The sequence below is a fragment of the Misgurnus anguillicaudatus genome, chromosome 8 (genome assembly GCF_027580225.2).
Source record: "Misgurnus anguillicaudatus chromosome 8, ASM2758022v2, whole genome shotgun sequence".
In the NCBI taxonomy this organism is placed as follows: Eukaryota; Metazoa; Chordata; class Actinopteri; order Cypriniformes; family Cobitidae; genus Misgurnus; species Misgurnus anguillicaudatus.
The window spans coordinates 7,077,247-7,221,425 of record NC_073344.2 but is presented as its reverse complement, the minus strand read 5'-3'; the positions used below and the strand labels follow the sequence as shown (position 1 = coordinate 7,221,425).

Here is a 144,179-nt window from a genome sequence, read left to right as displayed (position 1 = left end):
AATAAAATAAATTATGAAGGGAGAGTAATTGATTCATTTATGAAGAGAGTGCGCCTCAAAACATTAATATCCTGCTAAATGTCACTGTCTTGCCAGCGGGGCGCCTACGTTTACTTCAGTGTTTTCCATGTGAATTCTTATCCAATCATGACAAACTATATATCATTGGAAAGCTCTAAGAGTGTAGTTTTCATATATCCTCACCATTTTGGGAGAATATGACGTAGTAAGACTCAGTTTCTAAAATGTCACGGGCAAACATGTAGGCCCAATTTGATTTTACATATTTATAACACTAAACCCCTACTCTAAACCTAAAAAATCTTGATAAACTATATATCACTGGAAAGCTCTCAGAATGTAGTTTTCATATTTCAAGGTCATCTGATGATAGAAATAATGTAGTGACAGTTTTTAGTTACATGACCCCATCACCCATAGGAATCCATATTAACTTTATATATTCATAAGTCTAATATCATATTATAAATCTTCAAAAATGTTGACAAACTATATATCATTGGAAAGCTCCAAGACTGTAGTTTTCATATTTCAAAACATTTTAGCAGTAATAATAATGCAGTGACAGTTATTTATTAATTTGCAGCAAGAGTATACAGCAACCCGTTGACACCTAGTGGCCTTTGTTGGTAAAACGACAAAAAAAGTCACACAAACCTCATTTTTTGTGATTTTACCTTGAAAATTGAATCACAACAACTTGAGACTTATGGCTTCATTTTTGCATTATTTCTTTTTTGAAATCTTTACATTTTTATAGTTTTATTTATAAAATTAATATGTTATGGAATTATTTTTATTTATTAAAAGAAATTTAAACTGCTATAACATTTTTTCTGTTTAATATTTTCATATCCAGACACTTCACTGGAAAAACCTTAAATTGTCTTCTTTAAAACAAGACCAAGATTAGGCTTCTAGACAAAAAATGCCAGAGTTATATTAATTTAAATGTGCACATCAAATTTCCCCCACACACTTAAAAGGGGTGGGTGACAGCGTAGGGGTTAAATTAAAAAATTAAAATCAATAATCACAATTAAGTTGTGTTCTTATTTTTAGATAATCTAGTGTGACAAGTGAACATTCTCTATTCAACAGTCTACAACTCGGTAATGAAATAAGATATGAAAATGGAATGAATACAACATATACATACCACTGTGATGTATAATGCTCAATAAATGTTAGACAGTGTGAAAAGTGTGAAAACTTACCCCGCTCTCTCCTACTGTACATATACCAACATACAAGTATACATATCTGTACTTAAAGGCGGAGTCCACGATGTTTGAAAGGCAATGTTGATATTTGAAATCACCCAGACAAACACGCCCCTACCCCAATAGAATCTGGACCTTCTGTTGATTGACCCGCCCCACACATACGCAACCCGACCTTTGATTTGATTTGATTGGCTATAAGTGTGTTTTGGCAGTCGGCCTGTCTCCTTTTCCAACGCGTTTTTCAAACATCGTGGACTCCGCTTTTAAATGGTACATATTATTAGTGTTGGGGAAAGTTACTTTTAAAAGTAATGCATTACAATATTAAGTTACTCCCCAAAAAAGTAACTAATTACGTAAAAGTAATAATTATGTTTCTTTAAGTTACTTTTGCATTACTTTTACTTACTTGGCTGAGGCTTAAATCTTTTTCAGGCCTTGCAGATGTTTTTTATGATCACAAAAATGTCAAGCTCTAGCATGCCATCTCCGTAACTTAAACTCCCGCTCAGGTGCACAGAGTGCGTAATTCTACGTTAATATGTTCAGTTTAATTCAGTACATTATTTTATTTTTAAATGTAATTAATTAAACTGAAAAGTAACTCGCATTACTTTTTGTAAAAAAGTAACTCAAATATTTATGTGTTCATTTACTCGTAACTTCAGAAAAGTAATATTTTTACATAATGCACGTTACTTAATGCGTTACCCCAACACTGCATATTATGATCTTTTTAAAGGGTACAGCCCCAGTGAGAACTTGGGACCATTTTTGACTATTTTTTCTAACAGTAAATATACATATTGTATAAGCTAAAACCCTTCCATCTAATAGATATGATAGCAGAATCTTAAACTGTTGTGGACTGCGATTTGTGTAAAGACTCATGTAAATAAGCTGTCGGTGAGAGATTATAAGACATTTACAAGTTACAGGCTATGAAAATGATCACAAGATGAGTTAAAAAGCAACCTTGTGTAAGTATAATATTAACTCCTATGCCAGGCCTAAGCTTTTCATTAAAAGGTATTGCACAGAAGAGTAGTTTTACTACTCTATTTAAATTACCTTTGATAGTGATTGTTGCCCCTTCTGTATGATTTAAAAAATATCAAGTGCATGTTTATACTTTTAGGTGCTTCTTTTAGTTATCATGTTGACATTCATGCTATTGACCTTCCGCCTTCCTTCACGATGCCATAGAAGAACCTTTTCTGTCTAAATGGTTATTTAAAGCACCTTTAACCTATTCTGTTTCCCAAAAAGTTATTTAAGGTGATAAAAGGTTCTTCAGATTATAAAAATGTATTAAGGAAATGGTTCTTAGAACTATGGTTCTTTGAGAATCCAATAAAGGTTCCTCATAGGCATCGCAGTAAAGAACCTTTAAAGCACACCTTCTTTAAGAGTGTTCCTTCAAGTTGTAATATTGGATTTAGGCAATGCCATTAAATTGTCTCTGAAAGTTTGCATTTCAAGTGCCCAAAAAACGTCCTCTAGCTGACCCGAGGTCAGGTTTATTGATCATCCTTATACGAGTGAAGGTAATGTGATGAATTAGAGCTAGCGTTAAATTGGTACTTTATGGTAGACAACAACCAGAGCCTTTCTTATTTTGACACTTCCTACATGCTGTGATCTCAGTCTCACTCTTTTCTAAGTGTTGCCCAGGATGCAGCTCTCTTATGAGAAAGTATGCGGCACCATTGGCTGCCAAGCAATAGGGCCGTGAAGGGAAGCATCAAGTAGCTCAACCAGACATCAATCATCCTTCCAAGAGGAAGTCTTGGACTGCCTGACTTGCACTGGCAAAGGACTGAACACTACATCAGGGTCACCCATAAACTGTAAGGCAATAGATGTCTATTTGCCTGCACAGTGCTGGGAAAAGAAAACAATGCAAACTCTTAACAACAGTCAAATGCAATATGAATACATTAATAATTAATTATTTTTAATATTTAATAATGGTTTTGCATAATGAGCATATGATAAACATAGAACGATTTAGGAAAATGTTGGCTTTGTTTTGATTTATACGCCATAAGCACTTGTTATGCAGTACAAGTCCCATTTTGATATTCTCCATTCTTCATATTGTAAAATATTTATAAATTTAACCAATAGAAGTAACCTAATCTAAACAGGCACTTTTATCATGGATGTTTCTTCTGGCCGCAGAGTCAGATCTAATCCGGCGGCAATGATTGGCTGCCTGGCCCCGCGTGTGTGCAGCGTAGTAAATGCGGTGCTGGATGATACACCGCCCTCTTCTCTCCTCCAGCCAGCGGTCGTATGTAGCGGGCAGCCTGCTGGAAACGACATCCCTCGCTTACACATAACATGTGTATTCATCTAGAATCGTGAAACCGTCGTTGTCGCACGTCTATGTGATTTCCAGTTGTGCTAATGAGCCTGCTAGGTGGCTACAAGAAAAAGAGCAGTTACGATGGCTACGAATCTTTGCAGTTGGTCGATAGCAGCGGAGACTTCAGCACCGGGGGACGAAGCGGCGGAGGCGGTTTGACGGCGGTAACCCTTGGCAGCGCGAAGACAGGCCCGCCGCGACAGGACGACTACAGCACCATGGACAGCTCAGGTATGTGTACGTAGACAATGGGATGGCGCGTGCAGGCCAACCGCTTCGTCGTGTTGTATGCATGAAACAGAGCGTATGTGTTTTAGGCATGCTAAATGGCGATGGGAATGTTTAAGGCATCTTTCACGTCGTCTCGTCTGTGTGTGTGCTGTGTCATGATAATTTGTCAGAGTCAGCGTGGTCGCATTTTGTATTCCTGCAGCTCAACTGATTAGCGTCAGCAACGCCAAAAACACACGCTTAAAATGTACACGATATGCATTTTAAGTTGTTTCTGGATAAATCGCTGTCAGCTTGTCACTGTCATGTAGTTGGGTCTTGAATTAAGACTGCAGTTTGTGAGAAAGAGTTTAGAGGGACTGTTTACTGGGTTTACTGCTGCTTTGCTGCAGTGGTCTGGAATGAGAGCTGGCTTTTTACGAGGATGAGCTAGTGTCAAGTCTTTTAGTCTCAGCCGTTGCCTGCTTTAGTCTATAAAATATTTGTATTTGTGTGTGGGGTATAAGAGAGCGAAATGTAACATTTCATACTCAATAGACTATATTTTGATGTGCATGGGATTTGTAATGTACTGTAGGATCAAATTGTCTCAGAGCACCATTATAATCTTTTTTTTTTAATAAACTATAACAATGATAAATGTATTTCTAATGCAAGCCTGGATGCTTTTGTTTTGTGCATTGTATTGGAAAGTAGATGAATTCATACATTTAGAAAGGCATTCTAAAATATTTAAAGGGACACTCCCCTTATTTTGAAAATATGCTCATTTTCCAGCTCCTCTAGAGTTAAACATTTGATTCTTACCGTTTTGAAATCAATTCAGCTGATCTCCGGGTCTGGCGCTAGTACTTTTAGCATAGCTTAGCACAATCCATTGAATCGGATTAGACCATTAGCATTGTGCTAAAAAATAACCAAAGAGTTTAGATATTTTTCCTATTTAAAACTTGACTCTTCTGTAGTTACATCGTGTACTAAGACCAACAGAAAATTTAAAGCTGTGATTTTGTAGGCAGATATGGCTAGGAACTATACTCTTAAAGTGGCGTAATAATCAGTGACTTGGCGTAGTGATATTACGCACTGCCTGAAAATAGTCTCCTTGGTTACTTTCAATGGCAGGGCACTATTTTCGGGCAGTGCGTAATATCACTACGCCTGCTGCAGCCATGTTACATCAGCAAAGTCCTTGATTCTTACGCCAGAATGAGAGTATAGTCATAACCATATCTGCCTAGAAAATCACAACTTTTTTCTGTTGGTTTTAGTACACAAAGTTAGGTCTTGTAACAAGACACACAAGTGCACAATTATTCGCACAAACACACACAGGGCGCTGCATGTCACAGGCTCTCAGTGACTCACAGGTGTAGGTTTAAAGAAGAATTAAATAGTGCTATGAAAAATGTGTCACGAACCCATGCTTTATATTTCGCATCCACGTACACAATGTAACTACAGAAGAGTCAAGTTTAAATAGGAAAAATATTGAAACTCTTTGGATGTTTTTTGCGCGATGCTAGTGGTCTGGTCAGATTCGGTGGATTGTGCTGAGCTATGCTGAGGGTGCTGGCGCCGGACCCGGAGATCGGCTGAATGGGTTCCAGAACCGTAAGAATCAAATGTTTGACACAATGGGAGCTGGAGAATGAGCGTATTTTCAGAAAAAGTGGAATGTCCCTTTAATCAAATAAATAATAACACACCATTCATTTAGCTTCATAATAATTCACTCGAAATATTAAAAGAGTTTTGAATTGTTGTTGGTTGAAAAATAGCATTAGCTTTGTTTCGGCCTGGAGGTGATCTATAATTGAAAAGTCAGTTAGGTCTTGTAACAAGACACACAAGTGCACAATTTTTCGCACAAACACACACAGGGGGCTGCATGTCACAGGCTCTCAGTGACTCACAGGTGTAGGTTTAAAGAAGAATTAAATAGTGCTATGAAAAATGTGTCAGGAACCCATGCTTTATATTATGCATCCATTGATCTAATTCAATCATTGTGACCGGAAAATGTTAACATAAATGGACGTTTTGTAAAATAAAAACATCAACATGTCTCTGTGACACACAAACAAGTGTTCTTGCATTCTTTGTGGGTTCAAAAGGACATTGGTAGGAGTTTAGAGTCTCTGTGCTCTGTCAGCCTTGCACTTTGAAGTCAGTTGCACCCCTGTGTATTTGCTCATTCTCCTCTGTACCTTAATGGCAAGTCTGACAGGAAGCCCACTCTCTCTGGCCCACTATTAAAGCAATGCCAGGCCACCCAGCTCTGCTAGCAACAACAACAAGTGGGTTCTTTACCGTTTCAAAGTATTCAAAATCAAAGTATTACCACATTATGTACTTTTTTCTTTTGCGTGATGTTACGAGAAATCAGTGGCTATTAAATGACTGACAGAGTTCATTCAACGCTATCTCATGAGAATTCGTACATATTTTACGAGTTGGCTAATTCATATTAATTCATACAACCACATTTGTAAGTTTTTGAATGATTTGCCTGGACCCCTGTGATGTTGGGGTTAGGTGCGGGGTTAGGGGTTGGGTTTCGTTGTTGTTTTTTGTATGAGAATCGTAGGTTTTTGCACTAATAACTTCATATGAATTTATACGAATTAGCCAACTTGTAAAATATGTACGAATTCTGATGAGATCAGGCTGGTTCATCATATTCACTAAAACAGCCATAGTTAATAAATATATTTGTAATTTACTAATTATATTAATTATGTATTTTTGAGCAAAATAATGTTTCAGAAAAAGTAGTAGTCGACCGATAGTGGATTTTACAGATACCGATAATTAGGTTGGTCCATACCGATACCGATAACCGATTCATCGACAGAAAACAAACATGACATTCGAAGTGAAACAGTGCTGAAATGTTTACAAAAGTAATAAAACTAAACCATGAAAATGTGCTAAATTTATTCAATGGATAAATAAAAATGTATTATATTAATAAGTATTGAAGTAAATATTTCTGTGAAATATTCCCACAGGTAACATTGAAATTACACAAATGTATATTATATGTGTAGTCTTGTACTATATTTGCTTTTGTTTTAACACTAATGATTATCTTATCAAAATAACAAAAGATGCATTGCAGTGATAACAAAAAGAACTGAAATCAGATTTTGATTTGTTGCTTATGTTAATCTAGCCAACAGCTGCATATAGTTTTTTTTATTTTTAACTAAAAGGGATAGTTCGGACAAAAATGATAGTAAACCCATGATTTACTCACCCCGAAACCGTCCGAGATGCATATGTCCATCATTTTTCAGAGTCAGACTAACACATTTTCAGTTATTTTAGAAAATGTCTTATATCATTCAGCAGCTAAACAGTAAAGTTATGGGGTCCACCTCCTTCAAGTACAAAAAATTGCATATATCCTTCCCCAAAGAAATCCAAACGGCTCCTGGATGATATACAAAGGTCTTCTGAGGGTAATCCGTGCAGTGTTGTTGTAAAAATATCCATATTTAAAACTTTATAAATGAAAATAACTAGCTTCCGGTAGCGCCGCCATCTTAATCGCGTCAGCATTAAAGGTAAGAGCGTACGCAGTTTACGGAGGTTTCTCTGCTGCTGCTCTGTGCCCTCGCTCTCCGCATTTGTCATACGTCACTAAGAAAAGTGCGTACACTACGCTGATACTCTCTCCTGAATACAGAGGAGTGATGGCGGCATTACCGGAAGCTAGTTATTTTCGTTTATAAAGTTTTAAATATGGATATTTCTACAACAACACCGCACAGATTACCCTCAGAAGACCTCTAAGCATTGGATTTTTGCCATCAAAACAGATAAATTAAACTAAAAAAATCAACTGATTAATCGGTCTTTCTAAAAAAAGCATTGTAAAATATCAATACTTTTATGATGTATAATATGGTGTGTTTTTTTTGTCTGTCATCAATAACAAAAAGCATACAGGCTTGAATTAATGTGCAAATTCATGTAAATAAACACAGACTTTAATAGATGAAACATCTTTCAAACAGGAAGTGTTTTGAGTTTTCGTATACTACAGTAAACAATGCATTTATATATAAATATCAGTCACTATAGACGGGTTGCAGGTTTACAAACATTACAGAGTGCGCGCGCATCCAGGAGGCAGAAAGCCCGCTTGGTGAGCTGATCCGCTACTGCAACAACCTTAATTATTAAAGCGTTCTTTATTGTTTGTATATAAATAAAACTTAATTTTAGTTGTATCTGTTTTTCTGTCTTTATTTTTGCAGTGTTACTGTGATACATGTATGAATTATAATGTTAGGCTAGTAACGTAATAGTCGCATCTATTGTCATTTTTGACAATAAAAATAACAAGTATGCACTTTTGGAGCACAACTTCTCGTCATGTAGATCCGGTCGTGATGCGCCAGCTGACCCCACGCAATACGTCATGATGTCAAGAGGTCACAGAGGACGAACGCGAAACTCCGTTTATAAAGTTTTAAAGTTTTACAAGCGTCTTGAAAGAGGACCTTTCCTATATTGTTGTATGTCAACTGATACTAATTAATGTCTTTGTGGCAGTTTATTGTTTAAAATGGTCCGCAAATGTGCGTTTTATATATGCAACACGTGACCTCCCTACGTCACTACGCATTTTTGTTAGGTCGCGCTGGACCGGACCTAGACGAAAAGTTGTGGTTTAAAAGTACATATTTTTTATTTTTCTTGTCAAAAATTACAATCGTTTCGCTAGATAAGACCCTTATGCCTCGTTTGGGATTGTTTATAGTCCTTTGAAACTCCGTTGAAAAAAACTGTTAAGTGTTGAGTTAAGTATTAAATGTTGGGCTCTATTAAAGTCCATTAAAATTAGAAAAATTCATGTTTTTCTCAAAAAACATAATTTCTTCTCGACTGAACAAAGAAAGACATCAACATTTTGGATGACATGGTGGTGAGTAGGTTGTCTGGATTTTTCTTTTAAGAAAATGGACTAATCCTTTAACATCAGGCACTGACTCTGTTGGTACTATTTTCCACGCAACAAATCCTTGGCATTTTGACTTACAGACACTGCTACTAGCCTACAACACAATGCACGTCTCTTCTTTCTGCCTCTCGGTTGCGCACGCAACCAGTTTATGACGTCGCCGTGCAACCCATCTATATGTTTAGTAATTAGTTTTACAGATATGGTCACAATTATTTAAGTTTAAAGAGTTATGTGAGATAATTCAGAAAATTTTGACATTTTACATAATGTTTATTTTCGAGGATTTTGTCCCTTTCTATATAATTATGATAAAAACTGATATAGGTTTGTAGCTCAATTTGTGGTACAGTTGGTTTGTCTGAATGGATAAGCAAATATATAACAGCAAATATGTAAAAGTAAAGTCTATGAATTGATAAGTTCAGAAGCTGTAGCAGAGTGACTCCAAGTTTGACTCTCACTGATAGATGTAGTTTTTACCACCCCAATCTGTCTGCCTGCCTGTTTCCCTTTGTTTTACCAGTAATCCCCCTAGAAACTCTACTTCCCATGATCCTTCACGCTCCCTCACCTGTTCCATATTTGTCATTATCCTCACCTGCCAGCCATCATCCTCATAACTTCCATTGTATTTAAGCTCCCCTGTTTTCACCAGTCTTTTTTGTTCTTGTTGATGTTAGGTGGGTCTGTGTAACCCTGCTTGCTGTGTTTAAGTAGCATTATTAAAGTTTACATTTATTTTGGAGTTGTCCTCATCTCCTACATCCTCCACCACACATAATTGCCAATGTATGGTAACCCATACTTGTAGTGGTTCTGCATTTAACCCATCCAGTGAGTAGTTGCTGTAGGCAGCCATTCACTGCACTGCCTGGGTGCAATTGGGGAAAGGTGCCTGCACCACAGTTGCTTCCTGCTGACCATAAGAATTAAACCAGTGACCTTTAGGTTGCAAGCATGACTCTTTAAATATTAGGCCATTTGGTTGTGGTTTTATATGGTGGATGTTTAATCCAGATGTTTAATATTTTCCTCTTTTTATTTTGCTTATACGCAAAACCCATATTATTTAATGCACATTAAGCTTGCATAGCATCTGTGTAGCATTTATGATTACTGAGGTTATTTATGAGGGCTTTCTAAGTTTCATTAATGTATTAAAGCATCCAGGTTTAGGGTTTGTGGACCAGCTTTGCTTTGTAGTGTATATAGTAAAGAATGGAGGTATTTTCCAATTTTGTAATTTTCAGTGATTCCTGCTTGTACTGCAGCATGAGACATCCACATTATTGATGTTTAATGTTTGTCTGTTGCATGGTATATTATTATTATTTTATTTTTTTTGCAGTGTTGCATTAGCATGCTCACCAAGTCATTGCATGTTATATTCATGCGGTCCATCACTAGTCATTGCATGTCATTGCATGTTATATTCATGCGGTCCATCACTAGTCATTTCGGTCCATCACTAGTCTTGTGACATTGTGTGTTTGTGGTGGCCCATCTGCATGTGTGTTGTAAGATATAAATTCTGCTCATTTGAAGGCCCTTCATCTTCAGATATGGACGGGAACTACGGAGGGGGACTTTTTGATATGGTTAAAGGAGGTGCTGGAAAGTTCTTCAGCAACATTAAGGACAACCTAAAAGACACTATCAAAGACACCTCAACCAAGGTTATGAATCAAGTAGCCACGTAAGTCCTCAATGTTTTTCTCAATTTGTTTATGTGTTTCAAGTGTGTGCGTCTCAAGTTTAACCTATTCTGAACATGTAAAGTGTTTTCTTGTAGGGATAGGGTTTTGTTTAACATAAATATGTTGCCATTTTAATTAGCTATTTAAATGGAATTGATGTGGTACAGTGTGTGGTACTGTAGGTTTGACTTGTGGATCCGAAATGCCCCTATTTGGGTGGCAGCAAAAACATGCTGTTTTTGTGTCTGTACCTTTAAATGCAAATGAGCTACTGTTTCTCACTACCTTACCAAAAAAGACAGTGAGCGCTTTCAGTTAATCTGATTTCTGTGAACGGGTCAATGACGTGACGTTAATTATTTTGTGTCCGTATGGTTGAATTTAGCGTTGGGCGATATATTCAAGTGCATTTTCAAGTGCTAGAAGGAGTCCATGCCATGCGCTTTCATATGCGAGCAAGAGTCCAAGATGCGCGCATTAAGTCCAGGTGCATGTGAGAATGAATCTGCGTGTGTTACAAGCTCTCTCGCGCAAAGTGAATCCCACAAACCCTCTAATGCGAGGAAAAGCACGGAATGTGCATGTTAATGTGAAACTATGATGATAATAATATTAATCATTGCCAACTATCGTCATAAAAGCCCACTATTGGCTGTATGTCTGATACACGTCGATACACGATACTATTGTCTATCGGCACAACCATAGTTCAATTAAATGTAAAAGGGTTAAAATTTCAAAATAAATTTGCAGATTACTTGCATACATTCTCTTTTTCGAGGACCAAGTCTAAAATTTCTGGTTTTATTTTATTTTGAAAGAATATTTGGGGGATAATTGTAAAAATGTCAATGTGGTGTAACCGGTCTGTCAATTGGTGTAACTAGTATTTTTTAAAATAAAAAACTATAAATATATTTATTAAAAATGTGGAATAAAATATAATCATCTAGTTCAGTGATATATGATTTTTTTTACATACATTTTTACATAATTTGTCAAAGATTATTTAGAAAACAGAGCTGTTTTCAGCATATGTCAAGACAAATATTACAAAAAAGGAATTAAAATTTACATTTAGAAATAACTAAAAAATGATACTGATTGATGATCAGTTGGCGGTTACACCATTTGACATTTTCAGGTCCATTCAGTCTTAACTTTCATAAAAATGGTGCAAATGTATTTTTTTTTGCATAAAATTAACATAAATACACTATGTGCATTGAAATAAACCTGATGCGTGCTTTTAAAACGTGATAAAAGTTTTTTAAAGATTTTTGATTTTTTTCATCTTGCCAAACCGTTTTTGTCTCTGACCTGAACACAGTCTGAGACAATAGTATCTCACTATTACGATATTGTGGACAGTGTACAACTCGCTGAGGGCAGATGCAGGCCTGTCAGTCAGTGGCCGTGGGCGGAGCTTCATCAGTGTGACATCACATTAACAAGAAAATCAAAACAGCATGTCTAATTAACTCTTACCACGTCAAAAAAAAAATAAATTTTTCTTCTATAAATATATAAACTTACAATACATCAAATGAAAGAACAGACCCTCTGCTTTCAAACAAACGAAAAAGAAAAAAGGTTTCATCCTATCTTCATTTGTTCTCTTTTATCACATCTCAAAAATGGGTAGGTTTCTTCAAAAGTACCAAATTTTGATAAACTAAGATAATTGCATTTTTGTAAAGGACTTTTGTTAGCGATCAGATTCAGAGCGATGATCAAAACATACACAGAGTTTTCTGTTTTTGAATCATAATATAGATTGCTGTAAAAACTGGCAGGAAGCGTTTTCTCTTAATTGACAAAATAACTTGTCATTGGTGGGGAAAGAGTTTAAAAAGAAGGAGTGAGTAGATTATTATTGTAGGGTGGTTGTGTTCACACTGCCAACACACATTTATGTCCAAACACCTTGTAAAACTGGATTTTGCGTAACAGGTGCTCTTTGTGCATTGTTTTACGTGTAATAATGTTATTAGGCTTGTGTCGGGGTTAGATTAAAGGGTAGGGATAAAATATCATTAGCCTGATAGTAAACCAATCAAAATCTATGAAATGTTCAGAAACACAAGTGGTGTGTCTGTGTACTGATTTGATGTACATTATAGGGACAATTTTTTTTTACTAAAACCTGACATATTCTACATTTTGAAACTTGACATATTCAGACTAAATAATATTTTCATAGCTCACTATACAAGAAGTCAAAGCCCTCATAGTGATAGAAATAACCAGATGTGTGTTTGCATGTGTTAGTATACCTATAAGAATGCATATGGGCACACTTTTTTCTTTACTTTGTGACATAATTGTAACATGGGATGATGTATGCTGGAGCTACAGTGCAATGGTGGAAAAAGGAATAATAGAAAATAAAGAAAGAAAACGTACTTATGTATGTAAACAATGGGGTAAAGGGCACTCTAAAGACAACAAATTATGTTTTGTTGGATACAGCCGAAGGCCCCGGTTTACACTTTGTCACAGCTGTCTTACAGTTGGATGCAATATCCAAAGGACTCTAATAAAGAATTGCAGTAGCTGAGGATCCGGAAATCCTCAACTATTCAATGTGCATTTATCACTTAGCTGAAAGGAAAGCATTTAGACATTAATGAGAAGGCACAGCATGAAGCACTTATGTAATGTTACAATTTACCTCTGAGTGACCCATCAGGTCAACCTGCAGTATACTAACACACCATGTTGTTTTTTAAAGGGATAGTTCACCAAAAACTACAAATTTTGTCATCATTCACTCATCCTCATGTTGTTCTAAATCTGTAGGAGTTTCTTTATTGTGTTGAACACAAAAGAAGATATTCTGATAAATGATAGGAAGCACACAGTTGACGATACCCATTGACTTCAATGGTAATTGTTTTTCCTACTATGGAAGTCAATGGATACCATCAACTGTGTGGTTGTCAGATTATTTGTTTTTGTCTATTGTTGTGACCTAGATAAGTATCAGGTTCACATACTTTTTCCTTGCCACTGTATATATTATCTCTATGGATATACTGTAATGCATGTTATTGCTGTTAATATTGACTTTCAATGTATATGTGTGTACTTTAGATATACAAAAGGAGAGTTGGACATTGCCTACATCACAACACGCATCATTGGTGAGTTAATTAATGTAAATCAGTCTTTCTTTAGTGGAATGCAGCAGTTTAAAAGCTTAGTTTACCAAAAGCGCTCATACAGTAGAAGAATTCGTGTTGGCCACATACTGGATATTGCTACCAAGATCTCTCCTAATTGTCTCTTCTGTCTGCTAGTGATGTCATATCCTGCTGAAGCAGTGGAGATGGGCTACAGGAACCACACAGAGGATATCCGCTCATTCCTGGACTCACGGCATGCCGACCACTACACTGTTTTCAACCTGTCACAGAGGAACTATCGGGGAGCCAAGTTCTCCAACAGAGTGAGCATTATGCTTTAAACTTTCTGACTTCAAAAGCAAATACTTTCATTTTTCATTACTGGTCACCTTGCAAACTACAGATTTACTGTAAAGTTAGTTCAACAGTTTAAGACTTTTTAAAGTCAAAGTCAAATCCAAATTTCCCCGACATTTGTGTAGCATACTGTACTAGCATAAATTATAGGATAGTTAATTTATATCAATTAATCATAAAATGGCCCTTATATGTCACTAGACATTAAGAAATAATTTTCATTTCAAATACTTTTATCACTGACAACAGTGGTCTGGTTAGGATATTGTCATTTAAAAAGTGGAGTTGCAGCCCTCAATTGATGTTTATGTTGTCATTTTGTGTATTGGCCACCAGTTGTGTGATTGCAGTACCAGTTTTAGCCACAATCCTACATACTGTTCCTTTAAATAACTTTTAGGATTAACTGCATGACTCAACTATTTCCAGCTTATTATGACTTATAATCTACTTTAGTTATAAAGGACATCAGGGTTCATTTTGGCATAATTTATTCTTATTTATTTAAGGGTCTGACTTTAATATAAATTTACTTGATATATACTTTTGAAGATTTTAACATGAATCCCCTGCTCTTTAGAAACATTTGACTGTTTCTCTTATTGTGTTCTTCTCTTGTTTTATAATTTACATAAATGTGCCTAGTAGTCTTGTTTTCCTGACATTTCAGATTTTATACACAGTTATCTACAGTGGCGGTCGGTGACTTTTTCGAGGGCACACAATGCGAAGCTCGTCAAAATATGTATTTAGCCCGTCGTGTGTGGCTCGTCATGTCAAAATAAGTGTTTGGGGCATCATGTGAACCTTTGTGCACCACACGTCATGTCAAAATACGAGCCTGCTGCAAATGCCTCAAAGGTGTTTATGAAAAAAGAGACACTTGTGTTTACCAGGTACTCGCGTGTAATCAGAGTTTACTGCTAAAGCAACACTATGTAGTTTCCATGTAAAACTGACTTACAGCTCTCCCCATGTGGTTGAAAAGCGCAACAGTGCCTGGTATTAGACACTCTTCTGCAGGCAGGGGGAGGGGCGGGGCTGTGTTTCCTACCCTCCACCGCCACTTTCAGAGTGTGCTTGTAGCAGCTAGGAAGCTGCTCAGGTTGCAGCAACAGTACAATTTGTCCAGTTAAGAATTGTTCTATCACTGAAATAATTTTAGAGACATTATTTAAAGGTAAAAAAAACTACATATTGTTGCTTTAAGTTAGTGGGTCTCATTCACTAAGCATGCGTACAGATGTTTTAACCTATAAATTTTGATTCAACAAAAACTTTCATACTAAAATTTATTTTAAATGTATGCAAAAATGTAAGAACAACTTAGACCACATGTGCGCAATAATCATGAACAAGGAAAAATATATAAAATATATAACACAGATATGTATTATTGGATTCTTTTTCCTTGTTCATGATTATTGCGCACTTGTGGTTAGGGCTGTCACGATTATGAAATTTGGCTGACGGTAATTGCCTAATAAATTATGACGATTATGACAATTAATTGCCTGTTTTTGACTTTTGCCGGATATGATGATTAATTGTCTATTTTATTGCTTTGACATTTAATTCTCATATATTTTGTTTGTTCATGAAATAATTTTCATACATTGTTGTGATTATTTAAATTAAATCTAGGTTTACCTAGCAGTGAATATTAATACACATAACACATATATTTAAAAGTAATTATTTAATGATAAATAGTTCATACTGCTTATCAAAGTTCCGCAGCATTTCTTTAAATGCTCTTTTTTCCCCACTGTGTTGAATGGATTTGCAATGTATCGCATTACACTGTCATTTAAGGAACGCCATCTAATACCATCTCGTTCATACAGGCGCTACAGCTCCCCCTTCTGTTTTTTAGAGAGTTGTGCAATCATTGCGGTGATTTGAAATCATCGCGATGAGGTCAAACAATTGCGATAAGACGATTATTTAATCATTGTGACAGCCCTACTTGTGGTTGTTCTTACGTTTTTGCATACATTTAAAATAAATTTTAGTATGAAAGTTTTTGTTAAATCATGATTTGTAAGTTAAAAGAACCGTACGCACATTTTACAAACAGATTTGTGCATATGCATGCTTAGTGAATGTGACCCAGTGTCTTGCGGGTATTACGCGAACGTGAGTGTCTCTTTTATCATAAACCCTTTTGACGTGTTTGCAGCAGGCATGTATTTTGACATGACGCATAAAGCACATATAGCACCGAACACATTTTTTTAAGAACACAAACATTTCAGTGAAAAGGGTATATACAAAAATACAAAAATAACATAGACTATAAAAGAGCAGATAGAACCAACAATCAAAATAAATAAAACAATGCATAAATGCAAGCAAAAATACATGTATAAATAAAATATAATAATAATGAAAATAAAGAAAACAAAAGGCCTTGCTAAATCACACTAACTTAAATGTATTAAACAAATACACAGTTTTGCAGCTTTTTTGTTTGTACTCTCCTTAAAGGTCCCATTTTTTCTGTGTTTTTGAAGCTTTGATTGTGTTTACAGTGTGCAATATAACATGTGTTCATGTTTTACGTGTAAAAAAACGCATTATTTTTCACAAAATGTTTTTATCTGTATAGCGCTGTTTTCACTGTCCTAAAAATGGGCTGATGTTTTCCTTGTACTATGAAGTTCCTCCTTCAGAAATACGTAACGAGTTCTGATTGTGTAGTTTGTTTAGTGTGTTGTGATTTGACAGCAGCTTAGCTTGCCGTTAGCTTGGCGACTGACGTATTCGTGTGGGTGGAGTTTAGTCAGAAAACCGTTTTACTGACGTCATTAAAGCAGGAAGTAGAGGGCTGTAGTCCAAACCGGACGTTCGCTGTAGGCTTTGAAAGGCGAATTCTGTTATATTCCGATATATTAAAATATATCGCCTGTCAGTGAACTTTGAGCTTTAGCATTTTGCAGGTATTATTTATTCTATTATAGCAACATTACACACTAACTAGGGTTTGAAAAATGGGATCAGAAAGAACGTGACCTTTAATAGTGCTTATATAAATATTTGATTCTTTAAGTAGCACATATTTTTACATGACGAGCCACACACAACACGCCAAACACATATTTCAAATTTGCATCCCCTCACATCAGAAGAGAAGTCACTGGTTATCCATCTTCATTCATAAACCAAAACTATATGAAGAGTTTCGTTGCAAAACGAGATAACCACCGTTTGGTTAATTGTTCAGAAATCGCGTTTTTTGGTTCTGCATTCCAATTGATTTCAATGCAACTGCAGCTGGTTTGTTTTGATTTAACTTAAAAAATACAGCTAAGTAGCACCATAAAACAAAATAATAACATGATAACATAATAATAAACATGTTTTGACAAAAATGTTAAAAAATGGATTTATCTCGTTTTGCAACGAAACTCTTCATATTTTCATTAACCAATAGTGACTGGACTGAAAGAAAAAAAGAGACACTAATTATTTTTTTGCAGTTCTTAATAGCATAACTTTTCTTAATAATGCATATTTTCCTCACTGATACACTTTTGGAATCCCTCTTTTGTAATCGGTTCCTTTTATCATTGAATTACTCTGTATTATAATTGCTCTTTTTATTATCTCACTTCTTTTGCTGTCTTCTCCCTCTTTTTTTCTTCTGTAGGTTTCTGAATGCAATTGGTCTTCCAGGCAGGCCCCGAGTCTTCACAACCTGTTTGCCGTTTGTAAGAACATGTACAACTGGCTCAAGCAAAACCCCAAGAATGTGTGTGTGATCACCTGCTCGGTAAGAAGACAAGTACTGCTGTGCAGTTAATCACGATAAAGCGTAGACTATAGCATTTCATGTGGTTCAAACTCCCATTGTGACAAATTGTTTTGTTTACAATAGGCATTGTAACTAATCAGATACATAAATGCAAATGTATTCTATGTTCTATGAAAAGCAATTCAGCTTGGTTTGAATGTGTAGACTGCGTAAGTTTGTGTTTACATGCGCAGTACTCCATCTTGGAGGTCAGTCGTATGTGCTACAGGTAGGTTGTGGTGGATGCAGCAGACTATTTTGATCTAGCATATTTTGCAAGAACAGCATTGCTCCACCCCTACAAACCAGACCAGTACATAAATTGACTAAAAGTGTTCTTACCTGTACAATGCATTTGGATATTTGCCCGAATAAAATAATTGTCTACATCATTTAATAAACTCTATTGATGTTTCTCTCTCAATATATCAACCAAAACAGGTGGTACAGTAAATGAATGTGGCTTTAATTGGATTAGGCAAATAGATCAACGTTTTATGAATAATACATATAAGAGGCATGTTTGCCTGAAAAAAAAGGGGCAATGACTCAACGTGACACTGGTATTTAAGAACATTAAAGGATTAGTCAATAAAAAAAGTCCAAATAATTTACTCACCACCATGTCATCCAAAGTGTCGATGTCCCTCTTCGTTCAGTCAAGAACAAACCATGTTTTTTGAGGAAAACACTCCCGGATTTTTCCCATTTTAATGGACTTTAATGGACCCCAACACTAAACAGTTTAATGGAGTTTAAAATTGCAGTTTCAACAGAGTTTAAAAGGACTCCAAACGATCCCAAACGAGGCACAAGGGTCTTATCCAGCGAAACGATTGTCACTCCTGACAAGAAAAATAAAAAACATGCACTTTTAAACCACAACTTGTCGTCTATCTCCGGTCCTGTGACGTGCCAGCTCGACCTCACGTAATTGCATAATGACGTGGAAAGATCACGTGCTACGAAACGCACATTTGCTGACCATTTTAAACAATAAACTGACACAAAGACATTAATTAGTATCATTCCACATACAACAACGTAGAAATGGTCCTCTTTCAACACACTTGTAAACACTGGTGACCTTTGATGTGATGACGTATTACGTGAGGTCGGGTTGGCGCATCAGGACCGGAGATAGATGAGAATTTGTGATTTAAAAGTGCATATTTTTTATTTTTCTTGTCAAAAATGACAATCGTTTCGCTTAATAAGACCCTTATGCCTCGTTTGAGATCGTTTAGAGTCCTTTGAAACTCTGTTGAAACTGGAATTTTAAACTGCAATAAAGCTGTTAAGTGTTGGGGTCCATTAAAGTCCATTAAAATGAGAAAAATCCTGGAAATCCACAATTTCTTCTCGACTGAACAAAGAAAGACATCAACATTTTGGATGGCGTGGTGGTGAGTGAATTATCTGGATTTTGAAAATTGACTAATCCTTTAAGAATATGGTTAAAATTAAATATGGGTAATTAACTAATAAGGTTTTTGTGCAGAATTTTTTTTTGTGTGCCTAATTTATCCACACCTGCTTTCTTTGCTTTTCTTTAAGGATGGTAAAGCTTCTTCAGGTGTGCTGGTCTGTGCCATGTTCTGTTTCTGCCACCTTTTTGCCAACCCAGTGCCAGCCATGCACCTTCTCAGCGCCAAAAGGCCTGGATCTGGCCTATGGCCCTCCCACAGGAGGTAGGGCCAATCAGCTTGCAGCTTTAAAGGGACAAAATAATGCCCATTTTTTAAGTCTGTGGGCGGGGCTTTGTTAGTGTGACATCATATTAACAAAAGAATCAAAACGAATGACTCTGCTCTGGTTTTATGGGGATTAAGAAAGGAGGAATGGGTGGCTTTCTTCATTGTAGGGTGGTTGTGTTCACACATACAATTTGTAAAAGTGGATTTTGCATAATACGAGCTCTTAAAAAAGTATACATTTGATATAAACATATACATTTGTATTATTGTTAAGCAATAATCATTGCTCAAGTCTTACTTTGTGCCTTTGGCACAAAGCTTCTGACAGTCTGTTATATGTCTGTTGTATGTGTTCATTCAGGTACATAGGTTACGTATGCAGTATAGTCTCAGAGAAGCCCACGGTGCCCCACTCCAAACCGCTGGTTATTAAAGCTGTCACAATGAGTCCTGTTCCTTGCTTCAACAAACAGCGCACTGGCTGTCGGCCGTTTTGTGACGTACTTATCGGCGAGACCAAGATATTTTCCACAGCTCAGGAGTATGAGAGAATGAGGTAGGCAATGCATTATCTGGAATACACTTCACATAAACACTTCTCCTGTATTGCTCAGCGTTCGAGCATTGCATTAACATCCCAAAAGTTCATGGGTTCAAAACCAGGGAACATGCATACTAATATTTTTTTAATACTTTATAATGCACTGTAAGTCGCTGGATTAAAGTGTAATGCATAAATGTAAATGCGAGTTATATTAACAATAATGTAATTTTTTTCCCATGTGACTTTTCTCCATGGCGCACAAATAAACTTGCATTTCTTCATTTATGTTGTATGATCTCAGGGAACACAGAATTCAGGAGGGCAAAGTGGTCTTTCCTGTAGAAGTGAGTGCTCAAGGTGACGTGGTGATTTCTGTCTATCACATGCGCTCTCATGCACTACAGGCCAAGGTAGGAGACCAAAAACTAACTTTTTATTATGTATTTATTAAATCGTTTTTTTAAAGAATAAAACCAAAAAAAAAATGTTTTTTAGGGGTGATGTTCTTGCTAAAGTTTTAAAGTTTATTAAGGTATGGGCTGAAAATGTAGTAAATGTAACTCAACTGGTAGTTACATTTTATTTATTTATTTTATACAGTGGTGGCAAAAAATATTGGCACCCTTGGAAAATATGAGTAAAGAAAGCTTTGACAATGAATCTATAATGTTTCTTCTTTAAAGCTTTCATTTAAAACAAATCACAAAAAATATGATGCTTATGATTAGAGATAATAATTTAAGTCATTGTGTAATTTACCCCTCACTTTCAATTGTTTTACTTCAATGAAACGGCAAATTTTTTTTTTTAATTAAAGCTCTTAAAGGTGCAGTGTGTAAATTTTAGTGGCATCTAGTGGTGAGGTTGTGAATTGCAACCAATGGCTCAGTCCACTGCTTACCCCTCGCTTTTAAAACACATAGAGAAGCTACTGTAGCCACCCCAGACAAACAGGTCACCGTCGGAGACAACTTAATGAAAAAAGTTTGTCCGTTAAGGGCTTCTGTACATGGCGGCCCAAAATGGCGACTTCCATGTAAGGGGAACCTCTGTGTATGTAGATAAAAACATCTCATTCTAAGGTAATAAACACATAACGGTTCATTATGAAAGGTCTTTATACACCCTTCATAATATAGTTTTTATATTTTTTGCATTTCTCTCAAGAGATGCTTCTAAAAATCACACATTGCACCTTTAAAGAAGAAACTTTGTGGATTAATTTTCACAGCTTTCTTTGCTCATATTTTCTTTGCCAATATTTTTGGCCACCACTGTATAGTGCTTTTTTAACAATATTTCATGGTTTTAAGGCAGCTTTACAAGAAAGGGAAAAACAATTAAAAGACATGAAATATATAGTATTATTGCATTACCACCTTTTGTGTGCATTATTTTCGAATAATTCAACAGCCCATTGTAAATATATTTCTTATATATACAGTACTGTGCAAAAGTCTTAGGCCACCACCACCACCGGACTTGTTTTTTAGAAGTTTTAATGTCCATCCATATTTATTTTTCAATCTATTTTATTAAGATACAAACAAAAAATACAGGAAATATGTAAAAAAAAATTCAGGACTAAATGTCTTCTTTAGGCATCGTCTGTGTTTAGTGTGACCTCTCTTGGCACTAAACACATCTTGAGCGTTTTTGAGCAGAATAAAAAGTGAAAAGAATAATTTCTTAAAAATTAGAAATTAGGATTTAATTTTATTTACGTTTAAGAGATCCTGCAGTTTCCTGCTATTGCTCAAGTGGAAGGGGAGTTTAACCTTAAAACTTGATACATCAGTTTACATTTTTTATACAGTTTTTAACACATTTCCTGTATTCTATTAAAGAGACTGAGAAACAATTATATATGATAATTTAACATTGCAAAAACAACAAATATAATTCTGGCATGGTTGCCTAAGACTTTTGCACAGTACTGTATATACATACATTATAAAATTACATCACATGTAATGGCTACATGTGTTTAAATTCCTGTGCGCCTGCAGGTAACAAACACTCAGATATTCCAGATCCAGTTCCATACTGGATTCATTGCCCCTGGCACCACCGTTTTAAAGTTTATGAAGTAAGTGTTTCTTTATACTGTATGTTCCTGTAGCTCAGTTGGTAGAGCATTGCATTAGCAGGGAAAAAACATATAGCTTGAATGCACTGTAAGTCACTTAAAATAAAAGCATACATTTAAATGCTTAAATTCATCACATCTGGATAGTTTATTAATCTGGAGCAGAAGACCCAGATTTGAATATTTGAAATGCACTGTTATTTAACACTGTGTCCTAAACAGGTTTGATAAGATTTGTCTTTTGACACACAAAACTGTTACATATTTATAATACAGCTGTGCAGAGCTGAAATGCTTGCCAATGATATTTCACATAGGAGCTACCCAGCATGGCACAGCAGAAATAAAAACAAAGCAAATGACTAAATGTCCTATCATTTATGCTTGTTTTGGTCGCAGCTTGTTTTAATAAAAACATTTACAAGGAAGAGAAAGATTTAATTCTTTGCTTGTTGCTTTTTTGCTTTGCATCTGATCATTGTTAATCTGGAAGATTCTTCAATTTTTTCTCATAATCCTTATGTAATTGTTACAGTAAATTTGCATTTATTTATACACCATAATGATTTAGAGACTACATGGACATAGTAAAATGCAAACAAGTCATATAGCCTATATGAAGAGCTCAGATGCAATTTAACAGAGTTTCAAAGGTCTATAAACGATCCCAAACGAGGCATAAGGGTCTTATCTAGCGAAACGATTGTCATTTTTGACAAGAAAAATAAAAAATATGCTCTTTTAAACCACAACTTTTCGTCTAGGTCCGGTCCAGCGCGACCTAACGTAAATGCGTACTGACGTAGGGAGGTCACGTGTTACATATATAAAACGTGGACCATTGTAAACAATAAACTGACACAAAGACATTAATTAGTATCATTTGACATACAACAACGTCGGAGCGGTCCTCTTTCTCCACACTTGTAAACACTGGGGCGGAGTTTTGCGTTCGTCCTCTGTGACCTCTTGACATCACGTATTGCGTGGGGTCACGTTGGTGCATCACGACCGGATCTAGGCGAGAAGTTGTGGTTTAAAAGTGGATATTTTTTATTTTTCTTGTCAAAAATGACAATCGTTTCGCTGGATGGGACCCTTGTGACTCGTTTGGGATCGTTTATAATCCTTTGAAACTCTGTTGAAAAAAACTGTTAAGTGTTGAGTTAAGTATTAAATGTTGGGCTCTATTAAAGTCCATTAAAATGAGAAAAATCCTGCAATGTTTTCCTCAAAAAACAAGATTTCTTCTCGACTGAACAAAGAAAGACATCAACATTTTGAATGACATGGTGGTGAGTAAATTATCTGGATTTTTCTTTTAAGAAAATTGAATATTCCTTTAACTTAGGTAAATTAGGACACTAAGATACCAATTCATGACATAATAGAAACACAACAGACAGTAACAATTAGGGTATTGACCGAATTTTTGAGCCTTTTAACTTTATTGAGAAACGACAGTTAAGTACAGAAGCAGAGAGAGGCCATGCACTATTATTATTTTTGCTTGCTTGTTTTCTCATGATCATGACTTAATTTTCTTGTGATCTCAGAATAACAAAAAGTTGTTTTCTCGTGATCACGAACAGCATTTTAATTGAATGACTAAAAGTAGAAACGTATATATTATGGAGTAACTTTAGAGGCGGTCCCTAAATTCTCCACAAATCTATTTCAGCTTGAGGGAATCCCGGATCCAAGTAAAATCTTATTTGTTCATCCATGCTAATTTAGCAAAATATGCTTTTGCTGTTTACAAACCAAACCAAACGGTTCTATCGAGTACACATAAGCTTTAATCATGCACAAGAATACAACTTTTGTTATGTCGAGATCACGAGAAAACAACTTTTGTTATCTCAAGATCACGAGAAATTAAGTTGTGATCATGAGGAAACAAGCAAGCAAAAATAAAATTACGACCTCTCTCGACCTCTCTTGGCTTCCGTAGTTAAAGGATTTGTCAATTTTCTTTAAAAAAAATTGAGATGATTTACTCACCACAATGTCATCCAAAATGTTGATTTGTTCTTTCTTTGTTCAGTCGAGAATACATTTTTTTTTTTTTTTTGAGGAAACCATTCCAGGATTTTTCTAATTTTAATGGACTTTAATGGACCCCAACACTTAACAGTTTTAATGCAGTTTAAAATTGCAGTCTAAACGATCCCAAACGAGGCATAAGGGTCCTATCTAGCTAAACGATTGTCATTTTTGGCAAGAAAAATAAAAAATATGCACCTTTAATCCACAACTTCTCTTCTTCCGGCTGTGTGACGCGGCAGCGTGACCTCACGTAATTGCATAATGACGTCGAAAAGTCACGTGTTACATATATGAAACGCACATTTAGGGACAATTTTAAACAATATACTGACACAAAGACATTAATTAGTATCATTCGACATACAACACTGTCGGAACGGCCCTCTTTCTCCACACTTGGGGGAGTAGTGGGGCGTAGTTCGCATACTTCATCCGTGATCTCTTGACGTGATGACATACTGCGTGAGGTCGCCCTGGTGCGCCACAGGACCGGATGAAGCTGAGAGGTTGTGGTTTAAAATTGCATTTTTTTGTTTTTCTTGCCAAAGGTGACAATCGTTTCGCTAGATAGAGTCCTTTGAAACAGCAATTTTAAGCTGCATTAAAACTTAAGTATTGGGGTCCATTAAAGTCCATTAAAATGAGAAAAATCCTGGAATGTTTTCCTCAAAAGACATATTTTCTTCTCGACTGAACAAAGAAAGACTTCAACATTTTGGATGACATGGCGGTGAGTAAATTATCTGGATTATCTGGATTTTTTTTAAGAAAAAGGACTAATCCTTTAAGAGTTTTCGCCAAAAACGATGAACTGACTCAAGTAAGATTTGTGAAAATAAGGCATTTCAATTACTGACTAATAACCTTTCTATTGCCATCAAAGTGAAATTACTGAAACTAAACAAAAGAGCCTGATAAAACTGCTCATTTACAATAAAACATGTCAGAAGCACAGGTTTTCCATCTGAACTCTTCATATAGATTTTAGTTACTTTAACCTAAAATGTTGATGTTTTTGTTAATACTGCTTCACTGAGATCTGTGTGTGTGTCCAGAACAGAGCTGGATGCCTGTGATTCTCCAGAGAAATACCCTCAGTTGTTTCACGTACTGTTAGACATCGAGGTGGAAAGCACAGAGAAACAAAAAGATCTCACCCCTCCATGGGAACAGTTCCCCACCAAAGACCTGAGCCCTAATGTGCTTTTTTCATGCCACCAAGAACATCAGGACGCACTTGCTATTGCGGGTAATACACACAAATTCTGTATTTTACTGACACATAACTGTCAAATGATTTATATTAGCTTTTGAATTTGTTTCAGTCAGAAAAATGCTGACATTAAAAGGGTAGAGGTACATATTAAAGGAATAGTCTACCCTTTTGCCATATTAAACTATGTTATTACCTCAACTTAGACGAATTAATACATATCCATCTTTTTTCGGTGCGTGCACTGTGCAGTGCGTTGTGGGTGTGTTGGCATTTGGCCTGGACCCATTAGTTCCTATGGTACCCAACAGGGAAGCCACCAAACACTTCGGTGTTTTCCCTATTTAAAGACCGTTACATGAGGAGTTATACCAGTAAGTATGGTGCCACAAAATAAAACTTTTTTTGGTACCATGGGAATGGATGGGGCTAGGCTAAATGCTAACACATTCACAACACGCTGTACAGTGCACGCATTGAAAAAGATAGGTATGTATTAATTCGTCTAGGTTGAGGTAATAACATAGTTTAATATGGCAAAAGGGTAGACTATTCCTTTAATACTAAAGAGGGCATATTAGTCCCTCAAAGAAACATATTGGTACTAAATGTATATCTCTACCTAAATGGTACATATTAAGACATTTTCAAAAGGTACTGCTTGTGTGAAGAAGAGCATAGATTTTAAGGTTGGGTGGTGTATAAAATAATTATTGTTTTTGTCACCAAGAAGGGTGTGTTCATATATCAGCTTCTTTTGTTGGTCTTGGAGCAACATTCCTGTGAAGAAACATGTCCTAACATTAACCCTACCCTTAACCAAGAACCAAAATGTTCAGTTAGAAAACATGTCCTACTTTACCTTTTATAGCAAATAGATAAATATCAAAATACTTATTAAATATCATCAATATGTTAAGTTTAACTTGTGAAGTTTACAGCCATTAAAAGCTCAGTAGTTAATGTCTGATCAAGTCTTTAAACAAGTCATCAGTCACTCTCTGAGCTTTTGTGCCCCATTAAACTAAACACCATCTGTTTAATGTACTTTTTATTCTTTGCCGAAAAGATGAACTGGAAGGTTTGGACTTGGAAGGTAAGACACAGTGTAGGAGGCCTGTGAGAGTGCACACTAAATAGTAGATTAATAGATTTGCGGGGGCTAGTGGATGACATCTTAAAGACTTTAGTGGGATAGATGTGTTTAAAATTGAATAAAGCCAGTAGATATTAAGAGGGCTTACTTAGATTATTGTACGTGTGTCATTCTTGTGTTTTCATGACAGCTATTAAGCTTTTAAAATGAGCCTTATCTTAACCATTAATATTTGTTACAGCCGGCTGGCCCGGCTCACAAGTTGCAACAAAAAACGGAGACCAGATGAGGCAATCTTTACAAGCATTTATAAATGGACACAAGAAAACAAAAAGTAACGTAATTTAGCTAAAGAAAATGGGTCCGGCACAGGCTGTCAAACGCCACACGGCACACTTTTCTCCTACATCTGTCAACTGTCAAGTGTGCCAGACACACACCCTTGCATTTGGCACACACCCACATCTTGGGATCTCACACACACCCTTTTAAAAAGAAAAACACGAATAGATTATCAAACAACAAATAACCGACCAAAATACTTAAACAAAAAAAGCATCCATGAAGAAATTGGTCTTAGACCTGCAGTTACAGGAAGCCAAATCTATTTTGTTACAAAAAAGATGGAAAGCTAAAGCTTTTGTTTATTTCATTTTTTCAACTTTTGACTTGCTACCAAGAAAAATGAAATATAAAAGCTTTTAAAGGGACACTCCACTTTTTTTGAAAATGTGCTCATTTTCCAGCTCCCCTAGGCTTAAACTTTTGATTTTTACCTTTTTGGAATCCATTCAGCTGATCTCCAGGTCTGCGCTAGCACTTTTAGCATAGCTTAGCATAATCCATTGAATCTGATTGGACCGTTGGCATTGCGCTAGAAAGTGGCCAGAGTTTGGATGTTTTTCCTGTTTAGAGCTTGACTCTTCTGTAGTTGCATCGTGTACTGGCAGAAAGTTAAAAGTTGCGATTTTCATTCTGGCATAAAAATTCAAGGACTTTGCTGCTTTAAAACGACTGCAGGAGACGCAATGATATTACGCAGCAGCCGAAAATAGTCCCCTTAGTAACTTTCCGTGGCAGGGGGCAGTGCGTAATATCACTGTGTTATGTTACAGCAGCAAAGTCCTTGATTATTCCACCGAAATGAGAGTATAGTTCATAGCCATATCTGCCTAGAAAGTCACGACTTTTTATTTTCTGTCGGTCTTAGTACACGATGTAACAGCGGAGGAGTCAGGTTTTGAATGGGAAAAATATCGGAACTCTTTGGTTGTTTTTGAGCGTGATGCTAATGGTCTTGTCAGATACAATGGATTATGCTAAGCTATGCTAGAGGTACTGCCGCCGGACACGGAGATCGGCTGAATGGATTCCAGAAGGGTGGGAATCGGGTGTTGAACTCTGGGGGAGCTGGAAAATGGGTATATTTTTAAAAAGTGTCCATTTAAAGGTGTAATGTGTTTTGGCGGCATCTAGAGGTGAGATTGCAAATTGCAACCAACCTCAATTTCAAAATGCAACGAGAAGCTACGGTAGCTACCACAGGATAAACATGTTGTCTTCTGAGGCAACTTAGGGACAACGTCTGCGACCTATGTGTATAAAAAGTCACTTACAGCTGCAAGAGAGCCATACAAGCAATGATACAAGGTATACACGACAATAAATGACTTTCTTACTTAGTATTTTTGTCTTGTTTTCAGTACAAATTTCTAAAAATTCTTAAATCAAGATGCATTTTCTTAAAGAGTTAAATGACCTAAAAAAAATAAGTCTATTTTTTAGACAAAAAATATAAAATTTAAGTGAATTTTTAATTTAAAACAAGCTAAATAATCTGCCAATGGCGTATGGAAACATATTTTTTTCTTGAATTGAGTGTTTAAGAAAAAATGTAACTTCTTTTAAGATTTTTTTTTTTTAAGAACATCATCAAAGCAGTCCATGTGACATCAGTGGGCCAGTCAGAATCTGCCGAAGCATCAAAAATACACCTTGGTCCAAAAATAACAAAAATTATGACTTTATTCAGCATTGTCTTCTTTCGCTGAGGTCGCGTGACTGCAGTGATGCGGATGATGTACGACACGGCTGACGTGTTATCTGGTGCGCCCCAGCTGTTTTTTTTTTTGTGCGCCCAGGCTTCGTTTACAGTCTGAACTTTGCAAACATGTCTGAGGATAACATGTCATCCGCGTCACTGCAGTCACGTGACTTCAGTCTCGCGCATGCGCTTCACAGAGAAGGGAAGATAGTGCTGAATGGGGTCGTAATTTTTATTTTTGGACCAAAATTTATTTTCGATGCTTCGACACATTCTGGCTGGCCCACTGATGTCGCATGGACTGCTTTGATGATGTTTTTGTTGCCTTTCTGGACATGGACAGTATACTGTACTGAGATTTTCAATGGAGGGTCAGAAAGCTTTCGGACTAAATATAATGTGTTCCGATGAACTGAGGTCTTACAGGTTTGGAACGACATGAGGATAATCTTTCTAAAAGTTACACATTGCACCTTTAAATTCCGATTTTCATGTTTTAGAAGTCAATGATTGTCTCTGTTAATAGACATCATAACACAAATGCTGTCAAAAGAGCTTAATTTCTATTTTACCTGAAATGTCCCTTAAATGCCATTTGACACTTAATGATTAGAATCAACCATTATGTTTCCTTACATCTTATACATCCTGTCTTAGATCCTGCCCAGGGCCACGGAAGTTGCGGAGGCAGAGTGGGCCCGAATGAGGAGAGCGAACCCTCGGATGATGACATGCTCTCGCTCTCCAGCCAGCAGAGCAACACAAGCAATGATAAAACAAAAGCGCCCAAGAAACCAGAGCGTCCTCCGGCCGCTGAAGAAGTAGATCTGCTGGGGCTGGATGGGGATGCGGCCAAGCCTCCTCCTTCTTCCCCACAACCTCACGCTACCAGCACCACCACAGACCTGTTGGGTGATCTGTTTGGAGCTCCGCCCACACCACAGCCGGCCAGCGGCCCAACGTCTGCTCAGTCGACTCCTCGGAGATCTGCGACCTCTTCCTCACCCTGCCCGTCACCTCGAACTGGAGACGGTAAGCAACCGTAACAACATGTTTACTTTGAGCAATTAATTGAATAAAAGAAGCCGAATCCATTGTTTATTTCTTCAGCTTTTGACCTGTTCGGGTCCGGGAGCGGTCCCGCCCCTAAACCACAGGACTTTATGGGAGGATTCCTTGGCCCAGGTAATATGGGGCAGCCAGACCCCTTCCTGCATGCTGCACGATCTCCATCTCCTACAATGCAGAACATGGGCATGGGTAAGGCATGCGCCTCTGCCACTCAGTCCTGTCAGTGTGTGGACAATGTCAGCAAATCCTCCAAAATAAAATTGACAGCAACATAGCCTTGCATATTTAAATCTAGTAAACTTTTTTCTATTAAAATACATTGTTAAAGTGCTAAAGGTTGGGGTTTTAAAGTATGTAGTTGTTATTGGCTTTTATTACTGTTATCGAGCTCGATCATTTGTTTTGAGTACAGTATGTGTGCTCAGAAACAGCATGTGTGCTGCGAAGGAGAACTGAAACCCAGTATTATGTGTCAGGGAATACAAACTTCAATATTAAATGCAACACAACATGTTCACACAATGTTTTCACATTCAGGAGGTATTTTCTCATTATAAATAAATGTCGGCCTGTTTTATATGCTTTGTGTTTGTGATAGTGTGCATGCCTTTGGAAACAGCATGTGATTTCTTTTCATCTCAACAGTAGTGGTTGCACACCAGTCAGACATTTCTGTAGCATATTCCCTTAAATGTTATTTTGAAACATCCTCCATAGGCCTTTAAAATGGAATAATTGAACCTTTTTAAAGTAAATGTCCTTGCCTAAAATGGTACTAATGAACAGAGTAAGGTGACTTTTATTGTTTATTATGTTTTCGTGCTACTCCCCTACAGTATGAAACTACAAAAAAATGCTCTGCTTAAAGGCGGGGTGCATGATCTCAGAAAGCCAATGTTGCCATTAAAGGGGCCATGGCATGAAAATCTGACTTTTTCCATGTTTAAGTGCTATGATTGGGTCTCCAGGGCTTCTATCAACCTAGAAAATGTGAAAAAGATCAACCCAGTAACTTAGTTTTGGTAAACCATTCTCTACAAGCACATGAGAAAATAGGTCGTTGAAATTTGGCTCTCCTTATGATGTCATAAGAAGCTCTTATTATAATAATACCGCCCCTTAATCTGCACTCTTCAACCACAGCACTGCCATTTAGTGCAGAGAAAAGCACAATTTAATTTTAATTGCAACAAACCACCATCATTGTGATCAGTGTTTGAATTTCATCAGCTCATTTGCATTTTAAAGGACACACCCAAAACCGCACATTTTTGCACATACCTACATTGTGGCAATTTTAACATGCTATAATAAATTATTTATATAGTATTTTGAGCTAAAACTTCACATATGTGCTCTGGGGACACCAAAGGTTTATTTGACATCTTAAAAAAGTCTTGTGCCATGGCCCCTTTAAAATTCACCTAAACAAACACGCCCCTACCCCAATAGAATCTGGACCTTCTTTAGACCTGCCCCACACATACGCAACCCAGGCAACGATGTCGGTTAGTAAACACGCCCCTTACTGCTGATTGGCTACAAGTGTGTTTTGGTACTCGGCTCGACTCCCTTTTCCAAAGTGTTTTTTAAAAATCATGCACCCCGCCTTTAATTTGAGGGAGAGGTATATGTTACACTCTCAGAATTAAAGGTACAAACATTATCACTGGGACAGTGGCTTTAAAAAAGGTCCTAATACAGGTCCCTACTGAAAAATCCAGCTAAGACTAGCATAAGCTGGTAGCTGGTTTAAGGAGGTAGGAGCTAGTTTAAGCTAGTCCTCCCAGGCTGGCAAAGCTGGTCAAGCTGGTGGATCAGCTGGTCTTCCTGCATGAACAGCTAAGCTAAGTCCAGCTTGCTACACCAGCAAAACCAGCTAAAACCAAGCTGGAAGCGCTGATCTATATAAATGACTGGATTGTGCATGACGTCACACTGAGTGTACATTACAATTTTTAGTAAGTTGAGACACCTGAAGTATGTAATATCTGTGCTGTGCGACTAGCAGTACCAAATAAAAATGGCAAAATTTATTATTATTATTATTTCCAAAGAGATTTCTAAAGGAAAAACCCTAGCATATCCTAACCCCTGTCTTCGTCTTACATTGTTCATCAAACAGGCTGTCCCGCCTCCAATTCATGACATTGGCTGATCTCAAAGCTGACACATCATGTGAAAGAGCTGCATTTACAAATGGCTAACATGTTGTTGCGTTTCCATATTTATATTTTAACATCAAAAACAACCCTTGCACCCTTAAAGTTTATATAATATATCAATCTTTTTGTTTTGAAACAAACTTGTCATAACAAGCAAAATGTTCTTCCTTAACAGGTCGCAGTTCACCGGTGCCCCCCACTACCCCTACTGTCAACATCCAACAGCAGAACTCAACAGGAGCATGGGAGTGGAACAAACAAACAACTGCAGGCAAGTACAGTGAGAAATACACCATAATGTATAATGCCACCTGGTGGCCGTCTCTGCAATTGCACCTTAAATAGAAAATGACTCACCCCCACTCTGCCATCTGGACTGGGGAAGTGAGCTCATATAACAGATGAACTATTAATGAAAACATTATACAACTGGCATTGTGCTTTTTAAATCAACAGAGCGTGATATCTACTTTAGTCATCCTATCATTCAAAATAATTATCTGTGCCCAGTTGAGAAAACTCAATCGTAGATTTGTCTCATCAGGTGCAGGTTTTGGGATGGGAAGCAAGTCCGCAACCACCAGTCCAACAAGCTCAGTTCATGGTACACCCACCCACCAGAGCAAATCCAGCACTCTGGATCCTTTTGCAGATCTGGGTAACCTAGGAACCAGTTTGGGAGGTAAAGGGAAAGTTTGTTGTTAGTAACCTCATTTACTGGTAATGCCTTCACGCTTATTTAATATGTGTATAGGCGGATCAGGATTCTCTAGCAAACCCACCACACCTACTGGTACAGGAGGAGCATTTCCACCCATGGGCTCCCCCCAGCGTCCCGCTCCCTCTCCACAGCACACTGCTTCTGGTGGCTGGCATCCCGGCACTGGCCTCCCTTCACGGCAGCCGGGGGGTACGAATCAATGGCAATCCCAGGGTGCACACCATCAGACCCCGCCTAAAGCACCTGGACCGTCTATGCCTCACACCCCACCACAGAACAGACCAAACTACAATGTTAGCTTCTCCCCCATGGGTGGGGCATCACCTGGGGGCACTGGAGCAAAAGCACAGCCTAACATGGGTCAGTAACTGACAAAATATGTGTGTGCAATTACATTTTTCAATTTAGCTATATTTTGTGTTTGCTTTTCCATTTTTTAGTATAAAGAGACTGTGAAATCCAGGCTAAAGTATCATCATCTATTTTTGAGATCTACGTTTGATTTCACTCATTGATTTTACATTGATTTCAATCTTTGACATGACCTTACCAACGCTATCTCACGAAAATTTGTACATATTTTACGAGTTGGCTAATGCATATTAATTCATACGACCACATTCGTAGATTTTTGTACAATTTGCCCTGACCCCTGACTTGGGTTTAGGTGCAGTTGTTTCGTTATTGTTTTTTTCATGAGAATCGTACGTTTTTGAACGATTAACTTAGCCAACTCGTAAAATATGTACGAATTCTCGTGAGATCGGGCTGGACCTTACCCAGGCAATATAAAAGATATCAAGGTTATATTTCCGCAGAATGTTCTTTACATTATGTAGGATAATTTTATGTAGTAAATAAGTAAGTCACAATTTTTTTTACTTCGGGCTAATCTCAATTTTCTGTCTTAGCCCTTCCCCTTTGTCTTCGTCTTCCCCTTGCCCCTCAAACCGAGTGAAGGGGAAGGGGTAAGAAAGATCGCTCCTCTAAAAAATGAGACACCACTCGAATACCGTTTGCGTCACTTTGCCGCTAACTGGCTGCTACGTCAACAGACAAGCGTTGACATAAACAAAGAAGATGCCGTCGTCTCAGGTTGTGGTATCGATTGCCTTAGCTGAGCTCAACAAATAGCGCTTAATTTAGCTGCTAGCTAGCGGCTTAATTGGCGATTCAAAACAAAAACATTACAATTAAAACCGCTTAAACATTTATATGTCAATTTAACTATCAATTAAACTGCTGAAAATAACGTTACTTTCATTTGTGCGACTTCTTGACAGTTCGACGTTCAGCCATAAAACATCTTGATGCCGGCTCTCCTGAAAAATTCCTACGTTAACGTTTACCCCTCTCTTTCAAGGTCCTTATCACACTTCGTTTCAAGGGCTATGTATCCCTACGCCTTGGCCCTAGCCCTTGATCAAACTGAGAATTGAGACGCCACTTCGCCTCACATGAAAGCGCAAAACAGAGGGGTAGGGGTAAGGGGAAGGGGTAAGACAGAGAAATGAGACGCACCCTTAAAGGAATAGTCTACTCATTTTCAATATAAAAATATGTTATTACCTTAACTAAGAATTGTTGATACATCCCTCTATCATCTGTGTGCGTGCACGTAAGCGCTGGAGCGCGCTGTGACGCTTCGATAGCATTTAGCTTAGCCCCATTCATTCAATGGTACCAATCAGAGATAAAGTTAGAAGTGACCAAACACATCAACGTTTTTCCTATTTAAGACGAGTAGTTATACGAGCAAGTTTGGTGGTACAAAATAAAACGTAGCGCTTTTCTAAGCGGATTTAAAAGAGGAACTATATTTTATGGCGTAATAGCACTTTTGGGAGTACTTTCGACTCGCCTGAAAAGTCTGCTCCCCTTCTCACTCTCATAATGGGAGAGGGAGGGTGTTACTGCGCCGAGTCGAAGTACTCCCAAAAGTACTATTACGCCATAAAATATAGTTCCTCTTTTAAATCCGCTTAGAAAAGCGCTACGTTTTATTTTGTACCACCAAACTTGCCTGATAACTACTCGTCTTAAATAGGAAAAGCGTTGTGCTTGGTCACTTCTAACTTTATCTCTGATTGGTACCATTGAATGAATGGGGCTAAGCTAAATGCTATCGAAGCGTCGCAGCGCGCTCCAGCGCCCACGTGCACGCACACAGACGACAGAGGGATGTATCAACAATTCTTAGTTAAGGTAATAACATATTTTAATATTGAAAATGAGTAGACTATTCCTTTAAGCTGGGTTTTCACAGATAGGGTTACATATGCTTTATATATATTTTTATAATAGTTAAAAGAATATTTGAAGAGTTTGGTTCCAAAACGCGATAAACGCCATTTTTGAAAAAAATGAGTTACTGCCAAAATCAGTATTATATCAGGTCAGTAGTTAAAAGTAAATTCTTAATTTTACGCAAAATCCAATATCCGCCGTGTTATTCTGTTATCTTTTCTCCCTTTTTTCCCAAAATGCGATAAACGCCACTGCTCCTTTTTTACAGAACGCAATAAATCCATTTCTGATATTACAGCCCACCAGTCACGCAATGTAAACAAACAATGGCGGACGCGCTGAGTCCACGGAGTCCTAGTTTTCCTCATCTACTTTGTACTTCGTGATCAACAAACAAAACAAAATAATACTTTAATTGCATCGCTAAACCTGTGCTGGTTTTCTGTGATGGGAAAGAAACGTAAGCTATCAGCATCTAATATTTTCCCTGAGAGGCACTCGGGAGACGGGTGCTTGTTCTCACGACAGCATCAAGCTTCTCATGCTAACACATTGACCCCAGAGGATCTTATGAAAAACTTTCCATAATTTTACTCAAAGTCAACGAAAATCGAGCAGGACCAAAAACATTTTACAGCTGATCTCTGTGAAAGACGTTAAGCGAGGACGTCAAGTAACCGCAATGACAGGGTTCTTAATATGACAAAGTAAGTGTTTTGATTAATGACATTAATGTTTATATTTTTAATTAGTGTGTACAACTAGTCAACTAAATGAATATAACATGGCAAAGATGAATGCACATTTATATAGGCTATTGATTCAATAGATTTATAGCATTTTGAATAAAAACTTGTCATGGATTTATTGCATTTTGTGGAAAAAATTATCCGTTTTTATAATAAATCTTTGAAAATCAACTTATGGATTTGAATTTTTTATGTTTTTATAACCTAAAGATGCTATGTGAAAATTTGTAACAGAAAATAGTTGTTTTCATCTTGTCACTTTCTTGGTATAGAAAACACGTTTTTACCAAAATTTTTCAAAATGGATTTATTGCGTTTTGGAACCAAACTCTTCATTTCACTTTCATAAAAAATTCTGATAATTTACCCACCACCATAAAGTGGACTTTAGTGGAACTCAACGGTTTGCAGTTTCAATGTATTCTAAACGAGGGGGTCTTATCTAGCGAAACATTTTCGCTTAAAAAAGTACTTTTTAACCACAACTTCTCATCTTGCACTAGCCTTGTGATGCGCCAGCGTGACCTTACGTATTACGTAATTCCGTCAAAAGGTCACGCATGGCGTATGCGAAACAACCGCTCCAGTGTTTACATGTGTAGAGAAAAAAGACCGTTCCTGTGTTGTTGTATGTGGAATGATACTAATTAGCGTATTTTTGGCAATTTATTATTTAAAATGGTCCACAAGTTTGCTTTCATTTATTTAAAGTGTGACCTTTTGATGTGATTATGGTTGTGGTTTAAAAGTACTTTTTTTGCGAAAATGATAAGACCCTTATGCCTCAGTTGGTATCATTAAGAGCCATTTGAAGCTGCATTGAAACTGCAATTTTAAATTGCATTGAAACTGCAAACCATTGAGTTCCACTAAAGTCGACTATATACAATAAAAAAAAATCCTGGAATGTTTTCCTCAAAAAAGTAATTTCTTTTCGACTAAAAGAAGAAAGACATATACATCTTGGATGACATGGGGATGAGTAAATTACCTGGATTTTTTAATGAAAGTGGACTAATCCTTTAAATATATACTAATATTATGTTGAATGTAAACAACACTTGTGAATGGGAATTTGTTTTAGCTGGGGACTTCTGCTGAGACGCATTCTTCATGGGTCATGTTCCTTGATTAAAGCTATTTCCTGTTTTTTGTTTCTTCCAGGAACCAGGCCGAAAGTTTCGGATGCTAATTTTGATGACCTGCTCTCTGGCCAGGGCTTTGCTGGTAGCAAGGATAAGAAAGGGCCAAAAACTATAGCAGAGATGAGAAAAGAAGAGATGGCAAAAGAGATGGACCCAGAGAAAATAAAGGTGAAAAATAAAAGTAATAAACACATAAATATACCGTAAGATGACACTTGAATACTTGTTCCTGATCATGACCATATCGATTACATATCGATATAAATGACATTATAAAATTAAACAATTTAGTGATTATCTAATACATACACTATCATTTTACATACACTATAATCTTTTTTCCACTCAAATTTTTAAGGTTCTATCCAAATCATGTTTTTATTAGGACAAAATAATTTTTTTTAACTATTCTAGAGCAAAAACAAAAACATTGAGAAAAATGTATAAAGATTTTACGTACTGTATATCGCAGTGGTCTCCAACATGGTGCCCGTGGGCACTGGATCGCCCACACAGAGTCTGTGAGTTGCCCGCCAAAGCATATTCTATAAATAGCTTAAATTTGACATTTTTTATATTAGATTGGCTTCACGTATGTTAACATTTAAAAAAAAATCAACATGTAAAATAAAATAAAATAAACAAGTAAAAGAAAAACTTTTGAGTATACTATATAAAAAAGTAGCCCTTCACATTGTTTTATCCATTGTGGTAGCCCTTGCTCACAGAAAGGTGCTATATCGCATAGCCCCACAGCTGACTCTGTTTATGGTACCACTCTCAATTATGTCATCATCATATTTTAAGATAACATCTCTTGTATGACACAGATCCTTGACTGGATTGAAGGGAAGGAGAGGAACATAAGAGCGTTGCTGTCTACCATGCACACAGTGCTTTGGGAGGGGGAGACACGCTGGAAACCTGTAGGCATGGCTGATCTTGTGACACCAGATCAGGTGAAGAAGGTCTACCGTAAAGCTGTACTGGTGGTGCATCCTGATAAGGTAAGAGATACAATATTTGGTTTATCCGTGACTAACAGTGAATGCATGTGAATATTCATTACCATGTGTGTTCCTCACTTAGAAATAAAGGTACAAGAAGGTACAAAAGTTGTCACTGGGGCAGTACCTTTTCAAATAGTACACCTTTTGTACCTTAAAGTTACATATTGGTATCTCAAAGGTACACACTGGCCTCATATAGGCATCCGCGTATATAATTATGTTTGGACAGTTTACTGTATAATTTACTGTAAAATTACGGAGATTGACTCAAACCGCAAAGGGAGAGGGTACAGAATTCGCATTTTTGCCAGATCCCATTGTTAACTCTTTCCACGCCATTGACGAGTTATCTCGTCAATTAAGAGAAAACATTTGCCTGATGAGTTTTTATGGTAATCTGTACTACCGCAATTATCCACTAGATTCTTACCCAAAAAACTGAAGCAAAAACGATTTGTTAATTTTACGCTACGTGTATGTTTTGATAATCGTTCTGAATCAGGGCTGCGTTCCCCGAAACCTTCCTAGCTCTGCGTCGTTCTTAAGTTGTACCTTAAGCTGTACCTTATCGTTAATACGTGTTTCCCGAAACGTTCTTAGTTACGTATCCCTTCTGTAAGTCATTCGTTTGGAAGGTTGGTCTGGAGGACTCTTAGCTCTACCTTATCCCACTTGACTCCGCTAGGGGCCATGACTGTGATAAAAGCTTGTGTAGATTTCAGTCTATATAACTAAATATCTGTAAAAAAAAAGTTGAAGTACACTCCGTGTTAAATTAGGCATTTTTTTATTTAAAGAATGAAACATAATTAGACATTACTGATGGTTGTTAGATTAATGTTTTTTTCCAAAGGAACATCAGCTTCGAACTATTATTACAGGCTTAAGAAACTATAAAAAAAAGAGTTTGGTTGGAGGAGTTATAGGTGGCAGCTAGATATACAGCGAATCTTACTATTTCTTTTGTGCATTTCAAATCCGTTAAATCTTTAGTTTACCGGCTATTTTAGCTGCAAAAAAACAAATCAAGTAAAATCGCATGCCACATTCATCACAAAATCATAATTGTTGATTTTCCTAACTATTATTATTGATGTTAAGTCGACTTTGCATCGAAGTTTTTTAATGTTTTCTAACTTTGAGGCAGCTGCATGTCATATTCTTTATAAACACTCAAAAGAAACTGCTCCACTTGATTATTGCTTGTATAAGGTCAACAAATTTTCCACATTAAAACTAATCAAAGCTAAAATCTAAAACAATCATAATATATATTTATATATCATATATTTTAATGTTATATTAAGGTAAACAGACAGGCGCGGCTCCAGAAATGCGTCCGCTTTATCCGCATTGTAAACATCCAGTGTCCAAGCACAATAAACGCATGAACTAATGAACAACAATTTGTTTTTATATATTTTAAGTGTAATGCACAGCCAAGCCAGGTGACTTGCATGACCCACCTTATTCCCCTGTGCAACGATTATGTTGGCAACGCATTTATTGGGAACCCCTAATATAAATTATCCGTTAAAGTTAATGAATAATGGATGAATTGGAGCAGTTTATGCATTATACTTTTGGACATGAAGTTGCGGGGTTTGCATGGGTTTGATATAAAATAAAATATACAAGGTTTATATTTAGTTGTTTGCAATTTGAAATATTTTTATCAGATATTCCTAATAAATGTAACTTGAACTATTTCTAAAATGTTTCTTTAATATATACACCGCTCTCGCAGCGAAGTACCTATTACATAAAGTGAACAATTGATTGTCGAACAATCGATATCAACCTATTCAGCACCAACGCCATGGACAGCACCTGGTAACGTCGTACGTAAGAAGGAATACCTTAAGAAACCCGCTAAGGTACAGTTCGGGAAACACGTCTAGAAAAGGTAAACCTGTAGTTAAGGTTTAACTTAACAGTCTTCGTAGCGCGCTAAGAGTCAACGTTATCGGGAAACGCAGCCCTGATCTCTAACAAAATTCCTTAAAAAAATTCAATTATTTATGCTTTTTGCTCAAAATGTTTTATTTTTGAAGAAAAATACCCATATTTAAGAGTTTATAAAGATATGATAAATTTTTTTCCTGCTTTGTTTGTTTGTTTGTTTGAAAGCAGAGGTATCTTCTTTCATTTGATATATGTATGTTAAGATATTTTAAGAAGAAAATTTTCCTGGAAGGCATTTTGTGAAACTTTTGTAAAAATCACAAAAAAAATGCTGGCGGGCAACTTTTGAAAAAAAGGCTGGCGGGGAATGAGTTAAAAATCCTCATTAGATGTAGTGTTTTAGCAATTAATGAGACACTTTGGGATATTTGAAGAGTTTCGTTGCAAAACGAGATAACCACCGTTTTTTTATTGTTCAGAAATCTTGTTTTTTGGTTGTGCATTCCAATTAATTTCAATGCAACTGGAGTTGGTTTGTTTTGATTTAAACCTTCATAACTTAAAAAATACAGCTAAGTAGCACCATAAAACAAAATAATAACATGATAACATAATAATAAACATGTTTTGTCAAAAATGTTAAAAAATGGATTTATCTCGTTTTGCAACGAAACTCTTCATTTATAAAGTGATGATTAGGTGTAGGTTAGTGTAAGCAATTTCTCTGATTTCTTTTCGAAAGACAAGGTCTGAACTTACTTTGTTCTTTATGGCCTATTATTATTGTTTGTTTTTCGTACTAATATCTGGCAACACTGGGTGAACAGCACCTAAAATTACGGTTATAAAATCATTCAGTGCGGGCAGGTTATATGTTAAATAGTCAAAATATGTTAAAGAGCACCAGTGGTCCAATTGACGTTTTTACATTTCCTTTGGTGTGTAAGTGTTTATTAGTACATGTTACCGATATGCAAAAGTTACATACACCAAAGTAAACGGTGACGTGAGTTATCGTCTCCAAAGCAAATCTCTTTTCTTGGACTACAACAAACACACGGATTGTAGGCAACAGTTTACTTCCTGGGATTGATGACGTAGAGAAGACCGACATTATCATAATTCCTCCCGCTTCCGACTCACAGCTTGTAAGTTAACTCCTGTTAGCATTGAGCGAATCTTTCAAACATGGTAAGGAGCGTCACATTTCCGGCTGACGTCAGAGGTATTCAGGCCAATCACAACGTACAGACCGTACAACGTGGCCAATCAGAGCTTTTCACATCCGTGCATTTCAGGAAGAGAGTGAAATCTGGTGCTACTGTACAAAAATTTACGGTACTGTATGTGGAATACCAAATACACAAAATAATTTTTTTTTAGCAATGAAATAGGTGCTCTTTAACACCCAAGCGTAAAATCACTAATTTTCAAACCCTGGCTACAGCCATGCCTCAAAGGTACATATTAGGACCTTTTTAAAAGGCACCTTCCCAGTGACAACTTTTGTACTTTGTACTCATCATTTGAGCCGTACAGTATGAACATGTGTTTATAAAAGCTACAAAACAACGAAAATAGATAAATAAGGATAATTTTTTTTAAAAGCTTTAAAAACTGCTTAAATAATTTCTGTTGGCTGCTTTTTATACTGTACCTCTTTATTCTCTTTCCATTTAAAGGCTACTGGACAGCCCTATGAACAATATGCCAAGATGATTTTTATGGAACTTAATGACGCCTGGTCAGAATTCGACAGCCAAGGACAGAAAGCGCTTTACTGAGACTTAAATTGCAGAAAAATGGCCCCAAACCTAAATATGATTGCAACAAGTCAAACAGCTCCTACCCAGATCAGACATCTTGCAACTCATCACAGCCCATGAAACAAACCTTTGTCATCTCTTCCACTTCCAGAAAGCAGAACTTACATACAGTATAGTTGTGTGTCTCCCTATTTATCTATTTATCAGGTCAGGTCATGCACTAAACCAACTTTACTGCTGTTATGAGAAGACTGCTATTGAAATTTAATTTTGTGTTTAAAAAGTTAGCGTTTCTGTCCCAGGATGCCTGCATTGCAAAGGTTGTGGCTTTACACAGCTGTAAATATATCCGTAAAGTCATTGTTGAGTAAGATGTGACAATAGTGATGAATTTTGTATGGGAGGTAACCTATCTTTATTAAATGAACAATCCACATTCTCCAGAAATCTTCGGTTTTGTGACCACTTGAGAGAGATGAGGTTTAAGAAAATATGCACAAATAAAAAATAACACGTATACAAATGCCTTGTATTATTTAGTACATAAGCATTAACCAGTGACTGCAGTGAGTATTAGTTTACATTCATTTTTGGGGGGTAAAAGCACAATAAATTAGACTAAGACTAATTTTTTTTACCCTTGTTTGGGAGTTATTAGACTACATTTTGCAAAACGTAGATTTACTGTCTGTATATGTTGCACTGTACGACACTGTTTACAAGCATAAATAATTAAGACAAATTGTTTATTCGTTGTTTATTCAAAGGATAAAACAGCAGAGTATATATAAAATAAAGTAACTCAGCAAGACTACATTAAGATAAAATGGTGCTTTGGCGTACACAAGTTGTAATATTTTTTAACTGTTTAACGGTGTTCACTCTTAAGGCAATATGTTTTTAACTTATTTGAATACAGTTCTCAATGCTGTATTCTCAATTGATTTCGATTAGTATTCAGAAACAGCCTTGCATTTGGATTGTTTATTTCTGATTCTGCTTAAAAAAATACATTTATGACCATCTATGTTTGTTAAAACCTTTCTACATATCATTCAGAGTGGACCATTTATATTTTCAACAGCTGATTTTGCAATCTTCAAAATCCAGCTATATTTAGCTATTTCTCTTGGTCTCCACGTACTGTAATGAACTGCATGTTTGACTGTAAGTGGCACATAGTCCGGCGAAAGTTTCAAGAGTGTTCAGCCACTAATCTGCCCTTTCTTCTTTCAGTGTATTTGCACTTCAGTGGCATCAGGTAAACACTTGCAGTAACTGCTGTACATCTCATTATTTTGCGCTTTATAGATCATGCAGCTTTAAATGGTATGAAAGCAGTCTTCTCTATCTCATATGTTATGTTGTAAGTTACCTTTACCTTCATGCTATCCAGTGCTAAAGACATGCACACAGTGGATAAAGACACCAATCCAAGTTTATCAAGAACGGATAAAAGAAGAGGTACAGTGTATCCATGATGGAACTTTTCCGCCCCCCCTCTCGTGGACTGAGAATCTTAGTGTATCATAATGTTCAACAGCTAACCTCCGTATACAGTAGTGAATGTGTGGTGTTCCCAATAACGCTGTTCTCTGTAAGAAAGTGATGAGGTTCGGATACAGCTCTGTGTTTGTCTGCTGTATCGGTTTTATTGTGAGATGAATTTGTTTTTGTGTCTTCTATTTTCTGTTCTCCAAATGGAGTTGTACATATGATGATGTGCGTTGCACAAATAAATGGAAAACAAAATGTGGTCAATGGATAATTTCTTTAAAAAGTGATATTGCATTGAAGCATTGTTCATGTTTAAAGGGCACCTATGGTCCGATTCACGATTTTTTATTTCTTTTGGTGTGTAAGTGTGTATTAGTACATGTTAATGATATGCAAAAGGTACAAACCCCAAAGTAAATGATGACGCGAGTTATCGTTTCCAAGGTAAATCTCTTTTCTTTTTTTTTTTTTTTATTTGGCTTTTCATAAACAGGGAAACATTAACAAACACAACCAGTTCAATTAGAAGTGTCAGAAAAAAAAAAAAAAATATATATATATATATATATATATATACAGTATATCCACATACACATCCATCCATATATACATATACATACATACACATACATAAATATTTAAATAGAAAATATATAATATAAAAAAATGAGTGTATGATTGACTGCGTAAATACATGAATATTTAAACATAGGAGGAAAGAGATATAGATATAAATTACTTTGATAGTGTATACAAATGTTATATACCTTTGTATATATCATACCTGAATATACTCCTACATTTAAAAAACACTGCATATACCTACATAATCATACATGTATGCGCATTACATACAATTACACACCCCATATATCCATACAAACACATTGTAAATCTCTTTTCTTGGACTACAACAAACACGCGGATTGTAGGCAACACACAGCCTGTAAGTTAACTCCTGTTAGCATTGCATTGTGAGCGAATCTTTCAAACATGGTAGCGTTACATTTCCAGCTGACGTCAGAGGTATTCGGGGCAATCACCACATACTGTACAGATTAGCTGGCCAATCAGGGACATATCGCTTTTCAAATTGATGAGTTTTGTACAAAATCAGTGCGTTTCAGGAAGAAAGTGAAACCTGGAGCTACAAAAATGTACGGTATGTTGAAAATAGTGTGTTTTTTTACCATAAACCACACGAACACATTGTATTATACCAAATACCCAAAATAACGTTGTTTTTAGGAATGAAATAGGTCCCCTAAAGTATCACAATGACATCATCATCTAAAATAGCTTAAATGATAAAAATTAGATGATTAAATTCATGTTTTTAATGTTGATTGCATGAAATGACCTTTAAAAGTGAACTTAGTACATCATCACTTGTAAAAGCCAGTAGGGTATGACCAAGCTCCTAAAAGTTTATAGTGCATATAATAGTAATGAATCAACTGACTAACCTTTGATTATTCATTATATTTTATTGGCTGATTCATCGGGGTTGCTCTTCTCCCCTGTTGTTTAAGCATTTCAGAATATTGGATTACAGTAATAAACTGAAGTGTGTTATTTCTGCACTTTGAGCGTAACAGCTGGTTGCATATGAAATCAACATTCATTTTGTATGTTAATTTAGCAACATGATCTCACGGCAAAATTTTTTGTGTCCATGGCACGAAATTTGGCTTTTTTCGTGCATTGAGCATGAATGTCTTTTTCATGTCACTCAGCACAAATTTCTATAAATAGTTTATAAAAACTTTTTCGTGTCATTTTATATTGTTTTCTCTTTTTTCCCTGCTTTTAAATTGTCGCTTTGGGTTGGGGTTAGATTTGGGGTTTGGGTTAGGATGTACTTTTATGCATGGCCATAGCCAGCTATGAAAAAAAATTTTCATATTAAAAAATAAAATTTTAAGTTCTCTGAATGAATAATTAGTTTTTCAACACGAATTTGTGTAAATAATTAAGTTTGGACAATTTACTCTATAGTTTAATGTAAAATGACGAAGATTGCCTTAAGCTGCGAGGGCGCGGGTGCAGAATTTGCAGTGTTGCCAAATCCCATTTATAAAAATCCTCTGTAGACGTTGTGTTTTAGCAATTAATTTGACACTTTGAAACAATCTATAAAGTTATGATTATGTGTAGGTTAGTATTAGTGATTTCTCAGATTTATTTCTGAACTTACTTATAGGACTTAAAGGAACAGTATGTAAGAAATGTATATCAATTAATCATAAAATGCCGCTGATATGTCACTAGACATTAAGAAATAATTTTCATTTCAAATACTTATATCACTGACAACAGTGGTTTGGCCAGGATATTGTCATTTAAAAAGTGGAGTTGCAGCCGTCAACTGATGTTTATGTTGTCATTTTTTGTATTGGCCACCAGTTGTATGATTGCAGTACCAGTTTTAGCCACTAGTTTTGTTATTGCAATACCAGTTTTGGCCACAATCCTACATACTGTTCCTTTAAGTTCTTTAAGGCCAATTATTTTTGCTTGTTTTTCGTACGAATATCTGGCAACACGGTGACCATCTAACCTTAATCTTAAGAAGTATGTAAGACAAATGTGATATATTGGCTAAAAAATTAGTGCTCGAAAATAGTACATTTATTAAGTGTCCTTAAAAAGTGTATTTTATTTAAGTGCACTTTTTTTCACCTGGGATAGCTTTTGTTAACTCTTAACCCTCATATTAAGAAAGTGTGCAATAGGGTTAAGTTTACATTAGCAAATTTTAGATATATTAGAAATGCACTTACTTTTAATGCTGCTAAATTATTTATGGATGCCATGATTGTGTCACATCTGACATATTGTCTGACAAGCTGGGGACAAATAAATAGCTTATCCCTAAAGCCAATAGCAATTCTTTATAAAAAAACTCTTAAAGTATTGGCCCAGAAGCCTAACAGTTCACATCATTGTATCATTCTTGATGACCATAAACTGTTAAGCTGGGAAGATGTAATTAAATACAAAAATATCTGTCTGGTTTATAAAATTCTGCATAATAAGGCTCCTACTCCTCTTAATTCATTTATAATCCAACGTAAAAATAGCAGTCAGATCACCAGAAGCACTACACGAGGTGATCTTTTAATCCCATTTAGGAAAAGCACATTTGGTCAATTATCATTTTCTGTTACAGCAATACAAAACTGGAATTCATTGCCCACCACAATTAAAGACCTACATACATATTCCGTCTTTACTACACATCTTAAAAGCTGGCTATCCGTCAATTATAAATGCACACATTAATCAGACAGATGTGATGTGCATTTGATGTGACATGGTCATGCTGCTGCTGTTAGATCTTTGTTGGCTGCCTTAATGTTTGGTTATGTATGTGTTTTAATGTGGCTCCTGCATAATTATATGTGAAATCTGTACTGCTCCCATGTATGTAACAGGCTTTATGTTTTTGTAATTGGTGCTTGTTGACTGTGCTTGTCTAAATTGTGTGTCGCAGGATTGTATATTTTATTCTCTTTTGTTTAGTTCTGTTGTAATATAACTGTAATGTATTTTGTTTGATGTATGCCTATTAAAACTCTGGCCGGGGACTACAGCTGGAAATTAGCCGTACAGGCTAAAGCTGCTCTTTTTATTAAAAGGGACTGTCCACGTTATTATAAACTAATAAAACTAAAACTAAACTAAACACCCCACCCTGGACCTTATACATTTTTATACCCTGGCTACGGCCATGCTTTTATGTATTGGTTTCTACGTGTTTTTCTTCACATGCTTTTAATACTATTCCTGCCTGGAGTTGGTTTTAGAATTTGGGTTTGGATGTCAAAAAAATGTAACAGAAAGTGATTCTAACCCTAACCCCAAGCAACAATGGTAAGAAAATAGGAGAAAACAAGGGGAAAACGATGAGAAAACAATACATAAAATGACACAAAAAAAGTGTGCAACACAATTTTTTTTATAAGACATTCATGCTCAAGGCACAAAAAAAGCTGAATTTCATGCCATGGACATGAATTAATTAATCAAAATTTTCGTGACTATAACATGTCTTTCTGTAAGATCAGTCTGTAATTTATTGTCCAGTCCAACAGTTTGATCCCACAGTACCCACCATCATAAGGGGTTGTGCACACCAAAAGTTTTAAACGCAGCTGAAAACGCCTGGAGGACCCTGAATGCCAGCTGTTTTTCAGCTTTCCCAAAGTTAAATATTTTTCAACTCTCTGCGCTCAGCGCAGAGCGCGGAAAAACCGAGCGCTGGTTTTCAGCACGGCTTATTTGAAAAACGTTGAGCTTCCATTGAAAACAATTTAAAACGCCGGCTTTGGGGGTAAAAGCTTTGGTGCACACCCCCGCCATTTCTAGGACCCTAGACAGGACCATCTATTGAATAACTGAATATGAGCAACAAAGGCAGTATACCTGTCAAAAACGAACCGGTTTTAAAGGGATAGTTCACCCAAAAACGAAAATTCTGTCATTATTTACTCATTCTCATGTTGTTACAAGCCTGTATAAATTTCTTTGTTGTGATGAACAGGAACATATTTTGAGAAATGTTTGTAACCAAACCGATCAGAGGCCCCATTGACTTCCATTGTACATTTCTCAAAATATCTGTCATTCTAAATGATACCAGAATTTTCCTTTTTGGATGAACTATCCCTTTAAAGATACTATTTTCTGTCTTGCAGTTCAGCTTGGCTGCTAAAAGCTGCATAGTAGCACCATGCTTTTCATTCACAAAAGACTTTACACACATCATATTCTATGTAATACAGATTAAAGATGAAATGGGTTAAAAATGTGTCCTAATTAAAGGTTTATTCAGAGATTATACTCAAAATCTATGTATAATACAAATAATGGAGATGATTTTATGCTTTACAGAACTGGATTAGGGCCAAGCTAAAATAACAAAAAAATAAACATCTTGATATTAAAGACAAAATTGTAAATTTAAAAAATGAAGTCAAACTAAAGAATAGACATTTAAGAACATATAAGAATAAAGTAATCATATTTGAAAAAATATTACAAAATTACAAAAAAAGAAATAAAGTAGCAATATATGAGAAACTCTGCTATGCCCCGGGGTCAGCAATGTTCACCGATGTTCCAGGAAATTCTGTTCCCAGAAGTACTTAAATGTCCATACTTTCCCATGACAAAAACAGTACATACTTTTAGGGCATAGTAGACCAAATTGGGATGCAGTCTTACACATGTGATTTGAGTTTATGCCCACAAGATGGCGATACTGCTATCATTTATAGTTTTTCAGCAACACTCTTTTTACATCATATTTTAAAACAAACCAATATATTACTGAAGCATAAATATGCTGGTGTGACAAATAGATCAGACAATTGTCATAGTTTAGAGTATTTTGCAAAACACCCCAAGCTGCAAGTGTTCACCATAACAATACAACATACTGCAGGCAACTAAAATGCGTGAATACAGTGAAGTTTATTGAGTTGTTTTAAGTGTGTAAGATTATAGACCACCATCAAAACTGAATGTGAATGTACCAGGCTATTATGTTAAGAAGTGAAATCGTTCATTCAGTACAGGCCCATAACAAAGGTCCTTTTGTGTAAGCACTGGTCCTTAAAACAAGGGAATGTTGAGTCATCCTCAAGTAAGTGACTATAATGGGGTGCAATTCTGCTCCATTTAAGATCCGAAGCCAAGGATGAATCGACTCTACTCTGTTAATCTTTATAGTTTTCACCTGTCCTTATTCTCCTCGGTACTTAGACTACGTTAACAATAGTGCATTTTCAAATGGTTAGGCCTAGTGTCCACACTACTCTTGAAATTTTCAACCCTGTTAAAAGAGTCCTTTGGAGATGCTGCAGACCCTGTTTAATTTTAAACACTTTGGGCCTCCTGCAGCTGTTTGCATCTCGTGGTACAACAGTAAAGTTACCGAGGTTTTTGCTCTTTGCTGATCCAGGCAGTTTTTACTGTTGTTGTTATAAACATGTCTTTCGTTTTGTGGCTCCTGTGCAGGTTGTCAACTCAGCAGAAAAGTTTGCCATTCTCCCTCTGTTTACAGACGGGAGGTGAGGGCACGTGAGCGCGCCAATGACGTTTGTTGTCTACGTGAACAAAAAGGCAACGTCCGTTCGGAACGAGATCTATGATTGGTTGAAGATTTTTTGGTCCTACGCCTTTCACAAATGACATACATTTCTACAAATACATTTAAACAACTTTAAATGTGATTGCTATCAGGCTTTGCTGACTTTGTTCAATGGCACAAACACCCAAAACAAGCAGATAAGTACTACACTAAACGTTTTTGCCACTAATGAAAACGTACATATCTTTAACATAACAGCGCAAGGTTTTTATTCTGTCCATTTGGGGTTTTCATCCGAAATAGCGCACTTAGTGCCACCAACTATTGCCACAGATTATAAATGCTTTATCCACTTGTTTTTAACATGTATCCTGGTGGATATATAAAGTTATGAGTGCTTTGTTTTTGTTGTGGTAAATGAATACCAGTACGCATGTCGTAGCAGCAAACATGCTGAATTTTCGACATTGTCAGAAAACTATCGTAGGCTATCTTTGGACGTGCCAACCGGGAAAATGGCTGTCTTTGAATGTCTCTCACTTTACAACATATGACCACCGATAAAGAGCCACGATCACAGAAATTGTGACGATTGTTTCACGATGGCAATCTTTCGTCTGGGACAGCCAAAACTCGTGCAATTTATCTTGGGCTTAAGACCCCTGACGGTGTCACACAAGACACACAATGATCTGGCACAAGACATCAGACATTAAGTAGGGGAGAACTAAACTAAGGAACGAGGACGCACAGGTGAAGGGCATTAACTAATAATGCATAATTAACAAGGAAACAAGGGGGTGGGGTTAAGACTAGAGACAGGAGAGCACAAGGCACACATAAAACAACACAGGCCACGTGACTCTCCACACAGACACAAGACAAGGATACGGGGCTGTCAGGACCCTGTCACTAGAAACAAGACTAAACACATACAAGACCGTCAGGATCCTGACAGTACCCCCCCCTTAAGGGACGCCTCCTGGCGTCCCAAGGAAACAGTACACAAGACATGACAAAGTCCACAGGCCAGAAGGGCCGGACAGTGCTGGGGATCCGGACCCCGCCGATAAGAAGCGGGACGAACAGTCTCCACAAAAGAGACAGGCTCAGGACACGGCACCGTTTGGCACACTGAACCGGAACACTCTTGCAGGGTTTTCAATCAGGAACACTATTGCAGGGCTCTCGCGGGGCTCACTGACCAGAAACACTCCTGTGGAAACCGCCAATATGGCACACTTCCACGGGGCTCATCGACCAGGAACACTCCTGCGGAGATCGCCAACCAGGAACACTCCCTCGGGGCTCACCGACCAGGAACACTCCCACCGAGCAAGCAGACCAGGAACACTCCTGTGGAGATCGCCGACCAGGAAAACTCCTGCGAGGCTTGCTGAACAGACACTAAGAACACTTAGACCAGTGGTTCTCAAACTTTTTTACAGTGCGCCCCCCCTTGTTTACATTGCATCCCTCTATGCCCCCCAAAGAAAATTTAGGACATAAAACATTCCAAAACTTAACATTTTAAATAATTAATACATATTAAAGTATACAATGTAGTGGTGTTGGTTGATAACCTTATTTTCCTGAGGTTTAATTACACAGAAATTTTTATAAATTAATGTATTTTATAAAATGTCATAATTTGGGGCCCCCCTTGCACCTTCTCAGGGCCCCCTAGGGGGCCACGGCCCCCAGTTTGAGAACCACTGACTTAGACAAACACCAGGGATACTCGACGGACACAAAATACTTGACTTGGTAAAACAAAAACAGAGCTGTCTGCTGTGTTCTAGAAGGGCCGGATTATTCTGTCAGGAATGGGGAGGAAAGAACCCAATTGCAGACAGCTCTTAAGCAAAAAGACTTTTATTAAGTATTTTATTTATTTATTATTTTATTTAATGGCATTAAATAGGGGAGAACTAAACTAGGGAACGAGGATGCACAGGTGAAGGGCGTTAACTATTAATGAATAATTAACAAAGAAACAAGGGGGTGGGGGCCAAGACTAGACACAGGAGAGCACAAGGCACACATAATACAACACAGGCCACGTGTCTCTCCACACAGACACAAGACAAAGATACGGGGCTGTCAGGACCCTGTCACTAGAAACAAGACTAAACACATACATGACCGTCAGGATCCTGACAAGTTCCTGTGTAATGCCTTTTCTATGTCAGTCTGAATACATATCTTACACTGTACACTCAAAAAAATGAAATTTTGGATTTACTTAAAAGTACTTTGTTCAGGTTCCACATAATTTGTTAAGTAAACTCAACGAACAATAATTAAGTTCATTTAACAAAAGAAGATTAAGTAAACTTAACAAACAAACAACAGTTGAGTTGATTGTACATAAAAATTAATTAATGATGACAAAAATTTGAATAATGCCATTTTATAAACTCCACCCCTTTTATCTAATAACTCCTTAACACTGAATCAATCAATCAATCAATCATAGTGCAGCTGCTTAATACAACTAATCATATAAGCCTCTTAATTATAACTTATCAAGTACATCACAAATATATCTGAAATGAAATGTTACATTTCAAACCATTAATTTGTTTGTTTTTGTTCTAATAATATATCAGAACAAGTTAATTCACTCATAGTTGGCCACAGGTACCTATCTAATGGTGTTACACTTCGGCAAGAGGGTGCCAGAACAACAACAATTACCCATAATACACTGCAACATCATTAGCCAATGAGATGCCAGTCTGTACTGGTTTTATTAATCTGTTAATTTTACACAAAACTGTTATGTTGGCTGAACAATTAATTTTTAAGTAAAGCTGACAAGACACACCTTTTTGTTGAATAAACTCCATTAAGTTAAGTTCACGTTGTTAATTTTTTTAAGTAATCACAATATGAAAGGATTAAGTAAAACTGACAAAGGCGAAAGTTAATTTTTTTGAGTGTAAAAAATACTTTGCTGCCTTAAATTTTTTTGTTGAATCAACTCATATTTACAAGTCATTTCAACTTACTATTATTTATCTTGACTAGAGATGAGTTGTTATAACTACAGGTGAGTTGTTATAACTTATTAAATTAAGTTGACTATATTTTATAAGTTGTGACAACTCATCTCTGTTGACATGACTTGTAAATCTGAGTTGATTTAACAATAAATTTTAAGGCAGCAAAGTAATTTTACAGTGTACCTTTTAATTTATCACCACATTTTTTGGATAAAATACTGTATCCTATTTGGGTTTTTCCTGAAATATTGGTCCACCCTTTAGTCCTATTTTCTGTTTGACCAGTGGATTAAAGATTGGAGGTATATTAATGAAATAGTGAGGAAATACCACTCCTTAATACTTTAAATGGGAACAAATTACTTTTTTGTCTGTACTGCTCTAACAAGTTTCCAGAAATTCCACAATTTTCTAGGTCAAATATCTCAGTACTCCCAGGACCTTTGGAATTTTCCAGGGGAAAACTTTACAATATATCTTGCACATGCACCATAATGCAATTACTTGTAATGTAGGGTTTTTTATTTTAAATATTTTTATTTTTTTTGAAAAACTAAGGCATAATCAAAGTATATCTAAAATAAATGTTAAAATAAAATAAAGGTTCACAAAGCTCTTACCATACTCAAATCCTGTCTAATGGTAAGGGCTGTGGCGCACGTCAAAAAGTTTGAGAACCACTGTTGTAACTTATAAAATAAAGCTGAAATAAGTTAAGCTAACTTACAGCAGTTAGGCTACTGCAACTCATCACTAGTCAAGATAAAAGATGAAAGTTAAAACGACTTGTAAATCCAAGTTGGTTATACATAAAAATGTATGTGCAAGTGCTCTTTGGAATTTAAATCGATGCAACATTTTAATAAGACGGCTTTATAGACACTGCGATCAATATGAACACATTGCACCACCTTTCTCATAGTAAATGGTGCATCATTGATAAGAATTTTTTTCCAATTCCAGAAAAATGGTACAAAAGCTGTCACTATACCCTTTATATAGGACCTACTATGTACACAGTAAAATCACGAGTGTTAAAAGTACATTGCTGGTGTTTATATGAGTACCACCAGACATGGTGATATCCATAAATACACCAGCAGTGTACATTTAACACTGGTGATTTTACTGTGTACTATTTAGGTAGAGATATGTGTACATTAGGTACCAGTATGTACCTGTGAGTTACTAAAATGTACTCTTTACTGTAGGTACAACGGTGTACCTTTTGAAAGGGTACCATCAGAGCATTTGTGCCTTTTTTCTGGGTGCACTTTATTTTTATGCAGGTTTTTTTGCCAAGTAATGCAGATGTGGTGATACTGTGAAGGGTATTCATAATTTTGGCAGAGATGGCATGTATATGACAGAATTTCATATGCTTTTGTTCTGTCCTCTTAATGTTGGCATTGCAGTCTCTTTCACATCAATAGAGTGTGTGAATAAAGATTTAACAAGGCCAGAGATGAGTCAGGCCAGTTTACTTCATGAGCCACAATAATATTAAATAAAATATGTTTAGTACAGAGTGGAAAAAGATTTTGTGTTCCAAATAGCCCCTTTATGTCAAACGGGGACCTTCGTTTTGACAGTAGCTAAAACAAATATTGAGAGAGTTGTGACCCTATGTGCCGAGTTATAATCATGGTGAGGCTCTCTGTCTCTTCCCCTCTTTTACTGTTCATCTGTTGTCCTCCTGGAAAAAGTGATGATAGACAAGCCCTGATTTTCAATTATAGACTAGTTAAAATCACATTATAGAAGAGCCAACTGATGGAAGTTTATGTGAAAGTACATTACCACATACTTATGGGTATTATTAATATATTAAACTTTCTTTTCATTTTCTTATATCTGGGCAACCATTCTCATGATGTACATACTGTATAAATAGCATGCCGTGTGAAAAATCGTGCAATACGCCAAATTCCCATTTTGGGTGCATATGATATACACCAGTCTTTCCCATTCACTTAATATGGCGCATCTTTTTGTGTCATTTTATATATATCGGTTTCTCAATTTATTTTTGTTGTAGTGATTTTGGTGGTATGCCATACACAGGACACTAAAAAGGTAAGTTTCACCTGTATGTATAAGCCCTCTTGTCAGTTACTGTTAGGCTCTCGTCATGCCATGCTTTATGTTTGTTCATGTTACTTTGTTTTGTTTAATGTAATCGTATTTGCAGGTTCTAGTCATGCCATCTTTATGTTTGTTGATGTTACTTTGTTTAATAAAACTGCACTTGGGTCTACACTTTGTTTCCTGTCAGTGGATACATCGTGACACAGTGGTAATAAAATGGAATATATTTACAAATGATAAACAAGAATAACAAAAAATACTATTAAATGATACTAAAATACGGAAAGATAAAAGAGATGGAAACTAAAGTGCAAAGAATAGAAAATAGAAGTGACTGAGTTGAATTTATGGCAGAATGTTTACTGGTTCTAATAAGGGGACAAACTTATTTCTCATAACACAAATAATTAAAAAAACTATCTGTAAAGGTCACGTTCTTCCTGATCCCATTTTTCCGATTTTTTGTTAGAGCATAAATAATACCTGCAAAATGATAAAGCTCAAAGTTCACTGCCAGATGATATATTTTCTTTAACAGAAGTCCCCTTTCAAAGCCTACAACGAACGGCCGGTTTGGACTACAGCCCTCTACTTCCTGATTGAATTATGTCAATAAAACAGTTTTTGACTAAACTCCGCCCACAGGAATACGTCAGTCGCCAGCTTTGGCTAAAACGGCTCTGCTAAGCTAAGCTGCTGTCGAATCACAACACACTTAACAAACTACACAATCACAACTCATTACGTATTTCAGAAGGAGGAACTTCATAGAACAAGAAAGACATCAGCCCGTTTTTAGGACACTGAAAACAGCGGAATGCAGATAAGTAAATTGTGTGAAAAATTCTGCGTTTTTTTACACGTGAAACATGAACACATGTTATTAAAAAATACACTAATTGGATAAAAATGAAACACAAGTACAGAGTCTTAAAAAATGCTAAGTCTAGAGCACACAAGATTTCTAGCTGTCAGACAACGGAGATGCTGGCTGTGGAGTCCAGATCTGAACATGTTCTGCAGCAGCATCAATTTATAGGCAAGATCTCAATGCCAAATTCCAGGAATCATGTTCTAGGCCTCATGGCACGCCTTCGATCCTTACATTTACTGGGAAATTCCTCTATCGTCTTATCCGATAAAGTCTCATTGTTTTTCTTCTCTGAGCTCTTCTGCACTTTCTAGAAGACATGTATTTAAATAATACTTTAAAACTTAATGTATCTATATTCTTTGTTCTAATACATCAATCTCTCTTCTCTACTCTTAATAAACTACTGATTCACGGAGGGATTTACTATACGTTTGGCAATGAAAGATGGTTCAGTACCCACTTTATTTGGAACTACATGCGTCTCCTAACCACAACCTGTAAGTTACATACTTGCTTAAATGAGTCGTCGTTTTTATAACTTGGATTAATGATGAATGATGTGTATTGATGTTGTTGTTTAAACTCTAAATATGCTGTCAGAGAGTCATGTTAGCAAGCGGCTAACGCATGCTCACTTACGGTTTTGCTATAACCCGGTTAGTTTACATAAATGCTTAAATGAGTGTAAAATGTTAGTGTCTGTGGTCGTTTTTATTGCTTGGATTAATGATGAATGATGTGTATTGATGTCGATAATGTCTTCTCAGTAAATCATGTTAGCACAAGGTCAATACTTGTTACACTATAGTTGGTCTGTGCCAGTGATCTGTGGTCTGTGTGTGCGGAGACTGTGCCAGTTGACCAATCAGAGCAGAGTAGGCTACTGAAAGGTGGGGTTTAGGCAGACTGAGTCGTTGAACGGCTTCACACGAATGGTTTGGGGTAATTTTAAATTTATATTATGAGAAAATGACAGTGTTTTTGACCTTGCATGCATTTAAACCTGTTGTCTGGGACTTATAAATAGTGATAGGAAGCTAAAAAATTTCATCTTACTGGCTCTTTAAGGACAACATATTAGATGTGTTGTCCTTACCTAGACACAAGTTGTGTTATTTTAATGCATTCATTTTAAGAGTGTACTGCCGTATCATTTGCAAGCAAAATTGGAATTTGGCATATGTATTGCACAACTTTTCACACTGCTATTTATAAGCAAATTATGAGAATGGGCTGCACTGGGGCAGTACCCTAGAAAGATCCTAATATGTGCCATTTAGATACAGATATCTATACATTTGGTAGTACCAAAATGTACCTTTGAGGTACTTGTATAAACTACACTTTAAAAAAGCATAAAGTTAAAACAACTTGGTTTTGCAAGTCAATTTAATGTACTATTTGGAGTTTTGGCTTGCGATAGGTTGACATAACTTATAAAAAGAAGTTGAAAACGTTTAACTTAATTTGTTATGTTAAAGTTACAAAAATAAATGTTGATTCGACATAATTTTTTACAGTGTAGGTCTAAAGGTGTACATTTGAAAGGTTACAGCCCCATTGGGACCAGTTTTTTATGAACGTGTATTATAAAATATTTGCTTTTTGATCAACTGTTTCTGCATTTTCTGTTTAAAAGGGTACTGGATCAGTAATGCATTTGTGGTCTTTACATGTAAAATTCAAAGCACAAATGCAGATGTAGACAACATCACAAAACTACCAACATAAATGTATGCCAATATTAATTAGTTTCAATGTATTTGAGTAAGAACATGACATCTGTTAACCTTGTAAAGATACTGCCTGCACTGAATATTTTTCCTCATAAGTTTCCCTGTGAATTGACATGTAAATGAATCAAAGAGAAATATTTATGAGCCATAGATTTGGTTTTGAATCACAATTACTGTTCAAACAAAACTACTGGTTCATTATGTGCAAATTAGAAGACATTTTCTACCAGGCAGGCAAGGCCACACATAGGGAAATTGACAGCACCTTATTCTACAATTTCAGTTCTTTGTCATTCCTGTGTTCTTGAGAAGTCAACGCAGCTCATAACAAAACAAAAGCTGTCGATCTCGAGCTCCAGGTTTTCCAAATCAACACAGCTGGCACTACAACTTTTCTTTTAGCTTAGGAGAATCTGTGAATTTTAATGGATCTTTGAATTCATCTCACAAATTCAGTCAGAAGAAAACGTTGTTCTTACGTAGCTTTCTCAAAGATATAGCAAACGACATGATTTAAAAAAACAGCTCTTCTCAAGGAAATCATAAGGACAATCTTTCAAAGGACACATTCAGCCCACAGCACAACAAGTACTAGAACTAAATCAGTCGGGATGTATAGTAAGATACCCATCACAACACAGAACCTAAAAACAACTCTGTTCTGGAGTATACTGTACCAGCCCCAGTGCCAGACACAAATTCACGGACGGGCATTTCATTTTATTCAGGGGGGCACAAATGAGATCAACCTTCTGCAATGCATAATATCATTACATGTGAATTAAATGGACAAAAAAAGAGGAAATACTGACGTACCTCTCTCCATTGACGCAATACAACGTACGAGTCATAAAGATTGGACCTAGCCTACTGAAGTATTGTAAACACATGTCTCAGGGCTCGACATCAACGCTTGTTCGCTTATCAGGCACAAGCGGATTTTTTAAAAGGCCAAGTGAAAGAGAATTTTACTTGCCCGACCCGACAAGTAGCCAAGCCTTATTATAATGCCAATGTATATCCTTAGGACTGCCACACAAGATTGATCAGCATTTTTTTTACAACTAACGTTAAGCGGTGGCACTATGCTTAGCAAACAACCAAACATTCCCGCGCTCACTATCGATAAACCAAATATATATATTTGGTTTATCATTTGGGTTTGTTATTGCTTTGTATATATATATATATATATATATATATATATATATATATATATATATATATATATATATATATATATATATATATATATATATATATATATATATATATATATATATATATACAAAACAATAACTTTTGATAACAGTAGTTGGTGTTGACATTGGTTGGTGTGACATTGAGCTGGTCAACAGGTGAAGGGAGACCGCAGGCTCATTCAGGGCGGGCCAGGCCACCCAGTGCCCGCCCATGGCGCCGGGACTGTACTGTACATTAGTTCCCTCTAGAGCATTAAGATTTTAAGTTATAAATCATAAGGGACAATGTATATTTGTAGATATAGAGTTTCGTTGCAAAACGAGAAAAATTAATTTTTTTACATTTTTGTCAAAAAAGGTAATTATTATTTTATCATTTTATTATTTTGTTTTATGGTGCTACTTAGCTGTATTTTTTAAGTTATGAAGGTTTAAATCAAAACAAACCAATTGCAGTTGAATTGATATTAATTGGAATGCACAACCAAAAAACGAGATTTCTGAACAATTAAAAACGAAAACTCTTCGGATGGTACTGTACGTCTGGTTTCTGTTTAGTTTTTCCTTATTTTTAAATACCTTTATAGATATTCAATAAATTTGAGCTAGTAAAATCGCTTATACGTACATAGTAAACAAAAAGGGCACCTAAGGTCCGATTCACTTTGAATATTTCCTTTGGTGTGTAAGTGTGTATTAGTACATGAACGATATGCAAAAGGTACATACCCCAAAGTACACAATAACGCAAGTTATCGTCTCCACCGTAAATCTTTTTTCTTGGATTACGACAAACACGCGGATTGTAGGCAACAGTTTACTTCCTGGGATTGGTGATGTAGACAACACCGACATTATCATAATTCCTGCCGCTTCAGACGGTTAGCATTGCACTGTGACTAATCTTTCAAATCTTTCGAATCTTTCAAACTTGGTAAGGAGCGTCACATTTCCGACTGACGTCAGATGTATTCATATCAATCACAACATACAGATTAGCTGGCCAATCAGGGACACAGAGCTTTTCAAATCCTTGCGTTTCAGGAAGAAAGTAAAGTCTGGAGCTACAAAAATGTAGGTGGAAAATGTGTTTTTTAACAATAAACCACACAAACACAATGTATTACACCAAATACACAAAATAACGTTGTTTTTAGCAATAAAACAGGTGCTCTTTAAAAACAGTATGGCAACCATGCATGATATGGCAACTATGCATCCGTAAATTATTTTCAGACAGTTTATGTATGAACCTGATATTCAAAACGCTTGAATTTGTTCCAGGAAAACGAAACATAGGAAACTCTAAAATCCCCTCTTACCGGCATTCAGTGTGTATATTGCAGCTGCTGCTGTGGAAACTATAGGTATAATAGTAGAACTAATAAATAGTTTGAGTGAAGTTTATAGGAAATATCTCATCAGAGCCAAAATAACAGGTGTGGGGATTCACACAGTACCTCTAGTTGGGCCTTTAAATCTGTGCATCAAAAATAGGAAGCACTGATATTTAAAGATCACCAGTGAACTGAAATGTTGTGAGATATGCGAACCCATTGGCATCTTACTGGAAATGTTTAATGATAATAATAATCACAACAATCATAATAATCATAATAAGATGTGACACCTGAAATATATTTTAACATATATTTTAACATTTTCAAGCTTTGAAGTCCTTTGTGCACCTTCATTTTGTTTTAACCCAAATAAATAAGTAGCCTACACTTAACCTAAACCCTGAAAAATTGAGTGTTGTTTTGCTGTTTGTTGTCTTTATTTATACTACTGCAGTTTTTTGTTATTATTGTTGCTTATTTTTTGTGGTGAAGTCAAGTGCTCATCTTTTCACTTCATGAGATTTGATTACTGTCACTATTATTAAGACATGTGTGTTGAGGTCTCTGTGTGAAGTTTTACCTTTGCTTTGCAAGATGTCTTCTTTTTTGGAAGGCAAAGATTGCAGAGTTCTCTCAACATTACAAGTTTCATAAAACTATGTTAAAATAATGTGTGAAATAATGTTTCTCATATTGTTAACTGACCAATTGTAGAACAGGAAATGTTTAGTTACAAGGAAATATTGCTGCAAGGTATTTTACGTTATAACTCATACACTGTATATTTGTAGATGAAGAGTTTAGTTGCAAAACGAGATAAATACTTTTTTTTAACATGAACGATTTTTTAATGTGAACAAAATTTTTTGAATTGCTTTTCAGCAATTTTAAGCAGATTCAAAGGGACATTCCTCTAGAGTTAAACATTTGATTCTTGCAGTTTTGGAGTCCATTCAGCCGATCTCCGGGTCTGGCGCTAGCACTTTTGGCATAGCTTAGCACAATCCATTGAATCTAATTAGACCATTAGCATCACGCTAAAAAGTGATATTACGCACTGCCCAAAAATAGATCCCCTGCTATTGAAAGTATAACCAAGAGGACTATTTTCCGGCAGTGCGTAATATCACAACGCCTGCTGCAGCCATGTTACAGCAGCAAAGTCCTTGATTATTACACCAGTTTGAGAGTATAGTTTCTAGTCGTATCGGCCTAGAAAATCACAGCTTTTAATTTTCCGTCGGTCTTAGTACACGATGTAACTACAGAAGAGTCAAGTTTTAAATAGGAAAAATATCGAAACTCTTCGGTTATTTTTGAGCGCAATGCTAATGGTCTAATCAGATTCAATGGATTGTGCTAAGCTATGCTAAAAGTGCTTTGCGCCAGACCCGGAGATCAGCTGAATGCATTTCAAAACGGTAAAAATCAAATGATTAACTATAGGGGAGCTGGAAAATGAGCATATTTTCAAAAAAAGTGGAATGTCCCTTTAACTTAAAATTACTTGTTTGTTTAACTTAAAATTAAGTGAGTTACCCTATGTTTTCTAAGTTGAATCAACTTGTCTGGGCTTACAGTGTGAGGTAAAATGATGCAAACTCATCCAGTGAATGCAGATCTGTCTTCGGCTACAGATATCAGGTTGATCTAAGCAAACACTTTGAATATGCACACACATACACACACGGTATGTGTTTGTGGCTGTGTGAATACTCAGAATGGTTTTGCATAAACTTTCGTGGGAACTTTTTTATTGACTTGACTGTTGCTTTTATACTGAGTTAAAGATATTTTCTCTTCCATACTCCTAAACCTATTTTATTTAGAGGGATAGTTCACCCAAAAAGTTTGTCATTATTTATTTCCTCTCATATTATCGTATGAACCCCTAATGTCTTTCTTTGTTATTCAAAACGCATATGCAGATTTGTGACCTTCAAGGTGGTCACCTTTTACTTCCATAGTAACCAGAAAACCCCAAACAAGACAATTTTTTCAATCGATGTTCTGAAGAACAACAAACACCCTGGGTGAGTGTCAAACGACATGAGGGTGAGTAAATAAAGTTTAAGTTTTAATTTTTGTGTGAGCTATCCCTTTAAGCCATGTTAAGCCGTTTTCTTGGTCCGTCCTCACAATATAGGTGATTTCAGGTTTTACTATCCCTTTGGGCACATCTGGTCCCCTCGGTTAAATCTGACCAACAAACACACATTATGGCCGGTCACATTGTGGTCAGTGTTAAACGCATGCACACACACTTTCTAGTGAAAGATCAATAGGCAGTATTTGTTTAGATGTGGCAAATTAAATGAAAGCTCTTTGCTTAAACCACACACACACACACTTGCGCTAATAGTTGATTGGTGTATATTTCTGGCACTCCCTCTCAGAATAGCTACATGTTTGCCTGGAGACCCGCTGGAAAGGAGAGATGGGGTCTGCAAATTCAATGCAACAAAACTGAGCTCTCTTACTTTCTCGAAAACATTCACAGACCGCTTGTTCACATCCTGACTGCACAAGCCACATACAGAATGAACTTACCGGGTGAGTTTGGCAACTTTTCAGGCAACTTTTTGCCTGAATGAAGTCCTATTATGTATTGTTTCAAAATGCAGAGAGTTTTATCTTATAGTTATTCAAGCATACAAAAGAGATTTCAATTGAAAAAAATATTGTGCAGTGTAAAAGGCCACAGCTGTTAACTTTGATGTACATTGTGATGCTGTGCAATACCAGATGGTAAATTCAGTGCTGGATTTCATTCAATTCAGTTATGACTAACAGATCCTACATGTGTTGTTTTCATTGCTCTACTGTTTCTGTTCATTGGTGCTTTGCATGAGTCAATAAAAATGATTCAGAGCCAAACTGAAATTTAAAAGAGCAGGTTATATCATATTTTTGATCAGTGAGTTCTACCTCTTTTCACATGTGTTTCCCTATACTATATCATTATATAACATATTATTATTTATATTAAAATGACAGCTAATTCACTTTGTTGCAAAAATATTCATAAATTGCAGAGACATTTGCATTTTGCCGACATATTGTTTGCTATTATGAATACATCCAGGAAAAAAAGGGATGCATGTTCAGTTGCACTTTTTTTCAAAACATTTAACATTTCTAAGCATTTAAATATTAAATCTTTTTATGTCTCACAAGAATCTTAAACCAGTAAACAGTTCTAGTCATGGGCATAATAGGCCTTATAATGTTTTATACTTCGAGAGAGAGAGAGAGAGAGAGAGAGAGAGAGAGAGAGAGAATTGAGGGCTCTTTCTGATCTAGTTCTTGAGATGTTCAGAGCACACTGTTCAGAATTAAACCCAATTACAGTAAAAAGCGAGTAAAAGCACATTGTGTTGTCTGCTCACAAGTAGCTGTTGATGACTTGGAGTGTCATTTAGTCACTGCATGAGGCAGTTGCTCAGTTTTTGTTTTAAATGGTGGTGCTTGTCTTTTTGGTGATGGATGGATTAAAGGAACAGTTCACCCATCGTTTACTCACTCTCATGTTGTAACAAACCCGTATAAATTTCTTTGTTCTGATAAACACAAAGGAAGAAATTTTGAGAAATGTTTGTAACCAAACCGTTCGTGGACCCAATTCACTTCCATAGTAGGAAAAATAATATTATGGAAGTAAATGGGGTCCACGAATGGTTTGGATACAAACATTTCTCAAAATATCTTCCCTTGTGTTCATAAGAACATAGACATTTATACAGGTTTGTAACAACATGAGAGTGAGTAAATGATAACAGAATTTTCATTTTTGGCTGAACTATCCCTTTAAGGAATCTGGTTAGGCTTGTAAAGCAGCCAGATGTAGATACCAAACAAAACATATACTGAATCACTGTAAAAAAAAAGTACAATTCCTTGTTGCAATTAAATATTTAAGTTTAAACAAATTGAATTTCAATTAATTTCAACTTTTGTACGGAGTTGCTATAAATTATAAAAATAAAGTTAAAATAACTTAAGCTAATTAAAGTTTATTTTCATAATTTATAGCAACTTCTCACTAGTCAAAAAAGTTGAAATTAATTGTACTGTACATTTAAAGTGGAACAATTTTTTTACAGTGCAAATGTTGGTGCTGCTTTAAAATGAGTTTATTGAACTTAAAAAAAAAAAAAAAATATATATATATATATATATATATATATATATATATATATATATATATATATATATATATATATATATATATATAAATAAAATATAAAGGTGTATATTATATATTATAAATAATATAATATATAAATAATATAATATATAAAGGTGACATAGAATTATTGAATGGGGTTTTTATCCTTGTTCTGATGTGACATGCAGACAACAAAATTTTGGTTGGGTCTGTAATGCCTTAAAGAACAAGTTTGGTATTTTACACTTAAAGCCCTGTTTTCACATTGTTTGTGATGAAATGGAACGGTTTTGACTGAAATTTTGACATATTCGGCTGCCCCGAGTATTTTCGGGTGTTTGTTGTTTCACCTCCCACCTCTGCGGTGGGTGTATGGGTGCACTGGAGCAATCCTTCCTAAAATGCATTAAACTTTTGTTTACAAAGACGTGAAACTCACCGAGTGGCCAGGGGTGTTCACTGATATGATAAAGATGCTTTCCAACAGGTTTTATGGTAGTTTTTGTCCAACTCCATTGACTTGTATTAGATGTGCTGTGAGGTACGGTATTACTCCGCGCCGGGAACCTTGTTTGTATTCTTGCAATTGGCAAAGGTGGATTATCGCCACCAACTGGGCTGGAGTGTCTATTATTCAAGCTCTCAATGAAGAATATACGGGTGTGAGGCGTTTGGAAAAATAGGTCCACAGGTTTACAACGAATGCTAAAACACCTGTTGAAAAGCATCTTTTGCAGCGATTTTTGTGTGAGCATATCAGTGAACACCCCTGACCACTCGGTGAGTTTCACATCTTTATAAACGAAAGTTTAATGCATTTTAGGAAGGATTGTTCCAGTGCATCTATGCAGCCATTATAGAGGTGGGAGGTGAAACAATAAATACCCGAAAATTCTCAGGGCAGCCGCACATGTCGACACTTCAGTCAAAACCGTTCTATTTCATCACAAACAATCTGAAAACAGGGCTTTAGGTGTGGAGTGCCAAACTTGTCCTTTAAGCTTCCTAAAAACCTCTCTCAGAAAGCTATATTAGGATGGGGGATTTTAAATGCGTGGCTTTGCACCTTTTTGGCTTCCCTTTGGGCTTCACTGAAACCTCATTTTGAAATGCAACCACTTGACGGTGATTGGCTGCCTTTGCTGTCACTCAAAATAATGCTTCACCATCTTCAGAACACAGACAGACCAAAAATTTACAGATAGAAGAGCACACCTCGAAATGCGACTCACCATTTCGCCTTGAACTTCACGAACACTGCTGCAATTTACCTCCCGTTGGAGGCGAGAGGCCAGATGTATGCAAATTATTTTGAAGGGGAGGGAATTGAATGAGAGTGGGGGGGGGGGGGTAAGATGCATTTTACGTAATATGTATGCGTTGTTCAGATTGGGTCATTTTTAGGCAGACATTTCTAAAGGAGGAATTTCTATGAAACGGAGATGTTCAGAATGTCTAGTACTTATATGTTTGTGAATGCAGGTAGACTACTGTTATTTTACTTAGACAAGGTAAAAATATATTTTTATTCACTGTCACCTTTAATTAGCTGAAAATTGTAAGGCAGCATGAACAATACTTTTTTTTAGCTGAAGCAATAAATCTTTTTTACAGTGAACCCACAACCCCATATTACCCAACCCATGCATACTGTATGGTTAATTTATTATTTGGGCAAATTTGTTAAATTTAGCACCCTAGCATCCTGTGCTTAAATCTTACACTGTAAAAGATTATTTGCTGCCTTAAATTTTTAAGTTTAAGTCATTTTAACTTACTAGAGCGGTTTCCCGGACAGGGTTTAAATAATCGCAGGACTAGCCCTTGGTTATATTAGGATATTCAAGTAGTTTTTACAAACAAAACTTTCAAAAAACAATACTGGTGTGCATCTTGAGACAAAACAATGGCACTGATATATGTTAAGACAATACAAGTTGTTTTTAAATTAAGGCAGATCAAACATGCATTTTAGAGGCTGTTTACACTTGGCATTGACATGTGTTTTCGTCGATCGGATAACAAGTGGACTACGTTAATGCCAGGTGTAAACGGTGTTCAAAACGTTTTGAGCTCGTCCACTTTCGACCACTTTCAACCACATCCAGAGGTGGTCGAAACCACTTTCGATCGGATCGCTTTGGAGCTGCGGAACGCACATGTGGTTGAATGCGTTCGAACAGCCAGACGCGACCGCCTTCTCTCCGCCCATTTATCTAATCTGAGGTATTAAACACAAGTTTTACGTCTTTTTTTACTTCTGGCGTGAACATTCGGTGAACAGCGCTATTTTTAGCCTTTCATTGATAAAAACTAAGCGGCTGATCTCCGTAGTTTCGTTTTGAAAGCGTCTGAAAGTTGCGCGATCCTATTTCATCAATTGCGCTGTAAATTCAAAGAAAGCTCTTACATACTCATGTACAAAACACTGTGCAGTATGTTTACTTGCTAAACAAGCAGTGCACTCCGACATTATATTAGTTTGCGTCCATATAAACTCATAATTACTCCCGCTCGGGTTTGAATGACAGCAGAGAGACTCGCCCACCGTCTCACAGACCACCCCCTCATAGTATTCAGCACAGAAGCGGTCGAAAGTGGACAAAAGAGACGGATTTAAATACCAGGTGTAAACGTCATGTGTCTCTCTCGTCCACTTGTGATCCGATCGATGAAAACACATCTTAATACCAAGTGTAAACAGCCCCTTAGTCAATGACTAAGATAAGCCGTCCGGAAAACCGCCCCTATTATTAATCTTTATTTTTTTTATTTTTTTTTTATTTATGTAGATGAGTTGATATAACTTATAAAATATATTTGAAATAAATCATAATAAACTTAATTTTTAAGTCAACTTCTTCAAGTTGTAGCAACTCATCTCATGATAAATAATAGTGAGTTTAAATGAAATGAAAAAGGCAGAAAATAATCTTGATTTACTTCCAAAAATTTTAGAATGTTTAAAAAGGCAGTCAGATATTATCTGTAAAACAGAGTTTTCTCATCCATCATTCAGATTGGTAACCAAAAATATATGATACACAAATGCACTATGTGTAAGACCTAAAAAGCACAACATGACTTATTATTATAAATCAGTTTTCCAGATTTAAATGAGTTTTTCAGTTTCTAGCTTTACAAAAGATAACTATTTATATGATTATTTTTGCTGGGTGATCTTGTTGCATTAACACTAATGACTTCAGCACAAGGGCTGTGGACGGTGTAACGGGTTAGCGCTGGATGCAGAGATGTTTTGGTCATCCAATGATTGTTCAGCAGTTCCAGGAACATGCATGCTGCTTATTCTAATGACCAATTAGTATTAGTGAATCAGTTAAACGTACTCTTCTTCCATTCAAATGACAGTATAATCCAGTTTGTGGCTATATTATAATGTGCCATTAGGGCCAGGCTGTTAGGACAGGTGGGGGGCAGAGTTTTTCTTAGACAGACCCCTCTCAGACAGAGTTCATTATTCTAATGATGATCCAAAACTTTATAAGATTTGTCACTGTCAAAAGAAGTTGAACTGCATTGCTTATAATGTTGATTAATGCATCAGTCACATATATCAATGCTTCAGCATGTTTTATAACATTGTTCATTGATTTTCTCTGTTTATTTGCCACAGCAGCATTGAAATCTCTTCTTCAAGGCTGGCTGGTGAGGCACTGACATGTTTTCCATCACTGGTGCTCGGCCCAATCTGTAACTTAAAATGTTGGTCTTGACATAGCCTTGCCTTGTGAATTTGAAGACGCTCCATTAACTAACATGAAGCTAAATACATTTTTGGCATTTTGATAGATCATCATACTCATACCCATTTTCTTTTAAACTCATAAATGCTTCATCATTTTTTCTTCGGGTGTATAGGAATTCACTCATATGCACAGTTGTCAGACATATATAGGGTCGTGTCAGCTCACTGCTCACACCCACGCCATCATTTTTTATTTATTTCTTTTATAATTTAGCTCTATTATCCCATACACATTCATTTAGGAAAATGGAGTGCTGTACACGAATGACTCTTACATGCCCTGCATTACCCTGTCTGTTGGATAAATAATGCTTTCATACACCTCGAAATGTAAATGACATTGAACAGTGCATAGCGTAGTCTTTATCATGCATAATGTAGTATTTTGTGAGTGAATCTTTAAGTGTAATGATGCTTTTATGTTAGTCAAGCATTTAATTCATAACTTCCGAAATTAGATTTTTCTTCTGTATGTGCTATCAAAGGACACTAAAGATATAAAGATTAAAATTATTTAAAAAAAATATGTTATTGCTCTTTTATAGATGAGATTACATGGATTAAGTTGGGTTTTATTTAGTATTAACTTTGTGTCACCATCTCCAATTAAAATTGCTTGGAAGAAAAATAAATAAAATACAATATACTGTAGAGATACAAAAGATAAATGTATTTCTGAGAGTGCTGATAGATAAACTAGTTTGGGTCAAATTTAATAAAAAACATTATTCAACAATACTTGGCAAATATAAGGTTATCTACATACCAATGCCTGATTAGTTGTTAAATATTGATTCTGTTCTATGATGAATATTTCTAATTATACATGTTCCCATGAAAAAACCCCGAACTAAACCAGAGAAAAAAATGCAAGAGAAAGACTATCAAAGAGAAAGCCAACCCCCTTGTTTTAAAACTTGTAACTCATTATTGTGATGTTGGACTTCTGTTATCTGGTTTAAACATCTGGGAAAGTTTGAATGCAGAAGATGATGCAATGCATTTTGCTCGAGTTTCTATCGTGAAAACATCTTGTCTGTAAAAAAGTAGGCCATTGTAGGCCTGGTTAAAAATATTTTTATCTTTTCTTTCTAAAAAGTGAAATTTGTAAGAAGGAATTCTTACAAACTTATATGAGTACAAAGGGTTTTAACTGTAAATGAAGGTTTTTATTAAACAAAATCCAAAACTACATCGCCCTGTGTGAAAAAGTGTTTGCCCCCCTGTTAAAACATAACTTAACTGTGGTGTATCCCACCTGAGTTCAGTTTCTCTAGCCACACCCAGGCCTGATTACTGCCCCACCTGTTCACAATCAAGAAATGACTTATGCTGCGTTCCAGGTAGGTTTTTGAGACCATGAATTACGACTTCAAAACCACGACTTACGACTCTATGCGTTCCAGGAAGCCTGTAACCCGTGATTTTACAACCTTCTATCTATGAAAGTGCACTGGAACGGCAGTCAAACCCGTGACTTCCCACCTGTGAACTCGTACTAGATCGATCTACTCCCAGTTCAGAGTCGTGAGTTTTGGTTTTGAAGTCGTGATTTACGGGTTACAGGTTGCCTGGAACGCAGCATTAGATAGGACCTGCCTAACAAAAGCCGTTTCTCAAGGTCAAGGAAGGATCCTTGGAAGCCAGAACTGCGTCCGTTGAAGGACTGTTCCAATGTCGAGGATCCTCAGAACTTCAGCCAATGACTGAGTCCTTTGTTCGAGAAATATCCCATATACAGGAAAGGATGCAAATGTGTATCCTTCGCGCTCTTCGCATGCTGAAATCACCCACAATCCTATGGGCACATCACCAAAAGCAGACCTATTATTGACACAATGATGTGCACTTCTATTCTATTTACGTGTTCTCTGACTGCTTAAGAGGACCCTAGCCTTTGAAGGAAGTGACTTGTAAGGACTAGTCCTGCCAAGGAAGTATCCTTGACATTGAGAAACGGCCAAAGTGAAGTAGACCAAAAGATCCTCAAAAGCTACCAATCATGCCGAGATCCAAAGATAGTCAGAAACAAATGAGAAAGAAAGTAATTGAGATCCATTAGTCTGGAAAAGGTTATAAAGCTATTTCTAAATTTTGGGGACTTCAGCAAACCACGGTGAGAACCATTTTCCACAAAGGCAAAAACATGGAACAGTGGAAAACCTTCCCAGGAGTGGCCGGTTGACTAAATTGACCCCAAGAGCGCATCGACGACTCATCCCAAAAGGTCACAAAAGACCCCACAACAACACCCAAGAAGTGCAGGCCTCACTTGCCACAGTGAGGGTGAGGGCTCATGACTTCATAATCATAATCATAAGAAAGAGACTGGCTAAAAATGGCCTGCATGGTAGATTTCCAAAACAAAACCTGCTGCTAAGCAAAAAGAACATAAATGCTTGTCTCTTGATGATCCCCAAGACTTTTGTGAAAAGTACTCGGTGGGCTGACGAGACAAGAGTTAAACTTTTTGGAAGGTGTGTGTCCCATTACTTCTGGCATAAAAGTAACACTGCATTAAAAAAAAAGAACATACCAACAGTAAAATATGGTGGTGGTGTTGCAACACATTCTCACTTCCCAAGGCGCCAAAATCTGAAGCATGTCCAAACGCCCTCAGCGTCAGCACGAAGACGCGAAGGGCGCCCCCACGCGTCACCACATCGACGAAATGGAAACTCCGTTGCTTTCATGCTAATCCCTCAGCGTCGGATATAGACGAAAGGGAATCCCGGAAGGGGATGCCGTCATGTTATGCGACGATCGGCAGGATCATGCCGCTTCTGGATGGTAACTACTCAATTCTTTTCCAATTTTTAAACCATTGTCGCTTGGGGTTGGGGTTAGACTTGAGGTTTGGATGTCAGTTTGTTTATACTTTTTGTCTTCTGATTTTTAAACCGTTGTCGCTTGGGGTTAGGGTTAGAGTTGGGTTTGGGTTAGGATGTAATTTTATGTAACAGAAAGTCGTTCTAACCCCAACCCCAAGCGACAATGGTCAAAAATTTGGAACATAAATTGAGTAGTTACCATCCAGAAGCGGCATGATCCTGCCGATCGTCTCATAACGTGACTGCATCACCTTCAGGGATTCCCTTTCGTCTATATCCGACGCTGAGGGATTAGCATGAAAGCAACGGAGTTTCCATTTCGTCGATATAGTGACGCATAGGGGCACCCTTCGCGTCTTCATACTGACGCTGAAGGCGTTTGGACATGGTTCAGATTTTGACGCCTTGGGGAGTGAGAATGGGTTGGGTATTGTGATGGTCTGGGGCTGTTTTGCTGCTTCAGGACCCGGAAGACTTGCTGTGATATATGGAACCATGAATTCTGCTGTCTACCAAAAAATCCCAACGGACAATATCCGTCCATCTGGTCGTGAGCTCAAGCTGAATCGAACTTAGGTTCTGCAGCAGGACAATGATCCAAAACACACCAGCAAGTCCACCTCTGAATGGCTGAAGAAAAACTAAATGAAGACTTTGGAGTGGCCTAGTCAAAGTCCTGACCTGAATCCTATTCATATGCTGTGGCATGACTTTAAAAGGTGGTTCATGCTCGAAAACTCTCCAATGTGGCTGAATTACAACAATTCTACAAAGATGAGTACGCCCAAATTTCTCCACAGCGCAGTAACAGACAAGTTATTGCAAACGCTTGACTGCAGTTGTTGCTGCTTAAGGTGGCCCAACTAGGTTTAGGGGACAAACACTTTTTCACACAGAGCAATGCAGTTTGGGATTTTGTTTTCCCCTTAATAATAAAAACCTTCATTTAAAAACTGCATGTTGTGTTCACTTGTTTTATCTTTGACTAATATTTAAATTTGTTTGGTGATCTGAAACATAAAGTGTGACAAATATGCAAAAACATAAGAAATCTGGAGGGGGCCAACACTTTTCACACCACTGCATTTTAACCACATCCTATAAATATGTGACCCTCCAACCCTCTCTGTAAAATCCAGGCTAAAGTCTCATGATCTAATTATGAGATTAAGAACATCAAATTTTGATTCCAAACAATAGCCTTAGTCAATATTAAAAAAATAAAGGTTATATTTTCACAGAATGTTCTTGTAGGATTTATGAAGAAAACAGCAAATCACAAAAAATTACATTAGTTGAGTTTTCACAGACAGGGTCACATATGCATATGTGTTTGATCGTTTTATGTGCGTGTTCCCAGCAGTCCACAGCCCCTAAAAAACTGCAACATATCTGCCTTACAAGTCAACACATTTGAAGCAACTTCTGGCTGCCATTATTTTCTTGATTACAAACCATCATCCTGATGATGTTTGACAGTGGGTGAAGAGCCTTTGGTGAATCAGACCAGTTGTTAGTACATCTGGATGCCCCAAAGAAATCACAGTAATGCAGACTGACCCAGTATGGGTGGTATGGTTAATGTGTGCGTTAGCTAAAGGATTTGGAAATTAGAGGTTCATGCTAGGTCAAATGGGACCATCGCTCTTCCTGAAGAAAAAGCTAATTCAGCATGTTTGCATTTAAACAGACACACATGCAGTACAAGTACATTCGTTCTGGCTAGCCTGAAATATTCTCAAGTTATAAAGCCAAACCTGGCATACTGTTAAATGCTGGCTCACTGTAAAAACTGTAGTAAACAGACTCAGTCTAGTTTGCCTGTGAGATGGTTTGATTTAATCTGAAGTGACTTTTAGTGAAAAACAGGGAATGGAAATGCCATTTGCCTCATGCCCATTGTTATAACGGGTGACAAAAGTCACCACATCCGCACTTTTAGATTTCCTCGTGACTTTCTCTGAATTGTTTGTAATTTCTTTTCTTAGATTTTTTGGCATATAGCACTAAATGTTTTCACTTCTGGGAAATGGACATTGTAGATATATTTGACTGAAGTTAGCCAGCTGGAATACAACGGTCATGACTTTACAAGCCAGACTTTAACTGAAGTTTAAGCTTTAATATTGGTGCAGATTAGATCCATTTATGCTCACACATAATAAATGTAAATCATACGCAAGATTAACTGGAAGCCTCTAAAGCTTCAAATCGGCACAAAATCCTAACATAAACATACTCTCTAGTCTAGAAGCATCTGGGTTTTTGTATTTATCAGGTCCAGTGCAGAGTGGAACTAATAACACATGAATATCCAGATGCTGCAAATCATTTTGACAGGTACAGTTAAATATTACACCAAAATTAAATATAAATATGTTTTTTAATAACATATATGTTATATTTACAAATGATTAAACCAAATAGTGTGTTCGTGACATTTGAACATCCTGTCTTATTCTTAAAACCAAAAATAAAAGAGTTTTCATCTCGCAAGGTCTGCATTCATTAAAATTAGCAAATAAATTATTTCAAATCAATATTTGCTGTCCCCCACCTTACTTATGAAGTAAATAGTCATAATGTAGAGCCAGTTGGTTGTTAATAATTCCTTTCAGTGTAATACAAGACCCTCCACTTCGCTTCGGGTTCTGATCACACTGTTGTTGCTTATTTCTTCGATAACAACTGTCTGTTTTTACTTTATCCCTTACATAAATGTAGCCTGACTTCTTCAGACTTCGTACTTCGGCTAAATTTCAGTACGCTTGTGTAATCATTCTGAGATACCTCCAATTCAAACCGTTTTCCACCGTTCTCAAAACGACCGTCCAATCAACGAACAGAGTGCGTTCTGAGAGCCGTGACGTAGACGCTAAACGCCGAATCACGGTTGTAGTCTGTTGTGGACATGGAGACACAGAAAGCTCTGTTGTGGAGAACCGGCACTTGCCAACTTAAACCCGAACAAGAAAAGTGTTTGTTAAACATTTGAATGGAGATTATGTTGTTGCCCTGCTCCCGACAAGTTTTTGGAAAAGTTTAATTTATCAACTTTACCGATCGTCAGCGAGAAACTGTGTGCAGCACAGCTTGACGTGCACAACGATCGAGAAATCATGGAAAGGAATTATATTGTTCACAGGTAATGGTGGAGGACGCGTGGGCAAGCATTCTTTGGTGACATTCCTGATTAACCAGAAAATAAGGTAGGGAGATTTAATTTACATATGGTTATGGTTGTCTGGTGTAAGAGTTTGAGAGGAGAGAGGGGCTTTCCTCCCGTTAGACGTGAGTGGAAAGCCACCGTAAGGATAGTGTTCAACTAGCTCTGGCCCGATTTACTTTACATAATCTGCAAAAGTCGTTCATAGCCATGTTACCTCTGGTATTTCGCTCGATGGGTTTGTTTTCACATCATACGTGTATTTTACAGCAGAGATTCGATGCGGCTGATCCGGCGCATAAAGCACATCATATCCAAATGTTATGTGTGATTGGCTTACGTTTAGACCAATGATTTTAAACTTCAGACAAGCCCCTCCCACGAGACGGAAAACGATTGTCAATTATGCGCAGCCAGACTCTGTCTATGAAGCGAAGCAAAATAGCAGAGGATGGTATTACCAGGCTAACATAAATGGATAGTTCACCGAAAAATTCTGTCATCATTTACTCACCTGCCTCATGTTGTTCCAAACCTGTATACATTTTGTTGTTCTACTTAACATAATTAATAGCCAAGCAGATTCTGGGCACCATTTACTTTCATAGTATTAATTTTTTTTACTATTGGAATCAGTGTTGCCCCAGATCTGATTAGTTAAAAACATTCTTCACCAAACTGGTTGGGCCACCCTTAGCAGCAACAACTGCAACCAAGCTTTGGTGATAACTTGCAATGATTCTCTTACAGTGCTGTGGAGGAACTTGGGCGCACTCATCTTTGCAAAATTGTTGTAATTCAGTCACATTGGAGGGTTTTCGAGCATGAATCAACTTTTTAAGGTCATGCCACAGCTTCTCAATGGGATTGAGGTCAGGACTTTGACTAGGCCACTCCAAAGTCTTCATTTTGTTTTTCTTCAGCCATTCAGGGGTGGACTTGCTGGTGTGTTTTGGATCATTGTCCTGACGCAGAACCCAAGTTCGCTTCAGCTTGAGGTCACAAACAGATGGCCGAACATTGTCTTTTATCACTACAAGTCTTTCAGGTCCTGAAGCAGCAAAACACCCAGACCATCACACTTCCAAACCAGATTTTACTGTTGAAATGATTTTTCTGAAATACGGTGTTACTTTTACGCCAGACGTAATGGGACAGACACCTTCCAAAAGGTTAAATTTTTGTCTGGTTAGTGCACAGAGTATTTTCCCAAAAGTCTTGGGGATCATCAAGATGTTTTCTGGCAAAACTGAGACGAGTCTTTGTGTTCTTTTTGCTCAGCAGCGGTTTTCGTCTTGGAACTCTGCCATACAGACCATTTTTGTCCAGTCTCTTTCTAATGATGGAGTCATGAACACTGACCTTAACTGGGACAAATGAGGCCTGCAGTTCTATGGATGTTGTTGTGGGGTCTTTTGTGACCTCTTGGATGAGTCGTCGCTGTGCTCTTGGGGGTAGGTTCACCACTGTTTCATGTTTTCACCATTTGTGAATAATGGCTCTTACTGTTGTTTGCTGAAGTCCCAAAGCTTTAGAAATGGTTTTAGATCTTAAGTGACAGATCTGATGGATCTCAATTACTTTTTTTCTCAATTGTTTCTGAATATCTTTGGATCTCGACATGATGTGTAGCTTTTAAGGATCTTTTGGTCTACTTCACTTGGTCAGGCAGGTCCTATTTAAGTGATTTCTTGAGAACAGGTATTGCAGTAATCAGCCCTGGGTGTGGCTAGAAAAGCTGAACTCAGGTGTGATAAACCACAGTTAAGTTATGTTTTACCGAGGGGTTTAAGCACTTTTTCACACAGGGCCATGTAGTTTTGGGTTTTATTTTCCCCTCAATAATAAAAAATCTTCATTTAAAAATGCATGTTGTGTTTACTTGTTTTATCTTTGACTAATATTTAAATTAGTTTGATGATCTGAAACATTAAAGTGTAACAAATATGTAATAACATAAGAAATCTGGAGGGGGGCCTTCACTTTTCACATGACTGTATCTTCCTTTGTATTCACCAGAACAAAGAAAATTGTACAGGTTTGGAACAACTTGAGGGTAAGAAAGTGAACACAGAATTTCCATTTTATTGTGAACTATCCCTTTAAGACCTATAGTGACAACTGCACCATTTAGCCAAGAGCAATAATGCTGCGTTCCAGAGCCCATCCAAACCAGTGGGATGTAGGACTTATCCTACCTCCAACTAGGAAAAGTGCACTGGAATGCCTGTCGAAGTGGAACCTCCTACCGGCGAACTCGGGGGAGTTCGACCTACCCCGACTTCAGAAAAATAAGTCGGAGGACAATGGCGGCGCCCATAGATCGCGTCGTCGTGAGAGGAAATCTTCAAGGAATAGACTATAAATTGTACTTCTCTGCTTGTATGGTTGTTTTAGACACTGTAATTTTAACACAACTTGTTTTTTTATATTATGGCGTGAAATTATGTCGTTATTATCTGTTATCATGAAAATACGGTAAAAATATACCAAGTTACTTAGCGACATGCATCGCTTTTATATAATGGCTCCAGAACACTTTGTAAAGATGATTTACTTGTTGTTTTACTGTAGTGTGAACTGCACAGTTCGGACCGACGTTTAAAAGTTATGTAGTCTGTACGAGCCTTAAGAAGACCGGTCGGTCGTCCATGTTTTCTGTTTACGTTCCACTTCAAATGTCTGGAACGCTTTGAAGTAGGAGCTAGGACACTTCAAGAAGGATAAATCCCACGCCCCACTGGTTTGGATGGGCTCTGGAACGCAGCATAAGACTTCAGTCGTTTTCGTATTATGACGTAAACAGTCTGATTAACCTTTAGGCTAGAGGTAATTTCTTTTTGTTCAGAAGACAACATCACTTATTCTGTCTCCCATGGTCCCTAAAACAAATTGAATTATTGATCTGTCGACACACATTTCGCCTCCGTACATCTGCAGGGAGGTAAGGACTCAATGCTATGGTTTGCATAGTTTTACGCAACTGCTGTGTAAAAAGTGTTAAAACTTTCAGCAGTTAAACATTCACTGTTTATTTTTCTATTTCTAGTGGACCGTGGTCAGCGCTGTTTCTAGTCAGTAAGTAGTTACTGTCTCGATGTGACTTGTCTTCACAGAGACCCATTCATTTGGACAGGGCACAGACCCAGCAACAATTGGGTGGAACGCAAACATATAGACCTTCCATACAGAGTGAGAGGCTCTTTGTATGACTTTAGAGGAAAAAATGATTGTCCATTTGTATGCTAGCTGACTGTAAGAGAAAAATGGATTGCTTATTATCTTGGTAGGTCAATATTTGGCAGAAGTTGTTTTTCGAATGTGGCCTACAGAACAGCAGTTGGAAGCAGACCCCCTGCAGTAACCTCCTTTTAAGTGCCTGGCTCCAGAGCACGATAATAACACAGGAAGAATTACTAACAGGCTTTGTAGGCTTTGATCCTTAGGCATTAAGCTACCAGCACCTCTTCTCTTTCACATAATTCACATAATCGAAACCAACCTGATTCGGCCTCAAAAGTCCTCTTTTTAAGGCACAAAATCAGGATTTTGTCTTTAGGTCTGGTTTATTTGTAAATATTCTACAAACTTTTTTCACAGTAATTGTTTTTAATTTAGTGATTGACCCTGTAAAGTCAGATATTAGTGTTTTGAGTTTGTCCCACCACAGAAAAATGCGTTATTAACCTACCAAATAAATTTGAATGAAAAACAAGTAAAAAAAATAAGTTCTCAAATTTGAGAAAAATAGGCAGGAGTTTCTGCTCTCAGTTGGTGGGGGCGTGTCTGTTGTCAGCATGGAAACCACGCCCACTCATTGGAAAGCTGCCGTCTCTCTCAACTTCCAAATATCCCTACAATCTAAATGGATGCTCGCAATTGTGTTAGGGGTAGGGCCAATGGCGGCCGGTGACTTCCTTTTTCGAGAGCGCACGATGCGAAGTTCCTCACAACATGTATGTAGCCCGTCATGTGTGTGGTTTGTAATTTTAAAATATGTGTTTGACGTGTTGAGTGAACCTATGTGCATCACGTGTCTTGTCAAAATAAGTGCCTGCTGCAGACGCGTCTAAAGGGTTTATGATAAAAGAGACACTCGCGTTTGCCAGATACTCGCATAATCTCATGCGTAATCAGAGTTTACTGTTAAGGGCGTGTATTTTGTGAACGTGAGCGTCTCTTTTATCATACTGTAAACAGTTTTGACGCCTGTGCAACAGGCACTTATTTTGACAAAACACGTGATGCACATGGTTCACATGACGCAACAAACACATATTTTGAAAACGTGAGCAACACACATGACACTCCAAACACATATTTTGAATTTGCCCCCCCATGGAAGAGCAGTCACGAGCTGCCACTGGGTGGGGCCATGTGCGGTGGCTCAAGTGCATCATCGACACTCCTGAACTCAGAAATGAATGAAAAACTGTTTAATTCTGCAATTCAGTACTACATAGTTTACAGTCTTTGTGGTGTGTTTCAGCTTCAGAAACATTTAGAAACCATTTTTAAGATTGACCTTACAGGGACTTACATAAAATACAACTATCAGCTTACATACTTTAAAGCTTGAGAACCAATGTTGTAAATGGTCAAGACATTTAAGACAAAATGTCAAAGATTATCTTACATGTCAACGCTCCCGTTTTTGCCGGGATTCTCCCGTATTTTACCATTCTTTCCCGCCATCATCCTGTTTAAACTATTTCCCGCATTTTTCCCGTATTTTTAGTCTATCTATAAAAAATTAAACTGTCCATATTTGATGTTTGCTACATTCACCTCCGCTAAAGCAGGCAGCAGTATCTGTAATATATCACTCAAACGACACCCGCCAATGAAACAATAAGATAAAAACTTCCCGAAGATGAGTGGAGGATGACGATCTGCGCGCAAAGCTACATGCACGTCCGCTATTTTGCATGCACATCCGCCTGCCAGCATAAACAAACTCACACATTTGGATGTGGGGGTTGTTTTTTTTGTAACTTTGTGTGTAGGGAAACACTGCTGTTTGTGCCATAATACTTAACTCTGAAGGTGTTCAGGAATGCAACATCTGCAACCTATGTGTATAACAAGTCACTTACAGATGCAAGAGAGCCATACAAACAGTGATACAAGGTAGGCTATACACTGCAAAAAAATATTTTCTTACAGTCCTTGGTATTTTTGTCGTGTTTTTAGTACAAATATCTAAAAATTCGTAAATCACAATGCATGTTCTTGATGAGCAAAATGACCTAAGAAAATACAGCAGGGAAAATAAGTATTTGACACATCAGCATTTTTATCAGTAAGGTGATTTCTAAGTGTGCTATTGACACAACATTTCCAACAGATATAGCCATCAGGCCAAATATTGAATTCATACAAAGAAATCTGAACATTTAAGTATACAAGTTGAGTCATAATAAATAAAGAGAAATAACACAGGGAATAAGTATTATACACATGAAGAGAACAAAGTGCAAAATGGAATAGAAAGCCAGGAGATCACCTGACATCTATCAGTATTGAGAGAGAAACCCTGCCCCCTATCAGTACAAATTGATATCAGCTGCTTTAGTACTAATTGATGGCATATAAAGGCTTCTCATTACCCAGGAGGCACACAGGAAAGACTTCATGATCGGTAAAAGCAAAGAACTCTCTTAAGATCTTCGTAATCTTATTGTTTAAAAGCATTTTTGATGGGAATGGGTATAAGTAGTGATGGCCAAACAAGGCTTCCTGAACCAATGAGGCTTTCCAGCCCATTGGTTCGCCAAAAGGTTCATTTACCCGAAGCCTCATGAAACACTGTGCTCTCCAGTGACACCTGCTGTGCAAAGCAATGTATCGCACACGCACACAAATCCATTCATTTTGAGCAACCAAATTGTCATGGCATGGGCTTTTGAATAAAGTATATTAAAGAAAGTATTTTACTCTGCTTGTGTTAACCTATGTACACACAACTCACACATACACAACTTTGTGTTCAACTATACAGTAGTTCTTAAGTTAGTGATAACAGTGAATGCACAAAATAAAGAAATGAAGAGTTTCGTTGCAAAACGAGATAAATCCATTTTTTTTACATTTTTGTCAAAACATGTTTATTATTACGTTATCATGTTATTATTTTGTTTTATGGTGCTACTTAGCTGTATTTTTTAAGTTATGAAGGTTTAAATCAAAACAAACCAACTGCAGTTGCATTGAAATTAATTGGAATGCACAACCAAAAAACAAGATTTCTGAACAATTAAAAAACGGTGGTTATCTCGTTTTGCAACGAAACTCTTCAAATTATCGTGAGTGCAGTGCTTATTGAACTGGGGCTGCAATAGTGCAATGCTTATGGGACTGGAAGTGTGGAACAGCAAACTGCAACACGGAAAAGGGTTTACTGGTTTTTATTTAGAAACAAAAGTTTTTTAACAGTATTTGGATTGAGGCGGTTTCTGTTTTTAGAAAAAAACATATCACAGGGCACTGATGATGCTGGACAACATAAGAAGATCACTGCCAGCTTATATAAATTGGGATATTGGACCTTCTGTTTGTTCCAATATCCCAATGGATCCTCAGTCCTTCTAGGTTATCCCTAAAACAGCAGCAATAATATATATAATAACAACACTACTACTAATATAGGCTATATAATATAATTACGTATTATAGGTATTAGAACTAGACATATGCTAATTGACTCTAATGATCTACTGAACTAGGCTATGTATAATTGACTCTAATAATCTACTAAACTAAGTGTAATATAATATATTATACGGGCTATGATATATAATGATAACTATACTAGAAACTCACTACAACCCCGCCACCACTCGGCACAACCAACACCTCAACATCAACGCAAACGCACTGCAAAACCCACAAGAGGCGCGAGCCCCGAACCGCAAGCGAAACCCAGAACGAAGCAATGACGTATTCAACAGAAAACGAGGCATCGTTTGTCATCGTCACGTGATTTTCACGGAAACGACACAAGCCCCGAACCGGGGTTTTATCTGGAACGCCCCTTTTTGCTCGACACAAGCTCCGGAGCCTCGCTTCAGATGTCCCATCACTAGGTATAAGTGCTTTTCCAGAATGCTGAATGTTCCTGTGAGCACTGTGGGGGCCGTTATCCAGAAATGGAAAGAGCATCACTTCACCATAAGTGGCCACAATAAGGTGTTCCACGTAAGATCCCTGTCCGAGGAGTCCAAACAATAATCAGGAGAGTTCTCCAAGAGCCAAGAACCACTTGGGCAGAACTTCAGGAAGACCTTGCATCAGCAGGTACTGTTGTTTAAAAGAAAACTATAAGCAATGCACTTAACCGCCATGGTATCCATGCAGGCGCACCATGCAAGACTCCATTGCTGAACAAAAAGCATGTTAAGGCTCAGTTAAAGTTTGTGAAAGAGCATTTGGAGAAGCCTGTGGATTATTGGGAGACTATAGGTCAGATGAAAGCAAAATTGAACTTTCTACACATCATGTTGGGAGAAGAAATGACACTGCCCACCACCCCAAGAACACCATACCAACAGTTAAGTTTGGGGGTGGAAGCATCGTGGTTTGGAGTGAAAAGCACAGCAAGGGGTACTGGCAGACTTCATATTATTGAAGGCAGAATGCATGGAGAAATGTACCGGGACATTCTGGATAAAAATCTGCTGCCATCTACCAGAAAGCTGAAAATGAAAAGATAGTGGGCATTTCAGCAAGACAATGATCCCAAACACAAGGCCAAGGCTTCCTTGAATGGCCCAGTCAATCACCTAACCTAAATCCCATAGAAAATCTATGGAGAGAACTGAAGATTAAAGTTCATAAAAGAGGCCCAAGGAACCTTCAAGATTTAAAGACCTTTGTGTGGAAGAATGGGCCAGAATCACTCCTGAGCAATGCAGATGACTGGTCTCTCCATACAAGAGGTATCTAGAAGCTGTAATCACCAACAAAGGCTTTTCTACAAAGTATTCAATAAAGTGTGTTCAATACTTATTCCCCGTGTCACTCCACCCCACTTACCACGACTCAACTTGTACACCTAAATGTTCCGACTTCCTTGTATGAATTCAATATTTGGCTTGATGGCTACATCTGGTGGAAATTTTGTGTCAATAGCCTACTTAGAAATCCCCTTACTGATAAAAATGCTGATGTGTCAAATACTTATTTTCCCCACTGTAAGTCTAGGTTTTAAACAAAAATATCAAATTCAAGTGAATTTGTGCCTTAAACAAGCAAAAAATCTGCCAATGGGGTATGACAAATGTACATTATTTTTTCTTGAATTAAGTGTTTGAGAAAAAAAGTACATTTATTTCAAGTTTCCCTCCATTCCCTTGAATACACTGTAGTAATGTGTGGGGAGGTGTTAGGGTCAGGAAATTTCCATTATTTTCAAATCCCAATGTTGACAGGTATGAAGATTATAAAGTTCTCCTATTATGTATATATAGTTTTGGACAAATCATCCACAAGGCAAGAAGTGTGCATAGTCTAACAATCACCCAATTATGCGTTCTGCAAACCCATCACAATGCTAAGTAAAACCCCAACAATCAAAATCTAGCAAACCTCTTGCATTACACACTGAAAACACTTTGCATGTGCGTTAATCTGTGCTGATGAATCAGATGCTTCTCTGTGAGTCAACTCATCAGTGTGGGTTAATAGAAGCTGTGACTTAGAGCTTGACTGGGTGTCAATTCTGTCTCGGACCAACGGTTTCATATGCAGAATTAAATGCCCCAATCTTTTGACTGACCTTTTAAGGCTTGCAGTTTGTACGTTTCCGTGACCATTGCGACACGGATGGTTGGTTAAAATGTTCAAATACAGAGATGAGCATTAACATTGTGTTTTTGAGACGAAAAAAATAAATAAATTCTGTATATTCTTTAGCCAGTCTGTCCTTATTATTTCTTTTCATTATTATTTTCCTGCTGTCAAATTACCCTCCTTACCTTCTTATGATTTACTATAATAATACTTGATTATGTAACAATATGCATTCATTATACATACTGGGTTGTTTTTTAAGCAAATGCGATACTGCTGAGATGCTCTTGACCTGTCTGCATGCAGTGTATTGAATATATGATGCTTTGCAGGCTGATTAGGGCAGCTATCCTTGTAATTAGTTAGCCTATAAATCTCACAGTCCTACTTGTAATATATATTTCAACCAGAGGAAATAACGATCCAAACACACTGGGTGCCAAAAGAGTGCTTGTCTTTGTCATTGATTGTAAATCTGCTTTTATGCTCAGAATGTTGTAAAATTCTCTCACCAATTGCTTTCATTTCATTCTCTAGAAGGTTTTATATTGTTAAACAGTGGCCTCTTGGTTGTCTTTTTATCATTTAGAGATATATAGTACCAAAGCTACACATGAACATCTTTAAAGATTGTGTTTCTGTAACTGAGAGGTATTTGATGCTAAACTAAAGAGTGGGATAAAATTGTGATGAGCAAACTTTTGAATATTTCATCAGTTCTGCCCGCATCAGTTCTTTTAAGAACATGACACAGTGAGTGCATGATGTCATAACTTTAACCCTCCAGGATGACATCATCAACATATTTTTTGTTCAACCTCTCTTTCATCTATCCATAAAAATGCCACACATTCAGTCCTTTGATAAGATTGAATGAATTCATATGGACGACAAGGCATGCTGGTTGATGACTAACACTGAAATACCAAAGCTAAAGAGTCATCGGACAAAGAAAAGAATTTGTAGGGCTTTGATGTTATTTAGATTATATAGTTTCAATGGTTTTATTGTTTTTTGATGGCTTGAATTTATAAAAATCATACTAGATCAGTGCAACGTAAGCTGTGGGGTATAATGGCATGCTGTGACTCATTTGAAATGTCTCCCATGTTGCAGTCTGCCCTAAGATGCTCATCTGCCCTCACCATTCAAAGTGTATAGGTCCTCTCAAGCATCAGTAATTTAACTACATAATTATGCAATGCATCACTAGCCTCATTCTTAAGGATCAGACCCAGGAGAGCGTCGGCACCCCTATACTGTCAATGAACACCCACACTACTCTGAGGATCATGCAATGCATTGGCTGCCCACAGATTGGCTGCAAGCATATACAGAAAATATACCTACACAAACAGATCAGTTCTGCAGTCACTTTCACTGCGGCAATCTCAATAACCTTGGACAATCTGTGTGGTGAACAAAATTAATGGTATATTATTTTAAAGGTGCATTGTGTAACTTTAAGAAGGATCGCTCTTGACAGAAATGCAATATAATATACATAACTCTATTTAGTGGCGTATAAAGACCTTACAACATGAACTGTTATGTTTTTATTACCTTAGAATGGGTTGTTTTATCTACATACAATGCAGGTCCCCTTACATAGAAGAAGTTGCCATTTCGCATGCCACCATGTTTGTACGGTAGCCCTAAATGGACAAACTGTTCTACACAGCGCGTTTTGTCACTACGTTGTCTCAGAAGATGACATGTAGTTTGTCCTGTGTTGGCTACTGTAGCTTTACTATGTGTTTTGAAAGGGAGGGGTGAGCTGGACTAACCCATTGGTTGCAATTTACAATCTTACCAGATCCCGTTAAAAAATTACAGCGGACCTTTAAAGATGTCCAATAAATTACTGGTGTCCGTAGAGTATGTATGTGAAGTTGTATCTCAAAATAGCCCACAGATAATTTATTATAGCATGTTAAAATTGCCTCTTTGTAGCTGTGAGCAAAAATGTGCCGTTTTGGGTTTGTCCTTTTAAATGCAAATGAGCTGATCTCTGCACTAAATGGCAATGCTGTTGTTGGATAGTTCAGATTAAGGGGGAGTATTATCCGCTTCTGACATCACAAGGGGAGCCAAATGTACATGACCTATTTTTTCATATGCTTGCAGAAGTTGGCTTTTCACATTTTCTAGGTTAATAGAAGCACTGTGGACCCAATAATAAGGGGCCATGGCATGAAAATTTTTACTTTTTCCATCTTTAAGTGCTATGATTGGGTCTCCAGTGTTTCTATCAACTTAGAAAATGTGAAAAAGATCAACCCAGTAACTTAGTTTTGGTAAACCATTCTCTACAAGCACATGAAAAAATAGGTTGTTGAAATTTGGTTCTCCTTGAGATGTCATAAGGAGCTCTTATTATAATAATACCACCCCTTAATCTGCACTATCCAACCACAGCACTGCCATTTAAAAGAAAATGAGAAAAGCACAATTGAGTTTTTAATTGCAACAAACCACCATCATCGTGATCAGTGTTTGAATTTCATCAGCTCATTTGCATTTTAAAGGACACTCCCAAAACGGCACATTTTTGCACACACCTACAAAGTGGCAATTTTAACATGCTATAATTAATTATCTATATGGTATTTTGAGCTAAACCTTCACATGTGTACTCTGGGGACACCAAACATTTATTTAACATCTTAAAAAAGTCTTGTGCCATGGCCCCTTTAAACATGGAAAAATCAGATTTTCATGATATGTCCCCTTTAAATAAACAAAAATGTGTTTATATTGCATTCACAATCAGAGATTGTTTTCAGGGAATGCACATATGATAACGCCTGAATGGATAAATGTGTCTATCAAAATTGTATGAATGCATTCTGCAAAAGTAAATGATAACAGCATGGCCTTATTTGAATACTAATATAGTGTGAAACGTGACATTGTTACAAACACAAATGTTATTCATCTTCAACTGATTAATAAAGAAAGTGAATATCAAAATACAAATTATGTTTGAATATAATTGAAGAATTATACCTATATAGTGATTTGCTGCTACAGTTCAATTTTTTTTCAATATGTGTTTTCTCATAAAAACATTATCTAAAATGTTTATATGGTATAATAGACTTGATGGTGGATTTGATAAGCACGGACATCTGATTAACATCCTGCTGGCAGTGAGCCGCTGTGGTCCAACCTGCTGTGAGCAGCTGATGGGGATACAAGCTGTACTTGCTCTGGATCACAGCATACAAAGGGCATCACAGTTCATCTTATGCATTTAAATGGCAAATGTGAGCAGTGGCTGTAGTGACATTGTGTGTTTATGTGAAATGGTTGATAAACATTTAGGCATTTAAGCACCACAGCGTTAACAGCGTGCTGTTTGGGTGTTGATATCTGGATTAACACATTGTGCTTCAAATGAAAACTTTTATGCTTTATGTAGGAGAAAGCATGTTTCAATTCTGTCATAATATTTAAGGTGAATAAGCTGGTAATAAAAGCAATTAGAAGCAATTATAATTAAAAGCAATTAGTAAATGTTACAGCCTTTATCTAAGAGATCAAAACCGCCTACTCTGTCTCCAGGGAAAGATAAAGAGAAGTTTAGTAAATTACATTTCATGTGTATACTTATTATTACATTGATCTCATGTAACATCATCCCTGTGAGAAAAGCATGTCACGTGTGGGGCATCCTCGCACTCACTTAGAATAGATGATGACCGTATGATGAAGTCATGCGGATGACGTAATGTTACTGTACTGCAACCTCGAGAGTTACATCATATAGCGCTGATTTCATGGATGTGTTCATCTCATTAATTATTTTATTAAATTACAAGTTACTCATTATTGAACAGATTTAATAGCATTACGACCATGTAAATGGCATTTTAAAGAGATACCCATGAGTTTAGTGAAAGAAAGTATTAAATAAAGAAATGCAAAGGATTTTAAATTCTGGTAGATACATTTACGAGGTATTCGCAAAAGTAGCATATACAGTAATCGCACATGTTTAACAGCATAGCAAGTAATAAGGTAGAATATATATATATATCTTTATATTTCACAAAAAACGAATAGTATGGGATTAATAAACCCAGATACTTTCTCAAGGAAGACATGTCTATGCTTACATTACAGATGCTGCAGACTTTTCCTTGCCTAAGTAAATTAAACAATGAAGACGATGGTGGTGTGACGCAGTAGGTGAGGCCACGCCCTCCGCTGGGAAACTCAGCTCAGCAGCAAGCAACGGTCGATGCGAGAAAGCCGTTTCAATCCAACTGCTCTGGAAACACTGAAAAGGTCACACGCATCTCTTCTGCATAACGACTGCAGACATTTTCCACTACATGAGGAAGAGCTTAACTTTTTCCTCCAGATCCGGGTCTTTGTCCTAATTTTTGAGTGGAGGATTTGACACGTAAGACTTTGCCAATGTAGTTTGATCAAATCTGAGGAGAGTCAGAAGTCCGCGAGCTCAGGTGTGAAATTCTGCGGATATTTCTCATACAAGGGTGCCAGTTACAGCGGACCTCAGGAAGCAGTAACGTTAGCCTAATAGCGGTAAGACAGCCTCTTTCCTTTATCTTATTTATAAGTTTGTTTTTAATGACACAGCTTGTTAATGTAGTATGTGTACTTATTGACCACGCGCTGAATAAATCGTGGCTTTCATGTAAACAGGAAAATGCCCTTTACACGTTTCTTCAGTTTATTTTGTGAAGTTTTTACACGTTGGAACTGTTTTAATGTCTAGGTTTGCTTAAAAGGTGCCAGACAGTGACAACATTAGACTATTCTTATAGCGCTTTCCTCTTTTCTGGAGCAAATGTCAGGATTTCCGTCTCCATGATGTCAACGCGAGTCGGTAATGAATGAAATGGAAGTTTTTCACCGGTAGAGAACATGAAAGGGGAATACAGGCAGAATAGCCTATTAGATTTCAGTTAGCCCGCTTGTGATCTCTAATGGGGCGATTTAAATAAAAAATCACAGTGGTTGAAAATCAGCAAGACTTTATGGAACAATACGCAGGTTTTCAATGTAATCTGTAAAAGTGTTAAGTAACTTAAGTTAGGCTAATTAAATTATGTTTCAGTGTACTAATAATATTTTTGTATATATTTTATGTTCAGTAGACATTGATCGATAGTGGATTTGTTCTTGGCAAAACAGACCCATATGTGCACTATAAAAAAAGTTGGTTCAACTTAAGTAAGTTGCTTTACCTGGTTGCTTTAAAATTTTGAATTTATTTAACTTAAAAATATTAAATGCAACAGCCATTTTTACACAACTATTTTTGAGTTAACGCATTTGTTTTATAGGGCTGTCAAAAGATTAATTGCATACAAAATAAAGTTAGTTTTTGCATAATATATGTGCGTGCACTTTGTGTAATTATTTTGTATATATAAATACACACATACATGTATACATTTAAGAAAATGTTATGTATGTACAGCGGGGAAAATAAGTATTTGACACAACAGCATTTTTATTACTAAGGGGGTTTCTAAGTGGCTTGACATAAAATTTCCACCAGATGTAGCCATCAAGCCAAATATTGAATTCATACAGAGAAATCAGAACATTTAAGTATACAAATTGAGTCATAATAAATAAAGTAAATGACACAGGGACTATTGAACACACTTTAATACTTTGTAGAAAAGCCTTTGTTGGTGATTACAGCTTCTAGACGCCTCTTGTATGGAGAGACCAGTCGTCTGCATTGCTCAGGAGTGATTCTGGCTCATTCTTCAAAAAAATGGTCTTTAAATCTTGAAGGTTCCTTGGGGCTCTTTTATAAACTTTGATCTTCAGTTTTCTCCATAGATTTTATATGGGATTTAGGTCAGATGATTGACTGACCACTTCATTGTTTCCTTGGCCTTGTGTTTGGGATCATTATCTTGCTGAAATGTCCACCTTTTGCTGAAATGTCCTCTTTTCATTTTCAGCTTTCTGGTAGATGGCAGCAGATTTTTATTCAGAATGTCCTGGTACATTTCTCCATTCACCCTGCCTTCAATAATATGAAGTCTGTCAGTACCCCTTGCTCAAAAGGCAAACCCAAACCATGATGCTTCCACCCCCAAACTTAACTATTGGTATGGTGTTCTTGGCGTGGTGGGCAGTGGCATTTCTATTCCAAACATGGTGTGTAGAATGACTGCCAAAAAGTTCAATTTTGCTTTCATCTGGCCATACTATAGTCTCCCAATAATCCACAGGCTTCTCCAAATGCTCTTTTGCAAACTTTAACCGACCCTCAACATGCTTTTCGTTCCACAATGGAGTCTTGCATGGTGAGCGTGCATGGATGCCATGGCGGTTCATAGTTTTCTTTGAAACAACAGTGCCTGCTGATGCAAGGTCTTCCTGAAGTTCTGCCCGAGTGGTTCTTGGCTCTTGGAGAACTCTCCTGATTATTCTTTTGACTCCTTGGACAGGGATCTTACGTGGAGCACCTGATCGTGGCTGTTTTATGGTGAAGTGATGCTCTTTCCATTTCTGGATAACGACCCCCACAGTGCTCACAGGAACATTCAGCATTCTGGAAATGCGCCTATAACCATTCCCATCAAAATGCTTTTCAACGATAAGATTACGAAAATCTTGAGAGAGTTCTTTGCTTTTACCCATCATGAAGTCTTTCCTGTGTCCCTCCTGGGTAGTGAGAAGCCTTTATAGGCCATCAATTAGGACTAAAGCAGCTGATATCAAGTAGTACTGATAGGGGGCAGGGTTTCTCTCTCAATACTGACAGATTTCAGGTGATCTCCTGGATTTCTATGAGATTTCGCACCTTGTTCTCTTCATGAGTTCAATACTTATTCCCTGTGTCATTTCACTTTATTTATTATGACTCAACTTGTATACTTAAATGTTCTTATTTCTTTGTATGAAATCAGTATTTGGTTTGATGGCATCAATGGTGGAAATTTTGTGTTAATAGCCCACTTAGAAATCCCCCAAACTTTTATTTTGTATGTGATTAATTTAAGTTTAACTAAAACTTGTAACTTATGTTATTAATTTAAACCAACAAATCTTTTTTATGGTGTGTTAAATATACTGATTTATAAGTATTTAGATCGATAGTTTGAACCAATAAGTTGCAAATTAATCAGTGATATCTTAAATAAATAAGCCTATACTTAAAATATTAATATAATATGAATAAAAAAATTCACCAATAATTAAAAAGTTGCTATTTATGCACATCAGGCTGTGATATATCGGTCAACATCTAATGTCCAACTGTAGCGCTTAAAATATTGCAGGTTTCTCCCCTGAAAATGAATAACTGTTATAGGATGTTATAACATCAGTCATTATTAAATAAGCAAATAATTCACTTGTTCTAAGATGTCCCATGGCTGAAGGCACTGTTGGGGTGCTGATATGCAAACACCCTCCAAAGACTTATTGCTAGACTTGACATTGAAAAACCGAAAACTCATTAGCATATCGGCACAACAAAATCGACCAAACCGATTTATTCTGCACATTAACACAATTATAAAATAAATGCCAGGAGGATAGTACAAAACACCATCCAATAGCATCTAGACTGGTTTCCATTTCAAAATCCATACCCAGACAAACCACTGATCTTATCAGCCTGGAAATGATCTGGATCGGCACATGGAGTATGCAGAGTTAATAGTCATTTTGGTGAGCATTTGGTGTTATGTTATTGACACAGAAATGGAACATCATCAAAGTTGTTTTGATATTTGATAGGAGGCTACATGCATATATGGAATGTTATCACAAGGGCTTTCCTGTAAAAAGGCTTTACTGGAGTGAATGGCCACTTGCCTGTCTCCCTCCATATTTATGTTGATTCTGTTTTTATGTCAGATACCTATATCATGTTTGCTTCAGAAGCTTCAGTTGGCGTTAACAGATGGTGTGGTAAGCATGGCATTGTGGGAGCTGTAGTGTTTTATTTGCTTAATGCATGGCAGGTAATGAAGCACTGGCTCTCTTGTCATGCATATATCTCACGTAGAAGGATTAATGACTTTTGTTCACTGGGTCACAGCATTGTGCTAAAACAAGTTTTTTGATTACAAAATATAACCCACAATAAAAAACCAGGAAATGACTCTGCTTTTGGGTGTTGTTGCTGTTAACAAGTTTTTACAGGCATACAATCAAAAAAATGCTCAGCATTGTAGATATAATCTAACGTTCAAATACATTCAGGAGGAATAAGGCTGTCCTAATTTCCGGTATGTGAAGGTGAATTGAGGGCAGCAGTCATGGTTGCCATTGACTTAAACAAGAAAGCTTATTTGTCTCCTCTGAGAAAATATAATCAGAGTAATTCACTCAGAAACTGGGGTCGCATTACTGTCTGATACATTCAATGCCAGAAGCAATCTGTGCCTGCTCCAAAAACTATAAGGTTGTATTTTCCATCAAGTGAGTCAGGATTGAGTTTTATTACAAGAGCACAAAACTATGCCTGTTTGTTTTCAGCAAAATACTCATTTAGATATCATGTTAGTTTAAATCAAAGTAGTCTGCCTAAAGGTTTTCCACACAGATGTTCTAGTCGTCATTCCTTTCTTTTTCTAATGTCCTTTTTCCTATTGCTCATTACAGACGGATCTACTTTATCACTTATTCAACAAGAGCAGTGATGTCCAGAATCAAGTAAAATTATGTAAGTTTTGTTTTTATGTTATTTTACATGCTCAGAAATAAAGGTACAAACGTTGTAACTGGGACGGTACCCTCAGCTCTGAATATGTACTATTAGGTAATGATGTGTATACATATGGTACCAACAAATACCTTATACATATTAATATGTATCTTTGAGGTAGTAATATGCTCTCTTTTGGTACCAATATGTACCTCTGAGTTAGGGGTGGAACGGTACATCTATTCTTTCGAACCGAATCGGTACGGGGGTCACGGTTCGGTGCATGAATTTAAATGGAGAATACACAGTATGAAAGTAAAAAAAACTTGCGTGCAAAATAATTAATGTAATGCGGAACTACTGTTAGATCCGTGGGTTCTTTATGGACAGCTAATCTGTTGCCCCGCTTTAGCTCTGAAGCTCTGATTGGCGCCGATGCAGCAGAGCTCCGCCTATGTATGCGCTCTATCAGAGCCCGTCTACATTCTGGCACTCTGCAGTTTTTTGTAGGGTCCGCCGGTCCAGTCAGTTAGTGAGCAGCGAAAGCGAGGATGGCAAGTGGTGTTCCACAAGAGTTAGACGCTCCGCCAGCCTCTTTAAGATCGCAAGTTTGGCAAAACTTCAGTTTTCCAGTCAGTTACAATAGTACAGGCGAGAGAGTGGTGGAAAAGACGAGAACTTTGCGACTCGGCGTTGTTCAGCAGTTGTTAGGTATGTGAGTGGAAATACATCTAATCAGGGCTCTCAAGTCTCACGCATTTACCTTGACACACACGCATTTCAGTCAGTTCACACGACTTTGTATTTCTCACGCTGAGAAGTAGGAGATAAATTGTCCTGCTAATATACAATTAATGGACGAGGCGCAGTTCTGTCGAGTTCAGCTGCTTTTTTAAAGTGTGCTGTGCTCAACTTTACGCAGCGCCATCAGCGTCAGAGAACCGCGAGAAATCTTGCGGAGGAGGCTGATTTCAAATCCCTCTCGCGTTACTCTGACGTCATCCGTTTGTCGTTTCTTGCAGCGCCTCGTGAAGTCGTACACACCTATTAATTCATCCTACAAGACTATTTTTTTTTCTTTAGTACATTGATATGAAATAAGGCCAAAATGTAATTTTAAAATGTATTTAGGTAACACTTGTAATACATTTGAACCCATATTTGTTTGAAAGATGAGTACAAGATTACTTAAAGTGGTATACATTTTTGAAATACAAGATGTATGTTAAATGCATTTCAGTTCATATTCATGACATCTCAAAATAACACTGATAAGGACACCTATGTTTTTAAGAATATCTTAAGTACTAAAAAAATGCCTTCTTCATTTTTGTTTTGCTTTTCCCTCCATTGTACCAAAAGTGAATCGAACCGTGGCGCCTGAATCGAGGTACGAACCGAACCGGGACTTCTGTGTACCATTCCACCCCTACTCTGAGTTACTTATATGAACTCTTTAGGTGCTAAGCTGTACAGTACTTTTTGGAAGTGTTTAGTCCCAGTGACAGCTTGGGTACCATTTTTTCCTCACAGTGTAAATATCTTCTTAATCCCTCTATTACAAATATTGTCATTACCTATCTGATCAATAGTCATTTTTGGCCTGTCACGATTATGAAATTTGGCTGACTGTTAATTGTCTAATAAAATGTGGCGATTATGACGATTAATTGCCTGGTTTAGGGCTTTGACGATTATAATGATTAATTGTCTGTTTTATTGCTTTGACATTTAATTGACTTTTTTTGTTCTTGAAATAATTTTTACACATTGTTGTGATTATTTAAATTAAATAGTTTGCAAGGTTTATCTGGCAGTAATTAGGTTTTACCTGACAGTTCATACTGCTTATTAAAGGCGCTCTAAGCGAATTGAAGCGTTTTAGACCATAAAACATTTTTTGTTACATACCAGAAACATCTCCTCACTATCTGCTTGCTGCCTGTCCGCTGATCAAACTGTAAAAAAACGCGATCTCTGTAGACAGCCCAGGCTTCACAAATGGCAATATCAACAAGTGGCCAAACCTAGCATCACATAACAAAACAAAGTATTCCAGCCAATAAACGACAAAAAGGATTTGGGGGTGGGGGTTGGGCGCGTTCATGAAAGCACGGAAGGGAGGGGGAGGTGGAGGAGTTAGCTACGCTCCGTCTGTTTGAAAACAGTTTCAAACGTCAACAATAACTAACGTCTCGCAGATTCGCTTAGAGAGCCTTTAAAGTTTTGCAGCATTTCTATAAATGCAGTTTTTTCCACTGGATTGAATGGCTTTGTAATGTATCATGTTACGCTGTCAGTTAAGGAGTGCCATCTGATACTCTCTTATTCATACAGGCGATGCAGCTCCACCTTGTGCTTTTTAAAGAGATGTGCAATCATTGAGGTGATCTGAAATCATTGCGACGAGGTTAAACAATCGCGAAACGCAATGAAATAATTATTTAATCATTGTGACAGCCCTACTTGATCTTACAAGAATATTGACTTGTTAATTTTGGCACTAAGGAACCACCTAAAAACACCATATGGTAGCAACCCTCCACCATACTGTAGAAATCTCATGGACTAAAAACAACTGAAAACAACTGCATGGCAAGACCACCCACAACATCCTACACTGCCACAAGTACAAAAGCTGTCACTGGGACTTCACCTTTTAAAAGGTCCTAATATGTACGATTTAGGCACAGCCATGTACCTTTGAGGTAGCATGATGCACCATTTATATACAAAGGGGTACTTTTGGTTTCACCCCAGTGATTGTGTTTGTACCACTTTTCTGCAAAACAACTTTAATGCAAAAATCAAGTTCAATTTGTTCTTGCTAAAAGCATTTTCAAAATAACAAAAACAAACACAATCCATTTGAACCAAGCAGTATCCGAATGACACCCCCTGCAGCATATATGAGTAAACTAAACCAGTTTACTCATACAGTCTGTACTGTCACGATGTTTGAACCTAAGGATTTTCACTGTGAAAGAAGATAGTGAGTCATATCTCTATTAAACCGTTTTACAGACGTCCTCTCTTTCCCCCAGGTCTCTGTTTATCATGCTTACACTTCTGGTGAATTTCGTTATCATTTCCAGAGGTGAGTTCTTGATCCATTTATTTAAACTTGGCTAAAATGATGCTTTCCTGTTTTCATTTAAACTCAGTTTGCCATAACCTGACCAACGGTCAAGTGTCTTTTCATTGTTTTTCCATTTCCCATTTGCTGTTGTGGCAAATACCTAAAAGTGTGTTGGACACCCACCAGCTGTCAGCAGTGCCCACCTCACAGATGCATTAGCGACGCACATGGTTGAGTGCGCACAGAGAGCAGGAGGTTGATGAATGTACAGGGAGATAGGAAAAGGGAGAGAGTGCAAGAGGGAGATTGAAAGAAAGAGGGTGGAGGGGGGAGCTGCTTACACCTTCATCATGAATCAGATGAATAAACTTTATAGGCCAGCCAGGGGCTTCACAGATGTACAGATAAGACAGTGATACAGGCTTACAGGGAAACGGCTGATGGTGGGTTACTAATGGTGATCTGCGTCATGTTTTGGATGATATTTTGTCCTATTCTCGTGTTATATACAGAGACAATTTTATAGGAGACACCTCATAGTTTGTTATCTCTAACACAGTGACTTAGTCAATGCTGTGAGTTTGGGGCTCTGATATTTGTAACTATTGGAAAATGGATGAAAGTTCTAGGAAGTCTGTGTGAATAAAGTACTATTTTAGGACTACACGTTTTACCTTAAAATTGTGCTAAAAAATAAATAATTAAAATGATGTTGGTTCGATACGGTTTTTCAACAAGAACAAAACAAGATGTTTGAAAGCAGATAATTGCTGGCTGATGTTAATGTGCCAAAAAGCTTTTGTTGTCTCAATGGAAGCAGCCAGTTTGATGAACATTGCGCTTAAAACAGATTGGTCTAGTAGATGTTTCACAAATGATCTAATTCGTTCACGAAACTCTATAGAGGTGCAGGCTTGTCCTAGCCTTGCAGTCCACTTTAGCATTAAAGGGATACTCCAGCGTATAATGGAAATTACCCCATGATGTACCCATCCTCAAGCCATCCTTGATGTACATGATTATCTGTTTTTAGACATGCACAATTAGAGATATATTATAAAATGTACTTGCTCTTCCAAGTAAACAGGGAACAACTTCTGACTTTGAAGCCCAAAATACATTCATCCTTCACAGACTTAATCCACACCGCTCCAGTGGGTTAATTCTTATTCATGACTGGTGTTTTGTTTTTGTCTCTCCTCTCTGTCTCCGCGTTCTTCACTATGCCACACAATGCCATTATCACGTCATATGCTACGTACTACAGTATGCTAAAACTCTCTGGTGAATGCGAATTGTATATCACCAGAAGCTTGTTTTAAATATGGATATTTTTCTTACAAAATCGCATCGATTACCCTCACAAGGCCTTTATTAACTCCCTGGAGCCGTGTGGATTACCTCTGTAAAGGATGGATTAGTGCTGCACAATTAATTGGATCACGTGCTGTCACGCCGGGAAACAGGAATCAGGACACATACGCGGGGTTCAAATAAAAGGGTAACATTTAAAATAAATAACACAGAAAACAAACACGGGAACCAAACAACCGGCATAATAAATAAACTGGAAACAGACAGAATGAAGACGAATGGCGACCATGATTCGGCGAGTATAGCACAAACAGGGGTATAAATACAGACAGACTAACAATGCACAGGTGTGATGAGGAAGGTAATTAATCAATGAATTGTCCAGGTGACGGTAATCGGAACAGACACAAAACATGACACGGATTTAACCGTGACATTACCCCCCCCCCCCCTCAAAGAGTGGCTACCAGACACTCAAGACAAACACAAACAAAAAGTCTGGTAGGGTGGATCCAGGGGAGGGACGGAGGGCTCGGAGACCACAGCAGAGCCGGCGGAAGCCGGCAGGGTAAAAAGCCGGGATGAAACCGGCAGGGCAGGAAGCCAGGGTGAAACCGGCAGGGCAGGAAGCCGGGAGCTGCCATCTCAGGGACCGGCTCTGAAGACTCAATCCTCCTGGGAACCGACGGGGATCCGATAGTCCTGGGAGTCGACTCCCACCATCTCGGGGAAACGGGCTCCTTTACGGTAACGACCATCCCGGGGAAAAATCGAGCATGGCGTCCGTGCTGAGCCCCAAATCGAGCATTGGCGGTGGACCTCCCAGGAACCGTCCCAGGCGACTCGACCAACAGGAGAATCACAGGAACCGATTTGACCCTCACATAACCCGGCTCGAGTGTCGCGGCCACCACCCCGGGGAATGAATCGGGCGTGGCGATGGCTAACTCGAGCCCGGCCTGGAGTTCTGAGCATTGCCTCACAGTAAGCTCCAAGGGACCTCCTCCTCGAACCTGCTGCGTCCTTGAAAGGCCGGATCATTCTGTCACGCCGGGAAACAGGAATCAGGACACATACGCGGGGTTCACATAAAAGGGTAACATTTTATATAAATAACACGGGAAACAAACACGGGAACCAAACAACAGGCATAATAAATAAACTGGAAACAGACAGAATGAAGATGAATGGCGACAATGATCCGGCAAGTGAGTATAGCACAAACAGGGGTATAAATACAGACAGACTAACAATGCACAGGTGTGATGAGGAAGGTAATTAATCAATGAATTGTCCAGGTGACGGTAATCGGAACAGACACAAAACATGACACGGATTTAACCGTGACACGTGCATATAGACGGTTTCATCGGACGCACGCGAGTTGTTGCGGTTACACGTTTGGTCGGATCCTTACTTCCGGTTTCTGTTTGTTTAAAGGTCTGACTTGTGGCTAAAATGAACATTGGAACAATACCTCATCGAAAATAACAAATGTTTTGGTTTCCTAAAGACAGGGGGAGACGGCGATCATAAATCCTCACTATGTGAGGGGAAGTTTGGCAGCTGTTTTGTAGTTAACATTGTATACATTATAGTACACATTTTACACAGCAATGTTAGCTCAGTGTTGTTTTTTATACGTTTAAGCTATGAAATATGAACTAAGGTAATCTACTTGTTTATTTTGATTGTTATCAGAAATAAACTAATCTAAAAGGACTTTGTTGTTATTGATTCTTAGCGGAGTTTACCGGAAGTTACGTGTGTTCCACGAAAGCCGCTTGTTTATGTTGTTACTGCTGAAACCATCTATATTTTCCTGTATTCAGATGCTGGATTTACGTGTTCACGTATTTACATTTCAGGATGCTATATCAATCAAACTCGTTGTGTAAGACCAAACCCTATTTATTCACCAATCAGACCCGATCGTTTCTTTCCTCTCTCTTCCTTATTTGGGGCGTTAGGGGCCATTCACATGTTGCGCCTAAAAATGCTAGGTGCGTAGGTTCTTGTCACATGACCTGCGGTGCGCTTGTGGCATTCCGAAAGTTAAGATGTTTTAACGCGATGCGGTACGGATGCGCCTGGAAATAATGTGTTGCACCGTGCACGCACGGAAAATCCCGGTGGGAGAGGCGATGCAACAATATTGGTTCTGAAAAAAGGCAGGCTGCAGCCTCAGGAGGTCGCATATGCAGGCTCCATATGTCATCAAGCCTGGTTCATTTAAGTTATCTGAGTTATCATGAGTACACTAACAATTTTAGATTAATTAAGAATAATAGTCAACTTTCTAATTGTTAATATTCTGAAATAAGACTCTCTTAGTGACATATGGAGTTTAGAAATGAGACCTTCTGAGGCTGCAGCATTCAGATTGAGAAACGGCCTCTGTATCACCACCACAAGTCCCCTATCAGAAAGGATTTTTAGCACGAGGTAAAAAAAATTAACATTCCTGAGGCTGCGTTTCTCCCTGATGCCTCAAAATGTTGATTGTTTAGTATTTTAAAGGTTTCGTGTTTTTAAAGGGACACTCCACTTTTTTGGAAAATATGCCGATTTTCCAGCTCCCCTAAAGTTAAACATTTGATTTTTACCTTTTTGAAATCCATTCAGCTGATCTGCAGGTCCGGCGCTAGCACTTTTAGCATAGCTCAGCATTATCCATTGAATCTGATTAGACCATTAGCATCGCGCTAAAAATAACCAAAGAGTTTGGATATCTTTCCCACCTAAAACTTGACTCTTCTGAAGTTACATCGTGTACTAAGACAGACAAAAAAATTAAAAGTCCCTTGCCATTGAAAGTTACTAAGGGGACTACTTTCGGCTGCTGCGTAAAATCATTGGGCCTCCTGCAGACATGTTACAGCAGAAAACTCTTTGGTTATTTTTTAGCGTGATGCTAATGGTCTAATCAGATTCAATGAATCATGCCAAGCCATGCTAAAAGTGGTACCGCCAGACCCGGAGATCACCTAAATGGATTCCAAAACGGTAAAATTCAAATGTTTAACTGTAGGGGAGCTGAAAAATTAGCATATTTTTTTTAAAAAGTGGAGTGTCCCTTTAAGGTTGGCCAGTTTGAGTGTACAAAAGCACAGGTGCTATTTATTCAAATTGTTTATGTTTAACAGCAAAAAATTTTTAAATGACTCATCTTCAGGGTTCTAAAACAAGGAAAAGAGAACTGAAAGTCCTGTGTAGCACTAAATATGCACTAAATATGTGATTCACATTTCAGCAAGAATCGTGCAGCCCTTGGATGGATGCACTTTTTTGGGCTTCAAAATTCACTCGCTCCACCTGTCTAAATCTGTTTTTGGAAGTTTATTGTGCCTAACATTGCAGCAGCATCATTTGCATGCTCACTGCATCATGTGTATTCAGCAGTAGTAAGGTTTCATCCCTGCTCAGCAATAGCAGGAGCAGTAACATAAGCAGGTTTAGTTCTGCCAGGACCAAATACATTGACGTCATGACCACTAACATGATAAAACATATCCTGAGAGTTGCCATGACTGAGAAGGAACAGGATTTTTTTCTCATTCTATAATAGTTATCATTACCAATTTAAATTAGGTTTGAAGTTTCCTTGATCACATTTTTGCAGTAATACAAGACATTAAAATAATTAATGTACAACTTTGACATCCATGTGTTCCAGGTCTTGCTGCTTTGATTCCCAGTGATGGCATGGCTGGGGTTTATGAAGACCTGAAGTGGACGGCTCTGCTATGTTGTCAGATGCCTTTAGATCAGAGTTTGGGCAGTGAACTATCTGTCACCAGCGGTCTATCGGAACATTCATCCACAGAACAGTGCCAACTGCTAAATGCTTCAAGACCTGAACCCTCCAGTAAATTACTCACCCTTTCTGGTAAAACTAATCTTGCTGATATTATAACAATGATTAAGTCGGCAATTATTTGCACTGTCTACATTTTAGCGTGTTTGCACTTAATGAACTTGGAGCTATGAGCAGTGATTTTATGAATAAAGTAAGCTACATTAAATAATATAAATTAAAAGAATTGCATTTTTTGTTGGCCAAAGACAGTATTACTGTATGTGAAAAAAAAGCTGTCAACAGTGATTTACATTTTTGCACCTTTTATACTTTTATGGTACATTCATCAGTGCAACATGATCTCATGGAAATCCGTGTTATAGTCAGGGAAAATATTATCACTTTATGTCTTTCCGTGTCACTCCCATGGATTTCTCGTGTCATTTTATTTATTGTTTTCTCATTTTTTTTTATTTTCAAATCACTGTCCCCTGGGGTTAGGGTTAGATTTGGGGTTTGCGTTAGGATTTTTTATGTTAGGATGTACTTTTATGTACTGGTTTCTAGATGTCTTTCTTCCGCTTTTAAAACTATTCTCTGGAGTTGGGGTTAGAATTGGGGTTTGGATGTCTAAAAATGTAACAGAAAGTGTTTCTAACCCTAACCGCATGCAACAATGGTAAGAAAATAGGACAAAACAATTAGAAAACAATACATAAAATGACATGAGAAATCCATGGGACTGACACAGAAAAGACATCCTTGGTCCCAACACGGAAAAAAGCTGAACTCCGTGACATGGTCACAGATAAAGTGATCAAATTTTCCGTGACTATAACACGGATTTTCGTGAGATCAGGTTGATCAGTAGAATACATGTGTTACCTGGGAATGGAACCCATGATATTAGTGTTGCTAGTATTATACCCTACAACTAGCTACACTAGTTGTCATTGTTTGCGATGCATGACAAGAAACTGACATTCCGTGCATTACGTTCTTTCATTTGCTGGTTAATGAGTTATAATGGGTTTTAAAAATGGCTGAATCCAAAATTTGCCAAATTCCATGACATTCCGCGTTGTACAGTTAATTCCATTTTTATGCTTGGATTTTGCGATTCCATTCGTGTTTTCCGCATCGCGGAAATCATAGGGCCGTACACTTTGTTGGAGAGTTGAACTGCTGCTCGCGCTCATGTTTTCCAAATGGCGTTATTTGACGTTCCGTCAGCATCTCAGTGTTAATGCCCTCTATTGGTTAAACTGCATCAAATGCGCATAAAATGCGCATGAAGCAAACTGTCAAAAACTGAGTACAAGATGACTGTTATATTTGATAGTTCTGAATCGAAATAATCGCAGCTCTTGCGATTCAAAAATCGCACCCTTCCAAATCGCGATTTCGGTTTGAAAACAATTAATCTTGCAGGCCTAGCATAGCTGGTTTAGTTTGCTGTGATTCGACAGCAGCTTAGCTTAGCTGGCGACTGGTGCATTCCTGTTGGCGGAGGTTAGTCATAAACTTTTATATCGATGTAAAATAACTGGGAAGTAGAGGACTGTTGTCCAAACCAGCCATTCTCTGTAGTCCTTGAAAAACGAATTATGTTAAAGAAAATATATTTCCCGCGAATTCGCGCGCGACTATGAACTTTCGTTTCGCGAATTGGGCGGTGCGATCATAGATATGTATAATAAAGGCTAGAAGTGTTACGGCGGAGTCTCTAATGTCATTGCCTGGCGGCCATCTTACCTCAGACAGCTTGCTTACTCGGTGCATTGTGTTTGATGGTGCAGGTGCATTTGAATGGCCATTGCTTGCTTAGTTTTCTGCCGATTTTCAAACGGTTTGGTTTCTTACAAACGTTATTAACGTGGCTATAATTCTGCTTTAATATGATTCATGAAAATTATTCATTAAGTATGCAGTGTCATAGATGCATCTCTGACGTTTATACCAAACCGTTTGAAAATCGGTGGAGAATTGAGCAAGCTGTGGTCATTTTGAGGTGCATGCTCCATTGAGCGCAGTGCTGAGAGTGAGCGAGAGCCCTGTGGTGGGATGGCCACCAAATGCGGAAGTTCCACTCAATTAGCCAGCAGCGCGGGCGACACATCTAGTCTTTATTATACATATCTATGGGTGCGATTGCCACGAATACGGGTTATTTACGCTTAAACGCGTCTTACGCACAAGTTTAACATTTTAAACTCAAGGAGAAAATTTGCGCAACGCAAAGTTAAATCCTGCGAGTTATCTAGAGTGAGGAACACAATGCTTCGTGTTTGGTGTGTATACAGCATTAGGGTGAATAGAGCTAGTGACTGTAGAAAATAAATCAGTTGTATGGACGAGTAAATAAATTACGCATATGCTAATCAATTCTCATTACTTTCTTATCTCTGTGATAGGCCTCAGAACTGTAATTGAAATCTACAGATAAATTTATCACATTAAATAAAAATGAGCTAGGGTTTGTGATTAAAGTGCGTACTAACTTTTCAAAAAGAGCAAGAAATCAATACATATAGTCAGAGGTAGATGTTTATTTTGCATCCGTCATAACATTATAAAGCATTTATAAAATCTTCAAGGTTAGGAGAAAAAAGTATTCTCCAGATTATTAACTGCATTAGTGCATGCCTTAAACTTTAATCCAAACCAGACTGTGAATATTTGATGCTTTATGTGTTTTGCTTTATTCATAGGATAGTGTTTGTGTCTTTCATGCTATTATTGCACAGAATCTAAAATCTACAGGCGTCTGGTTGCTACAGCCTGTGAAGAAAGAGGCTAACAAGAAAATGTAATGTCTTCTCAGGAAACTGTCTGGACATCTTGTGCATGTTTGAAGGTGAATGGTCAAATCTGATTTGCAGTGCAAAGAGCCACAAAGCAGCAGTCCCAGCCGTTAACCCACAACAATTAGTGTGAGTCTCCTCTTTCATTCCCCCCTCCTAATTAAATGCTAACTGGTGTGTTGCTGGTCCCTGTTGTGTTTAAATAATATTTGGGACGAATTAAAGAAAACGCGCACAGAAATGTTTAAATTCTGTTTTTATTCACCCTCATGTCCAGTCTGAGTCTGAATTCCAAATGACCAAAAATTTTGGTTAGTTTTAATGCAGTGTGTGGACATTTTACATTGGTCGTTGCCAAATTTGCATTTTATCCAAATCAACTTAAAGTGGATTGAAGCTATACATTTTTTATCTATAATATATATAAATATAGCTTCAATGCACTTTAAGAACAATGTGTCTTTCTATCAAAAACATAGCACATAGCTCTTCAAGCTACTGTAAGCTACAGGTATTCTGTTATCCCCACATTGTATTATGGAATAGTTTCTGTGGCATTTCCTTTTGCTGGTAAGAGCGCTAATTTAGTAAACGCTCCTATGGGTCACATTCAAGGGAAGTGACAAATGACCTAACTGTATACTCTTCTGTGGGTTGGAGGATATGTATCGAATGCTACTTTCTTTCTCCTGTAAACCACAATGGCTAAAAAGAAGGGACTGACGATCCTAATCACCATTCACTAATATGTTTTTTTATCTGAATGAATATTCTCAGTTTGTTAAAGGAAAAGACCACAGTTTTTCAACATTTTACTATGTTCTTACCTCAACTTAGACAAATTAATACATACCTATCTTTTTTCAATGCGTGCACTTAATCTTTGTACAGCGTGTCATGAATGTGTTAGCATTTAGCCTAGCCCCATTAATTTCTTAGGATCCAAATAGGGATGAATTTAGAAGCCACCAAACACTTCCATGTTTTCCCTATTTAAAGTTAAACGAGTAATAACCCAGTCTCATAAAATTACGTACTTATAGAAATAACGTACCTATAGTCATATTGTTTTTCGTGATATTGTCAAAAATTTCGGCGTTTTGTCTTGATCGTATTACGAATTTCTGTTTACATGTCATTGTCACGTTTTGGTTACTCACTCCTATTTTCAAACCATCATCGCTTCGGTTTAGGATTAGATTTGGTGTTTGCGTTAGGATGTCACTTTAAGTATTGGTTTATACTATTTTTTCTTATTTCTTTTTTTATATTTTCTAAATCTTAAAACATTGTTGCCTGGCGTTAGGGTTAGAGTTGGGTTTGGGTGAAGATGTCATATTATGTAAATCTAACCCTAAACCGAAGCGACAATGGTAAGAAAATAGGACAAAGCAGTTGAGTAACCAATACGTGACAATGACACGTAAACAGAAATTTGTGATACAGTCACGAAAAATGCGGAAATTTGTGACAGTATCACGAAAAAAGAATAAAAAATGTACGTGACTATAGGTACATAATATCATGATACTGGGCTGCGAGTAAAGGGCTCGTTCTAGTTGTGTGTAGGTCCTACGGTGTAGGTTCCGCGTCGGTTTTCATTTATACTTTTGCGTCGTCGTCCGCGTCGACGTGCAAACACGCGCGCAGACCGCTGGTAGGCAGTAACCACGCGTGTAACCACAGTAGCAGCAGAAGAAGTCACAGAAGAAGAAGCTTAGCAAGTTAACCCACAAACGAAGAAGAAACAGCAACTTGTTGTGTATAATTTGAGAAGATCAACAGTGATAGAAGTAAATAAACAACGACTTTTGATGCAGTTTGAGTTAAATCACTCCTCAACTTGGCTCATCTTTGTTTTCACCGTCACAAACGGAAATACCTATGACGCAGTTTTTTTACCTGACGGGAGGGGTTGTGGTGGACCAATCACAGCGCTTGCGGTCCGCGTAGATCTGACGTGCTGTTAAAAATTTTGCGAGATGCACGTCAGGCTACGCAGAGCTACGGCGTAGGACCTACGCACGACTATAAATCGCCCTTAAGTGCTCTTTCGCCATACAATATAGTTCTCATTTTTTATCAGCTTAAAAATCGCCATGTTTTATTTTGTGCCACCATACTTAATCATGTAACTACTCATTTAACAGTTTTTAAGTAAGGAAAACATGGAAGTGTTTGGTGGCTTCTAAATTCATCCCTGTTTGGATCCTAAGGAATGAGTGGGGCTAGGCTAAATGCTAACACATTCACATCTCCTGGGCTACATACTACATTCTCCTGTACGTGCATGCCAGACCTACGTTTAAAGTACTCTCGGTTACAAAAATTTGGCGGTGCGCTTACAGTGCGTGTGAACTATTCAGATGACAAAATTTTTAAATAATATATATGAGAGAATCTTTCTTTTAAGTGTGGGTTTTATGCTCATGAAGATGTATATAATAAGTTATACTGTATAATGCATGTTCTCTATAACTCTGTATTGTGTTATAACTGGGTACGCCCCTTTTTTATTCTTTTTATAAAACTACTTATTAATATATATATATTTCAGTAATGTGTATGAGTCTTAGTAATGCTATGAATGCTAACAAAAATGACATTGATTATTGACCTATGTTTTGTCCATTGTAGTTTTGGAGATGGGTGTACTTTCAAATGCAACAAACCATACTACTCAGTGTGCTGGGGAAGATACCGCCACATGCTCTATTCCTCTTCATGGAAATGATGCAACTGTTTCGCTGTCTATCGGTTTATCTGTGAATGGCACTACTGCTCTCTCACCAAAATTGCTGATCAACACACATCATTTACGTAAGAATTACTTTTTGAGTTAAAATTTTTTATGTCTGTCTGTTTCCCTGTCTGTGATTTTCTCTGTAAAATCATTTAGTAGTATGTTGCATAGCTTCTGGTCAGTGAAAGGGAAGTGAATTACAGCACATTTCTGGGAATAATGCTAAATGCGTTTTAATCTGCTGTCATCAAAGTGAAAAACAGCTTTTTCATTTCCCCCATGTACCGGAAGAGCTATCATTCATGTGCATGTTTACTTTTGTAAAGCTGCAAAGATAGCAGGATTGCTGTATTTCCTTTCGGTGTCGTTTAAAATTTTGAATTTTCAACATGGTCCCACACCTACCTTTGCATGGCAACATAATCATCTTTATTAAAAAGCATAACGATGTGGTATTGGTGTAAAGCATTGGTTTTATGGCCTATAAATGCATGATTGTAGCTTGCGTGATACTGTGAGTCAGTTGTACTGTTAAAAGCATGAACTCATAGCGACAGGTGTTTTATTGGGGTGTGTTTGTTTTGTTGAAGTATGGCCCTGATGGATCTTTCCCTCAAGCGTTTTTCCAGGCAGTGAAATACGCAATATTACCATAGTATGGTTAAATAACCAAAGCTTAACAAAGCAGCATGATGGTCTTTCGGGAAAGAAGAAAATGACTTAACCATTAATTGACTGAATCGTCCAATCAATGTAAGCCTGTTTGTATTAATTGCAGAGACAGGGCCAATTTCCTCAGAGCTGTTGGTGTGTTAGTGGGATAATGCATGTTAATAAGGTATGCTTCAGTTGATTGCTAATAATGGTTGCGCTAGTATTAAAAGAAGGCACTTTGCTTTGTTATGATGCATTTGCTGTTCAGGACATCTTGAACTACAGGTACACAGAATACTTTGTCTTTGAAAGTAATACAGCAAATGTAAACAACATACACTGGTAAACATGGTTTACTCTTTCAAATGCATGCCAATGCACAGGTGTGTTACTGATGTTTCATAGGCAATGCATTAGACTTACGACTTTCATTTCTTTTTTCTTAATGCGTGCACTTAATCGTTGTACAGCACGTCATGAATGTGTTAGCATTTAGCCTAGCCCCATTCATTTATTAGGATCCAAACAGGAATGAATATAGAAGCCACCAAACACTTCCATTTTTCAGATATACACTACGAATGGAGGAAAGGTTTACCACTAAAGTATATTATTAATCTGTACATCCACTGAATGCGATTTTATTGCATTTTATCCATTTTTGCATGTGGCTGGTTTAAGAAGCCCACAAACAAAATAAATCAATATTTTGTGCTTTCACAGGTACACCAGACCCGCCAGTCAATCTACATTACAATGTAACTACTGAGGGTGAAGTGATAATTCGATGGAGCGGTACGCAACCTTACAGTGACACAATCCGCTATGAGGTCCGATACTCATCTAACTCTTCAATTCATCAGTGGGAGGTCAGACTCATTATATTTTTTCAAATCTATTATAAACCTATTTTGGAGGATACACAGAATCTATTCTGAAGAATCTATCAATAGCAACATTGTTTGCAATTTTTTACGCAACCCCCTACTCTTCCATGATATTTTTCCTCATTATGCACACCCAAAAAAAAGGTTAAATATATGAGGAGTTCAGAAACAAAACCCTCTAAGTGCATCTGACATGATTTCTTGAAAATTAGCATTTTTATCATGCTCTTATGTTTAGATTCAGTAATTTCACTTTAATGGAAATGGAAAGGTTATTGGTCAGTACTTGAAATGCCTTATTTTAACAAATGTCACTTAAGTCATTTCATTTGTATTTAACACATTTGTTTTGCTAGCCTGATCTCACAAGAATTCGTACATATTTTACGAGTTGGCTTATTTGTATGAATTACGATACTCATGATAAAACAACAATGAAACTAATCCCTTAACCTGGCCCCTGACCCCAACATCACAGGGGTCAAGGCAAATCGAACAAAAACTTACAAATGTGGTCGTACGAATTAATACGAATTAGCCAACTCATAAAATATGTACGAATTCTCATGAGATAGCATTGGTTTTGCGGCAAAACCCAAAAAAGTCCATGCAAGATTTGGTTGCTTAAAAAATCACCACCTCTAAAAAAAGTCCACTTTTTAATAAGATATAGTAAACAGTTGCAAAATCACTAAAGATGCAACTAGGAACATGCAAATCTTAAAAGTCAGAATGTAAAAATAAAGAAACTGAAGCACACATTAGAGTTGTATTTAGGACTAATCAAATTACCATCGGGCGTGAGGCTTCCACCCCTGAGGAGCTACATGGACGATGTGACAAGCATCCTCCAGACGGCGCCATGTACAACCAGGCTTCTCAAGCGTTTTGATGAGCTTATCACATGGGCAGGGATGAAGGTCAAGGCGGAAAAATCAAGAAGCCTGTCAATAAGGAGAGGGATTCCACAAGCCCAGGTCATCTTTGTTGCAGGAGGGGAGCCCATTCCACGGTTGGATGAGAAACCTCTGCGAAGCTTGGGGAGGCAGTACACGGCAGATTTGTCAGACAGGCAGATGGGAAAGCTAGCCAAACATCAACTCGCTGAAGGGCTGGCAAAGATTGAGCGAAGCCAACTGCCCGGGAAGCATAAGGTGTGGTGTTATCAGCACATCCTGTACCAACGTATCCTGTGGCCTCTAAAGGTCTGCGAAATTGCCTCATCAGAAGTCAGCGGAATGGATAGGCTTGCCAATAGATACATCCGCAAGTGGCTAGGCTTGCCCCGATGTTTCTCTGATGCAGGTCTCTTTGGTCGGAGTATGCTGGAGCTGCCTATCAAATCTATCAGCCTAGGGTACAAGCAGGAAAAGGCTCGTCTTGCTTTAGAACTCAAGAACTCAGCAGACCCCCTTGTAAGGAGTGCAAACGTTACCATCCGCACTGGCCGCAAATGGAAAGCACAGGCAGAGGTAGATCGTGCAATCACCAGTCTGCAACACAGAGAAGTGATGGGGGCTGTCCAGACCAGTCGTGCCGGTCTAGGCTGGGGAGCAGCGCGGCAATTCTGGTCCAAAGCCACCAAGAAGCAGCAGAAGATCATGGTGGTGGATGAAATCACCAGACTGGAGCAGGAGCGCTACCATTTGAAGGCAATATCCCAGGGCATACAAGGAGCCTGGACGAGATGGGATGCTACCATCAACAGGCGAGTTACCTGGGCAGACATCTGGAGGACGCCTCAATCTAGACTTAGCTTCCTGCTGAGGGCAACATACGACACCCTCCCATGCCCTAGGAATCTCGCACTGTGGTACGGTGACGAAGTAGGCTGTCAATTGTGCGGGAGCGTTAAGGCAAGCCTCCAACACATTTTGACAGGATGCAGAACGGCACTGACTCAGGGGCGCTTCAGGTGGCGCCATGACCAAGTCCTGGCAAAACTGGCTGAGATCCTGGAGAGCCGCAGGGTAGCAGTAAATCGCCTACCTGCAACAAGAGAACATGCCCTGGCAGGGTTTGTAAAGCCTGGCAGTATACATCAACCTTCTGCCCAGAAGAAAAACAGCATGCTTGCTCCTGGAAAAGAGTGGCAGATGTTGGCAGACCTCAGGAAGCAGCTAGTCTTTCCAAGGGAAATTATGACCACCACTCTCCGGCCAGATATAGTCATGTGGTCTGCAGCGGCGAAACAGGTTCTCCTCATCGAACTTACCATCCCCTGGGAGGAGAACATGACTGCAGCTCATGAAAGGAAGCAGCTGAAGTACACCGAGCTGGCATCAGAGTGCCAAGATGCGGGCTGGAAAGCAAGTGTTCATCCTGTGGAGGTCGGCTGTCGGGGCTTCGTAGGCAAAGCAGCAGTCCAGCTACTACACAGAATAGGAGTATCAGGATCATGCATGAGGGAAGCCACAAAGGTGCTGGGAGAGGAAGCAGAGAGAGGGAGCTATTGGCTTTGGTTGAGGAGGAAGGATATTGGGTGGGGAGTAACACCCCAGTGAAGGCAGCTGCAGGGGGTGGTGGGGAGACGTCCCCAGTATGCCACTGCCCCCCCGCCTGGAGATGTACTGGTCTTGGGGGCGAAACATCTGTGAATGGCGGCATCCAGCTGATGACCCTGCAGCTGACCTAATGGCACCGGCGGAGGTGCGACAGGCTAGAAAGCCAATGCAGGAAATATCACCTTACCTGTACAACAGTCTGATAACCCTGGGCAACCAGTGACTCCTGTGAAAGAGCAGGTGACAGCCAGGAAAGCCTGGTGGACGACTGGGAAAGACCAGTTGACAGCGGGAAAGAACGCACGTGGAGTGGGCGGCTAGTCACCTTACCCACTAGCAGTCTGGTAGCCCCAGAATGCACCATCCTTGACTACGAAAAGATTTAAGAGAAAACAGCCCGAGGGTCCTCCGAGAGGCGGGATGGAAGATGGGCCCACAAGGACGGATCAAAAGGTAACGACAGGACCGAATAAAGACAACGAGAAAATCCTCCGGAAGTGTGCATGTGGATGGGAGAAGGTGACGTCAAACAGGGGGCTGCACATCCATCAAGGGAAAATGAAGTGTTTGAAGCAGGCAGACCAGCAACCTCGCACTGCCCAAGAAGCAGGTCAGACGATAGGGTCCAGAAGCCGGGAAAGCAACCATAGTGTTGCAGGACCCATTGGGGCTGAGTCTCCCGAGGTGGTAGAAGGAAACCCTATGATGGAAAAACTACCCTGCGGAAACGAGGACACCAGCCCACCAGAGGTACACCCGACAAAGCCAGTAAAACAACCAGGCAAGCGAATCAAGATCAAATGGCCAAAAGCAAATGACCGGGGGGCATGGCAGAGTCTGGATGCCGATGTAAGCCATCTGTTGGAGCTGGCATTGAGAGGGAGTGTCGAGAGCAAACTAAACACTATCGGGGATGTCATCTTTGAGGTATGCAGAGAGAGGTTTGGCGATGTCAGTAGGAAAGAGGCTACAGCCCCAGGCAAGGGAAGAAGAGAGAGAGAGATTGACCAGCTCATCAAAGAAAGGCGCCAGCTCCGTCGGAAATGGAGGAAGGCTTCACACCAGGAGAAGGAAGGCTTGAAGGAACTGTGGGACGAGGTCAGACAAAATCTCGCCAAGTTGAGGAGAGTGGAGAGGATCGGGAGGAGGAGGAAGAGAAGAGAGAAAGAGAGAACCAACTTCTTCAGAGATCCCTTCAAGTATGCCCGACAGTTGTTGGACGAGAAGAAAAGTGGAAAGCTTAACATCAGCAAGGAGGAGCTAGAGCAATACATCAGAGGCCAGATTAGTGACGACCGACGAACATCACAGCTTGGTTCTCCGGGGTACGTACCACGGCCAGCACCTCCAACCTTACCGTTCGACATTTCACCACCCAAGTTGCAAGAAGTGGAAGATGTAATCAAGAAGGCAAGGTCAGCATCAGCTCCAGGACCGAACGGTCTTCCCTACAAAATATATAAGAACTGCCCGCAGGTGGTCAAGGTACTATGGAAGCTAATGAAAACAGCTTGGAGGAAGCAGCAAGTCCCGGTAGAGTGGCAACAAGCAGTTGGTATATTCATTCCCAAGGAGCAGAACTCCAAGACCATCAGCCAGTTCAGAAGCATTGCCTTGTTGAATGTAGAGGGAAAGATCTTCTTCTCTGTTATGGCGAAGAGAATGACCAACTTCCTCATGGCGAATGGATACATCGATACAAGTTGCCAGAAGGCGGGAATTCCTGGCTTTCCAGGATGCATCGAGCACTCTTCCCTGATTTGGGATCAGATCCAGCGTGCCAAAAGAGAGAAGAGAGATTTGTATGTGGTATGGTAAGACCTAGCCAACGCATATGGCTCAGTTCCACATAGGTTGATCGACTTCGCCTTGGAGTTCTTCCATGTTCCAAGTTGCGTAAAGAACATCATCGCCAGATACTTCAGCAACCTGCACATGTGCTTCTCCCTAGAGGGCTACACGACGGGGTGGCAGCAGTTAGAATGTGGAATTGCAATGGGATGTGCTATCTCCCCCATCCTTTTTGTGATGGCCTTTGAGGTAATCCTCATTGGGGCCAGGCAGGTGGTTGGAGGAATCAAATTACCATCGGGCGTGAGGCTTCCACCCCTGAGGAGCTACATGGACGATGTGACAAGCATCCTCCAGACGGCGCCATGTACAACCAGGCTTCTCAAGCGTTTTGATGAGCTTATCACATGGGCAGGGATGAAGGTCAAGGCGGAAAAATCAAGAAGCCTGTCAATAAGGAGAGGGATTCCACAAGCCCAGGTCATCTTTGTTGCAGGAGGGGAGCCCATTCCACGGTTGGATGAGAAACCTCTGCGAAGCTTGGGGAGGCAGTACACGGCAGATTTGTCAGACAGGCAGATGGGAAAGCTAGCCAAACATCAACTCGCTGAAGGGCTGGCAAAGATTGAGCGAAGCCAACTGCCCGGGAAGCATAAGGTGTGGTGTTATCAGCACATCCTGTACCAACGTATCCTGTGGCCTCTAAAGGTCTGCGAAATTGCCTCATCAGAAGTCAGCGGAATGGATAGGCTTGCCAATAGATACATCCGCAAGTGGCTAGGCTTGCCCCGATGTTTCTCTGATGCAGGTCTCTTTGGTCGGAGTATGCTGGAGCTGCCTATCAAATCTATCAGCCTAGGGTACAAGCAGGAAAAGGCTCGTCTTGCTTTAGAACTCAAGAACTCAGCAGACCCCCTTGTAAGGAGTGCAAACGTTACCATCCGCACTGGCCGCAAATGGAAAGCACAGGCAGAGGTAGATCGTGCAATCACCAGTCTGCAACACAGAGAAGTGATGGGGGCTGTCCAGACCAGTCGTGCCGGTCTAGGCTGGGGAGCAGCGCGGCAATTCTGGTCCAAAGCCACCAAGAAGCAGCAGAAGATCATGGTGGTGGATGAAATCACCAGACTGGAGCAGGAGCGCTACCATTTGAAGGCAATATCCCAGGGCATACAAGGAGCCTGGACGAGATGGGATGCTACCATCAACAGGCGAGTTACCTGGGCAGACATCTGGAGGACGCCTCAATCTAGACTTAGCTTCCTGCTGAGGGCAACATACGACACCCTCCCATGCCCTAGGAATCTCGCACTGTGGTACGGTGACGAAGTAGGCTGTCAATTGTGCGGGAGCGTTAAGGCAAGCCTCCAACACATTTTGACAGGATGCAGAACGGCACTGACTCAGGGGCGCTTCAGGTGGCGCCATGACCAAGTCCTGGCAAAACTGGCTGAGATCCTGGAGAGCCGCAGGGTAGCAGTAAATCGCCTACCTGCAACAAGAGAACATGCCCTGGCAGGGTTTGTAAAGCCTGGCAGTATACATCAACCTTCTGCCCAGAAGAAAAACAGCATGCTTGCTCCTGGAAAAGAGTGGCAGATGTTGGCAGACCTCAGGAAGCAGCTAGTCTTTCCAAGGGAAATTATGACCACCACTCTCCGGCCAGATATAGTCATGTGGTCTGCAGCGGCGAAACAGGTTCTCCTCATCGAACTTACCATCCCCTGGGAGGAGAACATGACTGCAGCTCATGAAAGGAAGCAGCTGAAGTACACCGAGCTGGCATCAGAGTGCCAAGATGCGGGCTGGAAAGCAAGTGTTCATCCTGTGGAGGTCGGCTGTCGGGGCTTCGTAGGCAAAGCAGCAGTCCAGCTACTACACAGAATAGGAGTATCAGGATCATGCATGAGGGAAGCCACAAAGGTGCTGGGAGAGGAAGCAGAGAGAGGGAGCTATTGGCTTTGGTTGAGGAGGAAAGATATTGGGTGGGAAATAACACACCAGTGAAGGCAGCTGCAGCCCGCCTGGAGATGTACTGGTCTTGGGGGCGAAACATCTGTGAACGGCCGCGTCCGGCTGATTACCCTGCAGCTGACCTAATGTCACCGGCAGAGGTGCGACAGGCTAGAAAGCCAAAGCAGGAAATATCACCTTACCTGTACAACAGACTACTCATAATGGACCCCAGTCTGAATGTGATTTACGGGGCGTTTCGCACGCCGTCGTTCATCTTATGTGCACAGAAAACTTTGCTGAAAAATCAGCGTGGCATATAGCGAATTCTGACAAAAAAGCTACATTTTTGAATGACCGGAGGCCAGGATTAAAGGAATATTCCATTTTCTTAAAACAAAAATCCAGATAATTTTCAGTCGAGAAGAAATTATGTTTTTTGAGGAAAACATTGCAGGATTTTTCTCATTTTAATGGACTTTAATAGAGCCCAACATTCAATACTTAACTCAACACTCAACAGTTTTTTTCAACGGAGTTTCAAAGGACTATAAACGATCCCAAACGAGGCATAAGGGTCTTATCTAGCGAAACGATTGTCATTTTTGACAAGAAAAAAAAAATCCACTTTTAAACCACAACGTCTCGTCTAGATCCGGTCCAGCACGACCTAACGTAAATGCGTAGTGACGTAGGGAGGTCACGTGTTACATATATAAAACGCAAATTTGCGGACCATTGTAAACAATAAACTGACACAAAGATATTAATTAGTATCAGTTGACATACAACAACGTAGGAACGGTCCTCTTTCAACACATTTGTAAACACTGGGGCGGAGTTTCGCGTTCGTCTTCTGTGACCTCTTGACGTCATGACGTATTGCGTGGGGTCACGCTGACGCATCACGACCGGATCTAGACCAGAAGTTGTGGTTTAAAAGTGGATATTTTTTATTTTTCTTGTCAAAAATGACAATCGTTTCGCTAGATAAGACCCTTATGCCTCGTTTGGGATTGTTTATAGTCCTTTAACTCCGTTAAAAAAAAACTGTTAAGTGTTGAGTTAAGTATTAAATGTTGGGCTCTATTAAAGTCCATTAAAATGAGAAAAATTCTGCAATGTTTTCCTCATAAAACATAATTTCTTCTCGACTGAACAAAGAAAGACATCAACATTTTGGATGACATGGTGGTGAGTAAATTACCTGGATTTTTCTTTTAAGAAAATGGAATATTCCTTTAAGCAAATTTGAAGTTATGGTATTTAATAATAATAATAATAATAATAATAATTAATTACATTTAAATAGCGCTTTTCTGCAGCACTCAAAGCACTTTACATATGAACTTTACATTCTTCTTTACCACCACCAATGTGCAGCATCCACCTGGATGATGCAACGGCAGCCATATTGCACCAGAACGCCCACCACACACCAGCTTATTAGTAAAGAGGAGACAATTAGGGATGATTAGTAGGCCAGTGGGCAAGTTTGGACAGAATGCCGGGGCACACCCCACCCCTACTTTTCGAATAACATCCTGGGATGTTTAATCTCGGTTTAACGTCTCATCTGAAGGACGGAGCTTTTTGACAGTATAGTGTCCCCTTTACCATATTGGGTTGTTAGGACCCACACAGACCACAGTCTCACTAACTCCTCTACCAGCAGCAACCAAATTTTCCTAGGACAGTGTTTCTCAACTCCGTTTCTGGAGGCCCACTGCTCTGTACATTTTGTTTGTCTCTCTTATCTGCCGGCCTCAGTTCAGTTCATGGAGATCTCTGCTAATGAGCTGATGATTTGAATCAGGTGTGTTAAATAAGGGACACAAACAGATTGTGCAGAGCAGTGGGCCTCCAGGAATAACGTTGAGAACCACTGTCCTAGGAGGTCTCCCATCCAAGTACTGACCAGGCTCAACCCTACTTAGCTTCAGTGGGCAACCAGTCTTGGGGTACAGGGTGATATGGCTGTGTAATGAACATATAATACATGTTGAGCGGCTTTTTCATCTGAGCTCCTCGTTTGTTTTAGCTATAAAGCAAGGTTTTCTTTACTAATGTATGTTTTCGACCATTCTAAAAGATTTGGTTCCTACTCATATATTGATCTTATTTGTTTATTCGGATTGTTTTAGCTAACATATGTTTTTAGTTAGTCTGGTAAATGGAAAACAGTTTCAAATATATCTGTATTACCTGTGGCTCTTTTAGATGGTGAAGGTCAGAGGTCACTCGTGGGTGGCTCTGAATGAACTTAGTTCTGGGATCAGATACATGGTTCAAGTGCGATGCCAAAACGAATTAAACTACTGGAGTGAATGGAGTCAACCTTTCTATTTCACCCTTGATGGTAAGGATTCTGCATTTACAGCTGTATTCATTCTGTAATCAAAATAACCTCCTCCCATTTTGACTAATTGGCTATCGAGGAAGGTCAGAAAATGAGTAAATATATGCAAATTGTGACATTTGTGAAAGGGTACTTAAAATGTTTCAGACTGAGCATGATTTACAATCACCTCTCAATAATAGAAAGTACAGGTCCTTTACACTAATAGCTTTCAGAATATTATGCATGCAGCTTTTGGTGTACTGCACATCAAAACCTCTTGGGCTTTTTCATATGTGACCTTGGACCACAGAATCAGTCATAAAGGTCAATGTTTTGCTTTCAGGTGATTTATATATCATCTGTATATAAATCTGCTTTCCACAGATGTATGGATTGTTATGACAGGACAATATTTGGTCGATATGTCGGACGACAATTTGAAAATTTGGAAAATCACCTTTAAAGTTGTCCTAGTGAAGTCCTTAGCAACACATAGTACTAATAATAAATACATTTATCATATATGTATTGTAGGAAATGTACAATATATCTTTATGGGACATGAACTTTACTTAAAGGAATATTCCATTTTCTTAAAAGAAAAATCCAGATAATTTACTCACCACCATGTCATCCAAAATGTTGATGTCTTTTTTTGTTCAGTCGAGAAGAAATTATGTTTTTTGAGGAAAACAGGATTTTTCTCATTTTAATGGACTTTAATAGACACCAACAATTAACACATAACTCAACACTTAAGAGTTTTTTCAACAGAGTTTCAAAGGACTATAAACAATTCCAAACGAGACATAAGGGTCTTATCTAGCAAAACGATTGTCATTTTTGACAATAAAAATAACAAATATCCACTTTTAAACCACAACTTCTCGTCTAGATCCAGTCGTGCGCCAGCGTGACCCCACGCAATACGTCATGATGTCAAGAGGTCACAGAAGACGAACGCGAAACTCCGCCCCAGTGTTTACAAGTGTTGAGAAAGAGGACCGTTCCTACGTTGTTGTATGTCAACTGATACAAATTAATGTCTTTGTGTCAGTTTGTTGTTTACAATGGTCCGCAAATGTGCTTTTATATATGTAACACGTGACCTCCCTACGTCACTACGCATTTACGCTAGGTCGCGCTGGACCGGATCTAGACGAGAAGTTGTGCTTTAAAAGTGTATATTTGTTATTTTTATTGTCAAAAATGACAATCGTTTCGCTCGATAAGACCCTTATGCCTCGTTTGGGATCGTTTATAATCCTTTGAAACTCCGTTGAAAAAAACTGTTACGTGTTGAGATAAGTGTTAATTGTTGGTGTCTATTAAAGTCCATTAAAATGAGAAAAATCCTGCAATGTTTTCCTCAAAAAACATAATTTCTTCTCGACTAAACAAAGAAAGACATCAACATTTTGGATGACATGGTGGTGAGTAAATTATCTGGATTTTTCTTTTAAAAAAATGAAATATTCCTTTAATATCCTTATGATTTTTGGCATAAAAATCTGTAATCTGTTAATTGTGGTCCGATTCAACAGATGAGCTACTATAGCCGAAATTGCTGAAAAAGTGAATGCTGGTTCTGATAGAAATGTCTATCCATGCCTCGACGGGTCAGGGCTGTTTTGGTGGCAAAATGGGGACCTACAGAATATTAGGCAGGTGGTCATAATGTTATGGCTGATTGGTGTATACCCGAGCGACTTATCACTGGTTTTGTGGTCCAGGGTCACATATATATTTAGCTTCCAGGGTCACTTTAGTGAGATTCATCATTTTGCTGTGCTTCCACCTGAACAGCAGATGTTTAATAAATACTTTGATGCTTACTCTGTATGCGGACAGCACTGTGGCTTGTTGCTATGCTCTCAAACCCACATCTGAAATCTTCTCTAAAGATGCATCCATAATTCAAAGTCCTTTGAGCTCTCAGAGTTAATTGGAATGCTTAACAGGCATTTTTTGATCCTTTACTAAAGCCTGTGTATACCATGTTCTAGAAAACATCTTTCATGATAGGTTTTTTTGTTTACTGTACTTGTTACTCATGGTTCTGAGGATTTTGTAGATTACTGAAATGTTCATATGATAAAAAGGGCACTTAGTAATAATTTTTTATTCCTTAGTTAGTATATTGTTTTATTCCTTTAAAGGGGACATTTCACAAGACTTTTTTAAGATGTCAAATAAATCTTTGGTGTCCCCAGAGTACATTTGTGAAGTTTTAGCTCAAAATATCATATAGATAATTTATTATAGCAATGACCTGATCTCTGCACTAAATGGCAGTGGCGTGGTTGGATAGTGCAGATTAAGGGGTGGTATTATCCCCTTCTGACATCACCATGGGAGCCAAATTTCAATGACCTATTTTTTCACATGCTTGCAGAGAAGGGTTTACCAAAACTAAGTTGCTAGGTTGATCTTATTCACATTTTCCAGATTGATAAAAGCACTGGGGACCCAATTATAGCACTTAAACATGGAAAAGGTCAAATTTTCATGGTATGTCCCCTTTAAGTATGATTGTATGAATGCTTTAGGTTTTTATCAAACCCTTTAAATCAGACACTTTTGTTGTGCATACCAACATATGAGTTCCTGTAGCTTAACTGGTAAACCATTGCGTTAACAGCTTAAAAAGGTCATGGGTTTAATCCCAAGAACCCCCATATTGATAAATTGTATAGCTTGTAGTGCAATGCAAGTTGCTTTGGATTAAAGCGTCTGCCCGATGCATACTGTAAATGTAAACATGCACATACACACCTGACCTTCAGCTATAGGAATTTAGTATTTCAGTAAAATCTGCTTCTGCAATGGATGATTTGGTGGATAAAGAAATAGATTTTAACACCTATGAAAGAACAGAGTTTCATTTATCAGCTTAAGTGAAGAAACTTCAGGTGAGGTTTCTCTTTGTATTGTCGTCTTTCACTTTTCAAAGCCCACACAACAGCAGTGCCCATGAGCAATATAGGAGTAGTTGAAAAGAATACCAATTGAGTGCTTTAACCCATCTGATGTATTGTATGCAGCTTTCGCTACAGCACAATGAACTTGTTGAACTGTCTGCATATTTGTTCATATTTCAGCCTGACTCAACATGATATGGCCTTGTAAGGTTTCTCAATTTTTTCACTTTAATGCAATACACATGGCACCAACTTCCTCATATGATGCAAGGAACCAAGATGTGGAAGTGTATTATCTCCAAAATGGAAAGAAAAATGAGGAATTTGTATTTTGCATAAAGAATAAAGACTTTAGCAATTATTTAAATGCCAAAAATGGGTATTTGTCATTTAATAATTTTCCAACACAAAAATAATTATAATGCAAAAATAGGCTTTTTATACAGTATAGACCCTTTTACTGTTTGTACACAATGATGACGTGGCAGCGTATGTGCGCGCATTTAGGCAACGGAAGTATCGTAAGAATCAACAGTGAAGCAACACAAACAGTAAGTTATTTTAAAAAAGTTGACTTTATCAACATTTTCAACACAGCTACCAGATCCGTGTACTATAGTGGAGTGGATAGAAGACGTTAGCAGATGGACAAAAATAAAGTGACCATATATACGTATATTAGTATATTATATTTGTGCAACCAAATGCAACAACCAGACAATTTGATGCTGGGAAACCGTTTTAATAAACTTTCTGTGTTGATAACACATTAGAACCAAGGGGTAATAACACTACTTCCGTTGCCCACAGGCGCGCGCAGGCTATTTGATCACGTGAGCTGTAAAAGGGTCTATGGGACCCTGGCTGTGAAATACAGGCACATTAATTCAAGACTAACATGACCTTACAGAAAACAAAAATTTTACAGAATATTATTTACATTATGTAGGATGATTTTATAGAAAATGACTTCAGCCTTCAGCTGGGCTTTCACAGGCATGATCAAATTTCTTGGGGATGAAAACTGACCCAGACATGTTTTTGAGAGGTCACATGGTGACTGTTTTGAATTCTGATGTATTCATTTGTATGTTTACCCCACAAAACCTCCGCTTTATTTTTTTTTCTCTGTTTGTATCTTTTCAAAGTGAGTTACATCCCTGCCGAGGTCTTCACAACACCTGGCTCAAATGTAACCGTTTACGCCGTCTTCCACAATCGCAGCTGGAGCGCCAGCAAAGCCGTGTGGATGCTGAACGGGCAGGTGAAGATTCCAGAAAGCCAGTACATGGTCATCAACGAGCGTGTAAGCGCGGTCACGCTGCAGGCAACCAGCCCAGGGTTCGACTCTTTGATGTGTTGCCACCCGTGGGGAGAGAGGTTCAAGTGCACCATTGCCTATGCCAAAATGTACACGGAAGGGAGTCAACTTTTCTAACCACACAGTTGAATAAATACTACTGCTTGTTTAAAACGCTAAGATGGTATTATTGACATACTCAGAGGAATAGTGTGTACCTTGTGTTAATAATTAAAATTTGAAAGTGTGTCTGTTTGTATTTAGGGAGGTTTAATGCAGATATTTCCTGCCAGAGCAAGAATTCAAGGGTTGACACGATGACCTGTGAGTGGAATAAGAGTGCCTGGGCAGAGGTCAGGTTCCTTTACAGGTATGCAGTTGTTGTTTGATTCGAGCCAGGTTGCTTTTTCTATGGGTGGCATTTTTGAGCTCCCGCTTATTTGTTTTATTTCGTAGACAATATACATCGATGTGCGAAGATGCAATGAAGATGGAGAGCATTGAAGATGGTGAAGAATCCCTGTCTTCGGTTAAGGAATGTCCTTATGGAGCAGGAGACCACAGGGAGTGCACTTTAAGCAACCTGAGCTTGTTTTCTTGCTACAAAATCTGGCTGGAGGTGGAAGGAGGGCGTGGCAAAGTGAGGTCGTTTCCTGTATATGTTGCACCCATTGACTACGGTGAGTTTTAAGATTTTTCAATTGTGTGTTTTGATGAAATTATGAAGTACAAAGAGTTAGTTTTCTGTTGACATTCAATTACAGACTTGATTATTCAAATTTCAGGATAATTTGTTGTTACTCATGCATATTTGAATATTGTACTACAAAATCATTTAAAAATGTAAATTCTGCAAGCTTCCTCATAATGTGTTGTGTATATAAGCATATGTTAATTTTTGTACAGAAATTATGTAAAATATGTAGGGATTAATTGACGACAGGCCGTTGAATTATTCAAAAATAATGCACACCCAAGGTGGTAATGAGGCACGACATGAAGCGGAGTGCTGTTTAGGGCTGTCAAAATTTCTCAAAAATGACGTTTGTATATTCTCCCTAAAAAAACACGAATATTCGATTATCTGGTTGCCCATTTTTTCAATGACGGGCATTACGTCAATAACAGGACAAATTATTACAAAGAGACATAACTACTTGTATAGGTAGTCTATTTAAGTGTAAACATATTTGACAACATATATTACATACACAAAAACAAGTAAATCAAGAGACATCAAAGGGATATGGTACATCGGTTACATTGCTTGACTGAACTCCCTGAAGCCTGCTCCATTCACGACAGTGATTGGTTTCATGTCCTTACAAATGAACGAAATTAATTTCTCAGTTTTGACCTCTTGTCGTGTTGCAGACAAAGAGCTTGTGGCGGGCGATGCATAGTGTCAAGATGCGAGTTCCACACATTGTGGTCTTGTACACACTGCAAACTTTCAGGATCAACAACCGCATTTAAATGCGAAAATGTACACATATGTATGCATTTGTGAGGCTGCGCACTCTTGCAGTGTTGCCAGGTCCTCATCTTTTTTGTACTCACATACCATTTTAGCGCTTACCGTTTATGGCATTTGGCTCATGAAGTGATCAAGTTTTTGGTGTTGTTAAAATGTGAAGGTGCCGGTCCCAATATTTTGATCTTTGAGGTAAAGCGTTTGGATTTGGATTTATTTCGGTTTATTATTGGAATTTTCTTTTTTTTTAGTGCAAGATCTGGCAACACTGAGCAGCAAACGCTTGTGCTTCTGTCATTTTCTGTACCGCGCATACAGAAGACTTTTTCCCCTTCTAGGAATTTATTTTTTTCAGAAGAGAGACCTGTCATGTCCATGATGCACGTTTAAACACTTTATTAACAACTAGTTGTTCAGTTCGGTTATGTAGGCTACACACTATGCAAAGTTTCTGTAAACGCGGTTGTCACTACCTGCATTTTGCGGGAGTTAATGTAGAATGCGATTGTCAGTCCCGTAAATTACTGAACTGTACAGAACAGGATTAAGCATTAAAAGTTGAAGTGACAAACAAATTAATATGCAGTGTGTACAGGATGCCATGCTCATTTGGGTGCACATTTTCGAGATGTGACATCATGTTGCTAATGGTCTAATGGTATGCTAACAACTTTATCTCGCGGCTCAACAATTTTACCTCCTACCGACCAAAATCCAAAGTACTTCCAGACATGGCTTTTTAGATTTTGGGGGGTTAAAATCGCTTTCTCTGCTGCAAGACGCGTCAACTTTCAACAGTGACAGACAGTGTGACTAATGTGACCTGTCCCTGAACCAGGCGCACTATCGCGCCCACTCACAAAGAAGATAGCCACGCCTCTACTACCGCAGGCGTGTTTAAAAAAAATAATGTTGAATATTAATTTTCATATTCGAAATTCGTTTTTTTTAACTATTCGAATATATATTCGAATTTAGAATATTCGTTGACAGCCCTAGTGCTGTTACATCACAGGTGTGCCTTATTTTCGCATTTTTTTAAACTACCTGAGTCAATATATCGGCTCTGGTAAGACATTTGTAAGGTTAGATGTGTGTTTATCGAAAAATAATGCATACCCATAGAACATTTCTCAACCAATCAGAATAAAGCATTCAACAGCCTGTTGTAAAATAAAAAAATATATAGATCAATAGTTTTGTATGTTTTGAGTATGAGTTTTTGTAATAACAACTAAATAACTATTCTTTCATTTTATTTCCCAGTTAAACCATCTCCTCCCTCAGATTTGGAAGCAATCACTTTGCCCAATAAAACCTTAAATGTTAGGTGGAGACGGCCTCCTTTACCTGTATATGACATGCAGTATGAGCTACGCTTTATGGCTCTCCGTGGGATGGCTAATATGCAATGGGAGGTAGGAAGAAGATTTTAGGTTTCAAGTTGAGGCATCAGATGCCCAGTGAAACCAGAAAGATGCAGCTTGTGTCTCTTTCAGGTTATCGGCCCTTTCTTGGAACCTCAGGCAGAAATTCTACTTGAGAAATCATGTGTTCAGTTTAAAGTTGAGGTGCGCTGTAAAAGACTAAATGGATCCGGTTTCTGGAGTGATTGGAGCAAGAGTCAGCCTTCGGTTGTTTACAACAGAAAAGGTAAGAGATATATATATATATATACCTTTTGCTGAGCCCAGTCTAAACCATTCTAAACCATTTCAACAGACAATGTTTTTGAGGATCTTGAAAGATTCAGAGTTATGATGATTGTATTAATGGACAATTTGTTATACAATAGCTTCAAATTCCAAGAAAATAAAATATCGAAGTGGCATCCAGTGATGCTGGTAACGCGTTACTTAGTAACGCGTTACTCTAATTTTACCACTTTTTTTAGTAACGAGTAATCTAACGCGTTAATATTTCCAAACCAGTAATCAGATTAAAGTTACTTATCCAAGTCACTGTGCGTTACTATTTTGGAAATTTTCCTTAGTAAAATATATATTTTCTTGTATATTTCTTCTTGCGTCTCGGGAAGTGAAGTCAGGTGTGCGACAAGTCACGTTTTCAGCACGAGGACAATTCAGGTCACGTGTAAGCGACACAAACGTAAACAACGTACAATGGAGAGAGAAGAGAGATGCAGCTACAAAAACACTACGTCAAATTAAAAAAAAAAACACATTTGGAGTCGCGGCATGGCACAGACAGTCAAACTAAGAGCAAGTCCCACCCGGTGGTGAGAAGCAGTGAGCAGGAGGTCATCCACTACCCAAACAACAAAAGCTGGACTTCCGTGCAAAACCAGTAAGTGTGGGAGAGTTAAAGAACGAAAGTAACAAAGCGATTTTCTCCGAGCCCTGATAACATCTAAATCTCACTATGACAGCATATTAGCACATCACCTCTGAAAGAGTTGACAAATATCGCATTATTTACTCACCGATTTCCACGTGTAGATCCAGAACTGTGTTATCAACCATGATAAGTACATTCCAAAAGCAGTCTTTTTTTCTTACAACGCGTTGTTTTTCTCGTTTCATGTGTTACAATACTGATAAATCTACAAGGTATTTAGTATATAACATCCTGAAGACTTCTCAGTTTTTCAAAATAAAAGTAAGTCGAGTTTATAGAGTAAGTAGATCCTGTCGGGTCAAAAGTAACACTTGTTAGTTTTGTCCCGCTGCTAATACTGTGTATAATATGGTAAAAAATTGATATTATTCTAATTTGATTTAATTTTATTTTCATAGTGTTCAAACTATTGAATTTTTTGTCTCAGCAATTTAAGTTTGTACTGTTGGTTGCTTTTGAAACATTTGATAAAACTGAAATTTAAAATAAAAATGTAATTTAATTATTTTTTACAAAGATAAATGACAAAATAAGTTTGCAGTTACATATTAAAGAGGTCATAGTAATATATATTTAATAAAAACAAGTGTAACACAAAAATCTATCATGTTTTGTTGTGTTACTTTTGACCCACCTGTGTGTTACTTTCGTCCCTGCTGTCAAGGTCAAAAGTAACAATTCAGTACTCTTGTTTAAAGTGAAATTATACAGAAGTCGTTTTACATTTGTTCAAAATTCCAGCTGGTTTTGATAGACCACACTTGTGAGTTATTGACCACAGCAAAAATATATCTCTGTCTAAAACATTAACTTTTAAAATAAAGTTTTTCTGAAAATGGCCCCTGCTCACCCCTATTTATGTTAAGTGAAGTCAAGAAAGACTATATATATATATATATATTTTAGTTTTTTAAAACACAACAGTTCAACTTAAAATGTCAGGAGATACATTGTTGACGTTACTGTTAAAAATGCACTTCCAATAAAGTGAGTGTTGGCAAAACCGGTTGTCATTTTTAATGTTGAGGCAGTGGGGGTGTTGGTAGCTACTGGAATGTAACTAACAAAGTAACTTGTAATCTAACTTAGTTACTTTTAAAATCAAGTAATCTGTTAAGTAACTTAGTTACTTTTTAAAGGAGTAATCAGTAATCAGTAATCAGATTACTTTTTCAAAGTAACTGTGGCATCACTGGTGGCATCTGCAAACAAATGATGCTATACCATTTTTTTGCAAATACTTTAAACTGGGTTATATGACAGTACACACAGGTGTACAGGTTTGCCACAACAGAGTAACCTGAGGTGTTGTTTATCATGTACAGTTTTTTAATCATTTATTTGAAAAGTTAAAAAATTTGCAACTTTTTTCAGGGTTCCCACGGATCCTTGAAAGTTTGTGAATCAGGGAAAAAAATTCAAGGCTCTGGGAAGTTTTTGAAAATATACATACTGAACATAGATACAGGTCATTGAAAGTGCTTGAATCTATTTTATGCAAGAAGTTTTTTGGGAAAAAAATCCATATTGTTCCCTGTGTAGTGTATATCATAAAAATTTGTGACGTTTTAAGCACACGTGCTAAACTGTTCACTTTAAATGCTTATGTCTTCTGTCAGTGTTTTTTCATCAACGATGACGATAATGAAACGATTTTATTGATGCACCTTTTTTATGACGATAACTCGACGATGACTAGCTAAAAATAACTCTAAGGTGACGAAAACATGACAAGACGCTTTCGAGTTTTCGTTGACGAGACGGAATGAAAATGATTATAAGTCTGATGTTCACAATGCATGTCATTTCTGCCTATTTTGCGTGAAATCTGTCTGTTTTTAGCTAAAAAGTATCAGCAATGCTGCCGCTTTCTATCCTTGTTTTGGGTATGCCCACCACCCAGCTGCCGCAATGCCGCGCACGCGCACCAGATTTCACACAACAGTTCGAAGGACCGTGGCAATAAACAGAAACAACAAGATTATTTATGGACATACTTTCAGTATAATCCATCATAAAGAAAAACGGAATGCATATTGGGAGACGACGGTAAATGTGGCCACATACTAGGTGGGAAGAATACTACCAACCTCAAGCGACACCTGAAGGCTCATCACGCTGATATTTTTTTTAAGTAACTAACAAGTAACGCTGTTAACCTATCATATAAATTAAATTTAACTCAACAATCGGCTTATGACACATTTCATGGTAAGCTTGGGGTTTTACATCCAATACTTTTTAACCTAAATTAATTTGTTTTTTTACTAAAATTGACTTAAACTTAACTAAAACCTTTTTGCATTTTCATCGACTAAAACTTGACTAACACCTTTTTGCATTTTCGTCGACTAAAACTTGATTAAAACTATCAAGTTTATAAGTGACTAAAATGTGACTAAAACTAAAAACCATTTTCATCCAAAAGACTAAGACTAAAACTTAAAGGGCTGCCAAAAACAACACTGTCTTCTGTATGCGAATGTTGATTCATACCAAAATGCTTTTTTGCATAGTTGTGTTTGACACATGAAAACGTCTTGGGTTACGTATGTAACTGTTGTTCCCTAAGAAGGGAATGAGACGCTGCGTCTCCCTTGCCATACTTCCTGCGTCCCTGTAATGCTGTCTTTGGCAATATTTGATTTGGCGATATAATTCCAACCACGGCCCATTTTAAACTTTCTTGCAGAGACAATCAGGTGTTCATTTAATATTTGTTGATATTTGATGAGTCCATGATGCCATGTATCCTAGCAAAATGCCCAGATGCTCTGGCAGAAAAACAGGCCCAAAACATTATTTAACTGTGGGCATGAGGTATAAGACCCAACTGGCTTCTGCAGTTCTCCAGCTGTAATTCTTGAAGAAATTCGGCCCTTCAAGCCATCCTCCTGACAGTGCGTTGGGACAAGATCAACACACGTTCTCTTCAAGGCTGATTCATAACACGTCCAGTTAACTGGAATTTCTTAAAGGTCCCGTTCTTTCTGTATTTTTGAAGCTTTAATTGTGTTTACACGGCGCAATATAACATGTGTTCATGTTTCACGTGTAAAAAAACGAGATATTTTTTACACAATTCACTTATCTGTATAGCGCTGTTTTCACTGTCCTAAAAACTGACTGATGTCTTCCTTGCTCTATGAAGTCCCTCCTTCAGAAACACGTATCGAGTTCTGATTGTGTAGTTTGTTTAGTGTGTTGTGATTGGATAGCAGCTTAGCTTGCCATTAGCGTAGCTGGTGACTGATACGGACTACCGGCACATCCGGGAACTTGACTGTAAATTTCGTCACCGCCCCTTTTTGGGGGATAGAAAGGCAGCCCTTTCATTGGCTTCCATTCAAAATAGCGGAACAAAGCAACGTTTTTACAGCCGGCAGGCGTAAATAACTTATGAAATCACTCAGATTAAACATGTTGAGTATTTATCTGTCCACCCTGCCTGCCATAGAGCCCGAAAGATACATTAACACATTTAATTTGGTCAATATAAAAACATGTTCCTTTCATTCTCCCGGCGTCAAATTTGTGTAACAACGCCATCCAGTGATTGCTGGAAATAGCCAGTTAGTTGTATGACTCGACGGAAAAGTGCACTCATTACTCTAAATATAAAGACATAATAAATAAATACAAAGTAACTTTCAAATACGAAGTAAAATCATTCACTTGCTTCCCTCTTGACTCGATGAGGTACGAGTAAATGTCCGGGTAAGACACCTCTGGCCAATAGGGAGCGTTGTTACACAAATTTGATGCTGTGAGAATGAAAGAGACATGTTTTTATATTGACCAAATTAAATATGTTAATGTATCTTTCGCGCTCTATGGCAGGCAGGATGGACAGATAATTAATCAACATGTTTAATTTGAGTGATTTCTTAAGTTATTTACGCCTGCCGGCTGTGTACGAAGGTTGCTTTGTTCCGCTATTTTGAATGGAAGTCAATGGAACGTCTAGTCTGATTTCCCCCAAAAGTGGGCATGAACCTGTTCAGAGACATTCTATGAAGTTGCGCCGGTTGGGCGTATGTATTCCAGTGGGCGGAGTTTAGTAAAAAACTATTCTAGTGACGTCATTAAAGCAGGAAGTAGAGGGCTCTAATCCAATTCTGTTAACGAAAATATATTGCCTGGCATTGAACTTTGAGCTTTATCATTTTACAGGTATTATTTATGTTATTATAGCAACATTACACACTAACTAGGATTTAAAAATAGGATCAGGAAGAATGTGACCTTTAAATTAGTAGCCTGGTTGTGAAAATTGGCATTTTCAGTGTTTTTGCTATTTTCTTATAGCCACTTCCTATTTTGTGAAGCTTTACAGCCTTTTGCCACACATCACAACTATGTTTTTGGTCTTACCCAAATGTAATGAATTTATTCAATGTGATAAGTGACTAGGGGAGTTTTGCCTATGTGTGTGCTCATATTTTTACCCCATAAAACAGAAAGTCATGGTTGACCAGTTTCCTGTTCCTTATCACCCAGGTGTACTAAAAAAAACGGAATGGGAATATCCTCAAAAAAAAAAAAAAAAATTCTCATGTGAATCCATAGGGGTGCCAATAACTGTAGCATTGTTAATATTTTAAGCAAAAGATCAAAAGGTTATCCCTCTGGGCCGGGGTCTGAAGGTGTTTTGGGGCCTATGGAGAAGCTTTGACATGCTCTGACTTTTGACCTTTTTTAGATGCTCTATTGTTTTATTTTTTATTTCTTACTCATATTCAGTGCCGGCCGGTGACTTATTTTTTCGAGGGCGCTCGATGCGAAGTTCGTCACAATATGTATGTACCCCCTCATGTGTGTGGTTTGTAATTTCTTGTCAAAATAAGTGCCTGCTGCAGACGCGTCTAGATGGTTTATGACAAAAGAGACGCTCGCATTTGCCAGATACTCGCATAATCTCATGCGTAATCAGAGTTTACTGTTAAGGGATTGTCTTTCGTGTATTTTGTGAACGTTAGCGTCTCTTTTGTCATAAATGGTTTTGACGCGTGTGCAGCATTCATTTGTTTTGACAAAACATGTGATGCACATGGTTCACATGACGCAACAAACACACATTTTGAAAACACGAGCAACACACATGACACTCAGAACACATATTTTGAATTTGCGCCCCTCGGAAGAGCAGTCACGAGCCCCCACTGCTCATATTTACTAAGGGTGACAGTATTAGTGGGGGACACTGCATGTTTTAAGCAGGTCCACATGATCTGTGAAAGCCCAGCTAAAGTTATCTTTTGTGTTTTACAGGGTTTTTTTTTACATAAAATCATCCCACATAACGTAAAGAAAAGCATGTGAAAATATAACTTTGATATGTTTAACTCTTTCACCGCCAGCGTTTTTTTAAAAAGTTGCCAGCGTTTTTCATGATTTTCACAAAAGTTTAATGCCTTCCAGAAAATGTTCTTCTTCAAATATATAAACTTACAATATACCAAATGAAAGAACAGACAATCTGCTTTCAAACAAAAAAAAAACGTTTCATCCTACCTTCAGTAGTTCTTTTGCAATCAGCTTTTGAATATGGGTAGGTTTCTGCAAAAACACCACATTTTGAGCAAAAAGCTGAGATAATTCCATTGTTGTGACGGACTTTTTATAGAGATCCCATTCAGTGCGATCTTTAAAACAGACACGGACATGCAGCAGCTTGCCATATGGCAATACTTCCTGTTTTAAAAAGTTGCGGAAGTGGATAATAGCGGTATTGCGGAAAGACAGAAATACTCATTGGCGGGGAAGCGTTTTCTCTTGATTGACGAGATATCAATGGCGGGGAAAGAGTTAATATTGATTGCCTAAGGCCATGTCAAAGATTGAAATCAATATTAAATCAATATCGTAATCCTAGACTTTAGCCTGTACCTGTATGCGCAAAAACTCCACTAATACTTGCGCAAAATTCCACCGAAATTTTGCTAATTCCCTTCCCAGTCCATTGCATGTTTTTTTTTACAATATTTTGTTTAGTTTACAACTTATGTTTCATTTGTCAAATTTCCCACAAATATTCTCCCCTCAAAATGGTGCAGAAAATGCCAAACAGTCATTCTAGCTGGAACTGGTCATGACAAAAAAAGCTTTTCATTTGTCTTTGTGAAAACAATCTTCACAGGACTGAGGGACATGAAATGCCGATCATTTAAAAAAGTACCACCACAAATGTTGCACTGTGAATAAATTCATTGTCACTGCCACATTAATTTGTCAGAGTGATTGTAATCATTTTAATGGCTTTGCACATACAAATTGGTTTCTGCTCCTTTGCTGGATTCCTTTTGCCTTAGTAGGAAATGTAATGCTTTATCACAATTATAAAGTTAACTCGTCACTTGTAAGTTGAATTTATAGTGCGCCACAGCCTACTGCAACATCACTGTAGTAATGTGAACTGAAAACACAACTAAAAGTAACCATTGATGTCTGCTTGCAACACACTTTATTGTACCCTCTTTATGGCTATTTGTACAGAGTTCATGCTGAGACTTTGTATGAAAGTACCTGTTGAGAGCACTATGACGTCAGCACAACAGGATAGGCTGTAATCATAATCCATCTTGCTTGTTACAATAAGTATGTGGTTATAGGCTTGTGCAACACTTTCTTCCTTAGTTGAGGAAGTATTTAGCTGGAGGGCCGAATGTCTGAAGGTGATGACCATTGTGATAATGTACTTCATTGTGTGGTTTGCAATGCTTGTAGACCTTACAGTAAGTACGGTATTTATTTCATGGGATCATTGCTGTATTTTAAATGCAGATGAATGCTTATCTAAAAAGCTCATTTAGACTTTCTAGTGCATTCAGACACAACACCATGACTTGTTTGTTGTCATTGCAGCACCAGAAATGGGACCAGACTTCTGGCGAATCATTCAAGAGGATCCTGTGAGGAATGTGACAAACGTCACGCTGATCTTCAAGGTTGGTCAAGATGCCTTAAAAGGATAGTTCACCCAAAAATGAAAAAAAATGATGTTATCATTTACTCACCCTCATGTTGTTACAAACCTGTATAAATTTCTTTGTTCTGATGAACACAAAGGAAGATATTTTGAGGAATGTTTGTAACCAAACCGTTGTGAGAACAGATGGACGTAAATGGGGTCCACGAAAAGGTTTGGTTATAAACATTTCTCAAAATATCTTCCTTTGTGTTCATCAGAACAAAGTCATTTATACAGGTTTGTAACAACATGAGGGTGAGAAAAGGATGACAGAATTTTCATTTTTGGGTGAACTATCCCTTTAAATACCGATGTGCCATTTTTCTTGACTGTGATTTATGTTTATTTTTACATGTTTTGCAGTCGGCCCGGGCAGGAGATCCGAACAGTTGTGTGGAGGGACTGGTGATCGTACACCAGGTTGCGGGAGGAGCCGCATGGTCAAACGAAACATCTTTAGTCCCATTCCACTCGTTCCAGTGGAGGCGGGAAACTCACACGGTTACCGTCATGTCTCGCAACTCTTTGGGCGTCTCTACATGGAATAGCAACATCACGCTATCACGTCAACCCAAACGTGAGCTGACATGCCTGACAGCCTTCCTGTAACATCCTGCAAAATTATTATTATTGGCATTCTGCTTGGCATTTGCAGTAGTTCTTAATGTTCATCGTAGGGTCTAAAACTAATGCTATGTAAATTAAAAATTTAACTTTACTGACCACCTTTTCTTATATTTTATTAATTTGAAGAATTATGAGGAAAATGACATACATGTGTGTTGGCAGTGTTTGAACACAACCCTACAATGAAAAAATCCATCCTCTTTTTCTTTTATAATCCCCATTAGACAAAAACAGTCTTATTAGACATGCTGTTTTGCTTCTCTTGTTAATGTGATGTGATAGCCCGCCCACAGCTACCCAAAAATATTTCTAAATGACATTGTTAGCAAGTTGTAGCGCTAATGCGGCTAAATATACTATTGTCGCAGACTGTATTCACAGAAATCAGATCTTTCTTTAAAATCGCTCAATGTCTGTTGGTAAGGGAGTGAGGAGCAGTAGCTCATTTGCATTTAAAGGTACACACATAAATATTTTTTACTACGGTTCAAATAGAGGCATTTTGGGCATGCTATAATAAATTATCTGTGGGGTATTTTAAGATGAAACTTCACATACACATTCTAGGCACACCCGCGACTTAAAGGGACACTCCAGCTTTTTACTCATTTTACAGCTCCCCTAGAGTTAAACATTTGATTTTTGCCGTTTTGGAATCCATTCAGCTGATCTGCGGGTCTGGCGCTAGCACTTCTGGCGTGGCTTGGCACAATCCGTTGAGTCTGATTGGACCATTAGCATCGCGCTCAAAAAGAGTTTCGATATTTTTCCTATTTAAAACTTGACTCTTCTGTAGTTTCATCGTGTACTTAGACCGACAGGAAATTAAAAGTTGCGATTTTTGTCACCCTGCCGTTGAAAGTTACTAACGGGACTATTTTCGGCTGCTGCATAATATCATTGCGCCTCCTGCAGCCATGTTACAGCAGCAAAGTCCTTGATTATTACGCCGGAATGAAAGTATAGTTCCTAGCCGTATGTGCCTAAAACTTATGCAAGGAGTTTTCCTGGAAAAAAATCCATATTATTCCCTGTGTAGTGTAGGATAATATCATAAAATTTCTAGCCTTTTAAGCACACGTGCTAAACTGTTCGCTTAAAATGCTTATATCTTCTGAATGTGAATGTTGATTTATACCAAAATGCTTTTTGCATAGTTGTGTTTGACACATGAAAACGTCTCTGGTTACGTATGTAACTGTTGTTTCCTGAGAAGGGAATGAGACGCTGCGTCTCCCTTGCCATACTTCCTGCGTCCCTGTAACTCCATCTTTGGCAATATTTCAGATAGCGATATACTTCTTGGCTCCCGCATCACTCTGTCTTTGTTGTTAAGCCTCACCATTGGTTGAACTTAATATACACATTCAGACGCACTTACCCCTGGAGGCGTCCCCAAAGTGTCACCGCAGTGACGCAGCGTGAGTTCCCTCGAAAGGGAAATGTAACAATGTATCTTAAAAGGTAACACGATGTAACCTTGCTCTTACTTGAAATGTATTGGACCTGGAAAGTCCTTGAAGGGTCCTTGAATTTGAAGTTAACTAAGGTGTGGGAACCCTGAATGTACGCACACTGGCGGTGCTGTCTGTTGGCCACTGTCCGCTGTGACTATGGACACTGCTCAAATCCCTGTCAGGACACAGAGCCCCACTCACATAGTTTAACATTAAATAACATCATATTTGTCCCAAATTGACTGCTAACTTATATTTTGCATTTTGAAGTAGACACTATCTGACTAAGCTCACGCTATCTAATGTGCATTTCCTGTGTACGATACCTCAGAGTTGTCCTAGACGCGGCGCTGCGCTTCTCGTCAAGTGTGTGGCTCCTGTTCTCTGTTTTCTTGTTCCCAACCCTTATTTTGCCTTGATTTGGTGGAGGCTTTGTGTTGTTTGGTTAGAGAAAGGATTATTTATTCCCTGAATAGTACATTCTTTCTACCGAGGGGAGGAGTTATTACATAAATACTTATTTACAATACAAAATAATAGGGCACACTGATATTCACTTCCTGCTAGCACCGGCTTTCTTTTTTGAGTTAATAGAGTCATTATTGTTTTATAGGACGTGCTGTACGGTCATTCAGCGCAGGGGCTAATGCTAGCTGTGTGTATCTCTCATGGACGATGTTATCTGATCAACCCCGGCCTCAGTCTTTTGTCATCGAATGGCTAGACCTGAACAAAGACCCTGAACAGAACCGGTCCCTAACTGAGAGAATGAAGTGGGTCAGAGTTCAGTCCGCCGCAAGAGATCTCTCCCTTTGTCGTATGTTATTTACCTTCATTTTTCAATGCACATTTTTCTACTAAAGTCAACTTTAGTCAATGTTGTAGCTGTTATCCTTATAAAGTCATTCTACATAATGAAAATAACATTTTGTGAAAATATAACCTTAATATCTTTCACATTTACTGAGTAAGGCCATATCAAAGATTGAGATTAAAGTTAAATCAATGATTTAAATTACATTTTAATGCCCCTAATCTCATAATTAGATTAATACGACTTCAGGATTTTACAGACATGGTCACATGTTGTCTTATTTATCTTACAGAGCGCTTCTATGGCTCGGAGGAGTTTACCTTGTATCCAGTTTTTGTGGAGGGTGAAGGGGAATCGGTACGATGCACAGGTGGGTCTGGCAAGGTGATATCACAACATTAGTAGGCAAATTCAATAAGCAGTATTTTAAAACCTCCATATTATATGACGCCATCAGTCTGTGCACTTTATTTATTCATTCATCAGATTTCCTTTTAGTGTATTTAAATATGATGTAGACAGATATTTGTCATCTTTAAAGTCATCTTTAACATTTATACAAGGCAACATAATCTCGAGAACTTAATCTTATTTAGTATGAGATGGGTGGCTTAAAATGTAATAATATACAATGATATTTAAATGCATAATAGTACAATACAAAATGGCAATATATACTGATATAAATTAAATGCATGTAAATCAAGTTACCAAGAATGAGAAACATTATATTATGGAAGTTTAACAAGTTTTGTTTTGTCATTCAGCTACAAGGGGAGACCCTGCAGCCTACATGCTCCTAATGATCATTGCCTTCCTGTCTATAGTGCTGTTCATCACACTTATGATGTCTCAAAATCAGTAAGACCTACAACATTATCCTGACTAATATGCATTTGACAGACACTACATGAGCCTATTAAAACAGTGTCATGGTCATTTCATAGAAAATTATTCCAATGTTTTGTGCTGCTTTGTTTGATCTATTGGAGGAAATGAAGACTAAGGCCCAATCCTATTTTTCTGTCTTACCCTTACCCCTACCCCTTAGTTTTGCACGTTCACGTGAGGGTAAGGGGCAATTGGGATAGGGGGTAGGGGAAGGGGTAAAACAGAGAAATGGGATTGGGCCTTAATCTTGTAGGACAGGGTTTGAAGCCCCTTTAGTTGCCAGTTATTGTTGGAATGCATATTAAAGGTGGAGTCCACGATGTTTGAAAGCCAATGTTGATATTTGAAATCACCTAAACAAACACGCCCCTACCCCAATAGAATCTGGATCTTCGGTTGATAGACCCGCCCCACACATACGCAACCCGGCAAGGATGTCGGTTAGTAGACACGCTCCTTACTGCTGATTGGCTATAAGTGTGTTTTGGTAGTCGGCCCGTCTCCTTTTCCAAAGCGTTTTTCAAACATCGTGGACCTCGCCTTTAAGTTATGTGAATAAATACAAATTTCTATTTTATACCCATAGTGGTTATACTTTAAATAAGTGTCCTTTAATAATAATAAATTAGGGAATACATTTATTTTTACTTCAACATTAACTAATGCTGAGTTAAGGCATGTTCTATTTATAAACTAATGAAGAATCATCATTAAGTACAACATTACATGTTTTTTAGTTGTTAGTAAATGTATGAATTAAATCTCACATAACACATGCTGTTTCTGCATATCTATTGTTAATCTGCAGTACCTATACAGTAGTTTTATCAGATTTATAAAAGACAGATCAGCTTTATCGATTCTTTCCAATAACGTACGAAAAAATTCGAAGGAGGTACTAGCTGCGGGAGGAGCGAGTCACGAGTCATGCAACACTGTGTACAAAACAACTTATGAATCACTACATGTTCGTGTTGTTTATATTATATACACTTACGCGACGATTTCCAACATAACACAGAAGTCTTACTTACAGCATGCAACTCATGACCCGGTTGGGACTTTTCAATGAAATCCAGCGTTAAACAAACACACCCCCGCACTCCCACTGATTGACGTGTTTTCCAGGAGAAGTGCCCATAAAAAGAAGTGATACGTATGGCTTATCCCTGAAACGTCAGCTAGAACTATATTTTTTTTTAAAAACTTTCCAAAACTTGTATGCACCCTGGCGAAATGCATTCGGCACAGAAATACTCTGTAAGGGGCTAATCACACCAAACGCGCTTTAAACGCTTGGAAACTCAAGGCGCGACGCAAAGAGCAGTGCGAAGCAGCTTTTTATATTATCTTCCCTCACCACAATGTAAGGCCTGCCTCTCCCCTCATTCGGACGTCAGCTGCTTTTCCGCTCCCAGCGCTCCTTCAAAAAGGCGCCTGCAACTGCCATAAACGCGATTGGTGTGATTGGCCCCTAAAACGTCCAACTGCTTTTTTGACACTTTAGCATGAGGAAAACTCTTAAACGGTGTTAATAAGTGTGTTAATAAGTCAGAATGCATGAAATACCGTTGAACCCCCCCTTTAACAACGAATTTATATGTTGAGTCATAAGGCCTGTTGTTGATACTGATGAATCTTCATTAGTTTATTATTAGTACATGGCTTAACTCAGCATTAGTTAATATTTAAAGGAATAGTCTACTCATTTTCAATATTAAAATATGTTATTACCTTAACTAAGAATTGTTGATACATCCCTCTATCATCTGTGTGCGTGCACGTAAGCGCTGGAGCGTGCTGCGACGCTTCGATAGCATTTAGCTTAGCTTATTCAATTGTACCATTTGGAGATGAAGTTGGAAGTGACCAAACACATCAACGTTTTTCCTATTTGAGACGAGTGGTTGTACGAGCAAGTTTGGTGGACCAAGGTGGAGCGTGGCGCTTTTCTGGGCGGATTTGGAAGAGGAACTGTATTTTATGGCGTGGTGGCACTTTTGGGAGTACTTTGACTCGGCGCAGTAACACCCTCCCTCTCCCATTATGAGAGGGAGAAGGGGAGCGGACTTTTCAGGCGAGTCGAAGTACTCCCAAAGGTGCTGTTGCGCCATACAATGTGGTTCCTCTTTTGAATCCGCTTGGAGGGGCGCTGCGTTTTGTTTTGTACCACCAAACTTGCTCGTGTGGCTGCTCGTCTTGAATGGGAGGGGCGTTGATGTGTTTGGTCACTTCTGGCTTTGTCTCTGATTGGTGCCATTGAATGAATGGGGCTGGGCTGGGTGCTGTCGGGGTGTCGCGGCGCGCTCCAGCGCTTGCGTGCACGCACACAGATGATAGAGGGATGTATCAACAATTCTTAGTTAAGGTAATAACATATTTTAATATTGAAAATGAGTAGACTATTCCTTTAAGTAAGAATTAATTTAGGTATTCGTTCATTATAATTCATGGACCCTTCATACATTAAATTTGTAAATAAGTAAAACTGAATGACTATATGCATGCACTTAAAATATGGAAAACTTATGCTAAAATCTTGCATCCCAAAATGCTGGGTTGTTTCAACCCAAAGTTTGGTCATGTATAGACAACGGTTGGGTTTAAAACGACCCAACAGTTGTTTAGATTTGTTTTTGTGATTTGTTGTTTTCTACATAAAATTTCCCTGCATAATGTAAAGAGGATTCTGTGAAAATAAAACCTTGATAACTCTATATTGACTGAGTAAAGTCATGTCAAAGATTGAAAAAATCTGAAATCAGTGAGTGAAATCAGAATATAATGCTTCTAATCTCAGAATTAAATTATGAGACTTTAGCCTGAATTTCACAGACAGGGTCACAATTTACAGTTGTGTTCAAAATTATTCAACCCCCAATGCTGTTAAGGGTTTTAGGGAATTTAGTGTACATTTGTAATTGTATTCAGAATGAAATCCTACAATGACTTCTTAAAGAACCATATGCAACTAAAATGACATCAGTTGGTTTTGTAATATAGTAGTAAATGTTTCTTTTGTGAATTCTTCATTGACACAATTATTCAACCCCTTAAAGAACTACCACCCTGAAGAACAGAGGTTCATTGAAGTGTTTTCAATCAGGTATTGAAAACACCTGTGGATGTCAGGGAACAGCAATAAAGCCTAATAAGCACCAATTAGGCAGCTTTAAAATGACTGTGATACTCAACTCCTTCTAAACATTTACTGGTGTGGTTACAAACATGGTGAAGTCAAAAGAATGGTCCAGGAAGACAAGAGAAGAGGTGATTAATCTTCACAGGAAGGGCAATGGCTATAAGAAGATTGCAAAGATGTTAAACATACCAAGAGACACCATAGGAAGCATCATTCGCAAATTCAAGGCAATGGGCACTGTTGAAACGCTTCCTGGTCGTGGCAGAAAAAAGATGCTAACTGCGACTGCTGTGCGCTATCTGAAGCGTAGAGTGGAAAAAAGTCCCCGTGTGACTGCTGAGGAACTGAGAAAAGATTTGTCAGATGTGGGTACTGAAGTTTCTGCTCAGACAATACGGCGCACCCTGCGTACTGAAGGCCTCCATGCCAGAACTCCCAGGCGCACCCCCTTGCTGTCTCCAAAGAATAAGAAGAGTCGACTGCAGTATGCCAAAAGTCATGTGGACAAACCACAGAAGTTTTGGGATAGTGTTCTGTGGAAAATTAGAAAAGTTTGGGCCCATGGATCAACGCTATGTTTGGAGGAGGAAAAACAAGGCCTATGAAGAAAAGAACACCTTGCCTACTGTGAAGCATGGTGGTGGGGTCAATCATGCTTTGGGGCTGTTTTGCTTCTGCAGGTACAGGGAAACTTCAGCGTGTGCAAGGTACCATGAATTCTCTTCAGTACCAGGAGATATTGGATGACAATGTGTTGCAGTCCGTCACAAACCTGAGGCTTGGGAGACGTTGGACCTTTCAACAGGACAATGATCCCAAGCATACCTCCAAATCCACAAGAGCATGGTTGCAGAAAAAAGGCTGGAACATTTTGAAGTGGCCATCGCAGTCACCAGACTTAAATCCGATTGAGAACCTCTGGTGGGACTTAAAGAAAGCAGTTGCAGTGCGCAAGCCTAAGAATGTGACTGAACTGGAGGCTTTTGCCCATGATGAATGGGCGAAGATACCCGTAGATCGCTGCAAGACACTTGTGTCAAGCTATGCTTCACGTTTAAAAGCTGTTTTAACTGTAAAAGGATGTTGTACTAAGTACTAAGATTGAATGTCACTTGGGGGTTGAATAAAACTGAAAATGATGTGAGCACAGAAAAGACATTTGTGGTTATTTCATTATAAATGTTATGTTATATTTGTCTGACCTACACATGCCTCTTTGATGTAATTGTAAGCAGGATGACTGAATGATCAAAATCAATGTCAAACCGGCCAAAACAATCAATTTCAGTTGGGGTTGAATAATTTTGAACACAACTGTATGTTAAATAAGCTGTGTTAAAATCTTCAATACCCACTGATTTTCCAAAGAACTGACACTGGAATTAAAAAAGTCAGATGGAAAATAAATGGGACAAAAGAAATGCAATGTACATAAATCAAGTAATAATTCTCAGATGGCCTAAGGGTGAATATTTCACAAGATCGACCAGTAATAACTAGTAATATAAACTAGTATAAACAAATGTGGGCTTGAATTCCTGGTAATATATTAACTATGTGGCCCATTTAAGAAGTGGCTGCTTTTTGCAGTGCTTTTGTTCAGTCTGCTTTCATATGCAGAGTAAAAGAAACTTTTTGATCCATTCATATGTCATCATTGCTTACAGTAAATCTAGTTTAAATTTTATGTCATGGTCTTCTGCTAACAAAAAGCTGATTGAATGCTTGAGTGCAACAGGGAGTTGTCTGTCATGAAGGTGGAATAAGAGCTATTACGCAAATGCTTCATAACTAGATCATTCCAATTTCAAGTACCGTACGCCACAAAATATAATATAAGTTGTTAGGAGTTACTCTAGACTTAATAAATGTTAGATAATGTTCAAAATTGTGTGTATTAAGTAAGGTAATGTTAAGTAAATGAAAGGTAATGATCGCATAATAATTTCTTTATGTAATTTACAGAATGAAAAAACTAATGTGGAAGGACATACCAAACCCCAACAACTGCTCTTGGGCCAAAGGAATGGATTTCAGGCAGGTCAGTAAGTATGAATAAGCTAAAAATGTTGTTATCCACTGAAATCTATTCTTATATAATTCTGTTTTTACAGTCATAGGGCCCTATTTTAACGATCTGAAACGCAAGTCCGAAGCGCAATGCGCAAGTGACTTTGTGGGCGGATCTTGGGCGCCTTTGCTATTTTCCCGGCGTGAGAAATAAGTCTTGCGCCGAGCGCAAATCAATAAGGGGTTGGTCTGAAGTAGGTTCATTATTCATAGGTGTGGTTTGGGCGTAACGTCAAATAAACCAGTCAGAACGCTATCCAACATTCCCTTTAAACGCAAGGGCGCAAGTTCCATGGCGGGTTGCTATTATTATGATGGATTTGACAGGCGCACGCCAGGAGCGGTTCACAGCCGAGGAGACCCACGTTCTTGTAAGAGCAGTCAAAGACATAGAAGTTGTTTTGTATGGGGATGGAAGAAACCCGCCCAAATCAGCGTCGGTTAAACAGGCGTGAGAGGAAATAGCCGCAATTGTCTCATCAGCTGCGCCAAGCACTACAATGATGTCAGGAGACGGGGGAATCCCAAGCTTGCCAGCATAAATCGGGCACGCCGGGCACACAGGAGGACATCGCTGCGTCCACCCTCACCGCTGAAAGGGTTTGGGGGCTTTGAAATCGGACACAAGAAACGCAAGCAAGGTCCAACCCCAAAGTACACTTACAAATCAAGTTCACATACATGAAGGTTTCTTATGAAAACATTTTAATTATTTTTTAGATAAAATAAACGTAATACAGCCACACAACAAACGTTTGAAAATATTTTAATCGTTATTTGCATGATAATTGTTTAACGCTGCCACACAAAATAAATAAAAACTATCACCACAATGCTCACCACAATGATTTCCCTTATCTCATGATCATGTATTAATATTTTTTATTGTAACAATTTATGATTTGATTTCCCTTATCTCATATTTTTTATTGTAACAATTAAAGGGATACTTCACCGATTTAGCATTCAGCTTTGTATCTGTAGAAACCCGGCAGTATTACTGAATGACCATGTTTCCCTTCCTCATTTCCCCCTGAGAGGAGAGATATCTGCATTTTGGTTCTGCAAAAAAGTCCTCCGATGATGTAATATGACGATTTTTGCATCATCGGAGGACTTTTTTGCAGAACCAAAATGCAGATATCTCTCCTCTCAGGGGGAAATGATGGAGGGAAACATGGTCATTCAGTAATACTGCCGGGTTTCTACAGATACAAAGCTGAATGCTAAATCGGTGACGTATCCCTTTAATGATTTGCAAAAATAACTGTTGCATCTGTGTAGATTAGATAAGCAATGCGCGTTGTGCACGCTATACATTATGGTCAAGCATGTGCCCTAAAAATAGCATAATGAACCACGCGCAACGCGCCACTGACTTTAGACTAGTTTTTTTTGGTTAGTAGCGCAATTGTTTTTTGAAATTGCAAAATAGCATAAGAGATGGTTTGCGCCGGAGCACGCCTCCTTTTTTACGCTGAACCGCCCAGGAGGCGCAAGTTCATTCCCTAGTTTGCCGACGTCTGTCTGTGGAGGTAAAAACCCGCTGTGCGCCGGTGCAAAATACGAAATGATACATGCGTCACTGACAAAGTCAATTGCGCTGGGTGCAAGATAGGGCCCATAGTTTTCAATGGCAGAAAACTATAAAAAATGTATTAGGCCTAAAATATGCAAAATATTGTAACTATTATAATCTTATAAAACTCACTATGGTCATCACAAATTTAGTCAAAATATGTACCCCAGCTGTCACTGGGACGGCATCCTTTAAAAAAAGTACCAATTTGGACCTAAAGAGTTCATATTTGCAGAGGTACATATTGGTGCCAAATGTATACATATCTGTACCTAATGGTTACATATTAGGACTTTTTAAAGGGTACTGTCCCACAGCTGGGGTACATATCTATTTAAAGGGATAGTTTAACCTAAAATGAAAATTCTGTCATCATTTACTCACCCTCATGTTGTTACCAACCTTTATAAATTTAATTGTTTTGATGACCACAAAGGAATACAGTTTGAGAAATGTTTGTAACCAAACAATTCGTGGACCCCATTTACTTCCATAGTATTCTTTATTCCTACTATGTAGAACCATGTGGTGCTATATGGCCCCTATTTGGTTCTACACAGGTGCTTCACTGGTGCTTCACCGGTGCTATATGGCACTAAAAACAGTTCTTCTATGATTACGAGCAAAGAAACACTTTTGGTGCTATATAGCACCGTTTGTTTTTAAAGTGTATATAACTAAATGGGCTCCACGAATGGTTTGGATTCAAACATTTCTCAAAATATCTTCCGTTGTGTTCATCAGATCACAGAAATGTATACAGGTTTGTAACAACATGAGAGTGAGTAAATGATGACAGAATTTTCATTTTTGGGTAAACTATCCCTTTAACTGCCTGGGTTTCATATTTATAGCTGTGAATGATCAGAAATGTTTTTTTTAGCAAATAGTACATTCTGACTATAGAAATGGATGATCTGAAAACATTAGCTTAGCTTTTCTACTTTTACCATAAAGTGACGAGCACGTTTTTGAAAAATTATTAAAACATACTACAGTTTTTTTCATGGCACCAAGTAACAAAGTTTGATTTGATTAAAACAGTCAAAACATTGTCTATTCTTTTCTCTCCTGCAGATTGACACCATGGAAAACTTGTTCCCTCACCCAGAAGGTCTCACTGCTTGTCCTCTGCTGCTAGTCTCCGAGAGCATCTGTGAAGTGGAGATCATTGAGAAACCTCATCCTCTTATACTTAGATGTGAAAAAGACAATGACAATCTCCTTTACAATTCTGTAGACATCAAAAGGACAACCACCAACTCTCCCGTTCTCGGAGACTCTTCAGAACCTTTATCTCTGGAAGCCTCCACTGCCGCCGCTACTCCAGAAACATCAGGCCAGTCCTCGGTAATATACTCCAACGTTCTCCTCTCCGATCAGCCTGGTCTCCTTCGTAAACAGCAGGAGAGTCTGAGCAGTTCCAGCGATGAGGGCAACTTCTCAGCCAACAACTCAGATATTTCCGGATCCTTCCCTGGAGGACTCTGGGACCTAGAGAACCAAGTTTGCTCTGACGGCACCAATCGCCATTCCAGTTCCTACAATTCTGTAGAAGAGCTCTCGGAAACCTCCGAACAAGAGTATGAAGCTTCAAATGGAGCCAAAGACCTTTACTACCTTGAAGTGAACGGAAATGAGGTGGAGGAAGAAGAGATGATGGATGACAAATCGGAGAGCGAAGAAGCACATGATAAGAATGAAGAATTCCAGCTTTGCAAAGCAGACACTAAGCCTCTTTTGGAAGCCGAAAATTCAGCATCTCACAGTATTCCTCTTTATCTGCCTCAGTTTCGAACTGAACACATCAATCCACCGTGAAATAATGAAGTGAGATAAGTGAATGGTGCCCCCTAGTGGTAACTTGGGCTCATGTTTTTCCGGAGGTAAATTATGAAAATGCCTCATTATTAACAACCACAACCCTGATCTGACATTTTTATTCATTCTGAGCACAACCAGACCATTAAATTCATGTTTTGCTCACTGCCAATCCAGTGTTACAAACCGTGTTTCAAAAGACTTGATCTGCTTGACTCGCCCCAAATTTTTGATGCCTTTGAGGGTTTACAGTCAAGTTGTTAAGGGAATCTAAGCACTCTGAATGTCTCACTGATAGGTTGATGATCAGCCTGTCATTGCTGGAACTCGCTGCTTTGCGACTTTATCGCAAGGAATCTTTTATACACGTTTGAAGGTTGAAGTAAAATCTTGAAAAGATCACATTTACTGGAAGTAAGTGCTTTAATACAAAAGTTCAAAGAAGGACTTTATTTCTCTAACAGTGTGGCATTGTGTACACTGGTCACAGCTTTAGTGTGCATTTTAGTTGCTTCATAAAGTGCAGTATAAAGTTCAGTGTATCATACGTGAATGGGCTTCATTCATTTTTATTGCAGCTTTGTGAAGATCTGGCCTTTAATGTCCGCTTTTACGTACAGTACATTGAGCTTAATCATTCAATATGAATGTATATTTTCTCAGTGAGGTCTATGTTCTTAAAAAAACTCAAATATTTTGAGTATAAAATGTCACTTATTTTCAGTGTCTGATTTTTTCTTATGAAATAAGGGTTGAATGTAACTGTCAGTGAATGTGGTTATATACGTCTCAGAGTATCAGAAAGAATGTATACGTGTATTTTTGTCTATTTTTCTGGTCAGAATAAACTATTTATTGCAATCTTTGTGAACTGTAATTTGTTTTTTATTTGTATCTTAACACTTCTAGATATTTCCCTTTGCATCCTATTATCTAAATTAGCATGACTGTTTCTTCTGATCTCTAAGGGGCTAGGCTTTAGTTATATAAGGGCATTTAAGTAGTTTTTACAAACATATCTTACAAAAAACAATACTGGTGTGCATCTTGAGACACAACAATGGCACTGATATATGTTAAGATATATCAGTGCAAGATGTTATTATAAGATGTTTTAAGTTAAGGCAGTTCAAACATGCATTTTAGGCTGGCACTAGAATACGCCCTGTCTGGAAAACCTCCCCAAGGAGTGCTTTCATGAGAAAAAAAATTAACTGATTGTACGATACACAGCATGTTGTTCCTAACCAACAACAGGCAACCAAAAACAAAGCAGGAGATTTTATGCTAGTTATAGCTGCAGTATCAGGATTTTGTCTTATTTTCGCTTTTACTATAGGCTCTGGTATGATGCCCCTGTAAAAAGTAAAAAAAAGTTGGTTAAAGTAAGTTACTTGTTAGCCTTAAAGTTTTGAGTTACTTCAAAATTTTAAGACAACTAGATTACTTTCTGTTTTCGTTGAACCAACAAATCCCACAGAAAAAAGTCAAAAGTTATTAAAATAATCATTTTAAATGCAATAAATTAATCCATTTAAAGTTGAGAATCACTGAATTTATGCAAAATATGCACAGTAATTTTGAACAAATAAAATGGGTGATTCTCACGAAAACTTGGTTTTAAAAATGTCAAGCATGAAAATGTAAAAATTGCTTAAATTTACTTTTTTTCCCACCAGACATTGAAAAACAAAGTCTGGAGTAAATGGGAACATTAATTTAAAAACTTTTACTTATCATTTAACACTTTTTGTAACATAATTTAAAAAATCCTAAAAGTCCTAAAAATCTCATTACCGCAACAATCAGAAAACATCAACACTGACATATTTTCAAAATGACATGACAAACCTGAAAGAACATAATTTGGAGATTCTGCACATGCATTTAAAATCAAAGTATTATGCTTCTATTAATAAAATTAACATTTAATAAGCATCTGTTGCGGTAATGATAATCAAAATGTCGTGTAAGCATTCTGACAAGACAATATTTCAAATTAACTGTAAAAAAATGATCTTACCTGGTATCTTGAAGTAACTGGTCCATGTGCTTGGTCACTCAAAATCAAACTTTATTAAAGTCTTTACTAAAATTCTGTATGTGTGCTTAAACTGTTCTCAAAAAGTGTTGCGGAAGATGAGAACATCAGGCATGGACACATCATTTTCCTAATTTTTCTTCATTATTATTATACATGAATATTCAGTAAATATTTTTTTAGCAAAACATCCATTTATTTATTTTTTTTTAAATATTTTTGTGTTGATTTGATTAAATTACAACATAACGCATGTTCAAACACAGCCGGACACATTGCGGTAATGAGAATTTCAGCAGAAAATGAG

The 144,179-nt window shown here is 38.0% G+C and overlaps 2 protein-coding genes across 8 annotated transcripts in view; both read left to right on the top strand.

Annotated features, from left to right (window-relative positions):
- Positions 1-43,072, top strand: part of dnajc6 (DnaJ (Hsp40) homolog, subfamily C, member 6) — a 45,963-nt gene extending 2,891 nt beyond the window's left edge. Inside the window, exons 2-19 of one of the 4 annotated variants that reach the window (XM_055212594.2) lie at positions 3,720-3,849; positions 10,373-10,523; positions 13,621-13,670; positions 13,827-13,975; positions 17,662-17,784; positions 19,363-19,496; positions 19,864-20,058; positions 20,348-20,456; positions 22,056-22,135; positions 25,240-25,433; positions 29,195-29,569; positions 29,648-29,797; positions 31,949-32,044; positions 32,318-32,455; positions 32,528-32,854; positions 36,655-36,803; positions 37,466-37,642; positions 41,233-43,072. In XM_055212594.2, the coding sequence (XP_055068569.1) occupies positions 3,837-3,849; positions 10,373-10,523; positions 13,621-13,670; positions 13,827-13,975; positions 17,662-17,784; positions 19,363-19,496; positions 19,864-20,058; positions 20,348-20,456; positions 22,056-22,135; positions 25,240-25,433; positions 29,195-29,569; positions 29,648-29,797; positions 31,949-32,044; positions 32,318-32,455; positions 32,528-32,854; positions 36,655-36,803; positions 37,466-37,642; positions 41,233-41,334 (2,712 nt within the window). In that variant the 5' untranslated portion in view covers positions 3,720-3,836 and the 3' untranslated portion in view covers positions 41,335-43,072. Of the gene's footprint in view, positions 1-3,431; positions 3,850-10,372; positions 10,524-13,620; positions 13,671-13,826; positions 13,976-17,661; positions 17,785-19,362; positions 19,497-19,863; positions 20,059-20,347; positions 20,457-22,055; positions 22,136-25,239; positions 25,434-29,194; positions 29,570-29,647; positions 29,798-31,948; positions 32,045-32,317; positions 32,456-32,527; positions 32,855-36,654; positions 36,804-37,465; positions 37,643-41,232 lie in introns of those variants that run through there. The other 3 variants (XM_055212592.2, XM_055212593.2, XM_055212591.2) reach the window with 3 other exon arrangements.
- An 18,514-nt stretch (positions 43,073-61,586) lies between these two features.
- lepr (leptin receptor) lies at positions 61,587-142,696 on the top strand. Of its 4 annotated transcripts, none has more exons than XM_073870221.1 (21): positions 61,587-61,711; positions 86,011-86,436; positions 90,496-90,556; positions 93,583-93,635; positions 98,608-98,820; positions 101,555-101,663; positions 104,173-104,354; positions 105,655-105,800; positions 114,287-114,425; positions 118,477-118,753; positions 118,897-118,998; positions 119,085-119,308; positions 121,369-121,520; positions 121,602-121,755; positions 129,325-129,407; positions 129,794-130,007; positions 132,128-132,331; positions 132,621-132,698; positions 133,096-133,189; positions 138,327-138,406; positions 141,088-141,228. In XM_073870221.1, coding segments are annotated over exons 3-21 (2,511 nt in total). In that variant the 5' UTR covers positions 61,587-61,711; positions 86,011-86,436; positions 90,496-90,554; the 3' UTR covers positions 141,093-141,228. The 4 variants fall into 4 exon arrangements, with proteins under 4 accessions (XP_073726322.1, XP_073726320.1, XP_073726319.1 ...); XM_073870219.1 differs by having other exon boundaries at positions 61,589-61,711; positions 98,608-98,799; positions 138,327-138,402; positions 141,088-142,696; XM_073870218.1 differs by having other exon boundaries at positions 61,590-61,711; positions 138,327-138,402; positions 141,088-142,696.
- The last annotated feature ends 1,483 nt before the right edge of the window (positions 142,697-144,179 follow it).

Bases quoted from the DNA above. Each gene is read 5' to 3' on its own strand.
- lepr (XM_073870218.1), top strand. The intron at 93,636-98,607 runs GTGAGTTCTTGA...CATGTGTTCCAG, and splicing joins TTTCGTTATCATTTCCAGAG to GTCTTGCTGCTTTGATTCCC. The intron at 138,403-141,087 runs GTCAGTAAGTAT...TCTCTCCTGCAG, and splicing joins AAGGAATGGATTTCAGGCAG to ATTGACACCATGGAAAACTT.